Here is a 144,179-nt window from a genome sequence, read left to right as displayed (position 1 = left end):
AATTTTATGTTATAGTAGTGCTTCCAATCAGTTAGCGAAGGAAGCAAGCTAAGTGTATGGGGGGGGAGGGGGTGTGTCCCATGTTCTTCTAACAACACAAAAGCAAAAAACAGTGACTAAAATCAAGTGTCACAGGAAAGCCTAGAAGCAAACTGCTTTCAAATGAATTAATTTCTGAAAGTTCTAATTGATTTTATACTTTCTGAAGACTGTATTTGACCTTGCATCTTGCATCCCTTATTACTGGCAGCCTACTTCTTGGATGCTGTGTTCATAAAACATTACAAAAATGTGCATCACACTAAGAAACCCAGTGACATGCTTCAAAATCAGATACTGAACACACTTCTTCTACTTCCACTAACCTCAGAATCCATTCCTTGCATTTCATTCTTTTCCATTTGAAACTGCACAAAGTCATCAATAACATGAAACAGTTCAGGAGAGACAGCTTTGAAGTACTTGTGGTAGTCATACTTTACAGCTAATGATGCAAAAATGGTATTATTGACTAGAGCAGATCGTAGGTCAGTAAGAACTCCTGGAGAGTGTTGCCGTGGGTCTTCATAAAGGTGCTTGGTTATGAGGTAGTCCAAAATTGCATCTCCCAGGAATTCTAAGCGCTGGTAACAATCTTAAAGCATTGGAAATAAAAGAATGTACAACACCACAATTAAGTTTAACACACACATTCTTTCCAGGCCTTTCTGGGTAAGAGGTTTGGTACACTGCCATGTAAATTCCACAAACTAACCAATGCTCAGAGAAGACAATCTGTTTTTTTAAACAGGTACTTCTGCATTTAAAAAGATTGCTAATGAATTACTAAAAAAAAAGAAATCAGAAAGAAAGTAAGTATATCTAATAATAGAGCCAATTTTGAACAAAATGTTAATTGGCCAGGGTAGCAAAACTTGTGCTTATAATCAATAAATGCATTTATTCAAGATCATCACACTGCTGAGAAACCTCAAGAAGTAAAACTAAGAGATTCTACCAGAAGGGTGATCTGAAAATTACTAACAATTAAAACTAAAAAAAAAAAAAAAATTTAATACAAAAATTAATGTATTAAAAGCAGGGGGCACACAAATGCTGAGATTTTTCATCTGATTTGCCACAAACTAGAAACCTTCAACAAAGATTCCTGTTAAGAGTAGGTCTTTAAAACTGGAAATTAAAATTGCCAAGCCTGTGCTTTTTTGAAAATTGAGAAGGGCCATGGCAACAGAGAGCTATGAACACTTATCTTTAGAATATAAACAAAGGCAAACCCCCTCTTGAATGCAAATAGGGATAGGTAGGTGGAGAAGGAAGGAACACACAACTACTATAGAAGTTAACATAAGAGTGAAATGGCTCATACTAAGTTGCTTTTATAGCAGCTGAACCTAAGACACTGCCGCATCTCAACTAACTACTCCTTAAGAAAAAAAGTTACAGGTAACAGCAATTCACAGCTGTCTTACTTGGTAGATAAGAAATAAAATCAAAAGTTTCTGCTACCAGTGACATAATTTCAACTAGCCACTGTTCCTTGCCTCAAGTTTTCTGTTAGTCTATGTGTATATATGTATACATACATACATATATATATACATGAATCATCTACCTTCTATATGAAGGTTTTGTGAAATATTTGTAAAAAGTAAATATATATGTGGGTAATATTACCTACAATGAAAAACCAAAGGAAAATTTAAGCTTTTTGTCAGAACTGCTTATCAATATAGTAACATTTTGAAGTTACTTATTTCTCTGATTAAAGCAGAACTTTTTCACTCCTTGGAATAAGGGGCCCATTCACTATGGGGAAAAATTCAGACTGCTGACTGCAGAGGAATTTGCCAATCACTACAAATACAGTTGTAATTTTGCTATGGTTTGCTTTTGATTGAATTATTATTGTAAGAAAATACACAAAGTTTCAGAATGGACAAATATTACATTAATTAGTGTAAGCAAATACAATTAAAGATTATGGAAATACAAATTTTTACTAATGTAAGATCTTCTAAGAGACCATGTACAGAAAGATTATGTAGTTAATCTGAAATTAATATTCAGTCAGATTTAGTCAATTACTTCAAACTTTAAATATTTACTCAATAAAATGCCTAATTTAAATTAAGCCTCCAAATTCACAACTTCAAAGGGAAGTCTCCATATTCTGCAATTTTATAGATTATTCAGCTAATAAAAACTGTATAGTCTACAATTAATTTCAGAAGTATGGACAAAGTATAATATTATTGGAATGCAATTATGCAGATTTGCTAAATATGACTGCTGTTTCCTGGAGTACATGACAACTTTCCAGAGTTCTACAAGAACTCATTTCTGTTTAATGAGGATCCAATGTCAGGTATATACAGCTAGTGACACAGCACTAGTGATAAATGCTGCTCAGAACTGCAAGGCTTCAGTAAATACATTCTGTCTGAAATATGAATAATCACTGAGATACAGATTGAGCAAGTATTCCCCTCTAAATACTGGGCAAAATACTAAGATTTTGTATTCAGAGATTATAAACTTCTTAAAGTAACGTGTGATGTCTAAAAAAAGACTATATATGGGAGCACAACATATACTACTTCTCCAGCATTTACAAATGGCAAAAAGCTATAGAACTTCTTTAGGACAACTTACCAGTAATGGTATTATAATGGTATGAGGCATGAGTAAATGCCTGAAGAAGGTAAGCCTTGTTCTTAAAACTGTAATTTATTTTCTTCTCAAAGTTTTCAAAACCAGAAATAAGGTGATTTAGGGTTTTTTCAGCATCTGGGTGATCAAACATACACCTCGGTGGAATCTTCAAACAGCCATACTCCAGGTCTTTACACAGAGAAGGCTCTGAATTAGCTACAGAAGCAGAAACAGAGTTTGGTGAAAGATTTTTCTGCGCACTGTAACAGTTCTCTCTGGTAGCACATAAAGTGCCTTCCCAATCAGTCTTTTTAATTACAGGGAGCACCTTCAGCCCCAGTGAACACAGGAAAAGCTGAGCAGCTCTTTCACCACAGCTGGTCAGATAGCAGCCCAACAGGGCTTCCACACAGTCTGCAATGCTCTTGTCAGCAATACACTGCTCTGTATGCAAGTCATATGAGATGGACTGTTTTCCTGCATCAACACCACAGTTTTCTTCTGATGGATTCCAGAAGCCCACTACAAAATCATCCTCTTCAACAGCCTTGCTAGGATCCAGATAGCACATAGCATCCCAAGAGCTATAGTCAAAATCATCAAAATCTGATGAACACTGAACATTACCCAGGGATGACTTTTTGGGTGCTTTCCATTCATAGTTTGAATCAGTGGTTGAAAAGTGTGAGAGCGAAATTTTCTTCACAAAAGCCCCTGATCCCATTAACATATTATCAATGAATTTGATATGCTCCTGATCATACTCCAGAAAATCATCTTCAAAGTCTGTTTCTTCCTTAGGCAACCTCCACATTAGGTCTTCATTCTCCTCATCATCATTATAATCATCAAGTTTACCATTAGCCAACATGTTTTCCTTCATCTATGAAAAAACACAAAAAATATGGTGCTGAAAAGGGAAATGAAACACTTTTAATCCAGAGAGATCAGAAAGAACAGGATTTGAGAAGTGTCTGCTAATAATAAGGCTGATTATGTTCCTAATTACATTATCTGATCAGATGCATAATACCGCAATTAACACTAGTGTTATTTAACTAGTGTTAATTAATTAAGACTAGAACAATTGTCCTGGAATACAAATTATTTATTACTAACATACAATAGCATGTTCTACATAAAACACAGACTGCATTTCATATGAACCCGTGGTTATACCTGAATGTGACATACATACAATGTGCTTTATATCCACTACAAATTACACACTTGCATACCAAAGTGAACAAAAGAAAATTCTAAATTAACAAATTTTTAGAGAACTACAAGAAAGAGTTCTGGGTACATCCTTCACCCTAGCTGCCAAGTAAGGCTATGTAATTTTGAAGGTTCTTCCTGCATCCTTCTATGGCAAGTAATGGACTTGCAGGGTTTACTATATCCACAATCACCATAATCTCAGTTTTGGGACACACACATGGAAAACATATTCAATGGCAGTACTAATGATGTCTCATGTCTTTTTCCCTGCTCATATTGAGCAAATTGGTATGAACTGACACAAATTACAAACTGAGCACAAATATGCCTGAGCAATATAATGCTTCACAATTTGCCGTGGCCCCTATCCAGGAAAGCACTTAAATGTATTAGCTGAATTCACTAGTAGTCTTCCTAACATAAAAAGGACTATTCACAGGCTCAATGGAGCATCACTGATGCCTGGGGGAATTCTGCCACTGAAATCGATAGATCAGATTCAAAGCACTTCCCTGGATTGTGTCCTGAAAGCCAACACTTTTGAATCAAGTGAAACTGTCTGCATCTGCCCTCAGCCTACGTATGTCGTATTGTAGGACTCAGCCACTAAATCTTACAAATCTGTGAACCAGATGGTGATGTTCACTGGGAACATTTCCCTTTGGGCAAAATGCACACCCATCCAGAGGCGTGCATGGGTGGCAGCTGTAAGGTGCACTAGGCAGCACTTAAAACTATGTAAGGATCAAACAGACCAAAATGCTCCTCATCAGGATGGAGCAGGCTTAGTCGAGTTTAGTAACGAGAGGAAAAAAGAAATGGCTACAGAAGTTCTTAGTTTAGACATTCTTCTGAAAGAATTTCTGCTGCTGTAATTACTCATCTCACACACGGCAGGGACTTCTGTAACTTAAACTGATCAGAAAGAGAAACTGAAATTGCATTAAAGACAGTTATTTTGAATACTTGTAATAATATAATACTCAAAGTAAGATTAATTTAACCAGTCCAAACAAATGTTGTTGACTTTTTTTCTTTTTACACATCACCTGTCATATCTGTCATTGAAATAAAAATAATTTTCTGAATAAGACATGTCTATAGGGACACTCCAGAACATATTTCGTGTCTGGTTTTGCAGATATTTAACAAATTATAAATTTAAATTTTTACTATAGTTTCATTCACAAGTCTCTTAAAACAAATTTATAATTAGCATAGCTACATGAACTGTCTTATCATGGTCTGTATATTGCTTCTTGTACATAAAAACAAAATTCTAAGTTGAGAATGAACAGTGGGTAAAGAAGCCAGGAAGCAATTGTGATCGTTGAATTTTTATCATTAGTATTTTAAAAATAAATCAACACTGAACCTCAGAAAAAAACCCTTTTCTTAAATAATACATGCAAGTGCTTTTGTCATGCTTTTTTTGGAAATCAGCCATTTGATAAAATCCTTCCCCTTAATAAGGCTTGATAACACTATGATAAAATCCTTCCCCTTAATAAGGCTTGATAACACTAGAAATAGTAACATTTGATTAGGATGTTTTAGTTATAACTTGTCACAATTATATGAGGTCTCTAGTTTCAGTCATAGACCATCAGCCCATGGATGGAGAATGAAACTTGCATCCAACAAAGCAAAATATCTACTAAAAACTCCCCCACTACTGAGTTGCATCACTGCATTTTGGTCTGAAATTGTGTGTTTTATTTACAAATAAACAATGGCTATCAAGGAGGTAGAGGTCACTAAAAATTTGTGGAAAACTGAAACCTTTTAAAAATCAACTATTAGCTCCCGTCTCAAATGTCCTATCTCATTTGCCAGAAAGGTATATCAGGAATTCTCTTTGAAATGAAATCCTGGCACAATGCAGAACCACAATAATCAGGTTGTTTTATTCTGCAATAAACATTTATTGGCACAGTATATCCATCTAACAGTCCTCTCATGTGCCCTCTGGTGGTTCTACAATCTGAGTGTGGTCTTCAGAATGGAGAAAAAGAAGGTCCCTCTACCTCCTTCGCCTAAAATCCAAACCAGTCTCAGACACTTCAAGATCATGTTACTGACTGCTGTGATCACTGGTATTTCTTAACATCCACTTCTACCCTCAACATGCCGTGAGTTCAGTCAGAAGACAATGTGAACCTTTTTTCATTAAGATTTGTCATTCTGAAGCTTTTGGTGGTAAGATAGTGAGGGTGTTTCAGCCAGCACTGCATTTTATATGAGTAGCAGCTCTCAGTCATACCCCATGATGTAGCTATGAGCAATCAATATTTAACATTTCCTCAAGCCAGTTTTACCTTTCATTCTGTCTCAGCACTATCAAAAACAGCAAAAGTAGTGATGATAATACTGTGCAAAATTTCCAACAGAAATTTCATAAAAAACTCCTGGGAATGGGCTAACTATCAGCAGGAAAGCTTTTCAGCTTTTCTTCTCTGCTTCTCTGTTAATATCTATACTCATTATTGGAAGATGTGCAATAAATTTCCTTCCTTAAGGCTCTGTTCAGAATCAGTTTCCTCTCATTTTCTCTAATTTACAGAGTAGTTTTAGAAGGAAAGAAAAGAGATACAACTTTTTTTTTTCTGAAAATACAGCAAAATATTGGGGGAGGAGGAGAGAAAAGATAGGGGTCACTCCTCCGCACAGTTAAGTCTTACCATTTCATCTTTCTCCCACTTGTCCGTGTTGCTCTTGTCCTGGTTTACTATGTAACCAGGTGGAAGCCAATTGACTGGGGGATCAAAAATCGATACCACCATGCGACTGGGCAGTCCTTTCTTTTTTCCAAGGCGATACAGGTTACAGTTGCTGACCTTTAAAAACAACATTCTCATAAACCTCTGCATATACATTTACATAAAAAAGGTTAAAATGCAAAAGGAGCAAAACCATTTTATGTGTCAAGCCAGATCTTGTACCATTATCCATTTTCTCTAGTTCTCAAAAGGGAGTTCAGCTTTCCTACTATAGCAGAGCCAACTCAAAGCAAGATACACATCTTGCTTTTCATATCTTTTTGAGGTGGAGCATATTAGGTGTGACAATTTCAGTTAAAGAAATCCAATAGATTACATTCTTATTGCAAAACAAACTTATTGCTACTTTTGAAATAACAGTAAGTAGAACCTGTACAAGTGTCATTAATTACCAGTATAAATAATCAACATTTAGACTAAATTTGGAATGAAAAGTTTTTACTTATGGGTCGACTGACCTAAACCTTGGCAGTAGAAAGTGTTAAAACAATTCTGCACAACAAATCTTATTAAGTCATAATTCAGATGTTATTTTAATAGCTTCTGAAATGATTTTAAATATTTTAAAGTGAAGGGAAAAATGCATTTTCACAGACACAAACATAATTCCTTTTCCTTTTTAACTATCAACTTCTGATCTTTTTTCTCCTTTTAAACACACTTACATGTTTTAGAATCTTGAAATTTGAATATTCAATCACTTTTTTTTTATTTGAACAGTGTAACTTATTTATCCCTCCTTATTTTTCAAGATTATGTTCAATTATTTCATTTTCAGAGTGATGCATTTTATTAGAGGTAGACAATCAAAGCCTTAGCATTTAATTCAAGTCATCATACTATGTGGGAGAAAAACACAAAACTAGTAAGAACCTTCACAATTGTTCCAGCAGCAGATGAACCAAAAACTCTGGTTCCTACCATTTTCATTTACTCTAAAATACTGTCACAAGTTTTGATGCAACAGCTCTTTAAGATATTTTTTGTTGTTTCATTTTTAAGTGTGTCTGTAAAATCATGCTAAAAATTTTCAAGGGAAGCAACTTAGGAAACAAAGGAAAGGTGAAGTAAAGGTACAATCTAAGGGTTTGTGTTGCTAACTCAGTGCTTCATTCAAGCATTCCTGTTAGTTTCTACTTAATACAGATCCAGTGTTCAATGCACCAAATGTCCTCACCAACCGAGAATTTTTAGTTCCATTCAATCTTGTTCTTTCTTAAGCTGGTAATCAGCTGGTTTGGATTTCAAAATGAACTGCAGAACAGTTTCAATCACACACAGTTACGGCAATATTAACCCTGCCATCCTGTATTTTTACTTCTAATATGCATGCTGCTCAATGGATAATCAGCAAAGCTGTAGAATTCAGTCAATCTGTTCTCATTCAACCTCCTGGCAAAAAAAAAATCACATAATATTGCTAGTTACAATATGCTTTCTACATGGTATCATTGTTACTACTCACTTTTTTGCTTCTCATATATGACAGCCGTCCCTCGTGAGCATCAGGGTAAGTGCAAAACAAGTATGTAGTGATGGCATGCTTTAAAAATGAATCACCAAGCATTTCTAGCCGCTCCAGGTTAAATCCATCACTAGCATTTGAAAGAGTCAAAGCTTGAAGAATGAGACCAGGATTAGGACCTAGAGTTTTTGAGGAGTACCCACTGGAAGGGCTCTTTTCAGAATCTGCTCTGTCTTTTAAAAGATTAATAGCTTTTGAAGTACTGGTGGTCACTGCCATTTTAGGGCATCCATCTGAGGTAGATCTGTTAGCATTTCCATCAAAGTATTTATTACTCAGTAGAGTACATTCATTGCTGGGCTTGGGCTGGTTCTCACTGTTGTATAAATTCTGAATGGGATATGAGGTAGTTGGTTGTACAGGTATTTCCTGCCTGCAGTAATTCAGCTGATTTCCTTGGCAAAAGTCTCTGTTAACTAAATCGCAATTGCCATTGGCAAGATTTTTATTATAAGAAACACCATTAATTGCTGCAAGTTCTGCCGAGACATCAATTTGGAGTTTACTGGGTGACTCATTCAGCAATGTTCTGTAACTCACAGACATTTGGTCATGGTTTTCTGCAGAAGAGGTTCTATTAGCACCTTGATGTGCAGCATTTTCAGGGACTACAATTGTGCTGTGCTTACAGTAACTTTCATTCTCTACTACTGAGGAGTTAGACAGAGAGATGAAGGATTTGCTGTCAATAGACTTTTTCCATCCGAAGTCCAAGTTAGGATATCTGTAAAGACACACGCAGGCTTTGTTAACAACAACAATATTATCACAAGACAAGACTCTACATATACATGCATGTTTAAAAAGAGCCACAGCTTCTTGAAGAGATTAGTAACTACAGCATGCAACTTCACCACTGACAATCAGTATTTTTAAACTATGTTTCACTAAGAAATGACAAGTTAAACAAAGGCTATCAGTTTTATAATTTATGCAGTACTAGTTAAGTTTCCAGCTTGTTTTCCAATGAACTCAGGTACCATATTGAAAAAATACGTGCCTGAAATCTGCAGGAAGTGATTTAACCCCTACACCAGCATCAGTGGCTGTTTGAGCTCTTAGTTCCTCTGCTGTCAAAAGGCAGTGCAGACGGTAAAGTATGCTGGGGAGGCAAACTGCTTTTCTCCACAATGATGCTGGAATAGGATGTATAGCACACAGCTCAGGAACCAGTATCTGGGGAGAAGTGGGGAAGAAAAGAATATTCCTTGTAAAGGTAGTTGTCAGATCACTATTAAGAGTCCACTTGAATTAGATACTTCTATTTTACCTGCTTATTCTGCAAACTTTCCCACTTTGCCTTCCTCTTCTCAGCACTGCTTAGAGGAAGTGCTTTTCCCTTCTGATTCAAATGGCGAGGAGTCAAAAGATTAAGTCTAAAAATCATGTGAAAATACTGTGATGTAAGTACATAATTAATGAACAGAACTTACTAGCCTAAACTTTCTAAAGTGATGACTTTTCTTAGTATTCAACTTCAGTGCGCTGTGAAGAGACAGCACAATTATCTCTGGGAAGAGATGGACTGAAATTATAGCTGTTGTTACATAAGTTAAGTACTTCTCAAGAAAAAAAATCAGTAATTATTCTGGAAGACACAAGCCCTCAGCTTTATCCCATAATTTAAAGGGGGAAAAAAGGGCATTTTACTGTCAAACTACAAACATTAGACAAATATGACTCTTGTTACCTTGAAGATGTGTGGTCCACATCCAGCAGCGGCTGGTTGAGATTGGTAAGGTCAAGGTTATACTTTGTTTTATAATATTCAGCAAAAGTTTCATATTCAGGGGATGGGAATTTACTGAGTGGAGTAAGATCAGTGTATACATCAGCTACATAGAATCGATGAGGCTGATCAAAATTTCGATACCTTAAAAAAAAGGGAAAAAAAAAGTTGGCATTACAGTAAAGCTTTTGCTAAGCTCATCGTGTTCTAACATGGTCACAAGATATAGTTAAATAGTTCACTTGAGATTTTTGGTTGGTGGCTTTCTTTTCTGTTGTAGAAACCATTTGTTTAGCTAACTCAAATACTAAATGAGACAATGAGATGTGCTCTACAATAAGGATAAAGTCAATCTATAATCTGTGAAATTCTCTCTACAGATAAACATTTAAATTAAATGGAGGATCCATGTCTTCGATTAAAAAAAAATCCGGCTCTCAATAATAGTAATGTTACAAATTGTAATTTCATAATTCCAAACATCTAACAATTTAATAATTTGGGTTTTTTAGATCTAGTCTCCTATGTGGTATTCTACATCATTAGAAGCAGTGCTCCTCTGTATATAGAGATTGTACTACCTCACATCTAAACTGCCATTTTAACTAAGTCATCCTCTAAATAAAGTTAAAATACAAAACCTCAAATGCATAGCAAGGTAAGTTCAGAAGCCTTTCAAGGACAAAGCAAGTTCTTGTAATACGGAATACTGAAATTAAAGACAGAATGCTGCAACATCTTTATTGTGGGTACTGATGCTCACTGGAAACTATGGTGCTAAATGTGCACAGACATATAATAATGATGATGAAAACTCATGAAATCAGTACTTAATAATCAGATTTGCGTATCAGGTGATTCCATACTTTGACCTGCTGAATCTGTCATTTTAGGTTTGTATTCAAATATCCAAATAGATATCTCCAAATAAAATTTACACACTATTAAGGAGCCTTTTCAGCTTCTTTCCAAGGGGAAAAAAAAACAGGAGAGGGAAAAAAAAGGCCTGACACAGGTGAGGCCAAAACAAAGTACTTGCCATTTATCTTCTACCAATATTCAGCAAGTACCATTGTTTACAATACACAAGGTACAACACAAGCCAGCCAGTCCATAGGGAGTAATTAAGCCTCTGCAAAGCCTACCAGTTCTGGAGAACCTTTGCATATCCAGTACATAAAATGAATACCACTCAATAGAAAGACTCTATTAACTGGCCTTTATTCCTTGTAATTTTCCCATCTACCAACAGCATACCTTCCTTTAGCAGGCCTTTGGTGTGAATAAGCAGTAACCAGAGAACAGGACTCCACTCAATCTTCCAAACTAAAACTGGTTTCAGTAGGCCACCAGCTCTTGATAAAGTTGCAATATTTTATCAGAATACTGCCTAAGTTTTGTGGTGAGCTCTACTGTTCCTAATAAAAAGGTAATGAGTCTTTGGAGGCCTAAACACTTAAATTCTACTATGTAACTACTGAGTAAAACTTTGAATTATTTGAAATGCAACCAGATACCTTCAAATTAATAGCATACGGTTCATAAGAAGCAATTCTGTTGCAGATACTAACACTGCCTCACTACCAGTGTTTGTATAAATACAATAGTTACCTACCTAAACTATGTAGAGGGTACTTACCGTGGAATGATAACTGCATCCTGGTAATCTTCTAACTTGAAAATAAAAGGCATTTCCTTTGTATACTGTGTACTGGGAATTCCAGTACGTGCCTCAGATTTCTCAATGTCTTCCATAAACTTAAAGTCAATGTCCAAAGTGCTGGAGTCATCAACTTAAAAAAGAAAAGGCACAACTCAGTTTTCCAGGCTGAACTTTTCTGAGAAGTTGTAAATTACAAAATTTTTTTCTTACCAACATTAAGAGGTAGAACACAATAGGCTGAATCAGCTTCTGTGGGTCTGAACTCTAGTGCAGGTTTCTCAAGACGAAGAATATGTGAAAAAATATACTGGTGGAGTCGTGTTATCAGCTCAAGCATTTGCAGAGACAGCGTAAAACCAGATTTCTTAAGCTCAATAGATATTGTAACCTCTCCAGAGCGAGTATACACAGGAAAATGAGGAATCTAAATAAGAACAAAACCAAAAGAAATCACAAAAGAGAATCCAGAGTAGGATTCCTCTACACAGTACAGGCTGTTTAGTTCAGATGCTGAGGTAATGCTTGCCTGACTCCACAGCAAACTGGATCACATTGGATCAGAATTTTGAACTGTGATGACCTTCAGTTTTAAATAGTTCTCCTTGTGTTTTACAGCTCTTCTCTTTACAAAAGTTAAGTGGAAAAAGAAGTCTTTTCAGTTATGAAGAAGTATGAAAACCAGCACCATTCCTGAAATGTTTTCTTATGTGGACAACAGAAAATACAATTGGAAAGAAGTCTTCCTCAGCTGAGCCTCAACAACAGAAAATGCTTTTCTATTAAAAAATTTCCAAAGCAAGAGGTTCCAATTTCGACTAACATGGCCAACTTTTTCTTCTGCTCTGCAGACTAGGAATGCTGGGGAGTTGCTACCATAGCTTTTGTATAGATATGGTAGCAGGCTGCAGGCCATTTCTGTAGTTGATACGTCAACTCCTATCATACCTCACACCAAAAAGGAGGGACATTTTCAATTTGTCAGTGCAAAATTCTGAAAAATACATTTGTAGAACAAAAGTTTGGCAAAACCAGAACAGATAGTTCCACCCATAAAGAAAAAAAAATGAAGTGGTGACTCAACTGGATGAATACTGTTGCTTATTTTCTTGAGGTTGCTAGATACAAGCAGCACTCGAGTCATTTCCAACTCTTCAGTCTGAGGGTGAGGAGGAAGTGGAAAGTAACAGGTTGTAAGGCATGCAGAATAAGGAAAGGAGATAGATTCCTTACTTGAGGTATAGGTTTGGCTGTCAATATGCCAAAACATCTTGTTGTATCCTCAGGAGGATATAGCTTTCGTCTCCTGAAGTTGAGCTCATCAGGCAGAGGAGTTGTTAACACCATTCCTATTACATACAGGTAACAGGGCTGATCAGGCTTAGGGTAACTATTCCTCAAACACTCAGGAATCTAAAAATCAAAACAATTAAAAACATTAACACAATGAAAATCATTAAAGTTCACCTAAATACTATTATTTGAACGAGAGGGTCACATGTTTATTTGGAATGGCATTGCTAAAAATAAGGAATAAAAAAAAAAATTAATCTGGGCTTAAGCAGTGTTTTCTTTCTTAAGCAAAAGTGTTTGGTCAGCAGCCTGGTGTGGCAGCCATGACATTTGTCCAAACACTTGCATCAAGGGAGCACGATGCCCCCAGATCTCCCTATTAGCCAAGAGGCAGCTTCCATTATATCCCTAACCTTACTCTGGTATCCACCCTGTGTTAGAAATGCAAGTTTATCTGTAGAACATAGGCAGCACTTAAATACACAAATACAACTGAATCTTTGATGCCAATGTCTGTATTTAAGCAGTAATTCTGGAACACGCTATGTCCAAGCTCTTTGGACCTTAACAGTAGAAGGAAAAAAAAAAAGGAAAATGTACACACATAACAGGAAATAAAAAAAAATCTACATCCCAGTAATTCAATTTTCACATAAAGCTTGGCTGAACTTAACAACTTCATTAACACAGATTCTTTCTCCAGCAGAATGGAAAAGCACCAAAAATGTTTTTCATACACTTGTGACAAACACACAAACAAAATTCAATACACTGTCCCTTTGCCCAGACACTACACTAGACGAGTTCTCATAACAACTCTAGCTTGCAGAAGTGAACACACAACAGCCACAAGCACTTTTAACTCTGATGTTCATATATGTCATAGGCATTAAGAAACCATGCTTTATGTTTGGTAGGAGTTCATTACCTTGCAGGTCTCAAAACTGATCCTCCTGTTGATCTAAACTAAACTGCAATACATGCAGTCCTGGATTTTTAAGTTACACTGCAGTAAAACTATGGCCTTGGCTTAATGGAAAATTACTCATAAGTTTAATAACTACATTAAGCCCAAGAGGATCTTGCGGACCTTAAACATTTGCCAAAGCTTCTTTTCCAGATGTGAAAAGTTGGGACAAAAGTAAGGGAAAGTATTCTTAGATTCCCTATTAAAAAAAAATAACTGAGAAAGAATGATGCATCACTAGACAAATCAACTTCTCTGCATGAGATACCATAATCTCTCATTTTATGAGTTGCCCCTAATTCAACAATCACTATAGAGTTAAGAGGACAGAAAAAAGCACCCATAACAAGCCACAAAGAAACATTGTGCAAATATGCAAAGTGTTTGTAGAGTCTTGCAAGAAAAAGGTTTTCTCATCTGTCATTCCTCTGTGATGCCATGGTATCCTTCCCAAAACTTTCCTAGCAACTGGTTATTTGAACTACTAATAAAATTAGGGCACGTGGAGAACGGTAAAATGGAATTACTGAAGGGCTACCACCATAACTGAGGCTGCACAGGAATGTACAACCCAGCACTGCATGTAAGTGTCCATGCTGACATTCCCACATATGACCAAAGACTATCAGTTTCTCTGCAAAACGCAAAGTTTATCAGATTCCGAATGAGTCATCTGTCCTATTCAAAGGACCTTAGACAGAACCTGTCACAACAGCAGGGAAAGAAGGAAGATTCCAGAGGAACTGCAATATACTCTGACAAAGCTTCTTTTCTCCATTTTCCCTTAAAGTACTTGAAATTCTCCCACACATACCATTTAAGAAATCCAATTCTACAAGCTGATGTGGTGGAAAACTGTTGTAACAGAATTGCAGGTAAGTTACTTAAGGTAGAGCTGTAGTAAGTATCTCATGCGATCTTTTCAGTGTATAAAGTATAATATTTAGAACTACTTTAAAAATAAAAAAATATTACAAGTATACTTATTTGATATCTCAGATTTAATCAGAAGTTATGAAATTCTGTGTTCAACCAGCAAACTTCCTGAACTAAGCCAGGCATCCGTACAAATAAATCTATTTCTGCATTAGCCCCATGCATCTCCTTCAATGTTCAATTACTTGTCTAGAAAGCCAGTAATTCTTCCTTTGCTCTAGTGCATTTACCAGAGACTATTTTACTCACAGTTACTTTCATACCAGCCAAATACAGTAAACAAGCCCTACAGAAAGTGTATGTTCTTTGAACTTACAGGCATGCTTCCAAAGCATGTGGGACTATAAGCTCGGGCAACAGGGCAAGTTTCCACAGAATTAAAACTGCAAAATAATTTATAAATGCAAGATGTTGTAAAAAATGCTTATCAGATAAGATTAAGAGTTGGCAATTCTGTCTCCTCCGCACATATAAGGCATTTCATCAGAAATGTGGACAGCAGTGAGTGATACTAACAGCTTTAGGATAGCACTGTCTTCGTTTTGTAGAGCCCGGCCTTCCCGGAACACTGGTTTCTTCTTCATCATGTAAATCAAGTTCCTCCTCATATTTAACCGTTTCTTTACCAACTGGCATCAAATGATCATCCAGTTCACCTGAATATTGCAAAACAGGGCAAAGAAACAGAATTATGAACAATCAGTTATTGGTTCCTTCACATCCTATGCATTAGATGAGATTGCTCATGAAAACATGCCACATAAGTTTTTAAAATACACCAACTTCTGCAGGGCTCCAAAAGTGCAGCTTTGAGGAAAGCGTGATAAAGACTGAATTTTGGGCAAAAATATGTACTTATAGTAAAAACTTGAAATTTTAGTTATAAAATTGAATTCTATACTGAAAATATAAAAGACCAATGAATTCTTTTTGCCTACAAAAAGCAACCTTTGACAGAGATATTCATTTAAAAATCACTTACATGGAATTATGCCAAGAAAGAAGAAAGGGTTATATTTATCTATCATTCTAAAAAGTGAGTTACTACTGTTGAATGTCCACCCTCAACACTGGGTTGAACCATTAAGGTGTTATTCTTGGATACATTTATTGGTATGAATTCAGTGATCAGGTGGTTTAATTTACAGAAAAAACCCCAAGCTCCAGACCTACACATTTTTTTGGCTTAAAGGATGCATAAATACTTCTGTACTTCATCAAAAAACCTGTAATATGGAAATCTCCTTTAAATGTTACACAATGAAGAACACGCTCCATTACACTTAATAGAGACAGGAGAGTTGAAGTAGTCCTGCAATATACTAATTTTTGAACATGACTTATGATACAGTAATAAAAACAAACTTAGGATTATGTGCATCTTAATTTGTCACAACTCATTTCAAAAAACAAGTTATCTTTTGGCTGAAGGATGTAGTTCCTGACCTATAATCAATATAATCTAGTGAACAAGACTCTTTTCCCTCTCTATTAAGTATATCCAATGTCAAAATCTGTGTGTCTTGTATGTTATGTAACAAGATTTCTCTGGAAAATTTAACTTTAGCTGATAAGGTCTAAGCTAAATTGATAAGTACACCATCATACCACGAAACAAGGCAAGCAAATGAAAGCTACAAGAGAAGGCTACAGCAGAAATGTATGCCTAACATCCATATCACATGTAATTTCTCAACTATAGAATATACTTTACCACAGAGGTTTCTCACCAATTTTGTGCAGTTTTTCACAGCAAATAAGAGCCACAACTCTCTCGGCCAGTCTTGCACAACTCATTGGAGGACCCTATAAACATGTAAATACTTCATAAAAACTTTGGCTGATTAGCACATTACTTGCCATACTTGTTTAAGTATTAGGTACGCAAAGTTTTTTAGAAAACTACATTGTTGACAGCTTTGTGAAGACATTCAGGCTTATGTTGTTCTTCTACAGAAACCAAAATTACAAGAACTTGACATACTACTGAACGAAGGTGTGAAACAACATGGCCCTGGAAGAATATCTAAACATTTTTGCCTTTGGCATAAACAGTAACTGATGGAAAAAGAATTACAGCAGTAAAAAAGAGTGATCTAAATACAGTTACAGAGAACAATACAGAAAAAATACTTTCATTAATGATAATGAAACTAATTTTAGAAACAGCACAGAACAATTCTTAGACAAACATATTCACTTATTTCCATGGTTTTCCTTCCCCAAATACCTACAACAATTGAAGCTCGAAGAGGTGAGTTGATTGGCAGGTAGAGAGTAGAGTAAAATGTATGGTCAGGCAGTTCCCGAGTTTTACACTTGGGAGCTAGGTGTGTAAATGGATCACTTGGTAATCTAGCGCAGTACCTAAATTGAAAAAACATTTTACAAGTTATCGAATTTTACAAATCATGCAAACTGAAATTTAAACACATTTCAATGGAATCTTGCCTTACTTTTGTGAACACTACAGAAGATGATTTCAGGCCATACTGAGCACTGCAAAGGTACATTGCTGACAAATATTCAACCGACTTCTGAGCAGAAGACCTCAAAGTCTTTTACTATAATCCTGGTCTTCAGCAAGGTCACTCAAGGGTTGTAATGATACACAAGACTTATTTCATCTCAGGTCCCAGGGTCTGTATTATGTCTCTTGAGTTTACTGTTGTCTTATTCCTTCTGTCTGTCATAGTTCCCCCTCTGAATGGTATCCTTTCCTCCCTTGTGTATTCACTTCCCTCTTCTCCAACTTAGTATCAAATGCAAACATGCTGTTGTTAAATCGTGTTCAATTTCCTAATAGTCCAGGAGTAATGCCACATACAACCAGCTGCCTGATAGGCTTTGAACCCTCTACTGTCTACCATACCATTCACCCTTTATTTACCAGGCAGTCCATCAAAATGGTCTGCATCTCAAGAATTTAGCTACTAAGGTACTTTGTCAACTGCATCAGAAGCTTTACTTAAGTAAATGACGTTCACTGCTTTTCATAGAGTCAACCACTGCATCACAGTGGAGATAAGAAGTCTTGATCCAAAAATGCCCTTGGCAAAACTCAGTTGGTTTCTGCCAGCTCCCTTTTCTTTATGTGCCTAGAAACTGCTGCAAGGAGGACTTGGTCCATTATTCCATAAGTCTACAGGTTAAATTCACCAGTCCATAGCTTCCTGGGTCTTCTTGTCTTTTTTTAAGTATAACAACATCTACATCTTCCTTTCACTAAGAACCTTCTCTAATTGCCTTGGCATTACAAAACTGATACTTGACTAGCATCCTTGGAAGCTGTCCGTGAAGTTTTATTATGTCTAGCTTAATTACTGTGATTTTGTTTTTAAAGACAACAGATTGCTCTTAGAAATGTGAATATTAGAATTGGAAGATTTAACTCAGTTTTAACAGTTATTTTATTTATTTATTTTTAAAACTAGCTTGACGAGGGCAAGAAAACCTAATTTTACTATCCATATTGAAACTGTACATTTTCAGGGAAACTTTAAATTAAACAGGAATGAGTATCACTATATTTATTTTCAGAGCTAGAACCTCTAGTAGGATAAAGACAAGAAAAGTAAATAATGTCTTCAAACTGCTGTGACCAGTTTCATTAGGAGAACAGACCCCGTCAAGATGCCTAAGAGGAAATGCGTAAAATGTGCCAGCCTGTGCTTCTATGCTGCAAGACAGATTAAGGAACTTTTTATTCAAAGACATGAAGCAAAAAGTAAATAGGCCCCTTACCTATTTATGTGTCCAATAGCAGTGTTAATAGTAACTCTTGGACTGTTCTCATCTGGCCTCAATACATAGGGTGGAAATACATCGTCATCATCAACAATGGGTTCAGTTTCAGTTTCATTGGTATCAACAGATTTTGAGCATTTGTTTCTGAGGATCTTAACATTTTAAGAAGAGAACACGATGAGAGATTTTTTCCATTGAAAAATACTGTGCAACATTTAACAAAACCAGGCCCATCCATTTGCCCTCATACCTTCTCAATTGCTTTATATGTCTTAAGATCTTCTTCAAAACTTTTGATTTTGTCTGTATCTGCTAACATAATGTAATTGGAAATTGGTGCTCTAGCTCTTCCTTTTGACTGCACATAGGAACGGTACTCTGTGGGCAAATCAAAACGCACCACCAAGTTGCATTTTGGTATGTCAACACCCTCTTCTACAATACTAGTAGCAATAAGTAGGTTGGTCTCATGTGCTCGAAATTTTCTAAGAACCTGCAAAAGTAATGAAGACAAATTTGAGAAATTAGCCAAGATCTGTTTTCACCATGAGACAACAAAAGGCAAAAAGAACAATGTGAGATGGTCAGATACTCCAAAAATGTGTCTAAATATGCAAATATGAAACAATTACAAAAATATTTTCAGAAACATAGTAAGACTATTTATCAGAACCAGCAGATTTCTAGGAATCAAATATGGTATGTGGAATCCATATGAGTCTAAGAGGCTACTATATCCACCAGCAATGAAGAGAATCCCCACTATTCATTTACAGTCACCGTAAAAAAGTTCAAAAAAAAAAAAAGCTGTTTTCAGGACAGCACCTTTTCCTAAACTTTTCTGAGGTTGAATCCTCTTCAGGAGTAGAGCACATTCGAGAGCTGACACTTCTGTTTATATTATACATCAAGTATACTTAGGAAAAGTGTGGCGACAGGAGGACAACCCAACAAGGGTGAGCATTAACTGATGTACAATCATGGGGGTTGTTTTACACTTATAACATTTAATGATTTACCAAATTCATTTTTAGAAAAGATAAATATTTAAACCAGCTTAAATATTGAAAATGTCAACCTTGATTTTCTTTACAGTTTTACTATATTACCAGTAACATAAATGCAGAAAAATAAGATCTGAGTAGACATAAACATGATTTTATATGAAGCTTTAATTTCTGTTTGTGTAATGTGACATAGCAATGTCTCCTAACATGTTGTTACTTTTTTTATGAACATCTGTATCTCAAGTAAGTATGTACATTTGTTAAACCAAAGCTATTCCCTGAAATTCCAACGACTGCCCTAGATGCTCCCTGTGGGCTTGTGCTTTGTTTTTAAAGACACGCAGACACAAACCAAAAAGTACTGCTAATTTAAATTTTTTTCCTGAAGTTACCTCTTCCTGTTTCCTAAATTCTACTTCCATCTGCTTGTTACGAGGCTGGTTCTTGCCAATGCCATGTCCAGTTATAAAATTGCTACTGATGTAAGCCAGTTCTGGGTCTTGTTTGCCAGCTTCTTTTATCAACCTAAAAATATCACACGTTTTTAGAATTCACACAGCACAGAAAATGAAAGAAAATCTTTAGTTCTAAGACCTATATTAAAAGAGTAAGTGGACGCATGACAATTAAGCCATGCTAACACATACATTGACTGCAGTCTTCTCAAAATGAGGCTAACACAAGACATACTGCATACACATACAGCATCACTGTCCATGCATCGCACACATTTCACACTCTATCATGGTAAAACTAGGTATTTTTAAATCAATCTAAGGCTCCTTGTTGTTAAAGCACATTACTCACAATTGCACTTGTTTACCTCTTTTCTGTTAACTATGCTTGATTTTAGAAGACCTGTAACTGCTCCTTCAACAAAGTATATTTTCTCAATATATTAAATTCTATGTTAAAATATAAGATTGTAATTCTGCTTAATATTAGTATAGTCTGTTCAAGAACAACGCTGGCAAAATGCTGACCTGTTTTTCTAAAGAGCAATGCTCAGTCTACCCCGTAAGAAGTTCACTGCTTGTGAAATTAACCCAAATAGAGGACTTAATCCAGTTCTTTAAAAGGAATACTGAACAGGGATTTGAGAAGCATTCCTGCTCTTGGTTTACTCTTCCTGAGTTTATTCTTTAGTTTACAGAAGCAGGAAAGGCTGGCTTCTGCAGCAGTCTGATTTCACAGACAAAGTAGAAGATTTCTCATTAAATAATGCACTAAATCTAGAATGAGACATTTATGGATTTAAAACTACAGTTATGAAGTGCACTCAAAGTAAGTGTGCTGTGGCAGTTAGTTGATCAGTTTTCAGGATGGACAGAATCTGGGACTTCTCACTTGGAACAGGCTTTTGAGCAGCAGATCCAATTAAGTCAAGCAAAAAAAAAAAAAACAGATCCCTTGCACATCTCACTATAGCCATCCTAGTACTATTTTGCTCAATGGCACATCCATCATGTTCGTTACCAGGTGTTCCTCACAGTCGAAGAACAGCCTGCCACGGTACACCTCCAACAGTAATTCCAACCTTTCCCAAATAAATCTCTAGCAGTTCTGCCTCATATAAAGTAGATGGGTGCTGTGCCAGTTCCCTGCCTACCATCTGCCCAGAGAGCTGCTGCCAAACCAGATGGAAAATGGCAAAGTTTTCCCTGCTCTTTCTACCCTTGGAAAACTACTGAAATCTCGCTCTCTTTCCTGGTTGGTATTTTTAACAAAATTTGTGGGAACATAAAACCCTTTGAAGACTTCCTTCCTTTGCAATCTGTTAAAATTGGTATGGACAGGGAGTGCAGGCAAGAGGATGGAAAAGTGGCAAATAGCTTGCCATCCTTCTGGAAATAGACTAGAAGGATCCTCCTGTGCTAAAATGCAAATATGATTTGTTAGTTCAAGGCTAAATGGAGTTATATTTCCGTATGCAGTCTAGGCTCTTGAGACAGACATACTAAGAAAATATGGGATAAAAACTGGCCAGAAATACGATTTTTTAATATTTCTTTTTTTTCACATGGCATTTCTGGCAGGTTGTAGAAATTGAATACCTACTAAGCATCTCAAACATTCTTTATTTCACTTGTTATAGAAATGGACAATCAAAAACATCTGAATAAACATTCCACTGTTCAAATCTTTAGCAAGTTCCTGAGACACATTTGAAGACTTCAACTTTGTGATTAATTAAGTATTTGTGGTAGCTAACAGGTGTCGTTCTTCAAATAGATACAAGAATTTCTGTTTTCTAACCCCTCCCTGAGAGAGTTGAAAGGCACTGAAATGCAAACGGCAGGAAAATGAGCTGTATAAAATGTCTTCTCTTCTGAAAAGGAGCTTATAGGCACTAGAACTCAACTGTATACACCTAATTAAACAGTAAGTGAAGCAATCCATCAGTTGAGTGTAATAAGAATCAAAGACCCAGAAAGTACAACACATGCCATGACCCTTGCCCTTCCTCAGTGATCATGGATTTCATAAAATGGTATTCATGCCGCCCTGATGCCCAATCCTGTCAGATCTCGGAAGCTCAGCAGGGTCAGGCCCAGTCTGTACTTGGATGGGAGACCTCCTGGGAATACCGGGGGCTGTAGGTTCTAGTCCTGAGCACTTCACTGTCACTGTCCAAGCTCACTCGGCCGTGACAGATGAACCTGAGGACTTAAACGGTGGGGCCAGTTCTGCGCATGCTGTGCCTCACCTAAAAAAATCCCCTGTGCAGGCTCAAAGGGCACACCCATGTGGGCAGCGCCCTTCCCAAATCTTTGTCCACGAAGCCTTGCTATGATTCTAATCTCTAAATACTACCATGACAAATATATTTTAAGAAAAATTCTATTTCTGTTTTAAGTTAGTTCCACTAAACAATCCATATTGGAGTACTATAAGTTCAAATATTTGTGATATACTAATTTAAACACTCATGACTTTCTCCTCCAGGAGGCAATCTTTCCTGTATATATACAGCCTAAGTACAGCTATCATCAACAGAGGCCCTTGAGCTAAATCCACTCAAGTGAACCCACAGAGAGGTGCTCCACCTAAGCCTTCCATTCTTAATTCCAACAGCTCAGGTCTGAATGGCCAACCAGGTATTCTGAGATCATGTGTTACATGAGATAAAGGAGCATTTTGAAAGGCTGGTAGCTAGCTTTCAGAAGGGGGACAGAAAGTGACACATAGTTTTATATTTTGCAGCCCAGAGACTCCACACAAGGTGCCTAAGCTTACAGATGACAGAATTTGATTACCTATTTCATCTAGACACCATATTCTGTCAGGTTCAACAGCAGTTAGAATATTGTAGAGTGTATAAACCACAGTCTACAAGAATGTACAGTGGAAATCGAGTATGATTTAAATCACATTAGTAACAACAGAGAAAAAAGTTTTCACAATTTTGTTCATTCCCTCTAGGGCAATGAAATACTAATTTCAGCTCAGCAAAAATGTTGTCAGATTCTGTTAATGTTATTTCTTCTGAAGTTATAAACAAAATATGTTCATTTCATTGAACAGCTTACTTTGCCTGATATTGCAGATTTATGTGAATATATTTGAAAATGTAAAAAAGGTAAAAAAAGATGAAGTTGACAAAATGCACACAAGCAAGTCTTGAGAACAAAGAATATGTTATTCACTCAAACTATTGACTCAGACAAAGATGTATCAATAAAAGAGTCAGATTCAGAGATATCCAGAATGCAATGAACACCTTGCACAGGACATTTGTTATATCATCGGAGAAATCTACTGAAAAACTAGGTCAGGATATATGAATAAATCACATCATTCACAGTTTGTGACAAATTAACTAACATGGATCACATTCAGTAACACGAACTGATAAGGAACTAGAGTATCGCAAACTGGCAAATACTCCCAGGTTCATATTTTTCTTGGAGGAGACTAAGAAAGCACTTAAGAGTTTGACTGAATAGGCATTTTATAAACACCAACTGTGCAAGTAGTACTGGTAAATCTTAAGAGATATTTGTGCAGGGTAAATTTGATTCTCCATAGACTTGGATCATATAACAATTTGATTTAGTAGGGTAATGGTAAGCTTTCCAGAAGTATTGCACTCAGTAAGCTAGAGAAGTTTCCAACATCCATTGCAAATATAAATTTAAAGACTGATTAAGAGAAAACAGTATATGCCTATTTTACAAGTTAGTACAGTATTTCACATTTGGCCTTCTAAAGGAATCAAATTACAAACAGGTCTGAAACAAGGCCTTGAGTCAAACTTTCTAAGACATACTCTTCCCATCTACTCCATATGCTTTACATAGATCCAGTACAATCTCCTAAACCAACTTTATAAACAGAGTTCTGAAAATGCAAGAAAATCCTCTAAACATTCATGATATTACCCTGGCAGCTGAGTCTGCCCTTTTTCTTCAGAATAATTTTTTTAAAAATAAAAAGCTTTACCTATTTAGAACAACTGCTGTGTATCTTCTTTCCACAAAAATAATTCCACATAAAATATTAGTAAAGGGAGATGGAAAATTAGTCTCTGGCTTCTCTTTCTCCTCAATTTCTTCATCCTCATCATCATCTTCAGAATCACTCCAAGACACGTAATTATCCTGATTCCTATTGTTATACCATTCAACACTTTCAAACTGCTGCCGTTCATATGGTTTGTATTTGCGCAAGATTTCAAGCAGCTTTATTACTTTTGGGGTCACAAATTTCAGGTCAAGTGAGGCAGGCGAGAAGTGCTCTTCACAGAGTGCATGTATTTTCCTTAGGAAAGTGTCTGTAAACAATAAAAATTTCCTGTGCAGCTCCTCTTGTTCATGTTTGATATACTTCTGCAGCTCTCTCACCATCATCCCAGCTACCTTATCTGCACACCAGGGTCCCAGAACAACCAACACAGCTCGACAGTCTGACAATATCTACAACAAATGAATTCAAATATCAGTTCAAAGAGAACATTCATGAACTATTCATTTAAGACTAGGGGCTTTTTTGTCTTACAGCACTATCTTTGTAAGGATCATGACAATTATTCTATTATAAAAATATGCAGAGTCTGCTTTTGTTATTTAGATGACCTTGGGATCTTTGGTGTTTCCAAGGAAGCAAGTTCCCTCCTTCCTCCAAAATTACTGCCAGTCAGCTTCAAACTCTGAATCTCAAAAAAACCCCAAGCTTAGTCAACATCTTGCAATTTTGTGGAATTGTAAATTAATATTTACCTTAAGATAATTATACTAAAAAGGAGAATATTTCTTGAGGCACCTAGATAAACAAAGCAGAAATACTTATCCTTTATATGTAGTATGGAACTAACAAAAAAACCCACTTTACTGGGCATTTTTACTTTATTTATTATTGATAGCTAGCTGGGTTTCAAAAGTATATAACCAGAAAGTTGTGCAGTGGCCTTAGGATAGCCTTAGCAAGGCGAGCCTTTCAAAAGAAAAACAATACACAGCGGTTTGTGTGTGAGCGGAACAAGAAAAAGAGAGAACCATACCCTACTCAGAGAAAACAGCACAGACACTTGAATACCATCATCATCTTATCTGATGGCAAGTGGTTTCCTCCTGAAGAGTCAAGTCATCAAAGAATAAACTACAAATTCAGTAATGGGGTACACTGACAATGCTATTAGAAAGATTCATTTGGACGTCCTGTATTAGAACAGAACTACAACTGGACTATAACAGTCAGCATGAGAGATTTCAGTTGTTGCTTTAATTTCTCTTCCTTCTTCCCTTCTGTGAGGAAGCAAAGAACATGCGATCATCTTTACGCTACCCTCTGCGAAGAGTCTTAACTGTAGGACTTAAAGGTAGAATTATCTTAACTATAATTGTAACTGCATACAGAGGCTTGATTTGATACTCTTCAGTGCCAAGACAAAAAGCACCTCAGGCTGCAACTTAGTTCTTTTTTCTTCTTGCAGAGCTACTGGATCAGAAAACAAGCACAGAGGTTTACAAGCTTTAGAAATACAGCAGTTAATCCAGTCTCCTGGACTCTGCAAATCATGGAGATTGCCTCCAGCCAGCATTCCTAATATATTTTAGCCTAGTGCATTTTAAGTCTAGCACAAAAGTAATCAGGACTTCCACTTCCCATGCAGCTGTGATAGGCTGCCTTCCATACCATCTTTCCCTCTGGCCCAAACAGTATTTTAGGATCAGCATTAGAGTCCTTGGTTTCTAAGATTGTTAAAGGAAACTGTAGTACTTGGGCTGAAGAAAGAAATACATTCTCCAACTTTCTCCTGGACTATTATAGCAATGTGACTCACATGTGACTTCTTGCTCAAAGGTTTACATACCTACACAGTTGTAACTTGGGAGGCAATGCCAAACCACAAAGTCCGAGGCAGGGGAAAAAACATGCCTGGACCTTATGTGTGACAAGTACCTGCTCAATACACAACATCCTCTGTATTATACTCTGCTATGTGGCATGACAACACAGGGGCAAACATGTAGAAAGTTAGGGACAAGCTTGAGATTCAAATTCTGTTCCAGAGGTGTGGCACTAGTCCAGTGCCGTTCTAAGATACACTGCAGACACTGTACATCTACGGCTGGAACTTTTGCCTGAATTCTTCCTATCAACTTTTAATACAAGTGGGTACAGTCCAAATACTTCCTGAAGCGTTATTTCCTCTTCAATACTGAATTATTCAAAGGTTAAAGGAGATTGTGAAGATGTCAAATTCTTGGCTTCAGCAATAAGGACCCACAATATCAGGATGCAGAATCATTTTAGTGCTTTAAGCAAATCTGAATCTCAGTACAGATGAAGTTCTAATCAATGGCTGACATTCAAGTCACACTATGAAAAGACCTGCATTCTTAATTAATCCAAAAATCAGAAGTTTTTTTTCTCAGATAGTCTAGGATGACTGGCTTAGGAGGTTTCAGTAATGTAACAGACATGGCAAAGAAAAACAGCTGTAAGATGTTTCTGACATAGCTCGATATCCTTACCTGCTTAGAAATTAAGGTAGAATCTCTTTCTTTTGAATGTACAGATATGTTGCAGTCATTTAGAAAAGCAAGTGCTTCATCCAATTCCTTTAATAATCTTCCATACAACCCGCTTTTGTCAGTATATGGTCCACAGTCTACAACAATCTCACATGGCTGAGAAGTATATCTTAATGAGGGCAAAGAACCAGTTAAACACAGTTTCTGAAAGTCAGTTTTTTCAGCCTGTTCAGTTTCTACAGCAGATACAACAGCAACATGACAGGTATTCAAGAGCATTTCTTTCCCCACCATTAACTAATAATGATTAGTGGCTACTATACAGTATAGACAAACCTCCACCACCCCAAATATTGAACTACTTCATTCTAAGTTACTGTTCTTCCTAACACACTCCTACAAAGGAGGTTAATATTGCTTTACTCATTTCAAATATTGTAAAATTTAAAGCAAAGTAAAATGAATTTTCTTGACCACCACCTTCATTTGTTTTTCCAACATGTACTCTTCTGGTAGGCAAAACAAAACCAATCCACATAATGTAAATCTATGTCTATATATCTGTGTACACAAGTAAATTAATTAGTACGCAGAATGGCAGTGATAATCACCTTAAAAGCTTTGTCTGAAACTCAACAATACCACATAGCTGTTGCAAGAAAACATGATACATGGAAAGCCCTTCACTCTCATTTTCCCCGGCAATAAGTCATCACATTATCACCACCTTCAGTTTAAACAACATTCACAGGATTCCAGACTCTGTAACTCACTTGCTTTGCTGTTTAAATATTTACTACTTCCTCTCATCTCCATCTGTCTTTTATCAGCCTTTAAAAGCCAGGCTACTTATTTGGAGGGGGGGGAAATTAAGAAAAAAAATAGAAAAAAGGGGGGTAAAGGCAACTGTTCTGGCATTAAGAGAATGTTGTAACATTTTTCTAAATAGCAACATTATGGCATATACTGGACTTGAACCAGTTATACTCCAAACATAAGTGTGTAAATGTCTAATACAATGTGATTTTTTTAAGGCTGGTGATGTGTTGGTTTTTTGTTTGGTTGCTTTCGGTTGAATTTTTTTTGTTTGAAGTTCTTTTCAGTTGTTCTGTTGCCATTTTTATGTTGGTTTTTTTAACACCTGCAGAAAATCCCTGAATATCGAGGCCAATCAGACTTTGTACTCAAAAAGCCACTTAACATTCCATCTCCCCCCTAAAGAGAAGTAGCAGCATCACATACACCCAAAGTTTTCTAAAACTTAGAAGGGGAAATATTGATGCTGGTTTATTCCTCTATCCAAAATGAAAACAGTTTAACAGCTGTAATTATAAACCACACCTGTCTAAGACCACCAAATCAGTTGCAGTTTCAGCATTGCTCTTTAAAATTTTCTCCAGCTTCTGGATCTTCTCCTCTAACTCAGCAGGATCACACTTCCCATTTAAAATGGAAGCTGTTAATCCCAAAATTCGTGGACATGATGGATAATCTTCACAGATCTGTGAAGTAAAATCAAATTAAATTCCTTAGGACAGTTATCCTGCAAATCTACCCTAAGCTAGCAAACTGCAAACTTAAGATGTTTAGGCTGGAAAATTTTATTTCAACAGCAGGTGTTGCAAAAGGAATCAAACAGTGAATTAACATTTTGTTCTCTACTGACAGGAAGTTAAACTAAAAATTGAGTAACATTTAACAGCCATTATATTTAAAGGTAAATATTTACAACATAGAAAAATATAAACAGTTAGCATTACACAGAATATTCCTGTGACACTTACAATACATAACATAGTACTTCCACACCATATAAAAAGGCACATGCACTTGGAGAGATTTGGAAATACATTTATTATGCCTCGTACTTATAAGCCAAATACCCCACGGAGCCAAGAATATTCTGGAAAGAGTCCTAGAAACATCTTTAGAAATTAGTATTTTTAAAAATAATAAAAACTGATTAGTATATTCAAACTCAAATATTATGAATGAATTAAAAATTCCCCTCATTCCAGAAATTTAGTGTCGCTCTTAATGCCAAATTTTTCTTTAATGCCCACTATAAAATACAATAAATACATTATTTTTCTATCTTATATCACTGAAGTCTTAACTCACTGAAGTGATTTTGCAGTACCAAAACATGCTAACATATGGTTCCACTAATACTTCTGCCTTGGTAGCAAAAGTTGCATTAAATGGTTCCCAGTTCTCCAGTCCTCCCCCCGACTTGTCCTCTTCAACCAAGTATTAAAACAGTCAAGCAAGGAAGCTCACCTTCATAATTTCACGGTATGGATGATCCTGGATTGCAAGATGGCACTCATCAAACACCAGAAGATTAATATTTGACAGGGATAAATACTCATTTCTCAGAACAGTCAAAGCAACATGACATGTCATAACCAGAACCTAGATTGAAAGGAAAAAAAGCAAGTGTCAGTACAAGAAAAGTATAGGCTGTTTTAGGCCAAGGTGAAGGAGGAAAGCCTCCTGCAGTTTTTGTTAGACACCATTGGCAAGCATCAACCTCTAATCATCTACCTATACCAGGTAAGGACAAAAGAGAATAAAACATTCCCTACAGGAGAAAGTAATCTGTCTGAAGGGGGCTTATATATAAAAATATATATATTTAGTCACATACAACAAACAGTAACAACATCAGCCAGACTACATAGAACAAGTATCATTAAATCCATAATAAGTTAGCATCCCATCTCCATGCCTCTGGCAAGAAAGATAGTCTTCATAAGCCTCCAACAATTTGCAACTGTAACAAAAGTAGGATGTTATCACAATTCTTTTTAAAGAAAATCTTATTTCTTGTAAACTGACAAAAACTGAGTTTCTTCATAAAATCATCTACATTAACTCTCAACTCCCCTTAGTAACACCTTCTCCTGTCAGAGTTCCTGAGACACATTTCATACACCACTAACTACCAGAGAAAACCCCAGAAATCAGAAATATTTGCAATACTGCACAATACATAGGAAAGGGCCCAAGAACCACCAAGGAAATTGTTACATTAAAGACACTGATTTTCAATTAAAAAGAGGAATACAGAGAAAGAGTGTACTCAAAAAAGCAGTAATAAAATGCCAATGTTCTCCATCCCCAGAGAACATTCAATTTTATTGTATTTTTAACCTAATATTTAATAAGATTTTAATGTCATTTAAAGTATAGTATGTACACTCAAAATGCCCTCTGCAACCATCATCATTATCATGAACGACAAGTCAGGGAGACTGAAAACAAAGGACTAAAAGGACAATTTTCTACATGTGACCTCAGAATGCCTACAGGTGTTTTCCTCAGAATTAACACACAAATAATAGCAAAATGCTGCATTTCTTTTTAAAAAAGTGAATATATATAATTGGAAGAAATTACTCCTGATCCAGCCCAAACCACTTACATTTCGTTTAAAGTTTATACTTAATACATTACCTGATGCTTAGAGAATTCCTGACTCCACTTCTCTTTTGTCCATGATTCAGTTATGTCTAAACGTGAATACTCTCCCACTTTAAGGTCTGAATGTGTCCTGACAGCTGACACTTGTTGAGCAACTTGATTTGCTTAAGGAAAAAAAATAAATCTCATTCACATAAAGGTCTTTTCATCCATTAATTTTCAAGATGTGTGTCATATTATCCAGCACCATGTTTTATAGCAGGAACTTTAACTTAGACTGATGTTAAACCAGGCATACACTGCAACTGTCTCCAGGCAAAACTGCACCAAGGAAACAGACTGGTAACTAACCTGCACTTCAGATTCAATGTCTGAACTTTAAATTAGAAAACAGAACATGTGGTAAGTTTATATTAAAGAGATTATAAAAGATGAAAGGTATCACATCCTTGCTGTTGAAGACTTTATGCAAAAGTTTCTCCCAACTTCGCTATTACCCAACTTCTGTTCCAGAATATTCCATAGAAATAGCAGTGTGTTTAGGAACTTTTCCTCTTACCAGAGTTGACCAAGAACACAGTTCTCTTTCCATTTTTGTTGAAATCTCCCCTGATCTGATAGGACAGCTCTTTAGTGAGTAGTACTGCAATAAAAGTCTTCCCTGAGCCAGTGTTTAAGCAGACTATTGTATTATGATCCAAAGCTGCTTCAAGCAGTTCAACCTAGGTTTAAAAAACAGTAATATCCTTACTTGCAGCAATGCAGTGAAAAAGCTGACAGAAATAAAACAAGTGATAAATATATAAACAGGTCAGTATTATCTCTTAAGATCTTTGCAGTGCCGTACAATTAACATTGCTCTTTCATAAAAATATACTGTTACAATCTTTCAAAAATATTAACAGACCATAAATAGGCCAGCTTCTAAATCTAAAACCCTTCAGTACCACAATTTGCTCTGAAGGAGCTTACTAACTCTATCTTTTTAATAGATGATTCTGCTTCTAGATACATTGTGTGAAGAAGCTACAGCTTTTAAATCTAGTTGCATACAACAATACAGCCAAAGAAACAAGTACACCAGCTCAAGGTCATCCAAGCTCCCCACTAATACTAACAAAATTCTGGCTTTTGGGCACCACTGCAGTGAAATTCTAGAACTCAGTTTATCATAACAAAGCGAAAACCAGAGCACTTGGATGGGGTTTCTCACTTTACAGAGCTCCTTTGACCAGTCTGTGAACCAAAACTCAAAATTTACTATGTAGAAGACAGAAGGTGATGGGGGAAGGAGACGTGATGTATGAATACAATTGAGAGGCACTGTTTACTCTATCTGTCCCTAACAGCATTCTGCAGAGAGCAGCAGAATACTCAGCTTAAAAGCTGTTCTGCTCTTTAGAGCAAACTGAGGAGAATGGGAATGGGACACACAAGAAACATACAAAAACTCAAACTGAAGAATTAACTCCCTCTAGGTGGAGCTGAGACATGCTTAGACAGTGTGCAACACTGCACATTCTCCACCTGCTCTGGTTTGTCTTCCATTAAATTAATGGATTTAATTGTACATTTTTCTAACATTACTTTATTAATACTATCACTAGTACCTGATATTTTCTTGGCGTGTAAATGTTATCATGAATTGCTTCTTGTTGCCATGGTAGTCCAAAAAATGGACCCATTGGGGAGGAAGCAGGGGTCATGAGCTGTAGTCCCGCCATGCTGAGGGATTGCAAAGCAGGGCTTTTCATTCATTCATCCAGTGTTTCTTTCATTGCATTTTTATTCCAGCACAGCCTACTATGAGAAGAAAAAGAAACCATTTGATACAGTTGCACTCTCAAGAAAGAAGAGAAAATTTATTTTAAGAAAAGGATATTACTTGATTTTACTTACAGAAGTGCTTCTTCTCATATTCTCAAATTTTTATTTTCAGGAGAATACAAAATTCTCTATTACATACAATACAAAATTCTATTTTCAACATTAATTTTAAATTTACAGGTACTTTCCACTTGATGGTGTGTGCTTAACAAAGTACCATAGAAATTCAAAAGTTGCTGTACTTTACAGGGCAAAGCTCATTCTAAGCCTTTGGATTTACACACATGTATCTCAATATAAAGTTCCATTTATGTTCTGACAATCATTTAAAGTGTCTTTAAGAACAAATTTTAAAAAGTAAAGCTGTTTAAGCTTTACTTCAGGGAAGAAAAACTCTGGTTTTCTACAGCATAGACATAAATAAGTATCAGATTTTCCATTTTCTTTCCAACCAAAAAGTCCCTATGACCAGTTAAAGCTTTACATACATGCAAGTAAGAATTTTATTCTAATTGGCAGGAAAATAACTGAACTACACAGGAACTTCAGAATTTTCAAATCGACATATACTGATAAGGTTATATTTTTAAGGAACTGGTAGAAGCATTATAAATAATTGCTGATGACTCTGACAACGACTAATGAAGAACTGGATCCGTATCAGGTTAACCACTAATTTCCAGAAAAATACTCTAACTGATAAACAAACAAACCGTTCAGAACTTCACGGCAGTTACACACTGCAGAACACTTTTATACTAAAGTTATGAAGTCATCATCACCGGGGGAGGGGGGTTTAAAAACACTTGCTACTTGTCAGGAATTATAAGGGTAAAAAACAAACACACACACACAAAAAAGTCCTAAAGAAGTGCAAATGAAGAAGTATATCCACATTTGTAACTTGAGAAGCACACAAAACCAAAACAGTGTGCCACTGTAACCATTGCAGAGCTGAGCTAACCTGAGGCTGCACACCCTTGAAATATCATACAGTGGGAGGGAATTTAAGCAAACTCAGGTAAAGAGAAAAAGTTATCCTCCCTAAAGTATCAATGTTACTTTCTGCTGTAATAAAGTTTCCTAGTCCTGGCCTTCATTTTTATGATTTGTATTGGAAGTATATAAGATCTGACAAGATCAATGTCAACATTATTATTGGAGTAAGCCAGAATAATGCAATAATTGTATCATTCTAAGCTTCTACTTCAATAGCAAAGAAAAAATATCAAGTTCTTCAATAAAAGAAAAGCACTACAGGACCATCTAGAAATAAGAAGGGAAAAATCATCTACTTGAAGAACAGATTTTAAATTGAAAACATTTGAGATGTTAAGTACATGTGTTCAGAATCTGTGAACAGAAATCTGCTGAATGTGAGCTAAATGAAACTAGATAACAATAATAAACCCCCAAACTAGTCCTGCTCAGCTAGTACTGAGAAATAACCATACTTGCTAAGATGTTCCACCTTTGTCCACTACATTATTTTGAAAATTTAAGTAGCATAAGAAGCTGTAAGAACTTACTGAAGCTGAATTTGGAGGGAGAAACACCTGAAACAAACCCTGCTCCCTGTGGCTTGAGATACTTACAGAAGCTTTAGGCAGTTACAGAAGTTGAGAAAGTAAAACAGATAACCTTGGGCACTGGGTTGCCTAAAATAATAGTGAAAGGTGCAGTTTAATGGCCATCAATCTTGACAGTTTTAACTCACAACCTGATGTCCTCACTTCAATGCACACTTATGTGAACACAGTAATCTGAAGATCTAAAACTAACTCCTTTATTTCAGAGAGTATGTAAGGTTGTGCATGGAGAGTCAGCAACATGTAATAGCACTTTTCTTCCAGCGTTAAGTAATTCTGGAACTGAATGCTTAGGTTTTTCAGCCACATTACTATATCCAAGTTGAAGCCAACTCTTAGTGTACAAAAAAATTCAAGGTTTGCTGCACTAAGGAATACAAACCAAACCAGCCAGGGCACTCACCTGGAATAAGACATCCTGGATCTAGTCCTGCTCAGAAGACAGTTTAACACATTTATGGAATGACATTGAAGTAGACAGGGAAGAGACTAGAGTTGCAAAGATGCATCTTTCAAGTTTTTATCACCATTTGTGTGCACAGTTTGTGTTATATTCATACCAAGTTAACGCAAAACTATAATCATCTTACTGCTATATGCAATGTATTTAATTTGCTTTCTACACTGATTTGTAATTTTGTGCCCAATATAATCGTCATGTTATAAAAATTATTTCTAATGCTTTAAGGTTTTCATCTTTTCCAGGAACGTCTAATTTATTCTCTAAAAGCGCTCCCAGCATCAGCCAAAAAAGCCTCAAGAAGTAAAAATAATTCACTTATTCTAAAGGAAATAAACCACCATTCTAAAAAAATTGATAGAATCTTGCTGCTTGAATATTCTCTTACATGAACACCTAGAAAGTATGAAAGCAGTTTCTTTACAGTAATTTCTATGTTCAAGTGCTACAAGAAACATTAACTAGCTCAATTTTCTAACAGAAAAGTATTACTTGGGAAAGGGAGAACCAAATAGAAAGAAAAATACAAAATATTACAAATATATAATACAAAGTGGAAAATAAATTTAAAGGTAATTTACAATATATAAAATGCCACTAAGGATGTTCCACACCAATTTACACTTTAAGAATTCAGTGGCAAGAATTCTTTTTATCCAGGTCAAGGTGAACACACAAGATTTCTGTGTTGTCTGGTTTCTAAGCTTCCTTTTAAAAGTATACTCTTTAAAAGGATTTGACTTTTCCTGTGATAGTACAAAAACATTATAAAAGTGTATTTTTGAACATTACTCCTGTAACTTCCATTCTCTTATAAGAACTTAAAAATCCCAAACCAAACACCCCCTGGTTTTATTTGGGGAAAAAAAAGCCCAAAGCTCAAACAACTGTCAAACAGTATTATTCAATAAGATGAATCAGAAACCTGTTATACTATTCTGTCTTTAACACAGAAAAAAACTGTATGAGACACTCCTTATCTCATACCCTTCAAAGATCTTTATCACATGCATCATCTAATAGCAACTTTATATTTCATCTTAGAATATACTTGAATGAAAAAAATTTATTTCAGATGTGTTCTCTTTCAAGGACAAACAATACAGATGCTTACAAAGTTCAAAATAAGTGTTCCTATAAGGACCATCTTCCCTGGTTTCCCCAGCACAATCATCAATATTCATTGTGAATGTCCACTTTGAACTGAGAATTTTATTTGCTCTATTTGTGCTCCTAACAGCATAAGCAGAGCACTGCCCTCTAATATGTACACACCAGAAATGCCTGTTATGCAGACTCCTCTTAACACAGAGTACAAAAGATTAAACATGAAGCACATGGTACCTAAGATACAAAGCAAGGTGAGGAATAGCTAGAACAGGAACAGGAAACTAGTAACATTTCTGTCTATCCCTTGTAATCAAACCACACATCCATTTTTCTGCTGTGTAGCTTTCATCTGAAAGCCTCTTTTCCTACTGTTGCCAAATTCATAATTCTAACTAAGCATACTATTGAAACTAAGACAATAACAATTTGTCATTTCCTCTTCTCACCATCTACTTTGTATCTCCTGTCTGGAACAACATAAAAGTCCAGTTCTAATTCTAACTCTGTATCACTCCTCTTCCCACTTTTTTTAAAAAACTTATTTTATTTTATCAACACAACCATGTTTGAATATAAAATCCACAAGAAATATTTAAACATGCACACATCCTTTAAAAAAACTGAATAGATCTCTAATAATACTCAGCTTCATCAGAAGTATCACACCATGTGTTTCATGACAAACATCTTGATCTGAGCGACTGCTGTGTCTAAACTTCTATGGATAAAATGGAGTTGCTACTTTCATTATTCTTTCCAAGGAAATTCACAGCAAATTTCTATTACCTCTCATGGTTACTTTACTCTGTGGTTCTGAAATAGCTTTAAATGTAAGACAGAAGAACACAGTGCAGTGATACAGTGAAACCTGCTTGCCTCTCCACTACCAAGCAGAGTCTTACCGTTTTAATTTCTGCAGTCTCTGTGTTTACGCTTCCCGAAGTGCATTCTGACATCATGATATCAGCTTGTAGATTAATCACATCATTTGCAAGCTTTGGCTCTTAAAAATAAGAACAAAAATCTATGAACTAGAATAATTATTTGAAAAGGGAACTACAATACCAGGATTAATTGTAGCAATTCAGTTGCTTACAAACATTTAAATGTGCTGAATCTACACTACAACTTGCTGACAAGAAATGAACTATTTAAGTCCACTTTGAATATGAATTATTTTAGTGTACTATTAGAAACTAAAATTCATAATTATTTCAAAGACAGCTTTTGGTATTTAAATGTACACATACTTGCCCAACCCTATTTACAGGTTACTATTATTAATAACTGGTTCATGTGAAAATATGTGACTGTTCAATATAATTTTACTGTGGTATGTGTGACTGTACTGCTTTTTCCACACACATGTATTTTCATTTCACTTGAGTCAAACGTTAAAAAGAAAGATCAGAATTCACACCTCTTTAAACTATTTCAATTTGAAGCTGCAAGGAATACAGTCAACTCATGAAAAAGCGGCAACCATTTTTCCTACGTATATTAACATGTGTCTATTCAGTAAAAATATTGTGCACTTAAGATGGTGAAAATTCAGAAAGACAGTCATTCATGGCAATGAATTTCTAGATATAATAGCCAAATATATATTTATACATATTTTATATATTATGAAACTAAAACTTAAACCAAAAATACCATATTTAAGCAGATCCAAAGTGTTCTTAAAGTTCTAAAATAAAAAAATGACACAAGATATACACTTAAAAGTATGAGTTTTCCCAGATCCGAAAAGAGAAATTTTTTAAACCAATACTGAAAACTTAAATGCAAAATGGATCCTGATGAAAATCTCTCCTCCAACCAGTTCCACAATGTTAACAAGGAGGACGCTCCCAAGATTACTTCAGTATGTTCGTTTTTACCTCAAATGCTGATGCTGAGCTTTTCCAGAGTCTCCAAGCCTGTAATTTTGTTTCACCCTAGGTAACCTAAAAGGCAATATAAAGAAAGAGCATTTTAACATGAACTGCCATAAAAATCAATTGTGCCATGTGGTAGTCTGCTTTCTCGCATTTTAATATTTAGCTCTGTAGCAAGAGCACATGGTCCTTCAAAATCTAATTATCGTATGTCCTTTTTTGGCTACGGACACAGACAGTGTCTGAAAGATCAGCCTTAAGTGCTCAGGAGATATTTGCATGTTTTGTTTTATCTGCTAAAGTAATTGCTAGCTGAGGCCGACTAGATTTACAGCTTTCCTCCCCTGTGCGCTCCCTCTACTTCACCAACACATTGAAGAAATCTGCAAGAAAATTATCATGCAACACATTTGAAAGAAAAATCTGAAAGAATGTATGTTCTTCCAGAAAACAAACACTAATTGTTTTGTTTTACAACAACAATACAAAAGGAGTGCAGCACAGAAAATCTCATGAGTACTGCATTCATATAGCAAATATACCTACAAAAATTTTATTCCCCAAGCAACATTTTAAACTCTTATTTGCAGCATACATAAATATATCCCTTTTTTCAGTATGAAATACCGCAAATTGCTGCTAGGATGCAGCAAATAGAAGTTTGATTTATTATAACATGTTCCTGTTATGCCTAGGTTATTCATTTACTCACTGCCTCTAAACATGAACCAGAACACATATTCCATTGAACCAGAAAGTAACCTAACAACAGAAAACTGTCACATCCACGGTAGAAATGCAGAAATATACTCCACCCTATATACATTTGCAAGAAAAGCTGAAAGGAACAATATAGCATTTGGCTACCCCAGCATAAAGCAAACGAACAAAAAAAAGGTTCAATCCTTGCCAAGAAAGCTTATGCCATGTGTGGCTTCACAGAGCAAATTTACTTTACTGCCCAATCTCAGATGGCAAACACAAAGCACCCAGATCAGCAGGTAAGATCTGGAAAACCTAAACGTATGTAATTCTCCACCAACCCCAACCGATTCCTTTGGCACATCAAAGCCATGAGCCAGAAGACCAGAGCTTTAATCAATCGATCGGCAGGCAGGACTTACAGTAGGCCCTTTGAATGCCAACCTAAAACCAGACAGGCCGCATTCCTGAGATGCAGTCAAGGTCTAGTACAAAACACCGCGTGTGTATTGTATTAGCATCTAAATGGCCTTGGTGCACCCGCTCAGACAAAGCCTGGGGCGGTGCTGCCGCTCCGTTCCGCTGCGGCCCCGGCACCTGCCTGGGGGACAGCGGCCCGGCCCACGGAGGGGGGACAGCGGCCCGGCCCACGGAGGGGGGACAGCGGCCCGGCCCACGGAGGGGGGACAGCGGCCCGGCCCACGGAGGGGGGACAGCGGCCCGGCCCACGGAGGGGGGACAGCGGCCCGGCCCACGGAGGGGGGACAGCGGCCCGGCCCACGGAGGGGGGACAGCGGCCCGGCCCACGGAGGGGGGACAGCGGCCCGGCCCACGGAGGGGGGACAGCGGCCCGGCCCACGGAGGGGGGACAGCGGCCCGGCCCACGGAGGGGGGACAGCGGCCCGGCCCACGGAGGGGGGACAGCGGCCCGGCCCACGGAGGGGGGACAGCGGCCCGGCCCACGGAGGGGGGACAGCGGCCCGGCCCACGGAGGGGGGACAGCGGCCCGGCCCACGGAGGGGGGACAGCGGCCCGGCCCACGGAGGGGGGACAGCGGCCCGGCCCACGGAGGGGGGACAGCGGCCCGGCCCACGGAGGGGGGACAGCGGCCCGGCCCACGGAGGGGGGACAGCGGCCCGGCCCACGGAGGGGGGACAGCGGCCCGGCCCACGGAGGGGGGACAGCGGCCCGGCCCACGGAGGGGGGACAGCGGCCCGGCCCACGGAGGGGGGACAGCGGCCCGGCCCACGGAGGGGGGACAGCGGCCCATGAGCTGGAGTCCCAGCCGGCAAGGCTGTTTTTACCACATTCAAAAGAAAAAATTTACTTTGTAGTGTCTGGGCATCTTGATAAAAAGAAGCAAAAGGGACAAAAAGGAAAAACTAATGACATTCTAGAAACTTAATTTTTAGCAACGTCAGTGTGTTCTATCAAACAGCAATGCTTCCCCCCCTCGCCTTTTTTTAACGTTACGTTTTCTTTTAAAAGCTCATTCACATATTTTATCAAAAGAAAGATGATGTGAGAATCCAACAGTAAAATAGTACCATTTTATGCTATTAAACCAATGTCATGAAAAACCACAGCACAAGTGAGCTCCAGACACTTTATGCATCTTCAACACTCACACTGACATGCCTCTTCACTTTGTCATTAAATAGTTCACTTGGAATGTCTAACGCCAAGACACATCACAAACAACAAAACTCAAAGAGAAAGGCAGCAACACGAAATCAGGTTCCTATTAAGTCATCAAGAGAGGCATCCAAGAAGTGACATAGCAGGCACTTCTGCAAATTTCCAGCGCTCCAGAAACATGCAAGCAAACCACGAGTTACTTCTGCAAACCTCAGCCAAGATCTTCAAGCATCCAGGTTATTTGCTCCTGAAACACTTGCTAATATAAAAAACAAGTATCCGAATATATCAGAGGACAGAGACAAATGTATCAACATGTTTTATTTTTATTTCATGGGTTAGTAATTCCGGACTTGAATATAATCACATTCATATGATAGCAAACTGGCTATTAAAAAAGGATGACCAGAAAAAAGGATGACTGAAATTTATGGTTAAAGACCTGCTGTCACACTACAAGCAACCGGCTGAATCTGAAACACAGACTATCAACGTTCTTGCTCTGGAACATTCAAACTGTTAACAACTTGAAAATGAAGTTATCTTGCAATAAGTTCTATGCAATTGGGCTCTTAAGTTCACAATAGAGCTATGATGAAGTGAGTAATCTTCATGCAAATAAAAATGAATTCCAGCAGGAACCAAAGTTCTGCATTATCTAGAGGAGATAAGGTAAAAACTGCCGTTATGACTGGGAGGAAAAAGTCCTTCTGGGCTGGCATCCTGTCTCTGTAATTACAGCTGCTCGCAGATGCTGACAGCAAGGGTGACTATAAAACAGGACTTATCCTTCTGTTTCACATGTTATTCCAGCAACTTTATATTTCAACTATTTTTCTTTATCATGATCCAAACAACAAACTTAGTCAGAAACAACAGTACAAACTTCCTACTGCCTTAGATTAACTCCAAACCAAAACACTCTTAGCATCCAACAAACTAAGCCTTCTCCATGAAAGTCAGGAAAAAAATTGCACTCAGGACACACACTTCTCTAAATAAAAACAAATTTGAGCTATACAACCACTCTGGAACACATTTATTGGATTTAAGAACAATTAGAATTAAATTATGCCACATATTTGAGTCTTTTTAAGCTGCTGCATAGAAAAATCACATGTACATTTAGATTCTAATTTATAGGTAACTATACTATCAGTACCACAAGTAGGGATAACTGATCGTATTTGTGAATTTATTTATCTACCACAGATCCTTTACTTGGGTACCAAATTATTTACTTTTGACGATTCAAGGATTTTGGGCACCTCTGTCTTTCAACAGGAAAGCAATTAAGCAGATTTTAGGGCAGGGATTTCTCTCTTCCCCAATCTGGGGGCAAGCTGTGAGTCAAGTACAGTTCCAAAGTGTTAATTATTCCTGCTTAGGATAAGTAAAAGCAGCAGCTGGCCCTGAATATAACCCGGTGTGGAGACTTCAATGCCATTATCTGCATAAACATAAAGCTTTTCTCTCCATGTGGCTAAAAGTCAAGCTCCCCAAAACATGTGTATTTAACAGTTCTGTTATCTCTGTGCTACAACATCCAAAATTAGTGAGTGTCCTACATTACAAAACGCTTTCTCTGAAGTCAGTAACTGCATGATGCAAGACCAACAGACATCTGGATTTTAAATCAAGCTCTAAATTTCCCCACACACTAAAATGAGAGTTCAAATCTCCTGTAGTTGGTCATAGTATCAAGTTATGTATCACCCAAGAACCAGTGTACAAATTCCAGCTGAACTTCAAAAAAAAAAAAGAACAAAGTGTTTATTATTAACTGTGCATCAAACTAATTTCTCACAGTGCAAACTTTAAAATGTTTAAGTATTATATATTGGTTAGCACATTACTTACTCCACATTCTAGACTTGACAGTTTTTTATGCCCTCCTAAAAAAAGAAGACTTCTCAGCAGTTACACTGCTTGTCTTCTTTTCCTGCAAAGAACTTGTGGGCATGTTACTGGAGTTTTATGTGAAACTGGGATGACTTTCTTCTGGTGTCTTAAGCTTCCACTCTGGATACATTAAGACCTACCAAAAAAAACCAAAACCAAAAAAACCCACAACAAACAAAAAAACAACAATAACAAAAAAACACCACACCAGGGACAGCTTGGCAGGTAACATTCCTGGTAACTGACAAGACAAGACTTGGAGATGACAGGAGGGAGAATGAGACAAGCAGTAGAACACATCCCCACCATTCTGAATCCCCAAATTCAGATTCACACATGATCTTCTGCAGTTATCATCACATCATTCCTCCAGTCTAGGAAGCTCTGCAAACACTTCAGTTCTTTCCCTTAGCAATGAGTACTGGACTAGGAGTACTTTCTTGCCCTCATTTATTGTCACACTACCCTGCAGATGACCAATTCCAGCAGGTCAGACCGACTGTGCTTCTCCAGAGGTCAATCAAATCCAGACTCTCTGAAGACATCCACGACACAGCACAGAAGTGGACAGCAGGGCAGCTCTAACAAGTAAACAGTCAAATACACTGCACTGCCAGCATTTAGGTGACAAAGAACTCAATGTAGTTGTGAAGAAAAGGAGCAGGTTTCTAGAAGAAACCAGGAAATATATGAATGCAATCCAAGTCTTGGAAAAGCAGAGATACTATTTTCAAAAAAGCAAGCCATCTTACTAAAAATCTTTACATACCAAATAATTCTTTAACAACAGAGGCATAAACAAGCATTTTAAAGTAAATTACTCCACAATTAATGTTCCAAAGCGAGTCTGATTACATCAGAGGCACTAACATCCCTAATTTAATCTTGATTTCTATTGGGAAAGCTTTATATATAAAGTTCTTGCATAACCACCCTTTCTCTCAGTAAGGAACTTATCTTGCCTTTGTAGTTTTCTTCACAAACAAGTGTATCCATATTGATATCATTTAGGTGGATCCACAACAATCAAATACAGGCATCTGATTAATTAGGAGAACAGCATCACAGCCATTAACATTCAAGGAATCATAGCATTTAGCTCATTAATTGGTATATTCAATTATGTAGAACAATTTCCCCTCTGCATACTATGGTACATTTGGAAATAATTTACAACTCAATTAATGCAAATGTATCACTCATTTTTAATAATAATGAATAAAACTTCAAATTATGCAGAATATTTAAATATAACTAGCTCTCATTTTCATTGACTAATCATTTGCTTCTATCAACTAATGAGCTGCTTATTTGAGTGGGCATACACAGATGCACGAAGATGCCCGAAGAGGCAGATAATTGATAGGTATGACTTTCCCAATGGCCTAAGCAGATCACGTCCCTAACTTTCAATGGAGATTTCCCTCTTCTTCCTCAGCACTGCTTTCTCAACCCTGAACAACAGGAAATCTCTCACTTCTTTTCAAATAATTACTTAAAAAATGGTAATTTCCATAAGTTCATCTATTCAAGCTACTTCAGCATCTTTCAAATACACAGTAAAACTGGTGAGAAATTATACCAGGCTGTAAATCTAGACTTGCAATAGAAAAACAGTTTTGAAATTAAATTTTAAAGTTACATAATTATTACAAGTTTGACCTTGCTGCACAGACAAGAGGTTAGAGAAACTGAGACTAATCAATTAAAGTAGTGAAGCTAATTCCGAAAGTAGAAGTGCGTTAAACCCTTAGGAACAGGCTGTCACTGAGAGGGACCTGCTTAGTCCTCTTCTAGTAGGATTAAACACATGGCATATGCAGAGGTTTAACATACCATCATTTCACCTGATCAGTATTTCATTTCAGTTTTTTCAAACATGCTCATAAAAATCTGTAGCTGGTTGTACAGTCAAACTCTTCTAAAATAATCACAGAAGAACAACATCTCTGATGGAGACAAAACACAGGAAAGTCACTTCGCATTTTATCACTTTGCTTTCATTTTCACTCAGTAGCAAGACAAAATGCTGCATGACAAAGGCTCCCAGATCACAGCTTAACATGCATTCAGTATGGCATGGTTATATACCCAAGAGCATCACTCTTACTCCTCAATTTACACGCTGCCTCCACAACTGTTTCCAGGCAATCTGTGACCATAGATAGAGTCAGACCACAACAGAATGAAAGAAATCACAAGAAAGAAGAACTGATCTCATTAATGCATTCTATGATAAAACTTTAGGAATGCTTGCTCCAATGAAGCTTAACAACACATACCAACACATGTTTTGTTTTGGTTTTTTGTTTGTTTTTGGTTTTTTTCCAGGACAGAAATTACATCTAAAATGAACAAACTACAGCCCAAGATCCAGCCTATGCTTCTTGGATGCCTAACAGGGAAAAGAATTTACTGTTTCAAGTAACACTTCCACAATCATGTACCCCTAATTAGAATAAAAACTTTTCAAGAATCTATTTTATATTAAAGTTTTCTAGTTTTCTCTTTATAATTAACCCTCTAGACAGTACCATAGTATCAATTGAAAACACTCCTGCTTTAAGTATTGGCTACTACTGCATATGAAGATTACACATACAGTCAACCAGTATTAGCAATATGTTTGTAAACTTAAACTTGCAAATATCGTTTATTCTACAAATCCAACAGGATATAGGAGTTGAGTTTAGCTCCCACTTGAAGCACTCAGCTCGTAACACTGAAAAGCACACTGTTAACATTTTGGATAGTCTTGCTTAAAGATCTAATATGGCCAGTTAAGATCTATCTTAGCTATCATTATATTCGAATGGTGATATATCTAATATGTACCACCACTCAAAAATCATGCAATTACCACCATTCCATGTTTTAACCAAAACTGCATTTTTTACCATAAAATCAACTTTAGTCTATAGAAAAAAAAATAAATCCCAAACCATGGTCTGGAAAATTTGTATAGCCTAATCTTACCCCTAGTTCTACTCTAAAGGTAAATTTATGGGATGGGGAGAAACATCTCATTCAAGTTGGGGAAAAAAGAATCAGAAAGGTAACTTGCCTCTGTCAACCAGTCCAACTTGTTACTTTTATTTAACTTTCCACATAATTATAAAGCGCCTTCTGCCCTGGATAGTGCCGGGTCCTAAAGTTTTGATTTCAGATGAAGGATTACAAACCTCTACCAGGTTGACAGTAATCAAACTAGGGAGTTATTTGGTTTTGAGTTGGGTTTTGTTTCACAGCAATAGTGATTGGGTTTAGAGGTTTAGTTTGTTTGGGTTTTTTAAAATCAGAAGAATTATTCCCCCTTTCCTCACTGAAATACAAGCACTGAGCTCTCAAGAGCTTTTAAAGCTAATCAAATTATACCAGAGAACTTATACATATAATTACAAAAAACCTCATCCCACCACTTTCATAAGAATGGAAAATTGGACAGACATTCATTTTTTAAGTTATTAGGCATTGATTTGTATATGATTGTGTTACTGTCTTGGAACATATAATCAACTACATTTGAGGAAAAATGGAAAGTCAGTCCCAGAATTTTAAGCTGTTTCTTGTACAGATCCCTAATTACGGAGTCACAACTACAAATTACCACCAGCTAAAAAGAAGAGGTTTTAAACTAGGCGTAACTTCAGATCTGTGTGTCCCAAGCTAACAGGTGGAGTCTCAGTGTTCCATCTTGATGACTGAACTCTGATTTTTGTTACCTTTACTAAAAAGCTGTTCATACAACAAAATACTACTATTGAAAAAGTGTTAAATTCAATTGTATTTTTTATTCCACTTTAGTAACATAATGTTAGTTTTTTTCCTCTGCTTTGGTTCATGTCCTGGATTTTCCACAGCTGATTTTCATATATGAAACAAGATTACTGTAACAACACAACTGTTTATAATAGAAGCTATTAACAGAAAGTGAGAAATTAGACAGATGAGAAAAACATGAAACAATTATTCGCATTAAAAGGTGAGAAAAGTTAGCATTCATAAAGGAACAAAAGCAGAAAGTAGCATTTTGGAATTAGCTTTCATGAGACTGCAGATCCAATCTATTGGCAACCTAGTGCTGGATGAAGCAGCCTCACTGTCACTGCTCCTTCCCATCTCTAACAGCTTTGACATTTGTCTGACTCCTTGGCACAAAAGGAGTTCAGCACGTTATAGCCAAGTGATTATTTTTTTCCCTTGACCTAGGCAAGTTTTCTGCTAGTCCAGCAAGCTGAATTCAGTACTTGATGGGCATCAGAGGAGTATTAGAACTGGCATGAGGAGATGGTTGTCATCCATTTTAACAGCCACTTGACTGCCTACATTACAGAAAACAAGGAAATTGGACTGATTGTCATTTAAAATCACTCACCAGCTTCTCTACTCTACTGCCAACCGTTCCTGCTGAACAGTGATATACTAATGACAAGAAACCTAAAAATTCCAATCTAAGCTTCTTGATGTGTAGTCCACAACTATTTGAACCACGCAAAAAGAAACAGAAACAGCAGTAACAGGTTGAACCAATAAAAGGTTTTAACAACTGTTTATAGATGGCAGTCAATGTATTAGCAGCATTATTGGCATACTACTCAAAAAATCAGCACCTGCTCCAGCACCGTGCCAGTCACTCACTACATGCCCTAAAATCATCCAATACATCCTTGCAGACCCTCAACCACCAAGATGGTCAGGAGACAGTTCAATAAAGCATGAATTGTATTACTAATAACTTATCTTCTGATCAGTTTAGGCAATAAAATCTTGAGAAGACTATTTTCCAGATAATTTAGTATTAATCAAGGCAGGTTTAACGTCTCATCTCCACTTCGACATTGCGAAGTATTAAACGTGCAAGGATTACCACAGGGAAAACTGTTCATCTCCTGGAAGTTGATCATGTAACTTTCAAAGACCCAGGGAGTTCATAAATGGTTTTGGCATTCTTCCAGTCCTTTTTTCAATTAAATACTTGAAGTTAAAAATGCATTGCCTTCCTAAAACCTACACACTTTTTTCTGCAGAGTTTCATCATCCCTCATGGCTCAAACACGTTCCTCTCAAATCCCTGAGTAGATGGTACAGCCACAATTCTTCAGTGGAACATTTCACTAACTCGTGGTCTTTGTGATTGAACAGGAAACAATCTGATCTCTATTCAGCATATAAACCTATGGACTTGGATACCTGGGTATACATTTCTTTATTTTTTATTTATAATCTTTGCAAATACACAGACAGTTTCTCATTGCCCTATCACTTACAGCTTGCTGTCTTTCCTTAGTGTCAGTGAACTTACGAGGCTGATGCTGACAGAGTACAACATTCTTTAGAAACAATGAAGAAAGGAAAAACTTTACCCATACACTTTTAAAAGTAGTAGAAAATTTAAGACAGTCCATGAGACCTTGTTGACAGTAACTGCAGAAACCATGAAAAAGATAGAAGGATAATCCCATGGCTCTCAGTAACACATTTCTGTCACTTCCCTCTTACAGGCTCTGCCGTTCATGCTGACTCTGTTCATTACACTGGTAGAAAATATTCATATTCCAATTTTCCTCTATTTTGACTCACAGAAACAGGAAAGCCTAAGCATCAAGAATTAAATGAGAAATACACCAACTTCCTGGGGACTCAGAGAACAAGCAGCTGAAACAGATGTTCAAATGTGGGTTTGTTTGGGGGTATTTTTTGTTTTGCTTTGTTTCAAGTAGTACTTTCTCATGCCCATTATCCATCTCCCATTGCAATTTGGTTTCTACAGTCTTGGAGGTCACTTGTTAGACAAGAGCCATGAAAACTGATTTTCAGTAACTGGGTGAGGGGCCTGTGTTGTTTTTTTTCCCTCCAAAACCAAAACCTTTTCCACAGACCTCACATCAGTTCTCAGTAACTTCACACAGCAAGGTGACAATATAAGCATTTAATTTTAGTGAAAAGATGGCAAAAGGTTGTGAGTCACTGAAACAAAAAATTGACTGACCAGAACTTCTAGTTGTATTGTAAGCACTTTCTTTCATTGTCCTCTTCCAAACTCAAAAGCCTACTAACCACTGACCATGAAGGTATGTACAGCAAGGCAGACAGGTCTGCCTGCTCAGAAACACAAAGCTTAAGTGAGGAACTAGAAGTCTTACTTGAGATTGATACCAATATCCTGGTTAAAGAATATCAAATATAATCAATAACCATTATGAGTTCATGAAATCCCAATTCATTAGTCAGCATAACTATATTTAAAAGTTTTAACGTACAGAGACAGAATATAAACATCTACAAACTGTCTTTTATTTATGCATTTGAAAGTTAAACTCAAAGGAGGGGTGAAAACAAAGATACTTGAATTAACTTGCCAAAACTCAGTCAGTGAGAGAAGTTAGGTCTTCTGAATTCTAGGCAAAGTCCTAACCCTAGATCACCTCTGGAAGTTTTCACTTCCAACTACAAGACAACTTCACCTTTAGATGGGTAGGCCTTGCTCATTTCCTCTTGAACAAGAAAATACAGAGCAAAAAATCATAAAAGGCCAGTAACAGTTGAAAAAAATCTGTAAGAAACTTGATCTGCATCAGAAACAAAGCACACTTTGCAAACAAAGAGCAACATGAATTGCAAAGGTAGCCAGCCCAGACACGTTTGTGCAGCCTAATCATCTCAATGGAGTCAACCAAATTAACTTCAAAAAGCAAGATGTATTTGCCTCACTTCCTGAGAAAAGATTTATGCACTCAGTAAGTAGTCAGGACAAAAACTCCAGTTTTCAAAAATAAAATATTAAAAAAAGATCCTAAATTCTTATTTTCAAGGAAACCAATTTTTTTACCACTATCCAGATACTTATCAGCATCTCAGCTGCGGAAAAGGCAGCTACGTGTCTTAAAAATTTATCAAGAATCAGATTCCAAAGGGGAAGACAGGCACTGGAAATCGGTTTTTAATAATTCACAATATGTGGGGTTTGAGGTTGTTTTTTTATTGTGTGTGCATGTGTACAAATATAAAACAAGGATATTTATGAGCAATTTAAAACATACCAAAAAATACCAAAGCCATTTAAAACAGTCACAAACTGACCACCTTTGTTTCCAGCAACCAGTTCTTCAACTCATCATCAGTCCTCCTGCTGCATCTCAGGTCTCTCACACTTACTCAGTGAACCCAAATGAATTGATCCTTTATGAAGAGTAACAAAATGCTTAAAACATGGGCACAAACTGATCATGCCCTGCTCACATCACAGAATTAGAGTCACTGACAAAGACAGCGCAGCAAATCAAGCTCTTCTACTGTCATGTATTAGCAAAGACCAAGAGAGAACAATTTTGATTATTTTCTCTTGGTAAGAAAGGACTCAGAATTAATACCTACACCAACCAAAACAGAGGTCAGGTTCATGTGTGTGTTGCACTTCAAGAAAAGGCCACGACAAGCAGTGGTAAAGTCTCTTGGATCTAGGAGTATTAATGAAAGGAGAAGTTGGACAATGTTGCTCTTCCTTTTTTTTTCCCACCAGAGAAGAGCATTTCAACACCTGCAGCTGTGGAACAATGCAAGTAAATTCCTTGTTACCAGTTTCAGTTCTCTGCTTCATGAATGCATGAACTTGAAGGTTCCTAAATCCACCACATCCCTCAAATGATCAACACAATGTGAACACCAAACCTTTGAAATCCCAACAAAGACTGCAGTAACTTTGGCTAAAAAACTTAATTTTTAGTTTTTACTATATATCAGGTTTCTTCTCTTCTGGTTTATTGCAACATATATGGAAGTCACAAAAGGCTAAAGATGAAAAAAAAGACATCTGGAAGGCGTAAAGAAAAATCACGCTTTCTGATCTACACCAACTATTCTCAGCCTTCAGGATACAGCACTCCAAAAGCATATTGCACAATTATATAGAAACTCCTGTTCTACACAATACTACAATTATACTTTTAGTTTCTTCAAAGGCAGCCAATTCCTAAGTAAATCAAATCAAACTTCTGCTATCAGTCTGAAGAAATGACTGCTGAACACGTGAAGGGGAGGGGATACAGATGGTCAGTGGTTACACAGTTAGGCTTTAGGACACACAAGTCATCTTGCTGCTCTGCCAACAATCCAGCAGGCTTAGTGCACTCCTGAGTCTGCATTACCTACATGAGAGGAAAAAAAAGTCACTGAAAGTTACGGAATAACAAAACAACCCACCTCAGAATGTTTTGATATTTTACCTGCTGCCTGATAGACTAATCTATGCCCTGAAATAAAAATCCTCTCTGTAGACTTGGCAGTTACTGTAATGTTCATCACTGCTAAAGCCTAGAGAATCCTTTTCAAAATCTTCCTGAACTCTTGCTCTCACTTACATCCTGGTTTACTAAATGATTCCCTGCTCTTCTAAGAAGAATTCACGTGTTTGCATTTCGTTTTGTCAGTAACTTGCATTCAGAACAAATCAATGCACATTCAGTCAGTTCATACTGAAAGCCAACACGGGTCAAGTACCGATACTCGGATTCTGATCAGCTGTGCTAAAGCAAATCCACCCTTTTCTGAAACACTGGTAAAGTATGAATTTTTGAAGTAGGAAATGAGAAACATCTATGGACTACACAAAAAAACCCATGACAATGTACTGGCATTTTGAACTGCAGGTTTTGGGTTTTTTCTTTTCATAGACTACTGATATTTTTATTTTTAGAAAAACATTATATATATCAGACAAAATAGTTTTGTTGGCTTCCCTCTACCAGCAACTAGTGGAGGACATTTACGAAGCAGTATAATCACAGGGCAAGCAGGAGTACCTTCCATGGACCAGCTGAAAAGATAGCCCTATTTTTATAGTCTCTGATGATTTCAGTACAAATTAATTATTTCAACTTTCTTGTAAATTTTTGGCATTTTCAAGAGGCTGCTGCACCACATCTTTTAGTTACACATGGTATAAAGGTGCACTGTGTTTCCAATCTGCAGAATACAGTAATCTTTCAAAAACGGGAAAAAAACAAATGAACAACACTTCCCTATGCTACTTGCTTCATGACTCTCAGTTTCATGTCTCATCCCTTCATTGGGTATGTCCTTACCTGAGTCCATTTTCAATCTACTTTTCCCTCAGCCTAATACAATTCTCTAAGGTAGAGGAGAGATAAAGGGAAAATACCCAAGCTGCATTCAGCATTAAATAAATGGACCCAGAACAGATTTATACAATGGCATATTGCTGCCATTTTGTTCTCAATTAGTTGTTAATTCTAGTATTCATCACTTTGTGACTGCCAAGTACTGAGCTGCCACTTTCACAGAACTGTATCACCAACATGCTTTAAAGAACAGCAATACCTAATTCAGGGTCAACACTTCTGAATAAATATATATGTATTTTAATTCTACAGATCAATACAACACAACAATAATATCTAAATATTATACACGTAAATGCACCTTCCAGCTGAAAACTTCCAGCAGCATCTTCAAAGCTCGCAGACCACAACGGATTTTATACAGACTATTAGAAAGACTCCCTTCAGAGAAGGGTTTAGAAGAACACTTATGGCATAATAGAAATCAATTTCAGTTTGTCTGTATCAACTCACTAAAACAAGCACCACCCAGCCTACTGAGCCCACGCGTGCAGTCAGCATTTCAACAGAGCATCCAAAGGGTCTTATTTAAAGAAAATGCATAAACCACGGTACAACAGTGCAAAGTTAACTGTTTTCATTACCACGTTTAGGGAAACCAAACATAAAACTACCTCCCAACCTACACACTTTCACCATTCGAATCCACCACCTAACTAGAAGAACAAAATCTTAATATCAAAAATATTCATAACGAATCATCCTAAGTCCTAAACATCCTCCAGCCCATCAGCTGTTAACTGAGATTCACTTTTCTGAAACATTAATTTTACTTTAAACATAATACATAAAAATTCTTTTTTTCCCCCTAGGTATCAAAATCACAGCCCTTTTTCGACTCATTCGGGCTTTTTTTTACATTACCTAACACAGCAACAAACCCCTGTGCAATAACGTAAGTCTTTTTAACCTTTCCTTTTTCAACGCTCACGCAGCACAAGGTCTGCCTTAATCACACTGCCTTCATTTACAGTGGGAGAGAACGGAAAGGAAGCCAAGAGCGGGGCCAGCAGTTTCTCACATCGCCTTAAACATCAGCACGGCACCGTGGAAACTCCTCTAGGGCCCTCCCTGCGGACGCGGCGGGAGGGCCGCGGAGCCCCCGGGGGGCGCCGGGCACAGACAAAGCCGAGCGGGGCTGGAGCGCGGCCCAGCCGGGCAGGCCCCGCCGCCGCCGGGGGAGCTGCCCGGGCCGACCCCGGGCCCGGTGCTGGGGCCACCGAGGGGGAGGCGGGGCAGCGCTGCCAGGCCCCGGGAGGGAGAGAGGCAGCGCAGCCATCCCGGCCCGCCGGCGGGGGCGCCGGGGCCGCGGGGGCTGCGGGAGCGACACACCCGCGCTCGGCCGCCATGCAGCTCCCAGGCCGCCATCTCCTCCTACCTGCTCGGACGGGACCCAGCCCGGCGCTCTCCCCCACTACAGGCTGCGTCTCATTGTGCTCCTGCCGCCGCCGCTGCCGCCATTTCCCCGCCGCCACCGCCGCCGCCTCAGTCCCCGCAGCTGTCAGGTCCCTCCATTCACCTGGGCCCGGCACGGCCGCCCCCTCCCTCCCTTCCCCTGCGCTACGGCCGGCGCTACGCAAACGGAGCGCCGCCCCCGCCCCTCCCGCCCGTACCAACGGGGGCCGCCCAGCGCCCGCGGCGCAACCCCGCTCCGAGAATGCCGCCGTGCGCAGCTCGCACGCTCCGCATGCCGCACGCGATGAGAGAAGCCACGCGATTGGCTGTCGGCGCCGGGTAAAAGGTGAAAGGTTCGCGAGGCGGCCAATGGGAGGGCGGGACACAGCGGCCGCGCGGGCACTCACGTGCGCGCGCGCTCCCCTCCCCCTCACTGCGAGGCACTCGGCGCCGCCGCGCACGCGCGCGGGCGGGTCTCGCGCACAGGGGCGGGAAGTGGCGCCGCCATGTTGGGGGGGGCGAGGGGCGGGCACTGGGCGCTCGGAGGGGACGGGCGCGAAGGGTCCGGTCTAAGGGAATGGGAGGGTTCGGTCACATGTGAAGCCCTACTGGAGAAAGGTGATCCCCTTTTGGTAGTGTCTGGACAGAGCAGTGCTGAGCTCTCTCATGACTGTAACAAAATGCCTCTGTTCCATGCACGCGGGTGGTCGATTCCATCAGCGGTGACCTTCTTGCCAAAGTGCTGCTTTACCACCCAGGAGCCATGACCGCTGAGGCTGGAGGTGGCTGGGTTTGTGAGGGCTCCCAAAGCAGCCTCTTCTGTCAGTGATGAGGCAGATGTTGATGCTGCACTACTGGTCTCACTCCAGTTTCTTGGCAACCAATGCTCCCTTGCTTGAGTAGGTGTTACTAGCAAATTTTTAAAAGTACCCTGAAATGGATTAAACAGGTGATGTAGGGTGAGGCTTTTCCCCCAGCAAGACCCTTCACCCACAGGTGGAGAGCCATTTACACTCATCAGGTGGCCAAGTTAAGAGTCTCCCATGATCCCACATACTTGCACAAGGACTGGATGGAGATCATCCCTGTTGCCTATTAAAGAAGACAACGCAAAGCCACTTCTGGCCAGCCACTGCCCTTGTAAGTTGAGCTGAAGGCAAAGTATCCAATGGAAGATCTGTGGCCTCCTTCATTCCATCTGCTCTCTACTAGGAACTTGCCACCTTCCTTAGTATAACTGTGCCCACAAAATCAGTATGGGAAGATAAAGCTAACTGGAGCACTCTAAGGTTCATTTAAACCAGGCTTAGTACAATTATTTCAAACTCAAAGTGATACAGAGGCTGGGGGTATTATCAAATTAAGCATTTTCTTGGCTCAAACCGCTGTTGCTGTTTAGAGCTTATCTTCTGTAAGACTCATGTTGTTAAATGTTACAGTATTAGGTATTTTTATAGCATTGAATGGGCATCCTTCTGGTTTATTATGGATGGAAGAATAATTATATCCCGTGACAAAAGCTGAGGGAGAGGGGCAGCTGTTCAGTCTTATCCAGTGGGAATGTCAGAACATATGGGTCTATTTTTCCAATTTTAGCTGAAGTACTGAGGGAAATTGGCATCCTTTATTATTTCAACATAAAATAGAGCAGAAAGAAACCCTCCTTAATGCAGGCCATGGTTAAATAGTGAATTTTATCCAATTCAAGTAGGTTCAAAGAGAAAGCAAGCAGAATACTTAGAAAACAAAACAGACAAATGCCAGGAGAATTCTGGAAGTTATTTTCATATAAAAAAGGGTGTCTTTCTCCACAGCTACTTCCTCTTGAACTTGCCTGCTGACAGGAGTTTTTGATTTAAAAGCACAGTTAGGATAAAATTTGTGCTATTCCTTACAGTTGTATCCCCACTAGCCTCTCTCCATTCTAAGAAACAGATATTCTATTCATGTTTGTATAATGACATCTAACCCTCAAAGTTTAAGACTAAATTAAAAATTTACTTTTATATTAATTTCACAAATCCCTTACAAAAATTTTTAAAGTGAGATGAAGTCATCAATGTAATATGCAACTCCAGAAAATTTCCACATACTTCAAACTGGTTGGCATTCTAATCTTGGTAAAAAAACCACACAATCAACCATAAAAACAAAGGAAACAGGCTGTGGGATAAAAAGAATACAATAGCCCATTCATTAAAATCCAGAAAAGAATAAGTAACAATGTACCAAGTTACAGCCTTCCCCATATATTTAGTACTAGAAATACTGATGTTTACTCTATAGGGTAACTGTTATAAGACAATAAGAAAATAGAGACATCTCCCCCTTTTTAAAAAATTATCAGTAATGGATGGGAGGAGGTATTTCTGTTTTTTTCTGAGGAGTAAGAGTGAAAAAATTTCTGTTAGAAAAAATTGACAATGGAAAATACCAGTATGTCACAAGTAATTGTCCATGCTACAGAACTCTAATCACACCAGTGGAAACCAGGCTTTTTGGCTCCACTCTTCTCATCAGGTTCTAAAATGGACTCTGAAGAGATTCCCTCCTGCAAGACAATGGTGACCTCTGTTGTTCCCTCCTGTTGGTACCAGCCATGATGCTGGTTTGGCCTCACACACTATTTCAATAGTGCACTTTCAAACAAGCAGGCAGTTACCAAAAAAATACGGGCCCAAGTGTTGTATTCAAGTTTCTGTCCAGGAAAAGATGTGTCTATTCTGCACTCCACTTAAGAAAATTTTTCTTGAGGGTTTCTCTCAAGCAGGCTCTAGTCTGGCTACCAGGTTTTCCAGTTCCTAGCTGTGAATCACTGCAGGAAAGAGCAGTTGCAAACATTTTAAGCCACGGTGCTAATAATAACACCTGCAATGTATTATGAGAAAAAGCTGAAGGTATTATTATAGAGAAGGAAGTTGGAAGAAATAACCTATTTTGAACATATTCCATTTCTAAAACTGGAACTGAGACTTTAAAAAGGTGTTAGTTTGTACAAATCTTTGTCTTGCCCTAGGATGCTTTTAAATTTATTTTTTTCTTTTGTGCTTTCACAGTTCAGTGACCTAGACTTCATCACTCCAAGGACATTTTCCATAGTGCAGGAGAAACTTCAATAGTTTTAACTGCTTTATTTTTTTTAGCCTGTTTAAATTGTTGACACGAGGACAGGAGCTGCTGTAATTTGGAAACTGACCCATCCCTCTCCAGGCAACTGTTCCCAGGCAAAGTTCCCTTCTTTTTTCTTGTGTTTTTCCAGACTGACGATCTCCTCCATCATCTTCTACATGTGCTACAGTTTCTAGAGTGTCTCTCTCACAGTGACACATGACTAAAAAAATCACTTAAAGTCATATCACTGGTAAAGAAGAAGAAGAAGGATGGAGAAAAATAAATGTTCTGTTAGGAAACAAATCCATTTTTGACCTCCTATAGATACCAGTGTGTGAAAAGAAAGGGGGAACAAAATTCAGGTCAGCCACAAAACTTGGTTTCAACTCTAAGCTTATAATTGTGTTGGCTGTTCTAGAATGTCACACAGAAAAATAATATTTTAAAACCAAAACTGGCTTGCAACTTCTCTAGAAATAATTATTTGCTTATTTTGATGCCATCAAACCTATAATGGGTTTGGATGCATTAATTTTCCTATAAATTAAGAAACACATTAAAAGAAAAAAAAAGGAGAGAGTCACAAAAGCCTTTGATGTGACTAAAAAGTCTTCTGAACACAGGCAGCAAGAAAGAAAAGGTTTGCTCAGGTTTACTGCTGATGTCAGCCCGTGAAGAGCTGAGCACTGCACTGTTTCCTTTCAGGTTTGTACCAGCAGGGAACCAGAAGAGCAAGTGGGAAAGGCAAGGGACAACCAAGGTCAGTGACTGGGACAAGAGGAGGAACCTTCAGTCAGATTCCCAACTGAGCATGGGCTTCTTGATACAGAGGTGGGAAATCAACCAAGGCATCTTCTCCACTGCAGCTCACCTTCATGGGAATGGGAGGTGACAGACGGCAGCGCCTTCCATCTTTGCCTCTGCACCACCAAATTCGAGTGCAATTGCACAGCTGACAAGGAAACCGAGGAAGACTAATGTCTCCAGTTTCTTGAGACAGAGGTGTTTCCAAAAGAGGGCCAGTGGAAATTCTTCTTGTTGCCATGCAAGGACAGGCTGACAGAGCCAGCAGTCTTCAGCTGAGAGAAGATTGGGGAGAGGGTGGATGTCTTAGCATTGTGCATAAAACCCTGCAGGAGAGGATGAAGATGAAGGAGCCAGGCTCTTCTCAAGATTGCCCATGGAGAACACCAAGGGAAACAGGCACAAATGAAAGCGTGGTATTCCAGCTGTCCACAAGAAAGCAACTTTTCCTGTCAAGGTGGTCAAATGCTAGCACAAGTTGCCCAGGCAGTTTGTGGAGTCTCCATCCTTGCAAAATATTCACAAACCAAGGGCACATAACCCTGGGGAGTCTGCTTGAGCAGGGCAGTTGGACCAGGAGACCTTGGCTGATCCCTCACAACCTGTCATTCTGTGTGATTCTTTGCTTTGGTTTGACTCCTAAAGTCTCTAAGCTCAGCCCTGATGCCCACAGGAAGGATTTGGGGGCAAAGGATGATCCCAAACTGCTGCCCTAGAATCCATTATCAAACAGCATCTCCCCGGTCCAGAATATCATAATACAAACACAGTCAGAAGAGACAAAAGATTACTTTTTTCTAGACATCAACTGTGGGGTGTGAGGGGCAGTCCAGGAATCCCAGGGGCTCACGTGGCAACAGGAAATTGGCACCTGCACCTGCAACAACACAGCCAGAAAACACTTGATAAAAGCACCAAGACAGGAACAGGCATGACTTGCTTCCCCTTTCTTCAGAAACACAGTTGACAAGGAATCATTTATGGCCCAGAGGAGAGAGCTATTGCTTGTTGTCCACTACCCTTTAGGTGAAACCATGCAATTAGTCCGCCTATTGAATCCATTTCTCTTGAACTTCGAGAACTGTGTCAAAGGCTTTACAGAAGTCCAGACATCTATAAACCTTCTCTTGTCCCCTGATGCCGTCACTTCATTATAGAAGGCCACTAGGCTGGTCAGGCAGGAGTTGCCCTTGTTGAAGCTGTGCTGGCTGTCCCAAATCACCCCCCGTGTGCTGTAGCACAGCTTCTGGGAGGATTTGTTCCATGATCTTCCCAGGCACAGAGGTGAGGCTCACAGGTTGGTACTTCCAGGGTCATCCTTCCTACCCTTACTAAAGATGGGTACAACATTTCCCTTTTTTCCAGTCACTTGGGACTTCACCTGATGGGTTTTTTTTACTGAAAGAGGGGAGGAATATCACAAGTAGCTGGAATGACAAAATACAAAAGATCTGTCATATGACAGTTAACAAAAGTTCCTAATGTCCTTGAGATACACCCTTTTTAATGCTCCTTTTGCCTGGGAACTAAGAAATAGAACTTTGCAATGTATAAATCTGTATTTATGCTGATTCTTGCTAACATGCAGAAAATACATATCAGCAAAATGACAAATCAGTTCCCCAGGGTACAGATCAGCCATAAAAAAAGTAATGTAAAAATAATCAATTCAAAATATTTACAGCAGATGGAGCTATACATTCTGCTTTGATCAGGTGTTACATGATATTCAAAGATAAAGTGTAGTTTGACAAGGACTGTGGTAAGCCAGTGGTATTGTCTCACCAAGGAACAGAGTTAGCCACAGAAGGCATTTCATAAATTGCTGCAATTATCTCTCCTGGAAATAATCCTTGTCTCAGTAGCAACAGCAACTCAAGAACAGATTATTGCAGTATATTGATGTCTTAACAGAAATCATGGCTCAAGTCTAAGAATTTGCTATATCTGCTTGCCAATTTGAAGGTTCTCCTGCCCTTGCTAGCCTTTGTTTACCAACCAGGTAAAATCAACATTGAAAAGAGAATGAAGATTTCTGTATACACTACCAACCAGAATTCATGTGTGATGTCCACAGATTATCCTTCGGAGGTCTGGGCTCCTGCATAAACAAAGTGCCTACTCCCTACATGCATAAGGTTCCTTGGCTGAAATGAGCTCTGTTCTTGTCTTTATTGCTGCCAAGATCCAGTGAGTATGTTTCCCATGCTGCATTTGCATCATCTTTAAGCTACAAAAATTGTGTTTACAGACCAAGGATTAGGGAGATTTTTTTTGCAGTTTCTGTCAGAATTAGTTTTATCCCAGAGTAGTTAAAAGAAATCCAGTCCAACAATTCCTGTCTTACTATGTTTGAATTTGAACAACAGTTTGGATCTTGTACTCTTGTAAAAGTTTTTTCTACTTCTATATTCTGAGATGGCCCTTCTTGCCTATTTGAACTTCACACTCTCCACTCCCCAGTCCACTTGCAAATTCCTAACTATAGTGTCAGTTAAAAAAAAATCCAATTTAAAAAGAAAATCGCAACATTTTTATTCTCCACCTAATTATCATTCATGACACCAATAAAAGCGACTGGTTTTAAGTTGTAATTACAGATTTTAAAGTCATGGCAATGAAAAGCTGGTATATGCTCCACCCCTGGAAACATTCAAGTCAGACTGGAAAGCGCTTAGAGCAACCTGATCTCGTAGAAGGTGCCCATTGTAGAGGGGTTGGACTAAATGACATTTAAAGGTGCCTTCAAACCCAAGCCATTCTATGACTCTGGAAGTATACACTGCTAACAGGACAGGACCCAAATATTCCAAATTCTCAAGAGCATTATGATACTCTCTTACTGTCTGTGCTTAGGCGTGTGGGGGAATGATCCAATAGGCAGGTACTGACTACTCCAGGAGTGATTTATAAACACTTTGAAAGCATGTGGGATGATTTGTAGCACAATTAGAGTAATATTTATAATTCCTATTTTAGAGAAGAAGCATTCCTACTCCTTTCTCCACATACCATTTTCTTTCTGAGTTTATCCAATTTAGATATATTTTTCAGGAGAGACATCATGGGTCTGAATCTGAACTGTATTTCAATTCTGTTGTACTTGATTTTCCTTTTCTCCTATAAAGCAAGAGGAATTAAAGTGTAGGAGGAAGTACATAGTAAATATGAATGGGTGCTGCAACTAGTACTTTAGTAATCTGCAAGTCTAAACATGTGCATAGAAACAGCCCAAATAAACTGAATTGTAAGAACAGTTATTAATTAAGCACAAATGTTTTTTGTAAGCTTGCCTTTATGCTGCCAATTTCTATGCATTAATAAATTAATAATTCTTCACCTTTATAAAATTTTAAAATCCATCAGTTTGTTGACCGGAATAAAAATCTAGATTCTTCCTCCAAAATGAAGTCACTTTTTGGGTAGGTGGGAAACAATGCACTTTATGAATCTGCAGTGTTTACTCTCTGCTAAAAGTGAATATTATTTCTGGGCATTAAAATGCATAAATAAATAAAAATAATAATAACAATTAATAAAATAAACAATTAGAACAAAATGGTGCTCTCTTCTGAACTGAGATGTTTTAAGATATTTTCTTCTGAGGAAAAGGACAAACCCACAGATAACAGATTAGATAGAGGAAGCCTGTTCATTTATTTCAAAATTGGAGATTTTGTAAAATAAATTCAAACTGTTCACTAGTAAATACTATTCTTGTTACAGCATAACAGTTTGTAAAAACAATTGCTTTTCTAGTGTACCAGCCATACAGAAGAATATATAGTTCTTTCTCACAAAAATTAGCTTTGATCAACTAGTGCAACATCCAATACAAACCTGACTGAAAGTGTTAAGAAATGTATTTGAAAGTACATGAAAATGCATTTCCTTCAGTATATCTGGATACCACTCAAATCCTCCCAGCATTTGTTCTTATTTTAAAAAAAAATCATTCCTACCCCTTGCCAAAGAGGAACATGTATTTTAAATATTACATTCCTTACTTGCAAATTATTTATTTAGGATGAAGTTCCTCATTAACTTTTTAGCAAACTAGCACTTTATATTTTAAACTGAAGAACTTTAACAAGAAAAACAGTTTATTCAGCTTTTTACAAAGCAATATACAATAGCACAAAGTGGTAAGCCTACCAAAATGTTTTGGTAAGACAAAAGCAAAAATTGAATTTTTTATTACAATAAAAATACTTACTTGACTTGTATAACTTATTTGGCATTAAAACGTGACTGCATTGCTTAAGAACTCAGCAGCATGTACTTTGAAAGTCACTTGATATACATCAAACCAGTCATTTTGAAGTAAAAAATGGTGATTTTCTGTTACAGTCTTAATAATAGCTGTGGACCAGGACCTTCCTGTACAAATTGGTCCTTGGACACACAGCAAATCTATTCTGTGAATCAAAGAGACTCCAAGAAGGCCCAATGAAAAGTAATGAAACTCTCTGGGGAATAAAATACTACTTGGCCTGAACATAACAGTGAAGGCCAGGACATAGTCTTTCCTGGAATGGTAGGTTTTAGTATTTCTCATCAAGGTAAAATTAATTATTTTTATTGGTCTTTCCAACCTTTTCATGAAGAAAAAAAAAAGTATTAATCATTCAGGGGCCAATTTTATGTTCCAGAGACATAAATTTAGACATTCCCCCACTATGGGGAGCAAAATAACATGGGTCTTTTTTTCCAGTATCAGCAGTAGGAGCTGCCTGGAAAGGAGTCACTGGATATGCCAATGACCTGGAAGGAAGTTTTGCATGTCTTACTTTAGTGGAGCAAAGAAATACTTTGATGTTCCACAATTTCAGATAAGATAATCCTGAAATGATTATGGCATTTGAAAAAAATAAGGTTTAATTTTTCACCCTTTGTGGGCTCTGCAGTTGTGTAAAGCAATGGACAGCTTTGCTGCTCAGAACATGACTTTTCCTTATCTTTTAATGTGCATGTGCCTTCCATCCTCCTGCACGAACATGGTCTTGGGGTGGCGTGGGTGGGAACAAGCCATACTGTAAGTCTTGTTTATATACAAATCTGGAACATAAATGATCGTAAGTTGCACAGCTGTAAATTAGTGTTATCAGTTGTGTGCTGAGGGGAAGAATTGGAAATTATTTACCTGACAAAAAAACTGCACAATAAAGAAACACAAAGAACTTAGGGGGTTTTATCTCCATTTAGATCTGCTACCTATGAGCTCAATGGAAACATCAGGCAACCTGTTGTTAGAGTATGTGCTTTCAGCTGTAGCAGTTTGGGAACTTCCATAGCCATATCCCAGCCGGAAACCTCACCCTCATCTTCCAGTTACTTGTTCCCTGCTGCTGTTCAAAAATTCCTCACTTTAGAGGGTTATTCCTGCAGAATTTAGGCAAACAAATGTTCTGTGTACAAGGGGAGGTAACTACAGTGAGTGGTATGGTTGGTGTATCTTGGATTTGAGGGGATCCAGCGCTGAGGGCATTGCATAGGCTTCAGTGACTCCCTGGCCTATGTGGTTAATGTGGACTGAAGTGCCCTCAGGGCCAGGTCCTATAGTGTGTGCTTAGCACACAGATGTGTTGCACTGACTTCCGCAGAAGTAGAGGAACTGAACACATCACCAGATGCATTCACATTTGTGCTTGGCAAGAAGGGACTTCATGTTTTTAAAGCTAGCATAAGTGATAATGCACAGTTATTATGTTAGGTGGCTGAATATGAGACCACATACACTGGCCAGATTAATCTTCTAAAGCTCTGATTCTGTGAGGATTGGTGCAGAGGATCCTAAAAAAACCCACTGGGTATTGCATGGTACCCCCATAAACTCAATGGAGCATTACTTGAATAAAGAACTTACAGTCATACTGAGCTGGAGTAAACTGAGAGTGTCCAGAAGACATAGAGATTTAAGTGTGTTTAGATACCAAATATCAACATGTAGAAATTTCAGCTTCCAGAAGTTTTAATGGAAGAAAAGTAGCTGAATCACTCAGTATATTTTGTAATTGTAGCTGAAAGTTTAACATCACAAAATGATTGCTATGCAGCTTTAAGCATCACACAATTGTACTCAATCATTTCCCCTGCTTTTCAAGTCTTCTGTTCATTAAAACTCCTATTTCAGTTTCCAGGTTTCAAATGAATGACACAACCGATGCATAGCTTAATGTTCATTCTCATCAGTCATAATTAATAAATAATCGTATCACATACACAGAATTTTACAGGTACTCTTAAAATGGTTTTACAGTTCTATTAAATATATAGATAAAATAATCACTGCTATATAAAAAAAATCATTTTAAAACAGCTGAACTCTGAAGCTCTTCATAAAATTCTGTAGACACATTCATTACAATCTAGAAACTCAATAAAAATACATTTTAGAGCTCAAGCCCTCAAAAATATTCATGGCATTGAAAATTGATTGTCATTTTTTACTGTAATCTGTGCCTGCCTTACCTTTGCACTGACAACTTCCTACAATTTGGCAAAGGCTAAATCCAGGTCAGTTTGCAGATTATGTGACTGCTTAACTCATGTCTCAGCTCTAAGTCATCTGCCCCATAAATGTTTAGTGGGGTCCTGTCTTTAATAGTGTATCTTTCCTTGTACTTTCTATAAAATCACAATGAAACACTTTGCAGTTAAGTTTCATGACTACAGTGACATTGAACCATCCTTTTATAGTTGTCCCTTGGCCTTTAATGGTGCTTCTGTGAACACCAAACATCCTTTATCTGGTGATCCTCAAACACTTCCTGACACTTACACTTCACAACACTCTGCTACCCACATTTGCTCAAAACCAATGGGTTTTAGAAGCAGTTGTAATAGATGAGTACCCTTGAGTATCTGAATTCTACTGCTAAATCAAAATACCAAATGTGGTCAGGTCAAGCTTAGCATTTTTCAAAAACCCAGTCAAAAATTCAGGAAAACTCCCTTATTCAGGCAGTGCACATACCTGCTGGAAAATGGGTAGACAACAGACTGCCCACCAGCCTTTACACCCTCCACTACCTCAAGCCAGTCCTCTAGGCAGCAAGTTAAAATAGGCTTTACTATAGTGAATGTTTTACAGTCAGGCTTTTAGATGGTAGCTTGGAATAGGCCACAAAGCCCAACAACAAGCAATGTGTTCAGAACAGGACACTTGCATTGAGGGATTGGATCTTGCACTGTGGAAGAAGAGATGCAGGCTCACAAGTCAATTTAACTGAGGGAAGCTGCTGCTTATGCAGACTCTTTGCAGTTCCAGGTAAAGGCAAAACTGCTGAATAGTTCAGTTTCTTGGGGTTCTTTTTGTTTTGTTTTGTTTTTTAATGCACAGTTTACAATACCAGTATAATCATTCTTAAGTCTTCACCCTGGATCTTCTCACCCATGGAATGGCTGGGTAAGGTACACTGCCTCTGTTATAGCAAACCCACAACCAAACAAACCCCAAAATGGAAAGGAACATAACACCAAGTGTCATGGACTAATTTAGTACGTTTTCATCTATTTTGGATGGAAGAAGCTATCTGTGTCTCAATGGGATAGGATGGAAAGTATACACCAGCTGAAACACTGGATGAGATGACCAAGACAATTGCTGGATGCTGTTTGACATTTAAACTGCTCATTTCCGTGTTTCAGTCACTGTTCTTCAGTGGGAGGTATCAAAGAAAACCTTAGGCTTTCTCCCTCTTGGATGAAAATACTGGGTAATGAAGTTGCCAGTATCAGTGCATTCCCATTCACGTTTCCATTCTTCATGGGTGTAAGTTGTTTAGATAAAACATCCAAAGAGCTCCTCATCCTGATGAATTTTCTTAGAAGGAGAGAAGACAGAAGGGAGCATACTTTACTTGATTGAACTTTGACAGCTATAAGGTTCTGTGAAGAGACTGTAATCTGACTCCAGGTAATCTCTGCTGAAGATTAGTAAACATGGAAGGAGCGGAAAGTAAAGATACAGAGAATCAGAAAAGGTTGTCATAAACCAAAGGAGCCTGTGAAGAGTGGAACATAATGAAGAGCTGTCAACACTTCTGCTCCAAACTGGTGTACACTGCTACCTGCTGCAATTAAAGAGATGCTATACCCCAGCCTGGTATTCCCTGGTTTTAAGGATAAGGATATGATGCTTCTTGTATTAACTTTTATTCATTCAGAGGAAAAAGCACTAACCCTTCGATACTTACTTCAGCCTATTTCCAGAAAGCATCTTCAAAAATTCTAATGCATGTTTACTTTTGGAAGAAAGTATCACTTTCTCTAACAAGCACAAATGGATCACAAAATCAGATGACTGAAAATGTTGAACGTTTTCATCAGCAAGATGAAAGAATGTATTTTTTTACTTATGTTGATTTACACTGAATTAAGTTGGGGCATTTCCTCACCAAGCCCAATGGATCTTATTTCTATAAATTCACAGGGTGAATCCAGCTCTAGTCAACAGTGACAGCACAGAAGAGGAAAGATTTTAGCTTTCTGTAGAAAGGGATTTAGGATTTTATCTTCAATGTTTAAGATCTCCTCTCGAGCTCTATTGCTATAGAATCCTAACTGCAGCTCAAAAGAAAAATCCCAGGGGAACAAAAAGCTTATGAAGAAGAATTAAGTGTGTGATGGATGGTAGGATTACCTCAGGAGATAACATGCAAATGAATTGCAATATATTCTGATGTACTCGGATCCAAGGTACTATTAATTCATCTGAAAACTTAGCCAGGGTAAGGATACACCTTATGCTACAACAAAATATGTAAAACTTGTAGCCATGTGATTTAATTTTCACTAAGTCTAAAATTATGAAACACTTCATTTTATGAAGCACTTTAAAGTCAATCTTCTGAATTTTCAGGTGGAAGCAGCAACGTGATGTAGTCTCATAAAGCATACTATGAAATTAAAAATGCGCCAATGAAAAGTAGTGACTTCACTAAAAGTCACACAGAGAAAAGTTACAGCTGTTATATTGAATTTGAAGACTTCTCTTTTGTCCTCCGAAGCACAGGTTACACCTTCGCTGGTAGAATTCCTAAATCAAATATCCTAAACTAATCACTGATGTGGACAAAAATTGCAAGAAGCAGAAGTGGCTCAACTGTGTGTGCCTATGGACAAGGCACAGGAGTCTCTTCAGTTGCCCTAGAAAGTCAATACTGGCTGCCAACCTTTCTCTGTATTTAGTTTTTTTATCTGTCATTTCTTTCTCTATTGATTTGGGCACTTAAAAGCTATCTCTAATCTTTTGTACCATGCACTTGTGCCTTAACAGTCACCTCAACAAATTAGATGACCTATTATTTTTTGTATCTTTTTTGTATCTTCTTTCAAACAAGAGAAATCTCTATGTGATCTGGTAAGTAAAAGCAGCAGAGAAAATGAAGCAGCAGCAGACTCAGAAGCACTGAGGTACTTCTAAAAAACTTTAATTACTGGACTAAGATTTCCCCTACAATCGCTCCTGCAAAGCAGTGAGCTTGTATGTTCTTCACACTTCTCCACACCCAATTTATTCCTGCAAATCAAACATAACAAAAGGTGCAGGACAGAAATTAATTTAAATCCTAAAAAACCCAAACTCCTCTACTCCAATAAACCCTCAACCTGATTTTGTTGCTCCCCTGGATTTGCTATTGGAACTGTAATTCCTGGTGTGTAAACCACCACCATTAGCTCTGCTCTGCCTCCAACGCTTTCAAATAATTCCAGGAAAAGGTGAAGAAGCATTTCTAGCCTTGCAGAGGGCCAGATCCAGAGGCAAGTCACCACCAACACTCTTCCACAGCTTTCAGGCCCTACATAAGAAAATGAAGCCAGAAGAATAATTTTTGAAGACTAGAGCTCTGAATTGTTCATACTTCTACTTATAATTATCTGGTTTTATTTAGCATCTTATAAAGCAAGGCACAAATGTACAAAATTGCGTCTACTAAATCAGGTCATTTTTATATATATTTACACAATTATCATAATATAAAATGTGGTTTGACATTGTCATAACACAACAGTAGAGGAACTGAGGACAACAAATACCAGGTCCTGGATTTCTGCTTGTGCTTCACCTGAAGGAACCTATTCGTATGCAGATACACAAAGCAATCCAGCCACCATCCTTTATTTTCCCACACCTCACACAGATCAAACTTTGTTGCTAAGAAGCTGTGGAAGGAGTAAAAGGCAGTAGATCAGCACCCAGAAGAAAATGATGAAGTAGAATAGCTCTGGCTGCTCAAAAATTGTAATCTCATGAGTTGCTGCTGGAGTCTCACTTGCTTCCAAGTCCTTTTTCGTCCTGAAAACAGGAGAGAATTCAGTAAGAGGCAAGAAAAAGAAGAAAACCCCTTCAGTGTTAATAATTACTGTCAAGATCAGAGGGTGGACTAAGAGAAACCAGTTGAATTAACCATTTCAATCTAGTCAGTTGGAATCCAAACTAGACTGGAAGGGGCATGATGGGCTTTAGCAGTATGTTCCTTCCACAGCCAATATACGTATAAATTAATCCTCTGAAAACTCTGGACATATTCTCAGGAAGTTTAAGTATGTGCCATTCCAGCACAGCCCTTTGATATAAGGAGATTTGAACCAGTGAAAAAGATGCCCTTTTATTTTCAGAACAGTAAACAGAGCTCTGAGCAGTAAGAAACACACTTTCACAATTGTTTATACACTGTATCTGACTTGATATACTTGTGCCACATCATCTACTTTCACAGTTCCTCATGTCAGACACCAGAATATTAAACAGAAAAAGCTCAAAACTTCCAGAAGCCAACTAGCAGTTGGGGTTTTCCAGGAAAACTCCAAAATTCCAGCTTTTCTGTTTTCCAGCCGTGGTTCATAAGGGCAAAGCCCCATGGACTCTGCTGGCACCACTGAGCTCTCATAAAAACAAGGAAAGGTCTTATTTAAAAAGGCACAAGGTGGTACACTCAATTTTTAATTCTTCAAACAACCATCTGGTAGACTGGTTTTAATCTGCTTTCAGAGAAAAATATTTTTTGGCCTGTTTTAATGAGTCCTTTTTTCTGGCTTGGGGCATCCTACTTGCTCAGATATTACACTGGATATTTATTTACCTCAGTATTACACCAAATTTGCTCCGTATCAGCAGCCTGCAAACAGATAACTGTAACACCTATTTGTGTATTTTTTTAACAGAAGCATAAGTGAGACCAGGACAGTGGCTCCTGAGGATACTTTGTGTGTTTTCTGCATTTAGATCTATCATTTTAACTAGAAGTTCTGAGATGTACAACAGTGTCAGCTAAGAGGAAAAACCTAAAGTGATCCTTGTTTCTTACAGATATTTAGACCCTCATACCAAAGGGATACACACTCTGTGTTCAGGTTCCATCACATTAAGTCTAGACTAAACTCACATACAAATTATCAAAACTCATGGATGCTTAACAGAGAGGCCTGACCTCCACTGGAGTTACTGATTTTCACTAGCATTGACCACACTAAACATTGTCTTGACAGTCCTCCAAACCTGCCACAGGGCCTAACATTTGAAGTTCTCCCACTCTTTTCTTGGCCTGACATATCCACCATGTGGGGAAAGTGCTCAGAGTCTTGCTTAGACAGCTGAATCTTTCCTCTCAAGTCAAGGGAGAGATTGAGCAATAAGGAAGTTTTGTATCTTACACTTACGGGAAACATGGATTCCAAGCCATTATAGAAGACATCCAGTCAGCTGATACCATTATAATTAATTTCCAATTCCCTTTGTAGCACTGCTAGTAGTACCTAGGAGTTATGGATTACTTGCAAAAGTCTATGAATAAGAACCACTCACCTGATGATTAATGGATTTTCACCTATATCTGTCATCTTCTGCTCCTTTACTCCACAGGTTTCCTTAAACAAACCACGAATAAATTATATAACAAAAATAAAATTCAGTATCTCACAAAAGTGTAACTGTGTTTGTATTTTATGCAGAGTATAACTAATGTTTGCTCAAATAAAATGCTTAAAAATGTATTCCCTGTCAGCACATCCAGCACTGCAGTCTGGTACATGCACAGAAAAGGAAAAAAGTAATGAAATAAGATTTTTTTGCTTTCAACTGCTTTTATTCAGTTGAGTAAAGTTCCCCTCATTCATATGTATTTCTACTCATTTTGACAGCATTGCAAAACTAAAGCATCTGTGTGAAACTTCCCTTTCATTGAACACTGGTAGCAGCATTTCTTTGAAACTCTAAGATGGTCAGAATTTTATTTTTGTGCTGACAAAAGCCATATTCCTATCCTTGCTCAATGTGCCCAAATTGCTGGTGCTGTCCCTTCCTTTTGACTTGAAAAGCAAAACTCCAAAACTCAGTAGTATAGTGTGCTCTCAAGAAGCCAGTATGAATCACATCTGTCATTAGGGGCACAGCTTCACATTACAAGTAAAATTCTTTTAGGATTAGCTGCTGCTACTGAGAGAATGTAACACACTGTTACGGTGAAGGAGAGGGAGAGAGCCCAATTTTTCAGAAACAGTGCTCTTCAGGAGACACCCAGCATTTTTGCAGGGTTGAGACCAGGGCACCAACACACACATACAGAGAACGCAAAAACTACAAGAAACTGGGGCAGCAAATAAAGGCAGCTTCAAAAACAAGCAAAATGTTCCAGCTATACAGTTATGATGAAGTAAAACTCGAAGTTACAATAGATTTAATTGTAGTATTATGTACTCCTTTGTGGGTTTGTTCAAGCATCAGTGAGGTTCAGTTCCATGTATTTAGGAGATACAGGAGCTATGCCTGGTTTTGATACTAAAATTATTAAAGTCACAAGACTTTTCTACTGTCACAGAGCTTTATAGAGACAGGAGACCTTTTTATAGCATGCAAACTTTTGGAGCTTAAGAGAAACAAAGAAACAGCGATAAATAGATTTCCACACACCTGCTCAGAAGCATTAGGAGACCTTTTTCGGAGATAAATGTTGGCATCATTGTCACTGGTTCTGAAATGTGTGTAAAAACAAATTTTTTAAATTCATGAAACAAAGTTAAAGAGAGCCACTGCAATTGCACATGCCAGTTTTAAGCTATGCAAAACTACAAATATGCATTGTTGTATGTATTACAATATGGACTGGAATTTATCAGTAACATTATAAAAATAGTTTTGGGGAAATCTGACTCCCAATAAAAAATTCATATGCTCAAAAAGGAATCTTTTCTCAAAAATGGCATTTGGTAGCATTTTTGACATCTTGGTATTTCAGTGAGAGTATACTCAGGTTTTATGGCATCAACATAAATAAAAAATGGACAGACTTTGCAGGGAACAAAAATCTTGAAAGGGACAATCTGTTTTCCTAAGCAAATTTTCAAATTCATGACAGTGCTACAGTGATAAGCATCAACAAGTTACAGTTCATATCCCACTCAAATACATTACCTAAGGAGAAATTAGAATATAAAGGGACAGAATTCAATAGAGTAAAACTAGCTGAGTGTCTCCATACTGGCTTTGGCTGGGGTGCAGTTAATTTCCCCACCCTACAGTGCTGTGCTTTGTACTTGTAGCTAGAAGGGTGCTGGTAGCACACCAGTGTTTTTGGCTGTGGCTAAGCAGTGCTGGAACAGCATCAGGGCCATCTCTCCAACCCCCCACCATAAAAGGCCAGTGGCCTGGGGCTGGGCAAGAGGGTGGGAGGGGACACAGCCAGGAAAGCTGACCCAAACTGGCCAAAGGGCAGTGACACACACACACTTGTTATTATATCTGTCTTCTGAAGCAACCACTACACTCTGCTTCCCAGAAAGTGGCTGGACGTTGCATGCTGATGGGAAGTAGAGAAAAAAATAATTCTTATTTTTTTTGTGTCTCCCCTAATGTGCTTCCACACATGGCCTTTGCTTTTCTATCATTACAATGCCTTTACCATGACCAGTGAGTTCTTCATCTTATTTTCTCTCCACAACCTCATTTACTTGGTCATAATCAGAAAAAACATCCAAAAAGTATCTATTTGAAATAATCAGTGTCACCCTTCCACATAGTTTCACAATGCATATGGATTATTTCATCTACGTTACAAAATATTCTTTCTGTTGGAAAAACAGTTATAACACTGCCATGTTCAAATGCACTGGCCTTTGTGTAGCAAAGTCGGTATAGAACAGTCAAATCAAGTCCCATGGGCACTGAGTCACATGACATGTGTAAGAGAAACACAGGAAGAAGCCAATGAGTCCCAACATATTGTTCCTAAAAGAAGACTACAAGAAACATCCAATGGACAAGGCATATTTCAAAGGACCAGTCAGGTGTTTTTAAGAGAAAGTTAATGTGAAATACCCAGTAAATTCCTGGCATTCAGCAATTTCTTCAAAGTTATCTTGTGATAGAGTAGTAGTGGCAACTTCTGAGATCTGCACATCTTCTATCATATTTTCCCCTTCCTCCTCCCTATTACTACTTTCTTCTGGTGTCTTTATGGCTATTGATAAATCCTCTAGATGTTCTGCTATGGCCTGTTGAAATTAAAAAACACTGTGCATTAGACAACAGGACTGATTCACCTCCCTTCCAAATAGCTTAGTGGTGCAGCCTAGTATGAGGCTGAAAGTCTCACTGAAAAGAATTAAAAAAGAATTAATTTCTTGAAAATCTTTTTGAATACATTGAGTTATAAAGTATCATCAGTGCAACATGCAATCAGCATACTGACAATAGTCAGTTCTTTCTGCTAAGAAGTCATGACATGACATGGCTTTTTGAAAAAATCCACTGGACTTTTTTAAATCTGTCCCAAATTTGTCTGTCAAACTAACAGCAAACTGACTTCATTACTGCAGTGTCAGTACAAAAACATGTTTAAGCAACTTGTCTAAGCAAGATATAGAGCAGCACTAAATGGACACTCATTCCTGAAAAAAACAATGTCAAAAATTACTGCACTGCAAAATGTGCAAGGCATTTCAAAATTGGTGTCTGCAAGAGAAGATGCAGGAGCAAACTGCCTAAACCAAATACCCCAAAAATCCCCTCCTTCTTCTCCTGCTCCAGCATAGACAAGCCTTCCTTTTACTCACATAACATATCCTACTTAAATTGCTTTTATAAGCTTTTGTAGGCAAACCTATTTGAATTCAGACAAAAATTGTCATCACCTGTATTCTTTCTTTATAAGCAATGCTACTTTCTGTTCATCCCATTACAAATTCTTAAAAAAACCCTCTCTAGTAAACTTTTATGCCTAAGGATTACACAGAGGCCTCAAACTATTTTAAAACATAATAAAATTTCACATTTTTGCAGTACTGTAATATTAGGGCCAACTCTTTTAAAGTCAGGTCTTAGGAATCTGCAATTCCATTCATTCCAGTAGGGGGCTGTGGCAAACAGTGTTACGGGACAGGAAACCGAGTATATTTTAAATATTTCTCCCAAACACTGCAAAATGAAAGCAAATGAAAACCATTGAGGTCAGATGCTAATCCCCCACAAAGAAATGCTGGTAATAAAAAAAATAAAATACCTCATGATGTTGTGGAATAGTGGAATCTTGATGGTTGGGGGCCTTATTGCCATCTTCTTCAATTGCTAACTCTTCTACTAGTAATGGCACTTCTTTTTCATCAGAAGAATTCACGTGACTGTTAATATTTGTAGTTTCCTCCTCACTGTTCTCAGTATCTGTTTCTGAGGGAGGGGTACCTAGCTTATTCTCTAAGTCTGGCTTTGGAGCATCTTCCTCGTAGTTCTGTTCTGGTAAGCTCTGGTCATGTAAGACATCTGTTACTGTTTCAGAAGAGGCTGTGTCATTTCCAGTGTCATAACCTTCGATACGAGGCTCAAGGTAAGCGTTCAGAACTGCTGATATGGGGACATTATAATGTGGATAGTAAAACAGATCGTGGGGTATTACAGATACTTTGGAAGAAGTGGGTAACACTGCAGCTGCAGACTCAGCTTCATCAGAGCTGTCCAGGTCATCTGGAGTTTTAGGTACATCTGAGAGAGAGTCATCAGATATTTCATGCTGTGTAGACAGTTCTTGGCTTTCAAGATTAGAACCATTCAGTGAACAAGCGTTTGTTTCTATTGTCTCAAAGAGAGGTGATTCTTTTGTATGTTCATCTTGTGGATGTTTCTGTATTTCCTCATTTAGAAGATGAAGAACATACTTTTGTGTATCTTCTTGTTTTGAGGTATCTTCTGGTAAAAGAATTGAAGACTGGGGTTTGCTCTCTTCTACTTTATTAATAGAATCATCTGTAAGTATACCTGAAGTCCAGGATAATGGACTTAAAGAAGAAGTATTGGCTGAAAGACTCTTAGTTTCATTGTCATATTCAGTAGGAGTTTCTTTAGTTAATTCTTCAGAGTATTCTTCAAAAGAGTCGACAGAATTTTTCTGATCTGTCAGAACAGTTGGAGAAAGGTCATTGTTCTGTTTCACTTGATCATCAGAGATGCCCCCTTCACCTGACATGAATTTATCACTTAGAACCTCCCAAGAGGAATTGGATTCCAAACTGACAGATCCTGTGATTTTCAGTGAGGTAGGCCTCTGAGGCTCTTCTTCACACGTTTCCTGTGAATCACCTAACACTTGACTTAATTTTCCATTACAATTTTCAGGAGCTGTTTCTGAGGGGATTCTCTCTGGGATGTCATGAATATGGACCTTTGGAGGAGCAGGGTGACTCCTCTCATGATTAACAGTATAGAGGTTTTCTTCACTTTCACTTAAAATCAAGATTTTGCCTTCCTTTTCTGACGGTGTGTCTTTGATGTGAACATATGTGGACTCAATTGGAAGCTCCTTGTCAGGATCTGTAAAGTCTTCCTATAAGTGATGATACACCATTAAAAGACAAATCCTACATCACATACCATATTACATTTCCCAAACACTATGGACAGAATAACTACATAGCCCATCACCCCATTACCTTTTAAACAGCCAATTAATGACTCATTTATTTTGAAAGTAGGAAAACTAATTTGGCAAGTCAAGTGCCTGGAACAAAGCTCAACGTCAAGAAACCTCTTGTACAGGAAAATCAGAATGCAGACAAGCCTACACCTTGGTTGTTAATGTATTCATCTCTCCCTGCTGCACCTGTGGAGACAACTGATGGCTTTTTGACACGAACCCAAACCCTGGGAATAACACAAATCTAGCAACTCCAATAAATCCTCTGTGAAATGTATTGACATACTAGATTATTTCATTCCAACAGACTATTAAAAGAAAGGTCATCTTTTCTTTGTTCACTAAAATGCCAACAAATATTAATGTCAAGAGATCTTAATGCTCACCTCATCTAATAATAATAATAATTATACTATTATAATAATTTTAATTCCAATTATTTCAGTAATGCCTACCCGTTTTATCAGCTACAAAATATATCCCAACTGGAATGTTCAACCAATAAATGAGAGGAAATGCCTATTCCTCTAAAAGACCTTTGGCAATCCCTGACACTGTCAGTCCCCACTTAATTCTCAGTGCTGTATTTGCATTACAATCCTGTTTGTTTCAGCTGCAGTTTTTCATGCTTACAATGAGTGCTTTTAATTACTGTATTGACAAGATTCAGCCTCTGATATCTTGTGTCTCATACGTGCTAAATTCAGATTGATCATGGCCCTCAAATTTCAGAAGATAGAATTCAAAAGTAAATTGGAAGTCCAATGAATCATCACAGATGAAGGGGTAAATTTCAGCCTTATTTAAGACAAATATAGCAAAGTAGTAGAGTCCAATGAAACCAGTTCTAACCTCTGAAGTTACAATTGGATGTACATGTTTAAAAGCACAATTCTACTTAAAGCATTTTAGCAATCACCAAAAAAAGCCCATTTCACTGGATTTAAAGAAAATGTGAAAAATTAAATCCAAGTTTGTTTTTTATTTTAAATAGCTTAGAAAGAAACATAGAAAATAAATATCTGACTTCATTAAGCACACCAAAGCAAATTAAAGAAATGATGTGATATAAAAATAAACACACATACCCCTTCCAGCTCTGGGAAGTGTTCCAGAAATTGTGCCACATATGTGACAATTGACTGTTCATCCGGTGATTCCACCATGATATCTATGGAGACAAGACACAAGGGGCTTGAGCACACATGGCTTTAAAACACTCTTGCAGAGGAACATCATCAGACATTCATCCTGCCTTTATGGTGAAAGAATTACCAGCTACAAACACTTCTCTTTTTCTGACAGGTAAGATAAACGCTCTCCACTGTTGATGGCACTCGACAGAGCTCTCAAAATTTTATTCGCATTATTTTTTTTCAGTTTCCAAACGTATACTGAATCCTGACTGGGGTTCCTTTTCATCCTCCTTTATATTGTCATTTATGCTGTTGTCAATAGACAGTTGAGTGTTGCTGAGTGACAACACAGAGGTTTATTTTTGTCAGGATGATCCACTCTTCTAATAGGTGACCCATGAAAGTGCAATTGTGCTTTCAATCACAACATCAAGGCCTAACACCTGTCTAGTAGAGGTCAGTAAAAAGCACTACAAGAAGTCCCATTTATATACATATATTTATATACACACACACATACGCTTGCATTTACATATATAAATATGTGTGTGTATAATGCACTGTAAAGTGAAAACTGGGAGGTGCAAATGCATTTGAACAGGTATCTATCAATTTTCCTGGTATGGCAGCCTCACATACTTCATCCTGAAGGGACGTTTAGTCTCTGCAGACTGAGGTGTTACAGAACAGTGCTAATGCATGGAGACACCCTCAGAACAACAATTAACCCTCCCTAGTAATGCAGGTGTCACATAGCATCTAACATGAACCAGGATCAGTGTACATAGATAAAACCATCTCTGCCCCCAAGGAGCTTAAAAATATGACTGGCAGCATACAAGCCACAGGCCAATTCATTTTTATTTTCCTAATCAGTAAGCTCAACACACTGATCACATCAACAGCCTAATCACTGGGAGGCTTTTGGTAGGTATCAGAATGCAATATTCATGAATTTGTTAGAGTTTGAATGTTACCCAACAAAGCAAATGTAGTCATTTTACCTTCTGGTTCAAGGAGCCGAGGAACACCCAGCTTATTCTGTGCTATGCTGAAAGCATCCTCCAGGTTTTCTCGTGCTGATTTCTCCAGTGCTTGCTTCATGTCTACCAAAGTACAGTCTATGGCTTTTATGATGGCTAAGAAAGCAAGGCCACTCCTCCAACTGCTGGTAAAGTCCTGAACTGCAACACCATACCTGAACAGAATTACATATATACATGGGTGATTGTGTTGCAAAATCCAAAGTAAAGGGATCATCATTTTCAAAGACGCCTGAGAGTTAAGTGTAAGGTTGCTAAGTTGCACTTGTCACATTTTTGGATTTCAAAATGCACAAACACATCCAGAAAACACACAGATTCACAAACTGGATTGGTGTGGCTAACAGCTGACATCAACCTGCTTGTGGGAAGTAGTTAGTGAAAACAAAGCCCTCAAGAATTCATCAACCACATTTAAACATTCACAAAACCAAATGTCTCTGTGACTCCTGTTTCTGTTGCTCTCCAGCATTTTAATGCCATAGCTTGGGAAAACTGCCAAGATTTAAATATTTAAACACATAAGCATAAATGATTCACATTCCTGTGTACTTGGCCTTCTATAGCAGAAAATTTGCCAAATGCAAATGGTGTTAGCATAAGCAGAAACCACAAGTTTATGCCCAAAGTTTTGGAGGAAAAAAAACCCCAGCAATCAAACTTGCAATGAAATATAGCCCCGGAATAGAAAATTCTGCACAGATCATGGGATAACAGGATTATAATGACACTGTTATGTTTTTAATAGTGCAGTTGCAAGAACAACTTTCTCCTATTAGATGTTTTTGATTTGTACTCTTTGACTGGGCTGTAAAGTCTATGGCCTTTACTTCTCAGGTCATCACTTTCTTTGTACCATCTCCCTGTAAATGATGATATCAGCATTATTTTGGGACTAAAACTGTGCTTCCTCTATGGTCCACACTGGCAGCAGTGGATCTCAATGGGACAACTTTATCTGCTCAACAAGCACACTTAGCTTCACTGAAGACAACTAAGGGATGATGTGGCCCACAGGACCAAGTATTTAAGATGCAAATTTGTGTCTTTAACATTAGACACAGAAAATCTGTATTCGAAGGCAGATTTGGACATACAAATCAACAGACAAAAATGGCAAATATTCAGCTAACTAACCTGTATAAATAACTTCGACCCATGACCTCTTTAAAACCCTCTGCCACTCATCACTTCAGATAACAATGTATGTAAAATACAGTCCAAGCATTTGCGTGTGCACTAGACATCTTACACTACAGTTTTTTAACCTGACAGTAACTGTGCCAGGATAAAACATTACTAGACAAAATGCTTTGGCAAAAGAACCACTTTTTTTTTTTTTATGAAAGAGGAGAGAGATCTGTTGTGCAATGGAAATGGATTCAAATTTTACAAGTTTGAGAGAAGTGATTTAAGTTTCACTCCTGTCTCCTCTTGAATTCTGAGGAAGGAGGGACTCTAGTAGGGGCTCTGTCCTTCAAGGTACTCTGCAGCATACAGAAAAGCTTCCTCAGGGCTGTTGCTTAATTTAAAAGACTGTTGATAAAGTCTTTCAATACATTTATTTTTTCAGTTCAGCCCTTGGTTATACCTAGCCTTTAGTTAGCAAAAGATATCAAACAGACTGCACGGAAGCCAGGGAGATGAGGAGCAGGGAATGATCCTGTTATAAACAGCACCAGGCAGGTCAATGCAAGTTAACATTTAATAGTCCAGCCATGAAGCCAGCAGCGGGCTCCAAGGTCAGATGGCTGCCTTAGACACATGGCCATAGTGAAACACCCCCTGCACAGACGCTGTGCTCGCAAACTTCAGAAGCAGAAACGACAGCACCCGGTAACACACCCACAGAGCAGGACAGAGAAAAGAGATTCAGCTTCAAAAGGGCAGGTGGCAAGACACTGTTTATTACAAAGGTTACTTAGCTTACTTTCTGGTTTTCCTCTGAACCCAGACTAGAAGGGCCCTGATGGCTTTCCGCTGATCCTTCACTGTAATGGAGATGTTTCTCTCCACGCTGGGAGTGCTGGGGGATGTGTCTGACTCTGGACCACTTGGCCCAGAGGACAGGCTGGAGGAGGAGGAGTTCCTGTTGAGGTTGCCTGTCAGCTCCTTAATCTGTCATAAAAGGTGAAACACACAGTGCTGTGCTTTATCACTGGCTGCATGGTGTCCTTGTTTAAATGCAAACTTTAAAGAAATCAATGCCATAACTGAATTTTAAGAGGTAATTATAGTCCTGTTCATTTTAACTCTCAACTTGTATTGCACAGGCATGGCAACCAGCAGCAGCCCAGCCAGTAGCCCCAGGCAACAGAAAGGCCAGATACTATTCAGTCTGAACTACACAAATTCCTATTAGACAAAAAGCAGAGAAATATGTCCTTGAAAGCAAAGTTAGTTTAACTGAAATTGTTCTCTTCACAGGAGTTGTTTGAGTGAAATATTCTTAGCCAAGAAATGGTGACCTGCAGCAGCACTCCTGCCCTTGGTTAGCACTGACATTTGAGTCCAAAGTATCCACTCTGTTGGTTTTGGGTCCCTTGTGCCCTCTGCTGCCAGGGCAACAGATCCTAGTCACACCACCTCTGCCTCTGAATCTGCCTGGCCAAACTGGCTCTGTGCAGCACAAGGAGCTTGGCCAGGCGCAGATGCCCCAGTACAACTTCAAGATCATTTTATTAACCTTATAGCCATTTTTAAAATGAGACCAAGAGAATGAAAGGGCCTCACAGTCTTAGGAGAGTTTCAGAACCCTACCTCCATCTCTCACTGCCCATTAGTATTTGGTGTTGTCTAGAAGATAATTTCCAAAGTATGTGTAGATCAGGGCAGTTTTAATCTAAGCCTGGGGCTAAATCAATTTTCAAGCTCAAATAAGTTTTATCAGTTCCAGGCCCTTCGAGATCTTTCTATCTACATCAGTTGTGAATTTTTGCCATGTTGAGTAAGTCTCCAGAGATCAGTGATTCTAAATGGAATTTCCCACCACACTGGACCAAATTCAGAAAAGGTTATTGAAAATAAACTGTGACCTGGAAGCAAACCCAGGGTGTTGGTTCAGATCCAGGGAATCTGGAACAGAACTCTGAGAAGGCACAGGAGAGAAAGGAAAGTAGTAATCTGAAGCTCTAATTCAGGTCCAAGTCAAATGAGGGCTTAAATTATCTCCAATTGACACCAAAATAGGTCCAATGAAGTAAAATGAAAGCAGCTGCAAGTATAAAATTAGTGTATATTAGGAGGGCAAAGCTCAGGTTTGCTATGATTAATTATGTTCTTTAAGATTAAAAATCAATTTAAAAATCAGTATTCAGCTGCAATAGATTGATATCATGATGACTGTTCATTTGTGAGTAAAGTATTCAAATTTTATTACCTGAAAAAACAAGATTATATTCCATATTAGTCCAAGTACCAGAGAGGAATTTCCATCTGCTATTTCTGCTGCATCAATGCTAACAAGCTTTACCTGTAGAAAAGATAATAAATCCAGACACAAATTCAAAGCAGCAAAGTATATGCAAAAGATGCACTGAGACTATTGGATATGTTCACAGCACTTCTGCTGCTAACTGGCTAGCCAGAAAGCAATACTGAAATCCTATATTAAGGGTAATTTTCCCTGATCACAATCATCTTGCTCCTGGAACTCCTACCTGAAGCCCCCAGTATAGTCTGCAGAACAAAAGTGAACCCAGTTCTGCATTCCTGGGACCACAAATGCATTTCCTCCATATGAAAATGGAAGACAGTGCCCACTCCAGTGGTTCTCATTCATAAAAAGTAGAGTCAATTCTCATACAAAAATTGAAAATCCTAGTATGATCTGCTTACTTCTTTTTTTACTATGCATCTTCTTTCTCCTTGCTTATTCACCTTACACAGCCTGTCAAAGAGTTCTGATTAAATCAGTTAGCAAAGGATAGGGTTGCCTAATCCAAGCAAACCCCGGACTTTCCCACAGAGTTTTTTTCCAGCTGATAACACCAGGATGTTATTCTCTTAGACAACACAGACTTGGTTTTGGCAAAGGTCACGGAGGAGGGAGGAAACAAGGAAGCTGGAAGTACTGCACATGGCACCCAGACTGGGTTAAAGCCCATCATCCAGCCCATTTATCACTGAGAACTCCCGGACATGGTGAATCACTCAGCAGTGCTTTACTCTGCTGCCCAGCTCCACAGAAGCGTACACTGACAGGTTCCACCCACTGTGGTTTAATATCTAACCCTGAAACTCTTGGCAGCCAAGGCATTTTGCCAACACTTTCATCACCACTCTTCACTAACCGGTTTGGTTAACCTTAAAAAAGGAAAGCAAAATAACTTTTTATCTAGTGATTTGCACAATATTTTCAATCTTCGCAAGAAGACACTTCTAGCTGTCATATTTCAAGGCTCGGATTTCTTGGTAGCTCCGAAGTATTTGGCATGGAAAAACCTTTAAGACTTAGTGCATTTGAATGACACTTTTTTCAAAACAGGGAGGAAGAAGCATTTATCGTTAAGACTGCTCAGTGTGAGCTCTGTCCCCTTCCTGCTGCTGAAGTTTGTCACCCAGCACAGTTGAAACACCCATCTAGTAATCCCAGCTGCTGGTATTACACCACAGCAGTATTAAGGCACTGGCTGCTTACCCTTAAGGGAACAAGAAATCCATACAAAAAGGGTTTTAGCACTACTAATTAAAAGGCCACATGTATTCAAGGCTCCTCTTGCCTAGCCTAGCTCACTGAGATTCTAAGTTGTCCCTCAGGGAGGTCCTGGTAACCAGACATGCTTCAGCTGCAGCTCTGCAAGGTGCTGGTGCCAACAGAGAGGAGAAAAAAATCTCATCTGCCAGTGGGCCTTAGCTAGATTTGGATAGAAAGCATCATCTGGAAAACTTAAGAAATATGTGAATATGTAAAATATTTTTTCACAGTTCTACAGCAGGACATGTAGACGTACACATTTAGGGCCAGATCAGCCCCTACTGATGTATTTTCCACAGGGAGACTGGAACACCAGGAAGTTACTGGACAACTTGACCTTTCACATCCTCTCCTGGGGAAAAAGGCAAAGGATGTTAAACCTCCCACAGCTCTGAGGTGTTTGCAGCGACTCTCCTGCATGACTAGCACTGCTGCAGGATCTCCAGAGCAAGAGCTAAGCTCAGTGCAGGTAAGTGGCAAAGTGGAATCAGTTGCTGTTGGGGCATCCCATCCAAGGCAGGGTTTTGCCCCTGTGCATGCATTGCATCTCCCCTCATACATTAAGTTTAACCTTATTGCAGTTTGTTATAGGAAACAGCTCATTTTCTCTTTCTGGAAGATCTAGGTATACCATGTATATGAGTTGTTATATGGCTTGCACTTCTCATGGGCCCATTACTCCTCAACGTTTTTCAAGAGCAAAAAGTTTTCATACACAAGCCACTTCCAAAGGGCTTTGGAATAAACCCATAATGGGAGAAATAAAAAAAAGAGTGAATCACTTCAAGCTATGGGGTCTGATCACACTTGCTCACTTAGAACTTTAGGAAATGATGCTGCACTAGTGCCAACTATAGAGTGAAGTTAAATCCCTGTAAGCCTTTGATTCCTGGAATTATGCATTTATGCCATGTTCCAAGATCTCATTTTCTCTTGCCTTTGACTCATGATCAGCTGCTGCAGCACATAGTTTACCAGAAAAATACATGATTTGTAATACTCAAAGTATTTCTGAAAAAATAAAGTCACTTACCTTCAGCGTAACTGAAGTAATGCCACTAAAACCCAGCTCATAGAAATTAATAGCATTTCTTTTTATTTTCTTTTAATATTGGGTTCCTGATCCTTTAATCCTTTAATATGAACTTTTACATATAAAATGAACAAATAATCCTTGTTTTAGACTCCATAGGTGTTCTTGTTGTGCATTTTTATGTGACTTTCCAGCCTGGCTGCTAAGGTAAGCCACAGTCTCTTCAAGCAGCACATTCCTCTTACTTACACGCAGCACATCAGACTAACTAGAACTACAACAATGCAACTTGCAGTATATATCAAGGGAAAATATTGAGATCAGTCTTTGGAAATACTTACATTACTGTCCTCCAAGAACTTAAGTGCTTTGGCTATGTTGTTCAAACGAAAAATGCGATGGGTTGAAGATTTGTATTCGTGCATCTAGATAAAAGAAATGCCACACAGTTTTTTAAAATAGTGGAATTATTCACCAGGTCACACAAAGCCACCAGCCTTCCTGCTCTCCAGATGTTACCACTCTCTTGGACCTGCTACATTGATTATTTATGTAATCACTCCCCAACCATGTTCAGTCTCAGGATCAAATTTGCCTGAAAATCTGTAATAATAGATTTTTTTTTGTCTTGAAGTAATTATTCTAATTAGGAAGCATAAGCAATTTTCATAACAGGCACAGGGAGGCGGAAGGCAAAACCCTTCACTTTGGCAGAAATTAAACAGATTTTTTCATGCGTATCTCCCTGCAATTCCACTTTGGTACATTGTTTATATCACATGTGCGCAGAAACACCTAACAAGTTTGGCTAGCTGACCTCACCCCCTTCCCTAACCTTCTGGGGCATAGCCTAGGGTTTACAGTGATGTATCTCCCCCTTCAATTCCTTTCCAGCCTGGCTCTCAATGCAATCTGTGTGAATGCACATAGAAACACTGCTGGTTCTGCTGCAGCTCCCCAAAACTGCAAGAATATTAAAAAGTAGGTGGTTCTGAATGTGTGACCATTCATTCAGGGACCATTTCCATTGCAGAAAGCAGGTAGTCAGTCACTGCAGGTCATCACCAGGTGATCACAAGAGCACCTGCAGGGGTGAGACTGCCCCAGAACACGCTGCTCCTCTTGTCCAAGTGTGATACCCACACAGAGGAGAGTTCTTGCTGAGATTGATGGAGAAATAAAACGTTAAAGTCAACAGTAACTGGCATTTATATTTGCACTGGGTGTTCCATTTCTGGTATGTGGAACTTTAAAGAAAGGAGGAGAGATAAAGGTTCTGATTAGTGAAGCTTTGCCCGACTGATTTAGACCATATTAGAAAGACTCATGAAAACTGAGCTAAGATACCAGAACTAAACTCACATCTACAGCAAGCAGCAGTAGACCTAATGAGTGTCATAATCATCTCAGAAAAAATAGAAACAGAATTTATGGATAAAAAAGTAATATGGCAAATATGTGTTTTCTTGATAAAGTGACTTGGGTGGTCTCCAAATGGAATATGTGAGCATTAATGTATTAAAGCCCTAAAACCCCTGAGGGGTAGGAACATTAACACTGATCACACACCATTTACACCTCATTGTTATGCATTTCCTTGAAATCTGAGTTACAGCTCAGGACACCAGCCTGTAACTAAGGAAATTACAACAAAGCTGCTGAAATTCTTATTACTATACCCAAGACATGGGACCAAATTCACCCTTACTTCTCAGATACCCATACACTGTTGCTCATAACATACCAAGCTCCATCCCCATGGAGGTTTCTCCTTCTCTGTACATACCAGCTTTTGTCCTGACAGGACTTCCAGGAGCGCCATCAAGATTTTGCCATCTTGTATATCAATAAACAAGTCTTTCACTTTCAAAGGAGGCTTGCACTGTGAACAAAAGAAACCAGGTAGCTTTTAAAGCAGTACTGTTTGCTAAGTCACCACGATTTCAGAGTCAGAAGAACTTTACAAGACAGATACTAGAAGTAAATCATAACCTGCAGGAAGAAAGAGCAGACTATTCACATAAGTGTCAATTCTGTCGTAGCAATGTTGGAGCTAAAACTGAGATACAGTACTCATTGAGATCAGACAAGGACTAATTCCAGATTTTCCATTACAGAATCTAACCCTAAACACTCTGCCTAAGAAGTGACCAACCATGGGTTGGGTGCTGATCCCTCAGACTAAGACAAGTCCAGAAGAAGCAAATACCACTTTATACAGAAATAAGCCTGTGACCCAGCCAGCCACAATATGCTGCCTCCTCTGAAAGGTGTCTGGTGGTGCCATTCTGTTTCCCAGTATTTTCTAAGTACTTTAAATGGCAACTTCTCATATTGTGTCTCTCTCCTCTCAGCAAACTCCTCCAAAGGGAACCATTTCCTCACTTCACTGAGGTGTTGGATGGTTTGTGCACTGTGAGGCACACAGCCACATCAGCTCAATCCTAACGGGTAGTCCTAGCTGCAGTAATTACACTCACTTCAGGTGTCACTCCCTCATGTGTCCCTGAAGAGCCCAATCTTTTTATCTTTGTATGGGCAGCACACTACTGTTCTATTAAGCACTGCTCCTGGTGAACTGGGACCACACATTTTCATCACTGGTCTTTCATCTAGACAAAAGTACTAAACAATGCTCCATGAAAGAAAGCAAGGTATCATTCATTTCAAAATTAATTAACCTATCTGAAAGCCTCAAACCCAAACCTTTTCTATTCTTGCAGTACTTAAGGCAAGAACAAACAGAATCCAGAAATGCAGATTACTTCCAATTATCCCATGACCAGCAGATTCAGATCCTCTCAAAAGATGACTCATGTGGGATGGTCTGCTCCAAAAGGAGACAGACCACACTGTAAGTTTCCTGAAGAAATACAGGAAGACTTTCATTGCTGCCTCCGAAAGAAAGAATCGACTCTGCAAGAAGTGCTTCTTTGAGGATAAAGGCAGAAGCCACCTTTCTCAGTGAGTGCCCTCAGGAAATCCACCTATAATTTGAGACACTTTGATGAAGCTCTCCTTATTTACATGGGTATGTTTATTATGCCACTTCCAGGAAAAACATTAATATAGCAGAAGACTTTTGCCCTTTCTCCAGAAAAGCATTTGTCTTTGTTGACTCAGAAAGGAAAAAAATTTGTATGCACTCCAGAGAAAGCTGACCCGCCCACAAAGGTTCTAAGTCTTCATATGCTTGGCACAGCAGAATTAACAGCACCCTACGGCCTTTTTCATGATATATTTCCTTCTGTAAATCAAAGACCTTCTCTACAGTCACATATTTGGCAACCCTTTGTGACAACTTCCAAAACTACAGTTAGTTTAAAGCCCTAGAGCCTGACTCACAAAGGCATCACGTAACACTGTCTTCGTTCTGAGAGGTCTTTGGGAGCAATTGCTAGTCAAAACATTTCCAGTTAGCCTTATTCTGATTTTCCAGTGAGATTTAGGAGGATTCCTTTATGCCTTCAGCAACACTCACTGCAGAGTAGTGGACTTAAGCAACTATTCTTCTAAAACCCCTTTACTTTACTGCATCTGAACTTCTCAAGAATTAAAGGAGCTAAACTGATAGTCAGTTTGTGGCCCAAACTTAGGCCCAGTCTGTACTTTCCGAATTTTAGCCACAGATATACTAAAGCATTTTGAAGCTTAAACACCAGCCCAAGTTAGGACTTTGTCTAGACTAGGACGCTGGTCTCATTCCTTGATTCTGCACTAAGCATTGCAGCTGTTTTAGTAGTATTTTTTTTCTTTTTTCAACCTCAACAGCAAAGAAAATGTTCTCTGCATAACAGACTACTCAGGAGAGTTCACACTTATCTACTATCAATAAGAACAGTAAATTAGGTTTAAAAAAAACAACTACAACTTAAAGATAAGAAGCGATGTCCAAAAATTAGTTCTCTGATGAAAGTGGATATGTGAAGATCCCATCACACTGTCCCCCACAACATAACTGATGGAATTAATGTTTTCCATCTTCTGATATGGGATAAAGACAGGTTCTGAAGAACATCTGTCTTTGGCCATGATGCCTCAGATATTCCAACTTCCAGTCCAGGGAAGAACACAAACATCATCGCCAGAGAAGCCTCAACCACATTCGATTTTATGTGGGCACATTCTATGTGAAAATTCTACCCTCATGGTAACAGTCAGTAGCATTAAAGACTTAAATGCACCTAAGATGCAAGCATTGATTGTGGCTGAAAATAAATTTTAATTTAGCCAGAAATAGACTCCAAATGTTCCCACAAGTACAAAAGTCAACTTTGTGTCCAAATTTTAACTCCTTTAAAACGAGTTAATTTCAATGTCTCTGTGGCTGTGGCCTTGTATCTCAAGATCAAGACTTTGTCAGTCTTACCTTTCCCAAATGCAGGTTTATCCATCTGGTAAAGGTCCTCTTCTGTACGTTTTCCCGTTCAACTAGAAGTATTAGAAACAAAAAACAGCATTTAAGTTTCCAGAAAAGGGAAAGCTGGTAGGAAATTTCAGAAACTGATGCACAAAACAGTATTCCTGAGAGCCCTGCGAATAAAACAAATGTATTCTAAATTAGGAGAAACAAGTTTGAGCTACAGTGTTTCATTCAATTTCATTGCCCGGACATGAGCTGTACACTTATGGATGTATTTTTAAAGGCAGGAGGAAAGAGTCTCTCTTAGTTTTGCAATCTTCAAAGGTCAGCTTCTGAGAGGTGAACATTTATTTATGTGGTGTGCACAGCTCTCCAGTGATGTCACCCTCTGAGTAGGCAGCTTGACTCTTCTATGTCAATTTATAGGCTTATTACTCTGACACCCTCATGCAAATTGGGCTGGTGTGGGTTCCAATACACTTACTTGCATGCTCAAGGAAGTAGAATCAACACAACAATTTTATCTTCATTCTTACGAATAGAAAAGCCTCATCAAATCTCATCTTCCCAGTCTTCTAGCCACTGCATTTAAAATCAAAATTCCAAGTCCCTAGATTGAAGAATCATTTTATTTATATTGCAATAAGACAAGGAGTGCTTGTTCCTTGCCAGAAGTGCAGTATGCTGGGTGCTGCACAAACAGCTCTTGGGCCAGCTGAAGAGTTTTTAATCACATCTGCCATTTCCTGAATCCATTTCCACGGTGAACTACAGCAAAAGTGTAAGGGGAATCATATTACTGACCAGCTTTCATTTACCTACTAATATAAAAATGTAAACCATATATTTAATATAAATGAAGTAGACTGCCAAAGTAATATTTCATTTTAAAGACAATTATTCTCAAGTGGTTCTCCAGTTTCACTTAAATTAAGGAAATCTGGCAATTTATGAACAAAAAACAGTAAAACTAGTTATATGCCGTATTTCAATTTACTCACAAGGCATATCAAATATATTTTAAAACCATTTTTTGTTTCTTCAGCCCTACAAAAATAGCTAACCTATCTACTGGGAAGTCACATGCTGTAAAAGTCTGGTTTGTTTTTATTGGTTAGACTGATTAAAGACTAAGCAGTAGCTTCCGTAAATCAAATTTTAATATTGTTCTTTTTGATCATGTTAACTGAAGGGTCAGTAGCCTCTAATCATATGTACAATTGTTTTCCTTATTTTGATGCATTGGAATAGAGCTTTCAGCATGAAGCACATTTATCACTGATGTTCAGGCCTTTCAAGTCCTCTTATTCCATAAAACCTGATTTTATGTAAGATTGGTTAAAAAAGTCATTACTCCTTAAGTGCTTTAGAAAACATGGAAAATGCCAAACTAATTATTGCTGTTGGCTTTTCTTCTAAAATGTCTTAGAAGAATGTGCACAGATTTGAAACAGCTCTCGACAAATGAAACTGTAAATTACATTAGGATTCCAGAGTATCTGTAAAACACCCACAGCATTTACCACCTACAAATCCCAAAGTACAATAAACTGAGAGATGTGTCACATACTTCTTGGGCTTCTCTTTCTTCAGCACTTTCAGCCCAGAGCTGGATTTCCATGCACTCTCACAGCCACAGCTGAACAGAACTGCTACGTGTCACCCAGGGTGTAACTTCTACAATCGATCTGCTAAAATTAACCTTTCAGGGTGGGCACAGGTTAATGTTAAGCCAGAACTGCTCCCAGACATACTTCTTTCTGTTTAAATACAGGTGTTGGTGCAAAGGGCAAGGCAGAACAGGCACAGGAGGTAGCAGCAGCCAACAGGGTCACCCCTTAAATGTGTCGGAAATGCTCAGGAATACTTGGATGGGCATCAGTGCCAGGCTTCGGGAGGAAAGGAGACCTTATCAAATGGCTGGATATATAGACTTCAACCAAAATCAACGAGGAAACACAGAAGGGTACAGAGAAGCAAATATAATATTTTTTGGTATCGTCAGAGGCTTCGTTTCTTGTCCTATTTTTCACCAGTCACTTTGACAACCTTAATTTTCAGGATAAATAAGGATGCAAAAGAGAGCCGTGTTTATTTACAGATCATCCATAAAATCAAGGTTCCTAAGTTTGCTGCAAAAATTCTGCCATGATGCAAATTAGGAGTTGCACATATGCCTTAAAGCATGGGCAACCCAAGCTGGTATTACTGCTTCAAGAATCTCACACACCAGAAAAAAAAAAGGAAGAAAGGAAGAAAGAAAGAGAGAAAGAAAAGGGAGGGAGGGAGGGAGGGAAGGAAGGAGGGAGGGAGGGAAGGAAGGAAGGAGGGAAGGAGGGAAGGAAGGAGGGAAGGAGGGAAGGAAGGAGGGAAGGAGGGAGGGAAGGAAGGAAGGAAGGAAGGAAGGAAGGAAGGAAGGAAGGAAGGAAGGAAGGAAGGAAGGAAGGAAGGAAGGAAGGAAGGAAGGAAGGAAGGAAGGAGGAGGAAGGGAGGGAGGGAGGGAGGGAGGGAGGGAGGGAGGGAGGGAGGGAGGGAGGGAGGGAGGGAGGGAGGGAGGGAGGGAGGGAGGGAGGGAGGGAGGGAGGAAGGAAGGAAGGAAGGAAGGAAGGAAGGAAGGAAGGAAGGAAGGAAGGAAGGAAGGAAGGAAGGAAGGAAGGAAGGAAGGAAGGAAGGAAGGAAGGAAGGAAGGAAGGAAGGAAGGAAGGAAGGAAGGAAGGAAGGAAGGAAGGAAGGAAGGAAGGAAGGAAGGAAGGAAGGAAGGAAGGAAGGAAGGAAGGAAGGAAGGAAGGAAGGAAGGAAGGAAGGAAGGAAGGAAGGAAGGAAGGAAGGAAGGAAGGAAGGAAGGAAGGAAGGAAGGAAGGAAGGAAGGAAGGAAGGAAGGAAGGAAGGAAGGAAGGAAGGAAGGAAGGAAGGAAGGAAGGAAGGAAGGAAGGAAGGAAGGAAGGAAGGAAGGAAGGAAGGAAGGAAGGAAGGAAGGAAGGAAGGAAGGAAGGAAGGAAGGAAGGAAGGAAGGAAGGAAGGAAGGAAGGAAGGAAGGAAGGAAGGAAGGAAGGAAGGAAGGAAGGAAGGAAGGAAGGAAGGAAGGAAGGAAGGAAGGAAGGAAGGAAGGAAGGAAGGAAGGAAGGAAGGAAACGTTTCTATACACTTTCCAGGAAGAGCAATGTCCAGAATGGATACTATTTGATTCTGTATTAGTCTAAAGCAACAGTAACTGGATGGGGAAGAGGAAAAGGGAGGAAATGTGTTTATAAAATCCTTAAGGCAGACAAATCTCTAATGCAGTCCATATGCTCAGTGGCAGAGTTAATGGGAAAAGTTCAGCACAGGTATTTACTGATGTGTGCCTACAAATACTATTCTCCTCCAGCTTTGTGGACCTCCCAGTTTCAGTACAACCCCTATTCTCAACAATCTTTTTATTTAAGATGATTGGAGAGACTCTATAAACTTTATGCAGTTTCTATAAATTAAATAGAATTTTTTTTTGTCCTTCACACCTACTATTATATAAAAGTGAAGAAAATCATTCAAGTCTAAAGTTCCTATGCTTATGTATATGATTTACTGAAACTGCACTGCGTTTACTGGGCAGCTAGAGAGCTATAACACCATTATAAAATAATAATTGCACCCACCATATGGCTGGCCTGCACACAAATTCTATGCTGGAAAAAAAGGATGCCTGCTGTGAGGGTTGGATTGAAGGATGTAATGCTGGAAGGTAATAACAAGTTAGGAAATGCCATTTTGATTCAGCTCATACCTTGATAAGAGAAAAATTACACTGAAAAATTTTGACCACCACACAGAAGCTGGGTCTTCCACACTCTTCCAATAAGCTCAACTGGAACATGCTTTCATGGGAGGGTCTAAGAAGTTGCAGAGGCACAGTATTTATATCAAAGTCCATGGGTAAGCACTGGCAGGCATTGGTTGAAAAAACTTAGAGGGGAAGAAACCCCTAGAGAAGGAAAAGGTGTGCTGTTAGGATGATGAACCTGTTGTATAATCCACATAGTTCTTTGCCTTACACTGTGCCCTAGAACACAGCAGAATTTGGCTCAGTCCCAGTATCTGCACCTTAGTAAGTCTGCAAATAAATATTCACAAAGATATACCACTTCGTCAAATCTTACAGCAAAGGCAACTAATTTGTCAAAGAGTAAAGTAAGCCAGTTCAAAAACCACTTGGGCAGAATTCAAGGTTAAGCTGCTAAAGCACAAGGGAGTTCAGCTGCTTTCCTGTGTGGCACTATTTCCTTCCCCATTAGTCTAGAAATTCCTCAGGCATTTACTAATGCCATTTCTTCCTCTCTCAAATCTCCCCAAAGGTCACTACTGTTGTGTCACCTACAGGAAGCCAATCCCAAAGAGCCTACATTCAGCAGCAAGTTTGAGATAGCAAATAATGATTTGCTTTTAAATACTATTTATTCTATTGTTGTAGAACCAGTTATGACTAATCCTCTCCACACCACAATGGGGCTGGGCACATCAAGGAACTATGGAACATGGAAGCTGATTTGAGTGGGACACTTCTCAGTGTGTAATTACATAGCTTCAGAAAACTGCTGGATTTGCATGTATAGATATTACTCCCAAAGCAAAGCAGAAGGTCACTTAAATTTGCTTTCAAACCTATTAGCATTTCATCTGGGATATCATCACCAGATGATGTTAAAACCTTCCCAACAGGCCAAGCCAGCTTTTAGATCCACCTGCAACTTACCTTCTGGACATCTTGCTAAGTACCAGTTTTATAATACGCACAAAAGGCAGCTTCCTTGTTTCTACCACAAGTTACAACCCCTATAGGTACAAGATGAACCTGTTATTAACAAGAAGCAAGTTTTCAAGATGGAAAGGATGGTGTTGGCCACCTAACTGTGACAGAGGATGCTTTACATGCCCTTGGCTTCAGACGCAATAACCTGCCAGGAGAATCACTCCATAATCACTTCTTAAGTAACCAGTGGCCACCACAGAACCAGCTCATCACATGCATGGCTCTGGAGGCATCCCAGCATTTGCCAAAGTCTTTGATCTAGAGAAAATGGCACTTCTTATTGCACAACAAAAATTTATGGGAGAATGTATGATCATTAAATACTACAACCTAACTACAACCTAACTCCAAAGTGGAACGTGGTTCAGACACCCAAAGTCTTGGGAAATGCAAATTCCTCTCCTTCTGCCTTCCTCACCCCCAAACCCCCATTCATACAATTAAGCAATCAGTCTCTAGTGAACAGACACACTGAACAATCTACTTCTGAACTCCAGGCCAATAAAAAAACAAGAACTGAATTTTAAACTTGGCTTCATAGTGTTCCTGCACTGTGAGTCAGCCTAGGTATTTCTGATTACCAGGCATCATACTATCAAATCTGAATACTCTTTTCTCTGCTAACAATGCTCATGAAGGAAGCCAGACTGACATCTTAGAAAATGGATTATAGCTAAAATTGCTCATTTGCAATGATGATAGACGCAAGTAATTGCATGTGGGCAAATAAAGGCCATGCCATTAGTTACAGTAAATGGTCAGGCATTAGATACAGGATATTGATGCCAGATACCGGATACTGATAACTGTAAGGAAGCAAAGATCCTTGTCCGGGACACCTACTGTTCAAACATGACACGTGGGACAAAGTTCAGACGCAAACATCAAAGACACAGCACCTGCAAGCAACACATCTGACATGGGAAGGCGGATTAAAGGTGTGCTGTAACAAAAATAAAAGGATGGTGAGCAAAGGTGGCTGGATTGGGGGTAGCAACTGACAGCAAAATAAGTGGAGAATAGAAGAGAAAATATATAAATTAGGGCAGGCCGCCATGCAGTTAAATTTTCCACTTTTGTTTCATCTCAACACAGTGTTACATTAAACATACTGAACGATGAATGCTCAGAGACTTGGTCTCTATTATATGTTTTCACAAGAAGATGAAAAAATAGCTCACAACATAAGACAACACACAGGAAAACACATTCCTCTCGTGTATATGATGCAGTTCAGCTACACTGCTCTGTGAGTACTCAGTACTTGCACGTAAAACTCTCCATATTTGTAGAAGTGTGAATTTTAAAGGCATAATCAAAGAATAAGAAACAATTTTATCCAAATTGCCCACAAAATTCATTTTACAAGCTTCTGAATTCCTGTGAATTCTATATTTTTCTTGTGCTTAAGAAACCCCCAAACAGCTTAGAAGATTAATACAAATTTTCTGTTTGATCTATACAGGGGTTGAAGGCTTTGCTGTGTACCATATGCCAATTTGATGTAATTTGGAGCACATGAAATATTAAATCTTAAAAACTATGGTTTTCTAAAGGAAACATTAACTACACTATATAACATGAGTCTGCTCTCAAGTTACCTCCTATGAAACAGGGCCTCTAAGCCTTCCAGATGAAGTTGTTAACTTAATTGTTTGTTGAAACTGACCCATTTATTAGGGTCCTTATTAAATTTCTATGGCAGGTGTTGAAAGCTTGAGGCTTTTTCATTCCATCGAAGTTGCAGAGCCTTAGTCTTACTGGTTCAAAATTCTTTAAAACTCAGGTTGGTCCTGCAGAGCACAAACAGCAAGATCCCAGGCATTACATTTTCATTAGCTGCAGCTAAACAGGTTTCTCTTGAAGTTCAATGTCTGGCTATAGCAAAATATTTACTGCTGCAATTGGTATATTAGGATTACAAGGACCAGACAAATATTACAGGATGAATATGAGAATTCTAAAAAACTCTTAGTGCTTCAATCCTCACAATGTCTGAGACAGATGTTCCTCTTACCAGAGCATTAGAAAGATGAATTTACTTGTTAAATTCTACTGGACTCTGGAAGAAAATCCTACATAAAATATTACTATTAGAGCTGATCAAAATAGCTTCCAATGAGAGGGATTTACATTTCCCCCTTAAAAACTAATTTTATAGTGGCAGATGGCAAAGATTCCCCTCCATGTACCCTTCAATCACAAAGCAAATATCTTTGTTCTCATGACTCTTTATACACATGGAAAACATTTTCGAACAGATTAACAAAATTTCCCACTTACATACCAGGAATGTTATGAAACAAAATCTGACTAGGTTAAAAAACAAAAAATACAATTCTGTTCTGAACACTGAATGAAACAAACATCAATGTTTACTGGGAAGATTGCTGGATCCAAATAAAGCATTAATTAGGTTAAATTCAATGGGTTTGGATTTGATCTAACAAGTGACTTAAGTGTTGACCTAGCAATCGGTTTTCAGTTTGTGCAGAGCACCTCTTGAGGTTTATTACACGCTGTTCAAGCATCACAAAATCTCCTTCTGCACAAGAAAAGAAACAGGATTTGCTGTTACCAGCAATGGCCATTAGGAGAAATGCAACAATAACAAACAACATCTCGATGCAATAGTTGCTTCTTGCGCAGAGTTCTTTGTGTTCAGTGCTGTTTGCTACACTAGTCTGGTTTCTCCAAATGGTTTACCTCCTGAGACTGCTGATGTTTCCTGGAGGTATTGAGGTCCCCAGTAAAAAGTCCAACCCTTGTCCAAACTCTTGCACCTTTCCTACCCACTTGAGTACAGCAGGTCTGATTCTCTTTACTTGTTCAAAAATAAAATCAGAAGTGTCCTTCTGAATCTAACAAAATTATAGTAGCTGCACTCAGCAAGGTACCAGTTAGCCCAGTCTCATATCAGTTAGGGAAATGGCTCTTGGTTCATGTTCACATCAACACAGTTTTATTAGCACTAGCACAGCCTTTTCCCTCCCACACGGAAAAGGATACCCCATACTCATACCAATATCTGTACCAGTACCTATATATAATCACATTAACACAAGATCTCCATCCTCATCCTGTGGTATTTCATCTCCATTGCTCTGCATTTACCCTTAGGTGTTGTGGCTAACCTAGAAAGCCTAAACAGTGAAACATTCCTGATGTCTCAAGTTTTTCAACTTCCAGCGAGGGGGAAAAAATTCTTTTGGCTGGTTAACTTTGTTGAGACATGAAATGCAGTAAGATCTTCTGCTATACATCAGCTCTGACAACAGTACTAAAGCCTGAATAATTTGAGATGAGCAAAGAAGCCAAACAAAACCTACACTATTGTTAGGGTTATTTGGTTATTTCTTGACATTCAGAGTCAGATGAGAATTACCATCTGCCCAGTCCCATTGTTTCCTATATTTGCCAGATCATGTTAATATGCTGGTGCATTTGAAACCATTGTAACTGAACTTGTGAGTAGAAAGAAAAAAATGCAGGTGCAGGGGACTGGCAATACATCTACTTCCCAGAGAAGTTCCTGGCAGTTTCCTAAGCTCCTTTACAGAAGTCAGACTTGAAGACAAAATGTGAACTCTCACTATTAGTAATTAGGACCTTAAAAGCACCACAGGACGGTACAAAAGGGCTGCCAGAGGTGTATAATCTTCTTTGGAATTTGCCTTTACCTTTGGCAAACAGAAGACAGTAGTTTCATTTTCTAAAATCAGGTAACGAAAGTCACCCACAAATGTGTCAGAGAACTATCTTGCAGAAGCCCTGAAATGAAAAAGAATTGCTTGTTGGGGTATTTGTAGCTTCTGGATTTCTCTTTTTTGCTTCTCCCACTGTTCCCAAACAACTCGAGATTACCCAGCCAGTACATAATCCAAACACAAAATGCCTACAAAGCCTTCTGAACCGGACACCACAGCACTGGCAGAAGTTCAGAAGTAAAACTTAATTATACATGTGGTGTACAGAAAAAACAGTAGTAAAAGCCAGAAAGAGTAACCCATTGCAGGGACCACCAAAACCTACTGGTGTGCTCAAGAAAGGGAGTGTCCCTGGATGGGTCTCCCTAACGAGAAATACGAAGAATCCAGAATCACACTGTCTTCTGCCTCTCTCTCCCACTTATCCATCTGTTTAATTACCCCTATCAAAGCAAATAAGCAGCACAGAAGAAAAAGAGTGAGGAGCATGGAAATCTGGTGAATATTAGAAACATGCAGAAATACATGCAACTCTCTAAGAGCAAAAGATTGAAGAGATTTACAGGGATTAATATTAACTAGAGAAAAATCCGGTGGCTTTGGAGAAATAAGCAGATGCTTTGTTCATTGTGGGCCAGACATGTGATCTGAAGTAGAGGGTATGAGACTGTTCTTGGAGGAGGGATGGAGAGGAAAACAAAACAAAAAACACAACATAAGAGATGGGAGCTACACTGTGTAAGGTGCTGTATTGCAGGGCAAGGCAACCACCATTTAAAAATGGATGAAGGCAGAGTGTAAACTGCCGCAGTTAGATTAACATGGATAAAAAGCTGAACTACAGTAGACATATTTTTAAGATGCCATTTTATAAAATGCAAGAGGCCAGCAGTGACCATTATATACCTCTGAGGAGCTGCCATTTGTCTTAAATGACCTGTTGGGAGGCATTCCAGAAGGCTTCAAGGGAGTTACTGCTCTTTTGTAAGAAAAGGTACCTGTCACAGAAGAAGTTATGGGCAGACCAAGGATGGCAAACTTCTGAGTGTCCAACAAAGTCAATCATGTAGCCTCCACCACAAGACCCTAACTTACCCTAACTCTGTATCTCTCTAGCCCTAACATGGGCTTTGTGGGCAGCTCAGCAGAAAGCCTGGTCCCCTCTGCACACTGGTGAGCACTGCTTTAGGTAGCACAGGGAACCGTGAGCTGGAAGTACTGGGCATTACTCTGGGTGATTCTATCCAGCTGCCAGAAGTTAGCAGATGAAATATTTTTCTGGAGTCAGTAGTAGTCTTTCTTTTGCTCCAGAAGGCTTTAAAACCAGGTTATAATATGAGAAGATCATTTGGAAACAATACTGGCTCATCTTTGTGAATTCATCAGAAGTAGAAGGTGTCAGACAAAATCTTGGACTGGGCTTTGATTAAGGCCTGCAGTAACACTCATGATCCCAGCTCTTCCTGACTCTCCCAGAATGTGGCAATACAGCTCTTGAGAGACTGATGCTCTTGATGGAGCTCCACATTTTAAGTTGTATGCCTGACGGCAGGTTTCAACAAATGTGTCAGGATGAAAACTCAAGGAAAAGAAATGTGTATGTGGGCTCTCTTGTTCTGAGGATCCAACAGTAAAATAGTACCATTTTATGCTATTAAACCAATGTCATGAAAAACCACAGCAGAGTGAGTTCTAGACACTTTATACATCTTCAACACTCAACTGACACGCCTCTTCACTTTGTCATTAAACAGTTCATTTGTAGCCTCCAAGACAACAACCAGCTCTTTACTTCTCTATTTTTTGCAACTCTTTCCAAATTTCAAATGAGAACATGGAAGGAACTATGTAAATTCACTCTTTGTCCTTCGTGACCAACATGGAACATCCACTCAGAAGGAAAGGCAAACATAAAAGAATTTAGGTTTAAGTGCCAAGCAAATATTTGTGTTATTTGCGGACATTTCCAGAAACAAAATGACTCATAGCAAGAAAATCTTCTTTCAAGCAAAAGGCCTGTTATTATATTACTATACTCTGTGTTTGCACTGCATGTTCAACCCAATTAGCTCTGTGATCCTCCTTATCAGACTTTCCTGTCCTTGGGGACAAGACATGGCACTGTCTTCTCTTGCAAAGGAGAAAATGGGAACACCAAGAACTTCACGGGCCAATTATTATGCAAGCAACAAGCCCATCCCTTAATACACTCCATGGTGCTCATGTGGCATCACATCTTTCCAAAAGACAAGTTTAAAATTAAAAAACCCCAAACACTTCTGGAAAGAACATATATTTTGTTGCTTTGAACTGTGCTCAACATGCATAGCAATCCCTCCTGAGATGAATTTAAGAGATACACTTCAAAATGGGATGTAAGGCATTTATTTGTTATATCAGCTTGTACTCAGAAGAAGTTCATCTGACATTCCAGAGAAAGGTGGACTTTCCAGTATGTCATAGTCCCTAGCACAAGAGGAATAAAGTTGCTTGGGCAAGAGAGGGAGGCCCAGCACAAGGAAGGGTGTCAAACAGCATTTTGGCAGCAGAGCTGCCTACTGTGTACAGCAGCCCTTGACCCAAGAGCACTTACATATCTAAACATTATCACATTAGCTCACTAATGCTCCCCACATTGCTCTTGCACTGCCTGGCATCTCTCACCCCAAGGCCTAACAACAGGATTCTGGTTAATGCATGTTCCTCGCATTTTTTTACCCATGTGCCACATCAAATCATAAACGTTATGCAATGGGAATAATGCAGAGCATGAGGGCTGACAGCATTCCTACTACTGTAGGAGTCAGAAGAGCTCTAATCAGTCAGCTCCTGTTCTGCCTCTTTTTCCTCTCTCTGACAAACATACGTACCAATTTCAGCCCAGGGGATTGCTGGTATGTGCAGGGGATGGTTAACAGGTGATACATCCACCTTCTTTAGGCTTCCACTACCTTCAGAGCTGGAACGTTCATGCTCTCCAACAGAAAAAATCACTACTCAGCCTCCATTTTAATTAAGCCGTAGGATGTTAGATGGATGGATGAGCAATAGAAAAGGACAGTGAGGACACTGCTGCTGTCGGGACTACACACTCCACTTCCTTATGTCAACTGAGTTGGACAATCCAGTAAAATAGGAAAAGACACCAAAAGCCCCAGGAAGGCTGTGCTGTAACACACTCGGATGTCTCCAACACCTTGTCAACACTACTGAGATCAGGTGAGCTAGTACAAACACGAACATTACACTCAGGGTGACGGGATGACAAGATGTTCTCCTTGCTCAGGCCATGTTTATGCTCAGACCTAGAGACTTCAAAGCTGTTTAGCACTGTTTGTATATGACTTGTATAAGATTCTTTTATAAAAAGCCCAGGTTACCTCACAGAGCTGTGTTGGAGCCAGGTCAGAGCCATTCTGCCTTCATGTGGCATTTTCAGCTGAGAAGCTTTCACTGATGTTCAAGGCCCTGTGCAGCAATCACTGCCTTGCCTGGCTCATGCCATCCAGCAACTGCTTAGTTTTGAGAGCCTGGTTTTAAGTTGATAAGCTTAACCCTTGTGAGGAGTTTCTACTCTTTACAGTTGTATGAAATGACCCAAGGCAAACAAAACATTTTAGAAATATGAGACATGACTCATGGATTTTGAGAGCTGGAGTCCACATATCCCCAATGTGTGTCATTATGAGATCATGGAAAGACATTATTAAATATTCCAAGGACTCTGGCAGGTTTGAAGTGTGCATGGCAATGAGCTTCATCAAAGCACTTGCAGCAAACTCAGACCAGAGAATTGAGTAATCATGACTAAAACATGATCATACAGTCAGTTTCCCTCTGGATTAGAAACACAATGAAACCTTCATAGAGAAAAAATCAAGAATGCAACTACCTGATTGCAGCCTCTTGCATAGCAACAGGGAAACAGCAAATCTTTAAGCAAAAGATGCTACTTTGAAACTGAGGTATCATTAGAAAAAATAAAAGGACTCTCAATGCCAAACAGCATTTAGAAACTCTGCTACAACATATTTCTAGGAAGGTCATGGATACCAGAGTATGACCTCTATTAAAAAAATCCTATGTAAAGTATGGCAAGTAGAAAGTTCAAAGTCTTAAACGTCTGCAGGAATTCCTTTCAGACGTTTGGCAAAGTTCCATGATCTCTGTGCTTCTCATCTGTAACAGTGGCATCATTCACACTTTGAAGGCATCTTGAAATTGAACCCACAACCCCTGACTGTTTAGAAAACAAGGAATTCATAAGATGACTTTTGTGATGCATCTATCCCACCATACCACACTGGCTGATCAATAACATCACTTACACAGCCAAGAAAGAAATGCCAACAGGACTTGATACAACAGCGTGCCTCTCTTGTGCTAATATTGTTTCCACCTGTACAAAGCTTGATAACAGTGCAGTAAAGTTATAAAGACAGCAACACCTTTTACCTACTAACCCTGTGATACTGCAAATAACTGAGGAGAAAAAGTTACAACTGAACTTCATCAGCAGACCATTCTTCCCTTGCTCACCAACACCACATTCATAAGCAGGTCACTTGAAAAGTCAGGATGGAATTTCATTTTAGTGTAATTTCATTTAAAAGAAAAGAGTGAAACTTTTCAGTATTATCTTTTAGTTTATTTTTCCATTAATGCAATGACTGCAATTTAGCTGTAAGAATGGCTTTGAAAATATACCTTCTCTATCTCAATTTATTTCTACAGCTGCAGAATTACATTGTTTAACTTTTCTTTCTTAAGTGGGTTTCCTTTGGCTTTCACTCTCATTTAATAAAGTGACGAGTTTAATGAAAACAGCCTTTGCAGATTCAGTGGATTAATGTGCTAAAGCCTAAATTGATTGAAAAATAACTTTGCTCCATGCTGTTTTACTGCCAGTCAACTCACACTCTTGACTACAGATGCATCTGGTCGAGAGACCAGTTATTTCACTTTTTTTTTGTTTGTTTTCAAAAACTCAGCAACAGGAAAAACATGCACACTCTTCATTTTTACATTCTGTTGTGTGTGCAGAGTTGGTGGGAATCATCTAAGTATACACACATCCTCAGGAGAGGGCTTTGCTGCTCTGCTGAAGATCAGCAGTTGATAAAAGCAAAGAAAGCAAGTATGGACCAAAGACAGCAATATAATTACTTACAGTTCTATGCCAAATAAAACACGTGGGTGGCAATTAAGTACAAAAAGCTTGTCAGAAATCCCTAAGCACATAATTTAATCAGGATTGAATGCTATGACACCACAACATGCTGCACACCTCTTTAAGGTCTGCAATGCCTTCATCCCTCACTCATCTCCCAATCTGCATCTGTGTCCCACAGAGACAGTACCTACAGCTCAAGATAGCCAATAGGATGTAGCTTTTATTTGTCCACTAAAACAAGCAGATTTAATCCATAGGTCATTTTATTAGGGGATAAATAATAGTTGCTCTGTTCCTTCAACACTGAAAAGGGTTAATTTTATAGTTTTTTTTTTGTAGTATGATCATATTAAACCCCACATATGTAAGCAAACAAAGATTCTTTGACATTAACAGATGAGAAGCAAGGACCACGGGCCTTTCAAACTCCCAAAACAAACCTTATCTGCCCTCTCCTACCGTGGCCAGAAAATTAAGAATTAAGATAGCTGTTGACTCTTACAAATGCTAGTATTGGCTCATATGTCTCTGCTTGAAAAATAATAACCAATTGATTTACTTCCATATCCACTGAACATAGCATTTTAAACCTTAATTATATAAATTCTTCCACTTGCATCCTTTCAGACCACTCTCTCCGTTAAAAAAAATAAAAAGGCGCAATCAGGTATAGAAGTACAATTATATAGCAAAGGACATATTTTTGTCATAAACAACATGCAGGCAAGTAAAGACTCTGAGCTTCTGAAAAAGTAAATTAAAACTTGAAATAATGACAAAAAGTACTTAGAAAAGTTCATAGTATTTTCAATTTCAACAGAAATCTCCTTGGTATAAAGAACATAAATTCTGCTCACTAAGTGAGAGACAACAGTCTCCTACAGAACTTGACTGGTAAAGAAGAGTGAAGGGGTTAAGAGATGAAACCATTCGGTTTCAGGAGGAATTGCTGGTGAAAAGAAAAACTTTCTGCTGCTATAAACTGACCCTTTTCCTCTGGATTTCTAGAAGCTTAATAAATTGATCCATGGAACTTTAGGGGCAAACATAAGAAATTATCACCATACTGATTTTACAAACAAGTTAAAGTTGATTGATCTGTCTTAACACCACACAAGAAGCTAAGTGACATCTTGAGCCTTGTTCTTTAAGGCAAACTTTGCACAGTATGCAAAGGTATGCTTAGAAAGCACTGATTTGATTTGAGTTGCTAAGCAAGTGATGGATCTTTAAGCTGCAGCTTGTGTGGGCCCTTTTCTTAATGAAATCCACTGAGATACTGGACTCCACAGCTAAAATAGGTTTTACCATACAGGTTTGAAGCGAATGAATCTGGAGCAGAATGTACTTGCTATAAAAAGTAAGGGGAAAAAAGTCTTGAAACTTACATTTGTCCCAAGAGTCACATAAAATTTCATGTCTCAGAGTTGTCTTCCAGAGAAAAGAATGTTTCCTTGGAAACATGTTTCTAAATATGGTTGCTCCACTCATATCTTGTACTAACTGTTCTTCAAGTACAGAGAAGGGCTAATCAATGCTGAGTTTGTATCCCTGAAACTTGCCCACTTCTAGTCAAATCCCACAATTTCTCAAGATTCCCCCCTATTTTTAAAAACTGAGAGTGTAACAAATGTAACTTGTGATCCAAGTTACTTCCAAAATGAATAAAAGTCTTCATCTCATACTTTAGTAGTAGCCCTAATGCATTTTTAACCTCTGGCATGAAAACAGAGATTCGAGGAAAGGGACTGTATCCAGACTTCATACCATGCCTGACACATGTGAACACCAATCACTTACAAAACAAGGATCCAGAGCTGTCCCAGTTGATGTATGACAAAATACACATTTCTGATATGCTCCTGACAACCAGTGGAGGAAAACTGTGAAGTCACCATAGCGTGGGATTTCAGGAGATGGGGTGCTACCTCTTTAACCAGGCACTAAGGCAGTTAAATGCCACCCTGATGCCCGATCCCGTCAGACCTCGGAAACTCAGCAGGGTTGGGCTGGTCAGTTACTTGGATGGGAGACCTCCTGGGAATACTGGGGGCTGTAGATTCTAGTCCTGAGGACTTCACTGTCACTGTCCAGGCTCGCTTGGCTGTGGCAGATGAACCTGAGGAGTTAAAGGGTGGGGCCAGTTTTGCGCACGCCGTGCCTCACCTAAAAAATCCACTGTGCAGGCTCGAAGGACACACCCAACATGGGTAGAGCCCTTCCAGAATCTTCGTTCTCAAAGTCTAGCCATGATGATGATGAAAGTAAGCATTAGTCTGTCTCCTCATGGACAAAACATAAATGCTGGAGAGTATTTCACCTTTAGAGTGCAAGAAGAAGCTGAGTATTTCCAGCATCCCTTCTGGTTACCCTGTACTGAACTTCATGCCAATATCCACCTACAACTAGCGCTTGTCCTGGTGTGTTTCCTATCAAGATCTCCAAGTTGCAGTGGGTTTGGCAGCCTGTAATTGCTGTCTCGTGTCTCTGCCTAGGAAGAGCCAGCTCTGAAAAAAAAGTGGATGGGTGATACCAGACTTTGCCCTATCATCTATATGCTTTACCAGAACAGAGGTGCTGAAAGAGACATCACACTTCTCTCTTGTGACTACATATCTGGTCGATGGATTTTTTGGTGAGAAACAATTCTTTTATCACACTGGTGGCAAAAGATTACTTGATCTGAAGAAAGTAAGACTTAACAGAATTTTTTCTCCTTGTGTGAGGTCTCTCATGAGTGGCACTGAGAGACTCATTCGCTGTCTCTCCCAGGAAAAGAACTAACGAGCATCAAATGAAAACACCACGGCACAAATTTAAAAACAAACTGAAGGGAATTGCCTCTTCACACACAACATAGTTGCAGTGTGGAACTATGTCATGGCCAGATGGTGAGGATTCAACACATTTAGTGAGAGCTTAAGGGCAGGCACAGTCACAGAAGGTAAATTCACCAACAAACTCCCTTCTGGCTCTGGAACTCCCTGGTTTACAAATGGTTGCAGATTAGACAAGGAAACTGAAAACTTCTTGCCCTGTTCTTATACTAACTAGGTACTCCCCCTTTGGCCAATGTCAGACAGAGACACTTGGTTGGGCAGACCTTTGGTGTGACTACATGGCCCCCAGTGGACAAGTCTCAGCTGTGGAACAAGTCAGAGAGAACCTGGGCTGAAGGCACTTTGACATATTCCTAGGCTGAAGCGAAAGACTACTTTGGATAAAAGGCCCTGGGAGATAGAGATGAATTCAGAAACCTTTGTAGTTTCATGCTCATACAGCAGTGGGAGGGCAAGAGGTTGAATTTGGTTTTCTTTTTCATTATTGTCTGCTCTGTCTGAACTACAGTAGGACTTCCACTATTGCAGGTAAGTAGATGATTGTCAACATACTTGACATCAACTTACAGTCTTCTTTAAGTGATCTTGGATGGTCTCACCCTTAGATGGACTGAAACATTTAAGAAAAAAGCACAAAGAGGGAAGCATCTGGATAAGACAACCCTTTTGACTACCTGCTCCAAGAGCCTTTCATTCACTTTTACTGGTAAAAAGTTACACACACGTTAAAGTCTGCTTTCCAAATTACTGTATTAATTTAAAATGTACCACCCTATTATAAAAACGTTGGCCTTGTTAAACCAGCTGTCTTTTAATAAAACAGCCCTGAAAACTTTGCACAGTGTATGTCTTACAGGGTGTAGCTATCACAGAGCCCATGGGTGGGAGTGAAGTATTGGCATCCAAAGTTGGACACACACAGAAAAAAACCCTACAGTAAGCATAAGAACCAAAGTAAATAAATAGGTCTCCTGTCACACCCTGAAGGTTGCCACCACCCAGCACTTGCCAAGGAAAGCGCATTCCAGATATGGGGCCCTTCCTGACTGCCACAATTACTCCCAGAAACAGGTCTAATCCATCAGACTCCAGATCTCTATGGGAAATCAAAAGCCAGAAATAAAGTCAGGAGAGTGATACAAACTTATTCTCAGACAGGTCACCACAGAGAATATTTTTAGACTAGAAACAGTCTGCTCTCTGTGGATTAGAAGGAAAGAGCAGTTACTTTCTGTTACCCTCACAGCGAGCACTATTTCACTGATGCCAGCATCCTCTAGAGATTTATTTCCCCTTCCCCTTGCATATCTGTTTAGCTTAGCCTGACCCCTAATTGCATCTCAGAGATCAGAAAATGCCACTTCTGCCTCCTTTGCCTGGGGCTGTCCCTGCTTTCCCTTGGGCTGACAAGGCTATATGAACAACTCTCTTCTTTCCCTCCCTTCATCAGGAGAGCTTCTTGTAGTGAAGTGCAGGTTTGCTGAACAGCTAAGGATATGGAAAATGCTGCTACTGAAGATTTTCCTAACAATGTAATTGCTTGACAGACAAGGTCACCATTGTATTTACTTGCTTTAAAGAGCAAACATTACAGTATCAACTGTGTTTTTAAAGAAACCTGCAGCTTCCAGGAGTGCCAGCACCTACTGGCCCAAGTACTTGCCTTTGGCCTGTAAGAGCATCCTGGGACTTCTGGAATAAGCTTCAGGCAGAGAAGTTATCAGTCAAAGATAAGAAAAAAGAATTTCAAGCAAGGAATTTGATAAATTCTGCACCTGTGGTGCTGTATGAGAATGCTCTTTCAATTCAAAGTATCTCACTACTGCCTCTGTTCTTTTCTAGGGGGAAAAAAAAGAGTACTTCTTAACTAATATTTTCTGAGGAATTGCACCTGGAGCAAAAGAGAATGCCACAGTTAAAGTTATCAAAAAGGACTCCCTGTTCTTACTGAGGAAGCAGTTCAGTCCCCAAGCGCTGCAACTACCCATCTCATGACCTACACATAAGGTGCATATCCAAGCACTTTTCCCACAAAGCCACCTGTGCTGCACTTCCAAGGACACATCCCCTTCAGTCTGTGTGCCACCACTTGCAGTTTCTGGGCACGAACTTCTCACACTGGAGTCCTTAAACCTCAGATGATCTGCATTAGTCTCAACACACATATCAGTAGTTTCTCGAAGCTTAGAGACTTTGTATTCACTTCAGACAGAGGTGAGAAGGTAGAACTGTTTTGCACTGAGGAATGCTGTCAGCAGTCCATGTATTTTGGAGAACATATTTCTTTAACAAGTTAATAGCTTCTCAAGTAGTAACATGGATCAATGTGAGGCTGATGGCCAGCATGGCACACCTGAATTTTGGCCTTCAGTTAGGAAGCACCAACTGATGCTTTTCCTTTAAATGTCCTTACAGTTCTTGTGTCAAATTGTATGAAAATATCCCTGAAACTGAATTATACAATCTGCTGTTGCCTGTATTGAAGAGGTTAATGAGCATTACCAGGTGTTCCAGCAAGCTCTGCAAACCAGTGTGTCAGTCCTGGTGAATGCCCATTCCAGTGAAACCTTCTGCCCTATGTGGAGTTGGTGGAATGAATAGTATTTGCAGTCATTGGAAATGGGTAACTTTTGTCCTCTACTTTGTTCCTTTTAGACAGAAAAAGAAGCTTCTTCCTCATTATGAAGTTACAGACCAAGTGAGGCCTAATTCAAACCCACACATCCTCTGGGTGCCCATTTGCAGACGCCCTTGTTCTCCACATCGCTCCTGCCAGCGTCAGAAATCACCGTCCCAGATTTGTACCCTCCTGCCAATTCTTCTCAAAACTGCAGAGATGCTCACTGCTAACCCAGTTCTATTGAAATGGTTCCAATTTGTTAAATCACCTGTGCAGACACAGCAGCTATGCCATGGCAGGAGGTCCGAGGGACCAGCAGCAACACTGTGGCCAGAGCACCATCCTGTCCAAAGCTGGGGACCCCGGATCCTGCAGGCAACCAGGGCTGCTCTGTGGGACTTCTGCCAGCCTGGGACACAAGGGGAACTGCCCTCCCTCCGTCCCTCGCCCCAACCTGTAATGAGGAGTTTTACTTGATACTTTGCATGCTGCTAACATGCACACTGCACAAGATGTTACTTTTTCTTTGTTAATCTCTTCGAGCTCCTTTAATTGCAGTCTGGAAGCTTTTTCCAGACTAGTGGCTGGCATTATTTTATCCTTTCCCTAAAGAGTTCAGCTGCCTTTGCTATTTACAGGCATTTCTCTAGGGTTGAATCTCAATTTTTCTTGGGATATGGAGTCACATGTTCCACAAATTATCACACCATCCATCCCCCTTCTGTTTCTTGAGTCAAGTCAGAAAAGAAAAAGCAGTGTGCATACTTCTCTCACCCCAAAACGCATATTCTGTCCCATTAAAACCTGATGCAGCAGGAATAAATACTGAAGACTCACCATCATGTTACCTGCTCCACCATTCTAACACTGGACAGTACTATTAAATATGGCGGTTTAGTTATTTTTTTTCCTATTGTCCTCTCTGCACTCAGGCTCTGTTCTTTTTTCCACATGCAAGCAAGCATTTTTTGCCAAGAAGCCCCTTTTTCCAGGTAGTTTCTCCTGGATACACAGTTCTTCTAGTCATGCTTATTTTAATTTCTTTTACTATTCTTTATTTGCTAAATTGATGATTTGATTCTATTATACATATATATCAAGTACCAGATAATATAATGTTTCAGAAAAGATGAGAAAAGGCTGGTTTCAGAAAGATCTGTTCTAATTCCAAGACCAGCTTGTGGAAGCACTGCAAGGAGAGTTTGTGTCTCACTAAGTGCACACAGACTCTTGTTGGGGGTCTTCAAATTCCTTCTCTCTGTTATCCGAGTTTCTTTCTCAAAGTTGAATGCAAATTGCACCATCATCTTGCTTTTGAGAAGTTCTTGTAGTTTCTCACAGACACACTACTTCTCTGGCTCTTTCTCCAGGTTTGATAATTTGACCTTCAGCAGAAATGTACCTTTACCTTGTTGTCTCCAAAATTCATCTCCTTTTATTAAAGGGCAAGGAAAAAACATGGATGGAAATGATATGCACTTTCATTTTTTTCTGCATGCGTATGAAAAACAGATAGAAAAGCAAGCACAGCAGACCAGTATCGTAAATAATTCAGGAACATGAAAAGTTCTTCTACAGAAGCATCATTATGTTTTAAACTGATTTCAGTTTAAATGTTTTCAACAATTAGGAAACAGCTATGCAAGCCACTCCTTTAAAAAAGCATGACTTGCATCAGTAAGTACAGTATTCCTCAGCTCAATAAATGCTGTCTTTTGCAAATGTTGAGATTTGCAAAAGGACCACTGACTCCTATTGTATAATTGGGTAGGAATCCTTAGTAAGATTCAGCAGCAGCTCAGAGCTTGTGGGAAGTGGGAAGCGTGATGCATCAAAAAGAACTATGCAACTGCAGTGTGACAGAAAATAACACTTTCCTTGCCAAAATTATTCTAGATGAAAGGAAGGAAGAGAAAAAAAAAGGATGGATTTGTGCACATTATTTGTGCACGTTATTAAGTATGTTTCAATCTCTAGATTTGGTCTTTGCACTGGTGTCAGCATCTCAGATATTTTTGTAGCTCCAGAGATGACTAGCCAATTCAATTCACTAAAGCATTAAGTTTCAGTAAGTTTTGGTTAAAGCCACACTGTGACGTCAATTGGTTTTTTTTTCAAATGCAGAGTGTACGGAGTTTTACTGAATCATAAACCATTAAAAGATCTGTTGTCTTTTTAACTAGTTTATTCTTTCTACCTATCAGAAGAACTTTATTACAAAATCTAATCCTGTTAATTGCAAAGTATCCTTAAACTGTGATTAGGTTAGAAGCCCTGCAGCCACATTTAGAGAGATACTTTCAACTCTTCTTCTGGTACAGAAGTAGGAAAAGAATGAAGTAAAGAGGTGCCACAGGAAGACTGGGGGTGTTCATGGGAAAGAACAGATATTCTGGTGCTCCTCTAGAGCCCAAAGCATTATTTGAATATTTCAGGTCATCTGCATGTTAGGAGCCCAAGCAACATACCTGCTATCTAACAAACTATTGAAATTAAGCACTAGATATTTCTTTAGTAAGCTGCTAATGTTTTCTGGACATGGCTTGTTTTGGTTTGTTTTGTTTTTTAATAGGATAAATTCCATCATCTTTTATTCCTTTGCCAGTTTAGTTTTTATGCTGCACTCTGAAAGAACTAAAATATTTCCTTAATGCTTTCAGAAAAATGTACTCCTACCCTTAGAAAAATATGTTTTTTTAAACATTTATTGATGTTTCAAGACACATGACAAGAAACGCAATTAGAGAGAGTGTGATTTTCTCCACATGCATTCAATTTCTCTATTCCCCACAGTAATTTGGGTCCCAAATGTAGGTTATATAATTTTTCCAGAAAATCATTTAAAAGATACTCCTAGCGCTGGGTTGAAGCTGTTTTCCCTGGCCAAGAGTTTGCCTCCTAAAACCTTTGCAAAGCAAAGTCAATTTCTAGTTCATTTTCATTATCTTCAGAGATAAACATAGTAACTTAATAGCACAGCAGCAAAGAACAACACCATAGTTCAACAGTACAGTAAATCCATCCTAAAGCTTCTGGAACCAATTTTTTTTTTAAACCTTCATCATACAAAATGAGGAACTAATATAAACTTAACCAAGCAGATTTATTATGTAAAAAATGTTGAAAGTTAACTTTCTATCACCAAGTTTTAGACCAAATTCGTTATCATCCAGTCTCCTGAAGTGAGAAGGTAAGTGTAGAGCCGTCAAAGTCTTCATTTCAGGTTCTGGTGACTGCAGCAGAGAAATACATGTGAACCTATGTGTGATCTCGATTACCACTGCATTGCTTTGTCACACAGTAATAACATATGGGCTAGATAATGTTAAAATAACTTCTGGTTTTAATGAGTTGGAGCATTAGGAAACACTTCCCTCATGAGTTAGGTTGTCACCCATTAGCCTGTGCATCACATACTGGCATCCATCAAAAGGAGGGAAAGATTTAATGACAAGTATTTCAGCACAGCCAGTTGCAATCTAACCCAGGAAAGCCTCAGACTTCCTTTTATACCCACTGAGGGCACCTGAATGCACAGCAAGAAGAGCAGATTCTGCCTATCCCACTGTGCCTCCAATTACTTGCCCATGAGGGCCTGGAAGCAAACTGAAGCCCTTATACCTGTAAATACGGTGGCTGTGGAGTACCTGGGTCAGAGCTTATTTGCAAGGGAAGGAATACTCTTAACAGGAGGTATTGAGGAACAGTCCTTAAAAGCAAAGAAGTTTTACTTACTACTTTTAGTGTGAATAATGTATCTGAATAGCTGACTAAATGCTGTAACTCAATCATAGCATCTGTTGTAACCTAGTCTTGGAAACATAGGTTGCAACTACAACAGCAAACTACCTCTTTAACTCAGCAATGTTCATGCAGATGGATTCAAATCTTCATCCTGGGAAGCAAACAAAAGCAGAAACGCAGAAACAGAGAAGTAACTGCCTACAGCAGGCTTCATCAGCCACATCACATGTATCTCATGGCACAGCTGCAAGTCTGCAACACCCCCCAGGTAGAAGAAACCCAACAGAATGACAGCTTGCTTTCTTTCTTGTCCTTCAGTGCTACAGGACTAAACACCACATGTACTACCACAGCCGTTTTTCCTAACTTTATCACAGATTCACAGTTTACATACCCGATGAGGGCACACAGACAGCTCTTGCACAAAGATTTGCCCATTGATCTCCATCAAGTTCACAGACTAAAATGGCCTGTGCAAAGTGGGAGATAGGAAAGAGCTGTCTAAATCCTTTCTGCAATTCTATGGGAAACCAGATGCAGGATTCGATGCCAGCTAAAGTTAACCTGGTGGACAAAAGGGTTTATTTTAAATTGGTCACTCGATGCAATTCACTGCACAGTCACACAAACACTTGTGCCTGCATGAGCCAAGGGGGAAAAGGGTGTGTTATAGCTCTGCCTGTCTTGGCAGCAGCACTGGCTTATTTCTATTTAAACTGTATGTTAAATTATGTCTTAATAGCCCTTGAGCCATTTTATTTAGTCTCTTGAGTCACACATACATCACACAGATTTTTGCTGCTGTCCAGACTGGAGACACTTCATAAACAAAGCATGAGTTCTCACACAGGATGGGAAATTATGGTATGTCTAACCAAATACTCAGTGATCCAATGGCTGCATAAAATGGGTGTATTTCAGAAATAGCTGTAGTTCAGTAGTTAAAGGCAGAGGATTCCTGAGATATGCCACCAGCATGCGAGAAGCAAATTAATTCATCCCCATGACCCAGTCTCTCCACCTTCGCAAGTACTTTGTAAGGTCTCAGGAGGAGCGCTAACATTTTGTTTGCATGTTTATGAAAAAATAACTGACAACAACTTAAGATTCTTGAGATTCTTAAAAGCATTAAAAAATATAACACAGAGCTGTGATAAAGAACAGATACCTGTAACGTTAACAGGGTGGCTGTCCATTCTCCCCTGTGTATTTGCAGGGCCTGCACTACAAGAGAAGTCCTTATCTTAAGACTTCATTCATTTTTTCTCCACTTAACCCTTACCTTTACCTATCCAGTGATAAACCACACAAAATAAAGGACATATAGTGTTGATTTAGAACATTTAAATTACACATTTAGGTAGCTGCTTATCCCAATCCTACTCCCAATGATGTAAATGGAGGAACTTGTTTTGCATAAGTGGCTGAAGACATAAGGATCAAGAACTAACTTCCTCCTTCCTTGCTTTGCATTTATCATTGCTACCTCTCTGTTTTGCTGGCGCTGATTTCCCCATTCAGACTTTGATCTTGGCTGTAATCCTGGCATACAGTTATCTCTTCCTCTTCCCTTCTCTATACATTCTTTCTGTCTCACAGTAGATAAAGTAGCATAGCTCTACAGAGGTAGTTCCCTTACTTATCAGACAAGTTGGAAAACCAGAGCAATCAGAATGCATTTTTGATGCTGCTCTGCGATAGCTGTGGTTAGAGAAGCATTACACATACCTAGTCACTCCAGCTATAACATTTCAGGCCAGCACAAAATGAACACAGCGCCCCTCAGGCATCTCTGAGTTATGCTGCCCAAAGGCAGCAGCTGATGCACCATCTCAGGAGGCCTGATAGCAGCATTCAGTCCCCACTCATGCATTAAATATGAGAATCACAAGGGGCTGCTACCTTTTAAATCCAGCTCACCATAAAAGGATCCTCTCTGTTGGTTATTTCATAGCTGAAGGACTGAATAATTTAAAGGCAGTAGGTTTTCTTCACAAGAACTACATCTTTAGTTAGGAGCAGAAAAACATTTAATAGATCCAGATTTTCATATATAAGAAATAGCTTAGACAAGTCAAAGCTCCCTTGGACATATGCAGAGCAGGGTGGCAGTAGAGGCCTGACGTGCAGAGCACACACCGATCCAGAGATACGCTGGGTCTCAGCTGGGGAACATGTTCATTGCACAGGCACATCCCTGCCTTCCACAGGACTAGCACAAATGTCCTGTTTTCCCCTTGCTCATTACAGTCAAATGAAGATTCTCTCTTTTTCAGTTTAACTTTACAAGCTGCTTCAGGATGAAATGTGCCACACAGTTAAACAAGAGCTGGGCTCGGGGTGTGGGATTTGACTGGCATTAGCTGCAAGATGCCATATCAGTGGAATGAAACAATAAATGCATCTTGTTCCTGTGACTTAACACTACACAAACAGAAGCTGGTTAAATATAGACCATGCCTGAAAAAATAATTTTCCATAGGTGAATCCCTGCTTTCAGTGAAGCTGCAAAGCTTGCTGCTACCCATCATCCCTGGCAGCCTCTCCAAGGTCACTGGGTGCTGCCAGCTCTGCTGGAGTACACTGGGATGGACTGGGCGCATAATGCATGATCCACCCTACCCAAGCAGGACAAGAGGTGCAACAAATGCTTCTCAGAAAGTTTAGCAATGGAGGCTGGCTCTATTGCCCACAGACATGTGCAAGGTCTCTAGTAGAACCAGCAGCTGCACTTTCCTCCATAAACCCCGACAGCTTTCAAGTGCCAGTAGCACAATCAGAAGTCCTCTCATCCTTATTAATGGAGGAAAAGTACTATGGATATACCTCAAGCTAAGAGGTGGATCTGTCATTCAAGCTAAGGATGTAAAACCAAGAAAAATAAGAGAATAGCTTTTGAAGACAAAGTTCCTTTGAATGAATACTCAGCTTACTAAACTACAATACCTGCAGGCTGCTCATGGGAGAGTCCTCTGTTTGCCTCCACTTGGAAGTTAGCCCTCACTACTACAGGATGAAGTGTTTCAGCATCAGTCACAACCAACATTCTCCAAGGAGTGACCACACTGCAGTTGGCATTTGCTGGCTGTGGACAGGCAGCCCCAAGGGCAGTGGGCACAGGGCTCAGCTGCAGGTCTTGGCCTCAGGAAAAAATTCCCGAGCACTTGCAACACTGCATGTCTTATGAACAGGGCAGGCACGTCTGTAACACTAAGAATAGGTGGCATAAAAATCTCTTGTATTTACTCCTTCAGTTCTTTTTCAAAGCTGGTCTATTTTAGACAAAGAAAAGCCATTGTTTTAACAATTTGTGAATACCCAATAACGTTTTTCCTGCCTTAGCATATTAATATCTTTTTAGGTCTTCTATGGAAGTACAAACAGGCAGACTTCAAGAAATGTTGGGTGAAGCACCAACAAATGCAAGTGCTCAGACAAATGCAAGTGCTCAAGAATTACTTGCCCTTCCACAGCTAGCAAATGTCAACTGCAATGTGGTCGCTCCTTGGAGAATATTGGCTGTGACTAACACTGAAACACAGAAGGCAGTGAACTTCTCGATGCAGCCTGGAAGAGGGCTTCACTTACTCCAGCCAGGATCCACTGTTGGGTTGTTTTCAGCTTTCATATCTACTGGCATCTTTTGGCATCCATATACTCACGTCAGTATCAGCTGGACTACAAGTCACACAGTCCCTTCCCATCCTCAGCCCATGCCAGGGGTTGGTCTGGCCAAGGTGCAGACCATTCTGCTTTGTGAAGTTCTTTCTGAACTCCTTCCTTTCTCAATCTTTCTCCTTTTCTTTCTGAACTCCATGAGCTACATGTTGACCTAGTCACCAGGTTTATCCCTGTGGATTTATGTTCTCTCATTTGCCATGACAGTTGCTACCCCTAACTTAGGGCCATTCATACATCTGGAGTAGGCACACTCTACGTCTTCACCAGCCTGCTGACCAAAATATCAAGCAATTTGGACTCCAGCACCAAGCCTCAAGTACTCTGCTCACTACTTGGTGCTAACTGGATATCAGCCCTTTGATCTCCTAGAGTCCAGCCAAAGGTGGTACCATCAGTTTTAAATCCACCTAACAATCTGTTCCACCAGACTGTGACTGTAGTATCAGAAAGGGCATTTCCCACTGGCAGAAACTGGCAGCTTTGAATCTTTCCTACACTGTCAAGGGTGAAAATATGCAAACAGAAAGAGAAGTCATATCTCTGAATTAAATCTTTTAAGTCCAGAACCATCTGAGAGCCGGGATTGCAAGGGTCAGTGTTGAACGGTACCAGGAATTTATCAGCACAAGAACAGTCATCCGTGTGCCCTTTAGCATACTGAAAAAGGATGATGATGTTCACAGACGAAATCGAGACCCAACACAAATGCAAGTGCATTTTAGGCACAATTTGCAAGAATTCGTGAATTTTCCATGTCAGTGACTGTGATTTAAGCATTCTTCCAAAACCAAAGAACATTTCTTTAGTGAGGTCTCTTTAGCAGTTAACAAGATCATGCTCTCAAGATCACAGAACTTGTGGGACGAGATTTGATAGCTTTTAGAAAAGCCATTAAAAAGAAGGACTATCATGAGATCCAAAACTGAAATAAAAAATGGTAGCAAACACATTGACTGACTCTAGTGAGAACTGGGTGTTCAGATGAAGAGATTACCATTTCGGGTATATGTACACAAATTAGCAATTAGGGGTAATTGCTTTCAGCTGCCTTTTGCTGTTAAAAAAATAATAATAACTTGTAATTAACACTAATTTAAGGACAGATGAAAGCCCATGTTGGTGCTGAGAGTAGACATGCCTGACAGAAAACAGCTACCCCATATGCAGTGCTGGTGGTTGTCAGCTAGAACATTTCAATGTGTTCCCAAACCAAAATTACAACAGCTTTAATCTGTCTTCTCAGGCACTTCCTGCCCACTAATCTCCCTCTTTAACCATGGTCAGATCTTCAACAAATGTATCATAGAGGAAGAAAACCATTGTGCTTCCTACTCCTCTGCACACACTGCAGGTATCAGCCCAACGCTGCTCCTTGGTACCCACCCAGCGCCTGACATCATGCCACAGGACCTGCCATGCCCATGTGAGCCGCTCAGCTGAACTCTGAGCAGAAGCCTGTGAACCACACTGCCCTGCCATGCATGCTCTTCTACTGCTACACAAAAAGAGATAAACATAGCCAAGATCTAAGACTAAAATGAGTTTGCTGGAAGAGTTCCTTGCCATTTCATGTAATCTGCACTGACAGCACTTCCTGCCTGGAAATAAAATCCACCCAGTCTCAGGCAGTCTGGGTTGGGTTGTGTTCCTCTGCACATCACCATGTGAGGCAAGCTCATGAACATGCACCACAAGGGGCAGGACAGCTGCCCACCTGGCCATGCCAGGTGAACCTCCAGTTGTGCTACAAGGGCAAACCAGTGAAGCACCAGGATGAGACTGGGGAAGAAGCTACTTGGCCATTACAGAGGTGTGGCTCTGTGGCCCTCCTGCAGTCAGTGAGGAGGTGCATGGTACAAGGCACTGTGTCTGGTCAAAACTTCAGCCAAAGGTAAGTCGATCTCATGTGTGCCCTTTCCACAAGTTACAACTCAGGAATATCACTTTGAAGTGATATTTTTAAAAGTTTACCTCCTCCAGTACTTCACTCTGTAAAAGCACGTTTGTTTTACAGGCTTAAATGCATCAGGTTTGTAGACTTGATCTAAAGAATTATGCTGTCTGCACCTAGTTACCCAAGCTGTAAAGCTCTTGTGCAGAGTGGTTTAGTATGCCCTTTTCTGGACAGAATGCTGGATCAGAGCTAAATGTCTGTTTGACTCAGAATCTCACCTGAGTTAAATGGAAATGGACTTGGTCTCATCAACAGTAACCAATAGTAATATTTGTCAATACACAGGACAAAAGCCATCAGGGATAGATTTTCAGCTGAACTCCAGATTATAAAACACCAGGCAAGTAAAAAAAGCCCAAACCCCAAGACAGTGATGCATCTGCCCTACATGGCCAAAGCATGCCCATTTCTATTAACTGTATTCCCTCCCAGTGACTACTGTTGAATTTCTTGATTTTTTCCCCCACTCTAACTAGCATTTATATTTGGTCAAATGGGCAGCCTTCAGCAAGAGAGAAACATATCCATGGACCCACGGGAGCATTGCTCAAGTTATCCAGCCCAGCTTCCCTAAGCAAGCGCTGAAGTTCCTCGCTGGAACTGTGACAGGATTGGCAATACATCATTCAGATATTTTGATGCTTTTTAGAGCAGAGGAACGCCTGAATTCTGACTGTGATTTTCAGTTTAGCCATAAGTAAAGCATTTACTTTCCACGCTCCCTCTATTCTACTGGTTTTGCAGTCAATGCCCCCTTACCTGTTACAGACCATTAACAAAGCACCCTTTTTGTGCTCCCATGACATTTGGAGAAATGGTGCAAAACTGTGGCCCTCCTCAGACTCTATTGCCTGTTGTCCAGGAGCTGAAGAAGGCAGAGAGGAAGATGTCCTCTGCCGCAGCTGAGCAGGGGTGCAGGAAAAGAGGAATTTCCTTTTAGAGATTGGCTACAGGGAATTACCTGGTTGCTTAGAAACATGAGATTAACTACAGCTCAGTTTTCCCCTTTCTTCACACATGCACAAGGCCATAAATCGGCTTGGTGGGAGACTCAGGATGGCTGGTCAGTGGGTGGGGTGAGACGCAGGGTCACCACGCAGGGTTACTGTGCAGCACATGTAGCAGTCAGGGGGAAGGCACGTTTTCTGCTCCCCTTCCTGGGCTGTGTGAAGAAGGAGAGTTTCTCCTTGCTGAATTTCAGCTGCCAGGATGACAGTCAGTCATGGAGCTCCACAGCCAAATTGCCTGTGCCAGGATTTTGGCTTTGATGACAAACAATTGAGGCAATGCAGCTAGGGCACAGGAAATAAGCATCCGACAAGAAGGAGCAGATGATACTTAAAGCATATGATATTTTAAGCATAAACAAAAGTTATATTAATTCCTGTGCCTCTTAGTAATGTTTTCTGTGTGAGCTGCCAAAGCATCAGTGATTGGCAGCAATAAACAGCCTGTTTGCATCTTTCGTACCTCAAGGAATTGGACAGAAAGAGTCATGAGAAACACAGAGACGCAACTACTGCTTTGCTTACCCACCATCACGTAATACAGAAGGAAAAAACAATCTAGATAAAGCAGATGTGGACGTAAACCGGTACAGTTTACAGTCAAACCAGTTTAACATGAAAAAGCACCATTGCTAACGCAAGCAGAGCAGAGCAACATGTGCTCAAGAGCTTTAATGAAGTCTCTGCAAGAAGAGTGCCCTCCAAACCTAACAGGCCAAAGGACAGATGAACTGGTATCTGACTATAAAGTATTAGAATTTGGAAAAAGATACTGTGCCTAATTTAGACTCTTTCACATTCATTCAAATTCACAGACATCACCTCTCAGACATGGAGTGGAAGGGATATGCTGTGCACTATGTACCTAATAACCCTGTGGACAGGAGCCAGTAGTGTGGTTATCATTATGCTGGATAGTTACTACGAGCTGAGGGTTAATTATTAGCAGAGCTTAAAATCAAAGAGAGTTTGATCCAGACTGCATAGCTTTATACACACACAAAGCAACTCCCCTGAAGCACTTCCAAGGTCTTTACAGACAAGCTCGACGTAGTTTAGACACGTCCAAGGTGGCACACCATTGCCAAGGTAGCAGCGACAGGGAGACTGTAGCAGGCAGCTCTTGGACGAGTCAGTGCATAGATAAATGGGTGTTGTGGGGGCTTTCCACTGTTTGGGGTTTTTTGCAATACCACTTCAATGGTTGCTTATAAACAGTTAACATGACTAGAACAAAGTTGTGTTTTGAGTATGATTTAAGTTCTGCACACAGAACTTCTCTCTCTGACCTTGGAACTACTTTTTTGGGGGAGGAAAGACTAGAGTTGCCTTCTGCTCCACACTTGGACCTTTTGCAATGAAAAACCATAAGGTTCACAACAACAGGTTTGCAAATATCAGAGCTTCAATTTTGTCAGAGGTCATTTAATGATGTTTTTTAAATTCAGGCTGGTGGGATGGGGAAGAAGAGGCCAAAGGAATAAAGCAATAACCAAAACCTGAAATAATCTGATAAGCTTTTGGTTTTCTAGACTAGCAGAAACTCAGATTTGGCAGAGTTATAAAATGCTGTTTGGGCCTTACATGATGGATCTCTGGCGGGTAAGTCAAAGCACTCTGCCTTGATCCAGAGATGAACATCTCCAGCATACCTGGGGTTTTTTCACTTAAGTTTTCCCAATAATTCAGCATTAGCCCGACCTACTCAACTACAACAAACACAGTTTTACCTGCACATAAGCACTTGACATTCAATCTGCATTCAGAAAACAAGGAATGTGGGTAAGCAGATCAGGCCAAGTTCAGAATACGCATTGGCAGGTGTGAATTGCCTCTCACCGGTAACATTACAGTCTTCACCTGGCATAGAGCAGATGTTCCAACCTGAGTTGTCTAAGGCAGACACAATGAGCAAGCACCATGTGTAATTAACAGATAAGATCACACTTTTCTATAAACAACACAAGAGAAAAAGAAATGGACTTTACCCAACCAAAATGAAACAAAAATGATGAGCCAAGCTGCCTGAAGAAGGCTGCATTTGTGTAGGACCGGGGTGCTCAGCTGACAACACTGCTCTTTTATGTGCCTGCATACCGTGTTCAGTGCACAAAGATGGGCTGACGTGACCAAGGGCTCCCCGCGAGCGAGTGGGGCAACTTTCCTCTCCAGAGAAGGATTAGTGTTTGCTGACTGTCAAAAGGAAATCAGGGCAACCTCTGCCTCCCCCCTGCTGGTCCTGCCACCCCAGTAGCTGTAGGGCTTACACTGTCGTCTGAGGTGTTTACATTGCTGGCCCCAAATCTTTTTCTGCGGCTGCAGAGTTAGAGCAGAGGCTGAAATGGAGCCTAATACTTCAACAGCAAATGACAGTCCCTTTTCAGCCTGACATTTGCATTTCATATTCACACGTACTGCAAACAACCATCAAAACCAGGGAAAAATCACGGTGGCAGAGGAAGCCTACATGACCAGCTGAGAAGGTTCAACTTCCAGACAGCCAGGGCTTAAGAGAAAGGCCACCCATTAAGCCAAAATTGTAAAGAAAATCCCAAGAGTGCTATGAGACAGGGCAGCTACATTCAGGGATCGCATACAGCCCCTGCAAAGTGCCACGGCTCACTGTTTGTCACAAGGAGTCACAGCTGTGAGAAACACACAGTTTTAATGAGGGCTAAGTCAACAGGAGGGACCTTTCAGGCGTGTAATACCAACAGCTACGGTGACTGCAGATAGGAGGAGACTTCATCAAGGAAACATTTGCTAAAATGGTTTTGAAATGAGCAGTCCAAACAACCCCCCTACTGTTTACACCAAAGGTCTCCCAAACATGGTGCTTTCATGAGTAAAACAAATATTGCTTTGGTAAATTAAAGTACATTTCTACTTTGCTCTACTCTAGCCATCATGAGAATAGAAAAGGTGAATTAAATCCTAACGCTGTTCTCGGCAACATCTGCTCCTGAAAAAACATCGACAGTCTGGCAAGGGCTTGGGAAACACTCGGGGAACTTCCAGCCTTTGCTCGTGCTCCCTCCCTGAAATACTCTTCAAGGACTTTCCATGCATAAATAAAGTAAGGTAGGATGAACTTCAAATAGGCCTCACCCTACACAGTCAAATAAATTAGGGAAAATGTATATATGATTTGTAATATTTGCATTTCAAGCAGTGAAACTTCTTGTTTTGATACATTACACATGCAGGGATTACTACCAACCTGCAAACTGGATAGGTGCATTTTATGCATTACTTTTTATGGTGAAGCACAGATGGGCGACTTTGTTGAGCGATGGGGTAGAACTCTGAAAACTAAGGTGACAGCACTAAAGCTAAACAATGTTCTGCTTACAGCTGTAGTTTGATCCATCCATTCACTGCTTCTCAAGGCCAAATTTCACATTTTGGAACTGCAGTCAGGCTGAGCCTTGGCCATACTGTTTGGTTACTTCTCATTCTCAGTCACTGCTGTAATCTTACTTATTTGTAGTCATGCTATTGAAAAAATGACGTACTTTCAAGAGATTACTCTGTATAAATAAAAGAACATCATTTTTTCTCAATGCTCACAAATTAGATAACAGAAGTAACATAACAATAAATAAAACTGAGTTTACACAAATTAATGTTGAATTTGTTTCCTAGTTTGCAGTCTGAAAACAACCACTTGCAATAGGCTAATGTCATGGATTTCTCTTACTCAGATAGCCATGCCACCAAAAAAAGTCTGAGGTGAGGCAGGAGCTTTTATTAGGCCAACAAAGAGGAGCTGAAAAAACAACGAAGCAACTTATGAACCAGCCTAATAAAAGACATTACCTCTCCCTACAAACCCTGCCTTGCTTATATTGTGGCAGCAAATTCACTACCCAAATATTTCTCACTCTAACAATTAAATTTTACATTTACTAGAAGTCCAAGAGCAGCCTCAGTTTCTAACAAAAGTCCAAGAGCAGCCTCAGTTTCTAACACACTTTCTTTACCGAACAAGTTTTCAGTGCAGAAGAGCAAAGAAAACACAGGAACACTGGTACTGGAAACACAGATTGTATCATTTGGCCAGCACAGGATTTGGATCAGTGAGTTCCTCCACCCCCACATGCTGCAATCCCAGCATCCATGGAGAATCCCTAGCAGCAAAACGATGGGCTTTGGGACCAAATTACCTCCCAGCTGACACAGCCCAGAATTACCATTACTAGTGTGGGTGGGTCTGTATTCCAAATAACTGATCTGAGAGACGTGTTGGCTCCCTTGCAAGCATGCAGCTTTCCTTGGGGACTCCTGAGAGGAGGCAGCAGAGAGCTCCTGAAGTGGCTGAAAGCCATTTCTCATTCCACATTCACTGCCACGGCACTGAATTAGGAGAGAGCATTTTCTATGAGGCTGGAGAAATAATTGCATCCCATGGATCAGCAGATGAACCGGTAATGTACAGCCATGGGGCAGTGTAGGGGTTTTCCCCAGAGCACCCTCGATGTCTGGAGAGGCCTAATGAACTGCTTACAGGAACCATTATAGGTATATAACCATTAAGGTATATAACCCTGCTTTGTCAGCTGCAGAGTAAACACACCCACACACATGCGGTCCCTTTCAGCATCCTTGTTATTGAGAGCAGCTCAGGCATTCCAAGTGAGCTTCTTGTTGAGACAGAAAACCAGGGAAATACTCTTAAAATTCATTCCTAGCCCATTTTTGTTTAGAGTAGCCACACAACTCCTCCTCTCTGCCTCAAGGCGATATTAAAAGCCAAAGCCAGAATTACAGACAAATGAGCTTCAGCCCCACTGCTCAGGCAGGACCGGGCTCTGTGCTCAGCCTTTCCAGCTAAACTGCTCCCCTGCCCGCCTCTCCCAGGACAGCCTCCAACACCAACGGCTGCGAACGAGCCCAGCCCCGCAGGTATCGATCCTGCTAAAAAGCACACGGTTGGCCTGACTGCCTGAACTCCGGGTCCCGTCCTCTGCCACCCTCACCGCTTCTTCTGCATCCACCTCCGCTGCCACGACTTGGACTTGGGTCGGCTTCAAGCATGCAATGACAGACGCACATCGCTAACACCTTGTATCGAGCAAAACAGTAGCAGAAAAGTATCCTTACTTCAGTTTACATTCAACTGAACAGCTGAGGTGGAGCCCCCTTCGTTCTGCGGAGGAACCATTACGCCAGCATCCACAGTGGTTTAGTTAATCGACCTTCGGGAAGTTGATTGCCATTAACTTTTGAGGCTACTCATGGTGACGCACTCTAGTTATTCCTTATCTGCACCATTCCTGAGTGGCAGTGGCCACGTTCAGGGCTCCGTGGTACTGTAAATAAACGCTAAATCTGGTTTTTCATGGTGTCAGGCAGGCAGCAGCTGTTGCTGCTGAATGCCCAGCAGATTGGTATTGCTCTCAGGGCTCTCAGAACTCTCAGAAGGCAAGGCACTGAACAGCCTAAAGATATTATTGTCTGCAACAAGCGTTTTCTTTCCTAAACACCATCTGAAAAAAACCCAAACAAACATACAAAGAAGTTGTATATTGGGAATAGATGACTAAAAGGCTTTCCTGTGCCCCTCCTCTGGGCACCAGGCTGTCAGATTTTATGTGTGGGGGAAAATAAGACATTACATGATCTGAAGGAGCATGTTAGAGAAAGGAAAGGCAGGATACAGAATTAAATGCATAATTCATGGCCTGTGAAAGCCTTGAGGCAAGACCTTTCGGACTTGCTAATTGCTTTGCTGAGAAGTAGGCCAGAAGCCATAACAAAGACTCCTATACCTAGGCAAATGCACCCAGAGAGCTGTCACACCATCCACCCAGGGGCTTCCACATCACCCCTCTTGCATAGATGAGCTGCTGGCTCACCTGACAGCATGCCAACCAAGGACAAGAGCATGGGTGATCCGAGGATTTAGACCTAATTCTGGTATGTAGTTCTGTATATTCAGGTTTTTAGACTGCAGGCAGATACATTTCTATAAACTGGGTGCAACCACACTGGAGCCCTTGAAGAATTCTCACTGTGTGCTCAGAGCCTTAGCATGCAACTCTATGCATGTGAGACAGGCAGAGGTGAGCAGCTCCTCCACTGCAGTAACCAGATTTAGCCCCACTGAGCTCAGTGACAAAAAATTCAGTGGGTGCAAGATCAGATCCCAGCTGCAGGCAACGAATTTCATATGACAAGCAGGGAGGATGAAGGCAAGCACAACAGCTTATAGTTACTGAGGGTTGCGCATGTGCGTGGTTTGTGGATCTAAGTCATGAAGAAAGCATTAAAATCTCTTAGCTTCCTATGCTATAACTACCTCCTCCTCCATGTCCCCAGTGAACAGCTTTAGATTTTCTCATATCAGCAGGCAAAATTGTAGGATTTTATCTTCCTACATGTTCACGTCTCTCCTATTCACATTCTCTTGTTTCAGAAAATGGGCTATTCCAGCCCATGCTCTGATAATATACTGCAGACCACCACCAGCCCCTGCACTTCTAACTTGGTAAAACCTCACCAGAATTTAGCCTCAAGGACCTAAGAAAGGCTTCATTATTGCTGTTTCCAATTTGTTAGTGAAACCAGTTAAGAGTCATTCACTGTGTTTGAAGACAGATGGACTTGCCTTCAAAGCACGGGGATCAGGCACTTTCCTTCTCCACCAGCTTGTCCAGCTCCAGTCCCTTCAAAGCAGTCGTCTTCTTGCTCTCCTGTCTTCCCCCAACTAAGAGAAGTCTAACCTCTCAACTGATACTCTGAATCCCATTCACAACACATCAGACAAAAATTTCTTTTAAAGCTTTTTCCTTCCCCTTTGGTATTATTTACTGATGTATCAAAATTACCAAAAAAACTCTTTAATAAAATGCAGATCAGTATCAGCTCATCCCCATGAGGTTTCAGAAGTAAAGCTACTGAAACTGCAAGAACAGATTCTGTCCCTTAATTGTATTGTGCTCAGTCATACTACATCAAGAAATTTACTAAAGCAAATTAAATTTTTACTGCTAATTTACTGATTTATTTACTTAAAGATGTTTCATCTATTTCTCAGGGTCAAGGATCTGAGAAAGGAGAAAGACTTGAAAGAGATGAAAAAACAAGATGGTTAAAGATCCCTAGGTTTGATGGGTTTCATCTGGAAGCCATTAGTACCAGCTTATATGAATGAAGCTACCAATTACAGGATAGTGGAATAAAATTTCAGAGCATGTAAAACATCTTTTTTGTGATACTTCAAATTATGTGATGTTAAAAAGACAGGCTGCTTTGTAACACCTTGTATATAAGAATCTTTGTTATTGTGTAAATATAAAAGGCATCACAATTAAGGCAGGAGAATTTAAAGAGCAGTTCAAATGTCACTGAAGAAGTACAGTGAAGCTGGGGATCCCTAGATTTATATCAGACTCAAAATGCCAATGCCTAGCTCTGAGGTAAATAACTTCCTAAGTTACTTTGAAATTGATGACAAATCAAGCTGCAACACATTCAATGGGCAACTCTCACCTACATAAAATGTTATAGGCAGGTTTAAAATTAACTCTTAATGTTACTGTCCTTCACACTTCTTCGATTTAGGATTGGACATCTACAAGGAGCATACAAGGAATTCACAGTTTCCCCAAGATCAGTGATTCACAGCCCAAATAAGCAAATGAATGTCAAAGCATGGAGAAGTGAAAGTGGGAACATCAGAAAAATGTCATTTAATCTCATGAGTTCCATCTTTAATAAATTTGTACAGCTCCCACATTAAACGTAAGGTAAATAAGCATTAGCAGAAAGTACAGTTTGGTGTAGATTTATTTTATTCTGTCACCTACCCATTTGGTCCAAGAGAGAAGGCAGTAAAAGCCCATTGCAATTGCAACACAAAGGGCAGTCTTTCACTTCATACAAAGAATACTAGCACAGATGGTGAATCCACATTTTGCAGGAAAATCCATGTGCTTCCACATTAATGAGACATGGGTTAGAAGAACACAGAATTATACACTTTCGTCATTATGTCAGAAGTGATTTGTTGTCCAAGCTTAGGTATCCAGATGGTACCAAAAATACTCCAAAATTTCTATAAGCACAAAGCTTTCACTATAATTAAAAAATGGTTTCAGAAAATATCCTGGTTTCTCTGAGTATTGCTAGTTCACTTTTAACTGCTGAACATCCCCCATTTCACTTGCAGTACTATAACAAGGACGATGCATAGGCACTAGAAAACCTTAAAAGGCACAGCTGGGGAGCAATAGCACAGGAGAGGGGAGTTGGGCAGAGTCACCACATTCTGAAAGCACGGAGAAGAAGGAACCAGGAAGCCAAGAGCTATATGGTGCTTCCCTGGTGGATACCCTAGAAAGGTCTTCAGAAAAGAAGCAGTCTCTGGACACACACAGTAGCACCAAAGCAAAATGAAGGAACTTCATGATCCACATTCACAGAGCTAAAACTGGCACCAATTAGGAGCAAAGGCTTCTTCAGATTCAGACCAGGTTTAACACACTTCCTCTATGATGGGTTTATCCATATTGGAGCCGAAGCAATTGGACTTTATAACTGTCCCATTATTAAGACACTTTATTTTCTAACAGGAGCCTCAAAAATCTTCATAAAAGCTTGCAGTGAAATAATTGCTTTCTTTTCACTTCATTCTAGAAGACTCCCACAGGTATGACTGTATTTTTTCTCTATGAAGTAAATTATACAGCCTCTCTTAAAAGGCTCACCTTTAAGAAAACAGCCTAGAAAGTACTAGGCTAAATTTGACATGTTCTTCCTTATGTTTTAAAGCCATAGAAGGGTTTTTCAGGAAGAAAATGACATCTTTTCTACTCAAGAAGACTGAAAATCTGCTGCATAAATAAATTGGTTGGAAAAATAAGAAAGGAATAAACTGCTGGGAGAGTATGTGGGTGGCAGGATTCAGCCTTTAATCTGACAGGTGTATGTCAGCACTTCTCCACAAACATATCTATAATGGATCTAATTGTTTTCCCCTTTGTACTGTACTGCTTTTCTAACAATATCCATTGTTTTTAGGTTAGTTTCCTGCCAGTCTCTTTGTTTGATGTCCAAAAATCTAATAGGTTAACAAAACAAGAAAAGCTGATGCCTTTCTTCATCCATGCATTTGCTTTTCTAAATGTCTCAAGCAAATTCTTCTTGAAATTAAAAATGGTGATGTCAACCACGCAGTAGGCAATATGGTCCAAAGAATGATTTACAAACTGGTAACTAGGGAGCAGGCAGAGGAGGTGGCTGCTCAGCTGATGGATATAAATAGTAAAATCCTAGTCAACAGGATATTATTGTTCTTTGGGGTTCCCAAAGAAGACTTAAGCGATGGATCAGCTCCTACGCACATGCTGATCACCAGCCAGTGCTCGTGTGCAGTAGGGAGGACCTGCCCGGGGAACACTCAAGGCTATTTCAGGCCTCAGCACTTCCCATGCTCTGGTAGGAAGAAAGGTGGGAGAAAGCAGTGGGAAACTGCTCAGCAAAGCACCTGTCATTTATTCACTCCTTTTAGTATTAATAACTCATCTCTAAGAATCATGGGACTAAATAGCAATGCTTTTCCTTCGCTCATGCAATGAAGCCAAGTGTAGATGGAGATCACCAGACAAATACCAAAGAGCTTGAGAAACTGGGAATAGAGAACTAAGAAGGAAAGGAATCTTCCAGGAGCAGGTCAGAATGGCTTATTTATCAAACTGTAACTCCACAAGACATCAGCTTCAACTGGCTTCAAGTCAAGGCTGCTTACACTCTCAGATATTGCAGAACTTCCATTATAAAGCACATTTCAAGGTTAGGCAATTAATTGCCTCATTCCTCTATGACCTTTGCACTAAGAAAAGACAATCTGATTGCTCTTCTATTTCTAATTTTGTTTCTTTTAACTCTCTGACTTCCTCTCTTGCAGAACACATTCCTATATATCCAGGGCAGGCAGACAGCTTTAGGTAGATACTTCTCTACAGTCACACAAGAGAAAAATGTCTCATCCATGCCCTAAGCAAGCTCTCCCTCAGTCTTGCTCTCTATCCCACCAAGCCCTTTCAGATCCATGCAGAAGGCAGACGGGGTTTCAGGACAGTGGATATAGCACTGCTCTCTGTCAAAATAACATTTGGATGATTCTGAGAACTGAAGAGCATGAATTGACAGCAAGTTCATGCTGGGATAAAATTTAAGCTGATTCATTTATGCATGCAAGCGGAAAGCTTTTATTAGCATACATTCCTCAAAGAAAACAAATTATAGTTCCTGATGTTCCCCATTAATTACCCTCTTTCAGCATCTAGTAGCAAGTTTTCCTCCTTCCCCAGCTTCACTTTATCTTCTTTCCAGCAACACATACTCAAACCAAAGCAAACAAAACTCCTGAAACAAACTCAGTGAACTGAAAGCATAGTAAGAAGAGGCAAAGGGAGCCCAGCTAATTTGGATCTTGACTGAGGTAATTCCAAAACACTTGAAGGAAGAAAAAGGTTCTACCTGAAGATTATGCTAATTAGCAATTCATAAAGATGATCAACACAAGACATCAAAAAATACCTCTTCACAAATAAGGAGAAGCAGAAGAAAGGTTTATTTCATTCTACAAACATTTTGTTCTTCTTGCATTTAAAAAACCCTAAGTCAAGCCTACATTAAATCTGATTACAGTTTCACACCGACTGGTGTGCACTGGAGAGAACCCCAACAAGCACATGCAAATCCAGAAGGAAACCACCTGCCACCAAACACAGGAACAACACATGCTGGGATGAAAAATGGGTCTGTAGCTTCATGGTAATTATAAAGTTGTAAAGGTTTACTACAGAGAAGGCAGTATGTATGTATATTACAGTTCACATGAATTGTTAGAGGACATTGTTAGCTTCCCATTGTTGTCACATAGGGAAGGAGAGAAGAAGAAGGCATGAAGAGAGCAATTTGGTCAGGTAGTTACAATGGTCACCCTGAAAAGAGAATACCAAGTTTCAAGGTAGGCTTCACCAAAACTTTCCATGTTCATACACAGAAAACCATGCCATTAGGTTGTCTGGATAACTTTTGAAATAAATCCTCTGGCTTTCATGTCTCTTTGATCCTGAGGCCTAACATAAGGGTGTCATCTAGAGAAATACATCAAAACCATGAGACACTCGAACACTAAAACATTAGAAATAAATCCCTGCTTGAATGCATTAAGAACACATTTCAATTTTAGTGAAAACAAAACAAAGCAGTGAGAAAGAAAATCTATGGGCATTAGGATTATCTGAATCCCAGAACTCAACTATGACCCGCTCTATAAAACCACAGTTATTAAATGCTACTTCCACATCCGTAACAGCCCCTTCATTCTTCTGTAGGCATGCTGCGTGCAAGAACACACATGTGTAGCAGGACTAGAAAGCCAAGACAAAGTTGGCAGCCCACACCAATCTCTCTGTCACGTGGACATCACATCGGCACATTACGTTGTATTTTCCATGCAGCTCCCGTGTTTAGGCTCCAAAAGTGATCATTAGTATGATAAATTAAATGAGTGGAAACGTTGGCTCAAAGAGCCCAAACTGCTGCAGCTCTGAAGTCAGTCACTCTTCCTAAGCTTTGGTTCATTAGTGAAATGTGAATATAAAAGGTTAAGTGAACACTGAGTTCATAATTAAGTGCCTAAATGACAAAGCTGTTTACTGGCTTGAGTGACGCAACACGGGGGTCTCATTCAGAGCTTTCTGTGGGCACCCAGAACACTTCTGCAACTGGCTTTCATAATCAGTCTCAACATAAAAGCAAAGGACTCAATATGCATGAAAAAAACTGAGATCCTGCAAGGAAAAAAAAATGTTCTAGAGCCATCTGTGAGATAGGCAATGAAATAATGCTTAGACTTGCCCCAAAATTAAAACGTCTCAAGGACTTCGAAGATACTAAGATCTCACTAGTTGAAACAAAATCTGAATGTAACTTGCTGCGTTTAATTAGTTTTCAAACAATTTTGTGAGAGATGGGTATCAGCTTTATCACCTATGCAGGCCTGCCCAGCTATATCAGGATCTCTCAGCACCTGAGGATGGTCCCTCTTGGTTATGCCTGGGTCTAGACAGGAAGCATGCACCATCCTTCTGCAAAAAAGGGCTACCAGCACCAGGGTCACAACTGCTTCCTCACTTCAGAGGAGTCACACTGCTGCGACCTCCAAATTCTAAAATTAAAATAAGCTTATGACGAGTGATACTGTCAGCTGCAGCCTAGATGAAGGATTTTATTGTGTCCTGAACTGTACTAGCAACCAAAACACGGTGCTTCCTCTCCATACACACAGTTGTTAAAGACAATTAAAACTCTAATCTCCTTTGATCCTTCTGATAAACACATAATGTTTTAAAGTTTTGAAAGGCCAACACTGAATACATTAAAAAGACTGTCTACCTTTACAAGAAGAAACACAGCTTAACAATGTTTTTCTTCATAATGGGCAGAAATAGAAAACATCTTGCAAGAGTTTCTAAAACTTAAAATCACTCCTTGTCCTGATTGTCCTGTATCCAGGGAGATCTTAAAAAAAAAAAAAAAGAAAAAGAAAAAGAGAGAGCAACAGGAACTAAAATGTTGTTCAGAGGCATTAATCATCAGGCCCAGGAAGTCCCCTATCTGTCCTAGAACTTGAAAACAAGGAGAGGAACCAAATGCTTCCCAGCTACTCTGAACAGCTACTCTTGGAATCACTCTGGTTTTGTACCACTAATAGGTCTATGGAGTACCTTGTTGAAAAGGGGGAGTCACAGGAATTTTGTCTCTGAAAGATCGTCTTGTCATTTGGGCAGGATTTTTCTGACTTACCAAGTTTACATATGATGTGAAGGTGCTGGCCACAGCCCCTCCTGCACTATCTAGGCTTCTGAGGACCACACTCTTCCCATGTGCCTGCTTCTCTTTGCCTTGTTACTCTCCCAGGGCAAACAGCCCAGACAGTTATGTTTCTTTCCTTTTATCCAAGACAGTAAGTCTGAAGTGGACATTTCATACTATGTTATTTATAAATTCTGTATCTTTATTAAGTTACAACTGCAGTTCATGTTTATTGTGAACATCAGTAACAGCCAGAAAACTTTAGTCACGTGTCCAGAGGCAGTCATATGAGGGACCAGTTTTTAACAGTTATCTTTGTTGGCATTGCTTTCATTTGTAATAGAGCTAGGTCTCTCTTGCCCTTCCCATTTTTCACTGAGGCAAGAAAAGCATAATCACCCTTTAGTTATGAACTACAATGACTGCATACACCAAACACCTATTGACATACATTAGGGGGTTCTTTGCAAAGAGTGAAACAAAATAGCAAAGTACTTCTATCTGACCATTAGTGCACAAGAGAAAGACAGCTTGTGCATGTAAATCCTCCCTCTGCTTTGGCTGCAATTCAGAGCTTCAGCTGGAGTCCTGTGAAACGGACAGTTCAGGCTGTGATACGGCTCTCACAATATATGAACAACACAGGGCAAACTGATCACTGGAGGGTTTGGTGCACTGTTATGTGGGTTTCTTGAAGAAAACACAAGAAAAAAAAGGCTGCAAGAATACAAATGTAGCTGGTGACACGACCTGATCTAGCTGGACTATTCCATGGGTATGGGTAGAGCATCTCTGACCTTAGCAGGACTCTGGATTAACTCTGACATACGCAGCATCTAAACAGATGTGTTTCCTGGTAATGGACAAGAGCAGGGACTTCTTTGCACAGCTTGGGACATTACAAAATGCACTCATCTCCAGTCTTAATTACGTTAGGATGAAGATCCAAGGGAATACATGCACTAAATACAACAAGGACTAGAATATAAATGTTTGGATTTAAAATGAACCCTGTGACATATTTAATGAGCATTTATTTTTTAAACAACTTGAATTATACTACCAAATCAACACAAGCCTAGAAAGGTAAAAGATGCCAACATTAAACTCATAAAAAAAAAGGTAACTCATTTTTCAGATACAGTAGGTCTGAATTATGTTGACCTGTATCAGAGGTAACTTTCAAAACACTACAACATAAATATGTTTTAATTTATGTTTGAAATTAATTTGTAGAAAGTAATTAACAGAATCCCTCAAAGTAGTACACTTTTTCAACAAATATGTTTTGAATCATGCCATCAAATTAAATAATAGGCACCAAGATTAGAGTTATCTTTTAAGTGTTTTTGATAACATCTATTCAGATTCAGTGGGATTTCTGGTTTTATAAAGAAATTCTCTGCCTGAATCTTACAGGTCCACAGGCATTCACTCTGGAGACATCCAGGCTGTTGCTATTACGAGCATCCTTAGAAGATGCTGATTTAAACTTGTGTTCATGGCTATGAAGCCTCAAACTACAGCTAAAATACAGCTCAGCTGTTTGCACAGAAATATGCAGCAAATATAACAAAGTAAAATTCATCCTGCAATCCTCCACCTACAGTCCCTGTATTTAACTGGTTGGGGGAGAAATAAAAATAGAATAGTAGGTACAGAGACATGTAGAAAAAGACACTCATTTCTTAAAAGATGCTGTGATGCCCTTCACCACCCCAGCACTGACACAAATCGCACTGCTTATCTGAAAATTTCTATTCCTGAACACATTTTTGAGATCTTTTTGACTTCTACATGACAAGACAGACATTTGGCTCTTCCTCTTTAGACATTTGCCCTTAAGAATCATTCTGAACCAACAGAAAGTTTAAGCAGCTTAGGACATAAACAAATAATGTTTAAATGGACACTGACAAGCCAAAATGTCCAAGGTTGCTTCTTCTGGTCCAACAGAAGTCTGTCTTTAAAACTCAAAAAGGAAGTCAAGTCATCCCTTTGTAATATTTTCAAAATAAATGCTACATATACTTCAGAAGGCCAGTGACATAACCTTGAGATTGTCTTTGGGAGAAAGAAAATTGCTTATATTTCTGTCGAAGTGGACAAAATAAAAAAGAAGCAGGAGGACTATGAAAATTATATTGTATTTTTAAATTATCACTGGTTTTAACACAGTGTTTTGAAGACTGTAATTTTAAACCATGACATCAGGCAAGTGATAATGGTCTGAGGTGTCACCAGCTCTCCTTATGCTGAGGCTGGTCAGGGCTTGAACAACAGCTCACCCAGGAAAGACAGAGAAGGTGATGTTGGCAAGTGACAGCACATCAACCCCATGCCTTGAGTCAGGTCCATGCAGTTGCCATACACAGTCTCTCTCTTAAGACAAAGTGTTAATATATGAGTGTATGAGTTCATTTGACTGTGGAGCTACAGGGCATGATTTGAATTTGGTGTCATTTCATCCATTCAGTGGGACAGAGAGCCCAGACTTCTAATTTGTTAGAGAAATTAGGGATTGACCTTGTTAAAACTGCATGCTGAAACATGCAATCTGCACTCTGCCTTACCTCACACTGCTTCTTTATTTCACTGCCAGGGTTTCCTACATCTGGAGCAGGTAAAGTCTTCCCTCCATTGCTGACAAATACCATCAAGTATGAGACTGCCCTTACAAAGACCATGCCCACCAGAAGACTTACATTTCCAACATTAACTTTGGTTACTCATACCTAGATCTGAATCTTTATTTTGTGGGTTCACATTTATGGTTCTCAAGCCTATTAAACTTCACTTTTATCCAGAACAGGATCACTTTGTGGTTGTACAGGGCTTTGCCTAAGGTTCTCCGGGCAATTTCATCTTTTCAAATGTCACCTAAGTCTACAAAGAACTCTACTAAATGAACGTGCCTACAGGCAGAATGAAATCCTACTGAGTATGGTGACAAGTTGTAGAAGAGTTAAAGTAATGAACAGCTACAGCACCTTACTTCTGTCAGAATGTATGGACACATTAAAAAATGTTACCTTCTATTTGTAAAATTTCCATGTATTTTAAAAGCATGTCAGACTATAGCAATCAAGTTGAATGCTGCTGTATCTTGTAATTAAAAGAAAATTATTAGTCTCTGTAATTAAGTGCAAAAGTTGTAAGAATTCTGCTTCATAAATGAAAAATACAATGAGAAACATTTTCAAGACTGACTATAGCAACCTGCCTTTGGTAGTCCATCAGAGATGCCAAAGCCTCTCAGTATAAATGTGTGTAGATACTGTCACTGCCAGAGTTAACCTTAGGAGTTAAGCATTTGTATTACCTCTTAAGACACAGGCTTCAGAATGTGCTACCTCAAATGAAGCTGAGATTCAGGTTAATGACAGCTACAGCTACTGCTGTCCAAACCTTATAAAGTCTAGATCTTAAGGAAGTCAAACAAAATCAGAGTGCTGGTAGTTCATGAGTAAGTGATCCACCCAAACGTATAAACTATGGCAAGGATGGAGAACCAATGGGGCTGGTATTGTTCAGGTTATTTCTTCCAGTCCATCACCATTTTCCCCCATTATTTCTAGCAGTACAATACACGCCTATGTAGCCCTCCAAATACATTTGAAGGCAATGCACCACTCAGCAGAGCAAGGCTGACTCAGAAAAGTATTTAAATCTACAGAAAGCAAGGAATAAACATCTAGGGTTTCCTGTGGTTTCTGGATCAAACCCTGAGTGAGCAGTGAAATGACAAGTAGCAGGACCTTGTCTAGTCCTCTGATAGCAGAATGGTGTTATATCCATCTTAGCCTACCTACTCCATTATACATATACAGAAATGAACATTCAAATCATAATTATTTTTAAATGGTGGTAACAACCCTTTTTTGCAGAGATGAGCAAAACATCTCACTGCACAGTTATTCATCTTCACATATTTCATTCCAAGGAATGTAAGGAAAGATATGTACTGTTCAAGATACATTCAGACTATTGCAAAGCACAAGACCAAAATATCATCTAAAAGAGACTAATTTTCCTGTTGAGGATGTTGCCTCTTTCTAGCAAGTGCAATTCACCACATACAGAAGTATATTTCTGATGATCCTAAATCAAGCTTCCAATAGGGAAGATTTTAAAATATTCTTGTGTTGTAACAAAATGTTCCCACTGGTGTTGTAATGAAAGAATGAAAGCAATGAAAAAACCCATCTCCTGGCAGGAAATTAATTATTGAGCATTCCATTACTTGATGATGTGCTCCTACATTCTGCACAGGCTTTCCATTTTTCTCTCTCAGTATGTGGGGAAATTCACTATGGAGCATGTACAAACAGAACAAAGAGCACAAAAGGATCAGTTTATTAAATGCATTTAGAAACCAAACAGACCTGGAGAGAGGAACTTGGTTGTGCATCACCACACCTGGCATTTGTTCCATTTTTACGTTCCTCTCTCCTCTTCTCCATTAGATTGTCCCTTCTGCTTCTGTTCTCTGAAATCACCTCTGTCGAGAACAGATGTGCCTGGCTTTTAGCATCACTTAGCTGCGACAGTTTTGAACTGTCACTTCCTTTATTTAAAAAATAAAATGGAAAATCTCAGGTCTTGATGGAAAGGGAAAATAGAAGCCCATCATTATACACCTATGTCTAAATAGCCAGATGTAATTCCATTTTTAAAATCATCCTTCCCCCTCGCCCCCCGCCTCCATGTCCAGTCCATTTAGTAAATTTCACCCCTTGCTGCCAATTTTAATCCCTCTGTGAAAAAACTGAAAAACCCACACAGGCCATAATTTCACCCAGTAGATACATGACAGACCATACAGTCCTTGAGGCTACATAGGTCTGCTCCCAGCACATGCACCTAGAACAACTTCTCTATTTGGTGGCATCATACAACAGGAAAAACCATCTCCAGAAAAGCAGACACTTCCCAGTAACCAGCATCTTGGATTCTTTCTGGATGTGGAACTACCAAACTAGAGAGAAAAGATGCAACAGACTGAAACAGCATATGCCACCCTCAAATAATATTCTACGTCAGCAGTGCTCTATAGCTTAGCTAAGGCATAATGAAGAACTGTTCAAGAGAAATGAACAATTTTTGTTTTTAAAAAAGGAGGCAGAAAGGATATGGAAAACTACTACAGCAGATGGCTGTATGACTGCTGTAGAAACTTTAATACCAGCTAGGCTGCTCAGGATTCTCTCGCATGGTCATCACAACTTGGACTCTTCCATCAGCTGCTGCACAGGATAGCTCAGACACAGCATGACTGCACTGCCTCTACCTGCCTTGCCTTGCAGACCTCTCAGTTGTCTGGCTCTGTGCAGAAGTCTCCATCGCTGCACACAGACATGCCAGTGTTTTCATGCGTTGTTCATATCTGCAAATATTTGGCTGCTGCCTCCCATTCTCTCCTTACTCCTCTTGGGTCTATATTAATGGAATAGGTTCCCCAGAGACCAGGAAGCCCCTTCACATTTGCAGAATGTCCCCCTGAATGAATGGGAGCATTCTGGAGTAAGACAAAGAATTCACTTCATAGCACCATCTCTAAACATAGCTGGTCTTGCAAGAGAGCACTGCAGGAGTTGGAGATGCAGCAGAAGACAAGAACCCTCACTGCATTAGGTCCTTTGTGTGACCCTGGGCAGCAGGGCCCTGCAGCAGCTCTGGTAGTGCTGATGGAACTGCATCATCCTCACCTTCTTTTTCATCCTAGAATCTTTACTTTTTAGCACATCAAAGCTATTATTGATTCTGTAACTGATAGAGAATTATACTAGAAGTGATTTGGATCTCTTTTTTTTGAGAGAGGAAAGAATGAATTTTGAATTATAAAAGAGGAGCAAGTTTAATTACTACATATGAACATAGAGCATATGCTGCCATTTTACAAGAAACTGTTCTGAAGAGAAGCATCATGCTCTGCTACCAAGCTCCCGAGCAACAAAAATCACACTCTCATGAGTATCAGACTCACCATCTGTAAAATGTTTTTCATCTCTAAAAGATAATGTGAGAACTATGTGTTACAAATCAAATATTTTGTGACAGATATTACCACTTGCTTTAGAGCAGCACCTTAGAACAAATGCTTTTTCTCTCCTATAAGAGCTCACATGAGGCATAAAACTTCTTAAAACCCTATTTAGCAGTACAAGTGAGGTGACAATTAATATATGAGAATTTGTCTTGTTTGGTAAGAAGGGAATAGGAGGTTTTTTCATGAATATAATGTCATTCGAAGGAATTTGATCTGTAGGATGACATCCTCCTATAGAACTACAGGAATTTTTTATATGGCTGTGTACATCTGTATAAATGCATTTTAAGCTCCAGAAAGGGAAATTACTTTTAACTGCTTCTTCTACAAATAACTGAGAGGCAAAGCCAAAAACATATTACTCTTTTTAAGAACAGATCACTTTTTCTATTCCTTCCCAAAAAATGCCCACGCATTAAAATTAAATCTGCTACACTTAGGAGCAACAAGAGATCAGAGGCAGGCCAGCCATGCTAACACAGAATCAAAAGAGACTGAGCCAGGAGTCAGAAATGCAGAATTACACTGTAATGAGAGACTGTCAAAACCCAAGGGGAGATCAACCTGGAATGAACAGCCCTGCTGTACTCAAAATCTGAAATTCAGAGGTTAGGATGAATCAGGTCAAAATGCTGTGGAGTGACCCCATCAGCAGCTGACTGCATTAATCCAACATCTGAGTTTAAAGAATGGCTAATTTGACTTTCTTTTCTGATAAATTATACATCTGCTATAATCAATCTAAACCAAAACTGATTTCCAGCGACTGCACTGTTCTGCCAGTAGACAGTGCCTTAATATAATTATGCATAGACAGGAAGAGATAATGACCTCTGATTCAAGTCTATTATTTTCATGGAACATAAAGATACATCGCAGTATTATGTGAGCTGTTGATTAAGATCGGTATGTTACATTAAACAAATTGTTCTCCCATAAACCACTGCTGCTTTTCCCTCTTCCATCGATTCTTGAGGTCGTTGCCAATCACCAGGAATTACTTTGTGAGGGGCAAACATAAGTTTGGAGGAACTATTACTACACTGATACGGATCTATATTCAGACCCAGGTATTTGCATCCCTTCCGCCCGCACAGCCTGTGGCAAAGTAGGAGAACATCTCGTAGATGATTTATCCAAAAGCTCTGCTCATGTTTATTCAACAGTAGCTTATTAGAAGATACATTAAATCGAGTCCTCTGATAGCCATCTGCTTCCCTTCAAATCGCGCCGGTCCAGAGCCGGGGCCGTGCCCTGACCGCGGCCGAGTGACCCCGGATCTCCAGGTCGGGGCGGCGGGACGGCGGCTCTGCCGGGCCCCGCGGGGACCCCGCGCCGAGGCTCCCGTTACCGACAGCGGCGGCGTGAGCCCGGCAGCGCCCGGCCGGACAGGTCTCCCCGGCCGGGAGCGACCCGAGCCGAGCCGGAGCCCGCCACCCCCTCCCCGACGGCGCTCGGAGGAGGCTGTGGGTGGCAGCGCCGCCCTGGGGGCACACGGACTGTGCCGCCCCCGCCGCCGCAGCATCTCCAGAGCCCGCGGAGCTCCCGTACCCCGTCCGAGCGCCGGGTTTCCCCAGGGCTGGACGGTCCGGCCCCGCGCTCCGGAGAAACTTTGGCCCCGCCGACCTCCTCCCCCAGCCCCGCACCCGCGCCGCCCCCGCTCCGCGGAGTCGGGGGAGTCCGCGCAGGGCGGCCCGGGGGCTGGCGGGGGAGGAAGGAGCGGCGCGGGGAGCAGCAGGGGCAGGGGAGCGGGGCGGCGCGGGAGCGGAGGGAGGGGTTTCTGCGGGGGTGTTGGTTTACCTTGGAGGTTCTGCACTCGGATGTCGCTGATGTGCCCGATGAGCTCCTCGCGCTGGAACCAGTCCCACTCCTGCCCGGCCATGGGGACGCGGGGCCGGGGTGAAGGTGGCGGCGGGAGCCGGCGAAGCCGACACCGCAACCGCCGCCTCCACCGGCACCGACGGCGGGCGCGGAGCGGAGCGGGCGGGGGGGGCGGCCCCTCTCCGCGCCGGCTGCGCCCCGCCCCGCGTCCCTCCCTCCGCTCCCGCTCGTGCCTCCCTCCCTCCGCCCGGCCGGTCGTGAGCGCCGGATTGCTGACGGGGGCGCAGCAGGGTGGAGGTGCGACCGTGCCCTCCGCAGGCAGTGCCCCGCCCGCCGCCCCTTCCTCTCCGCAGAAGCGGCCGCGGCCGAGCCCCCGCATCGCCCCCGCTCCGGCCGCCCCCTCGGGCGCGGGCGGGTCCGGTCGCGGTGCTGCGGGGACCCCACGCCCATCCCGCCCGGAGCGGCCTGTGCGCGTTCCCGGTGAAGATGCGTTTCTTGCTGAGGCAGCGAGGGGCTGCGAACAACGCCGAGCGTGTGTCCTGTCGTTCCTGGGGACTGGGGAAGAGTCGTCCCTAGAATAATTGTCATGCAGCCATGGCAGCGATGGAAGAACGAAAGTATGAGCAGCAGAGAGGTTTTCCTGGTGGGGGTGAAATCAGTGCCATTACACATTAAAACCACTAATATTTGCATGCTGATATAGCATGCTCTTGGTAGTTGGTTCGAGCTGTCAAATTTCCTTTGAGGTGAATTTTCATATTGGATGTCTTCATTTACACTGTTTTTCATCAAACTTGGAAAGCAATGGTTACCAAGGCTCTTCAGTGTCACTAAGATCTGTTCTCTACAAAACTGGTGAACAACATGAGTATTTCCTTTGCATAAGAGGCGTTTCATTACAATATACCACTATTTGCACTTTCGTGCCTGTTTTCAAACCATGACGACTGTATAATGTAAACAGCAAACTGACACGATCCAGTCAGACCAGTATAGCATCAAGAGTTAGACTAGCAAAACACACCAGCTGAGATCTACAAAGTTAAATATAAACAAACTGGAATCTAGGAATTGTGGCTCTTTCAAGCTGGAAGTGTTTATGTGATCCCAAGCAAACACTCCACACAACCAGTTGTTTCACCCAGCTCAGGAATGCAGTGCTCTTCCCACAGCCTGCGATGGTGATTTCTCTAATTATTACAACTCAAAATCAGATGGAGATGGTAAGAAAGCAAAGTCATCCCTTAAGCATTTAATAGAGATTTGTCACCGCTATAACATGCAGCAATCAGCTATCCTAAAATGCGGTCTCCAAGAGTCTGCAGCAGTCTTCAGCTGCTTACATATTTGGACTGGAAAGTTTTGCACAGGTGTAAGGACAGATGAATGCCATGACAGAGTTTATAAACCTGAATGCAAGGAACAGAAGAAACAGCTTGTGAAAAAGTAAAAGCATCTGAACTCGGGCAGATTTGCACAAATCACATTGCTGGGCTTTGACTTCATTTTGCACTGGGAGTACCTGTTTTTTTTCCAGTAGTTATCCAAGTGGGCTGAATGCATCAGTACAACATTTAGAGGTGGAACTGGAAACTGTGCCAGTGTGGCTGTGGGAAAAGCGGGTGAATGACTTCACAGCATCAGCAAGAGGTGGCTGAAAGTCCCTAATCCACACTGGGTTTCGAAGCAGGGCTACTGCCAGTGCTGCATGGGGACAGCCATATCGTACTGTGTGGGCACCCTCCAGGAGCTGGGGTGTCATGAGCTCTCTAGGTAGCCTGTCCCAGTCTGCATTGGCCTGCTCGTGAGACCTCCCAGTGGCTGTTTGCTCTGGTCAGCATACCAGCTGGAGAGAGGTGGATGATATGAGACAAAGGTAAATGAATGAGGAGAAGCGAAACCGTATGCAACTTTCAGCAGCAAAATCATGGAATCATAGAATCAGAATTGTTTAGGATGGAAAAGACCTGTAACATCATCAATCCCAACCATCAACTTAACCCTGCCAAGGCACTAAGACACTTCCCTAAGTGCCTCATCTACAAGTCTATTAAATGCCTCCAGGGATCATGACTCCACCTCTTCACTGGGTGGCCTGTTCCAATACTTGACAACCCTTTCATTGAAGACATTTTCAATCTAAACCTCTTTTGGAACAACTTGGGAATGTTTTCTCATGTCATATCACTTGTTACTTGTGAGATGAGAAGGCCACCCACCTGGCTACAGCCTCCTTTCAGGTAGTTGTAGAGAGCTCTAAGGTTTTCCTTGAGCCTCCTTTTCTCCAGGCTAAACATTCCCAAGTCCCTCAGCTGCTTAAGACTTGTGCTCCAGATCCTTCAGCAGGTCCGTTGCCCTTCTCTGGACATGGTTTAGCATCTCATGTCTTTCTTGCAGTGAAGGCCCCAAAACTGAACAGGATTTGAGGTGCAGCCACACCACTGCCAAGCACAGGATGAGAGTCACTGCCCTTGGTCCTGCTGGCCACTGTTTCTTCTGTAACTCCTTGCTGTCAGCCCCGCTTGAGGTGTGATGTTACAGCTGTGATTCATTGCACTTGCATATTTCTCTGTAACTAATTACTGCCTTCATTCCTCCCTATCCTCATGTGAGAGCTGCCCAGCTCCCCTGCCATGGTGACTGAGGGTGCAGCCTGTGCCACTGACATCTCCAGGCCTGCCAGGTAGCTGAATTTGACCTGCATAGTCTGGGTCTCAGAGTCAGGCTGGGTTTGGATGTAAATGGTTAACAAGTTGGTACTGGGAAGTTAAAATTTTCCCTTAGAGAGAGGAGAAGAGCATTAAATGTTTCTTATCTGGGAAAGCACCTGCTCTGTGCCACCCTGTTCTCTGAAGGCAAGATGGTAGAGGCTGGTGTGGTCCAGCAGCAGCACAGGCTGGGGCTGTCTGCTTCTGTGCCAGTGGAGGTGAGACCATCAGCACAGCAGCCTGCCCTTCCCTGCCAGAGTGTCAGGCAGGACCTCAGCAGGTGGTTCAGGCCCATCTGCCAGGTCTGACCACTCCAGTTTCTAGCCCAGCACATCAATATAAGCTGCATTGACCTTTGGGCTATGGGCTGCTGCGACTGAAAGCCCTGGTCCAGTCTCACTTAGCAGGTGTGCAGATCTGTCCAGAGAGGCAGCAGCCATGTCACCTGCATTTGTCCATCTGCGACTTTCAGGTGACTCTTCAGCACCTCCCCCAAAACAACTTTATGCTTAGCAGAAGCCCTCATAGGTAGACTCTACCTCATGGGTAGAATCTCCTCCCAGATAATTATACAAATTTTGCAATATATGCAGAACCAAGTGCTCCAAAATAGAAAGCTAAGCCTATAAAATTGTAAGGACATTAAAAAATTGTGAGAACCAAAAGGGCATCTCTTACAAACATTTTTCTTTAATTTTTTACATTCTTCCCTGTTACCTGGTGTCTATGAATATGCTCAGGAAGAAAGTATGAAATCTGAAATTCGCACAATGTTACTTGTTTAAAATCTGTAAATGCTTGTGGGAAATTATCTGTGAAAATACTATATGCCTTCTAGGAGGTAACTGATTGTATACAATGAGGAGTAAAGACTCTTAAAGTGTGATTTCAGATTTTATTTAAAGAGCCCACTTGCTGTTTGATGTTTAGGACTATCCTACAACTGAAAAAGCAGGTTACATTTAATTAAGTCCCTTGACTCAGACTTGTTACTTAGGGCAACGTTGTAAACACTTGGCAGACTCTGAGCTATAATAACATGTTTATTAAAAATAGAGTTTGGTCACATATGAGAAGGCAGGGAGTCTGATAGGAACTTCATGGGGAACATACCACTGTTCTGCATAATCTTAATCTTTTTTTTTTTTTACTGTATGCAGAATAAAGATGTTAAAATCTTTTCATTTCCCATCCTTTGCATATCTTATCTGTGAGTGACTTAATGAGTTGAATTCTCAGTTTGAGAAGAAAATCTGTACTTGTCTTGGGAAAGGTTGTGGGTATTTGGGTCCTGCCCCAGCACAGTCCTCAAGTCTTTGCATGATTTTCTGGCTTGTTAAAGAGGCTATAGAGAAAGAGAGAATCTCACTCAATTTTTAATCCTTTTAGTCTTTTTGAAGTCCTCCAGAAAGGGGATGGAAAATCTTACCCTATAACTGAATGAGAAAAAGGAAGGAAAGTTCAAGTCTGTAACACAGGAAAATAATACACATTCTTATTTAACTCTCATATTTTACAGATAGTTTACGACCTGACCTGAGTGGTGACTGACTTTCAAGGCAATAATCATGCCACTGTAGGTCTCATCAACACTTTATTTTCCTGGCTTAGTCCATATCTGAAGAACCAAAGAGTACCAGTCATAAGAAAAAACTGATTAGGTCTCCCAAATGAATAGGTAAGTGAAGATTTAATTTCTATTACCCTGTCTGACAGCAGCCACCCCTTAGTCTGGCTCCTCTGCCCACACACATGTAAAAATGGGAGGAGTACTATTTAAAACAGACTTTCAAAGCAAAACACCAGAAAAGTCAGGAGAAAAAAAGACAGTCTAATTCAACAAGTAAACAGGAGACACTCAGAAAAAGGTGCAAAAGGAATGAGATATATTGTAATAAGAGGATTGAGCAAGTGAAGGAAGTAAGGTCATGTGAGAAAAAAACCAAAATAAGCTATGAAATATAAGTGCTTTATGACTTCTTTAAATGCAAGGATGTTCTACTTCTCCAGCCAAAGTTCGATAACAAGCAATAAAATTTATATCATCAATAAAGTTAATAGAAATAGGAGTGCTGTGCCCCACTAGATCCATCCTCCTCTTGGTCCCTTTCAGATGCTAAGAGAGGAAGAGGGGTGGTGACTCCTGACCCTGTGTCAGTGTACCACTGAGCATATGCACAAAGTCTGGGTGTTGAACAGCCTCCCTTCCATTACTCTGCTGTGTCTCCTCCTTCCAGAAGTCCACCACATAGGCCACACTGATGAGCCACACTCATTCACAACAAATGTTGCCACGTAATGGCAATAAATACACTATGGAACTTGCTGGAAGGTCTCTATGTGCTGTGTATAAGTTTCATCACACAGTCCATCAATAATGCCAGGAGTTGCAGTGGCTTCTAACTTAGAAGCTGACTTTTTTTAATTTGCTTGCTACCAAGGTAAAGTTTGTTTGGACCAACTTAATAGCAAAATGCATTTGGCATTTTCAAGACTTGGTCTTTTGGTGTGATGGTGTGACATCACAGGGACAGCTTCCATGTGCAAAAGCTGTGGAGGTGAGGTCCTTCTGATCCTTCACCTGGGCAACTGGTATGGTGGGAGCAGGGTTGTATGCGTCACTGCCAGTCCTTCCTCTGTTGTTTTTTTCATTTTCTTTGATAAGTGTGGTATATCTTAGGGTGTGATTTATTGAGAACATGCATGCTTTATTTGACAGAGGCAAGGGAAGGGCCCTTCACTGGCGTTCAGGCTGGTTATCTTACATTCGGTTTGGTTTTCTGCCATTCTTTCATGCAGATGGAAGTTGGAAGGAGAGTAGTTATGTAAAACTCATTTGAATATCATGTACTTGTGGAGCTGATTTGTTTCTGTTGCCATGAGCACTTCACTGAAAATCTCCCCCCTTACTAGGACAAAACATTTCCTTGATTCAGAGAGGACTTGACGCAAGAAAAGCTCCATCTACTTTTGGGAAACTTGTTTGTTATTTTTTCCCTTGTTCTCCTTCTATTTTCCCTCTGTTTCTGATGGATGCAGGTGTCTCATCCATGTGACAGGATTGTGTAATTCTGCCCCTTTGAGCCTGACTTGCTCTCAATCGTCTGTGACCAACTGAATTCAGGACCTTCAGATTCCCTTCTGTGTGCTCCAGCACACAATGATTTGTTGCCCCAGTAGATACTGAACAAAAGTTACAATGTTTACCAGCAAAGAGATAATTTTTCCAGTGCAAGATGTTGTAAAGCACCCTAAAGGCCAGGAAAGAGACCCAAGAAGTAAGGCTTTCACCTTGAGAGCATCTGAGTGGCTTCTAGGAGTTTCCATCTCTTCACAACCCACTCCCATAAAATGAATTTCATGGTTTCACCCTATGTGATCTCCATGGAAAGGTAGAGGTGCCAACCTGATGCAGGCAATGCCTTAAACAATAGCCCAAGGAACAGAGGGAGCCTGTGCTGTGTCAGGGCTTACTGCATGGAAGGAGAGAGGGACAGCAGAGCAGTGACTTGCTGTGGTGGATATCTCTGCAGGTGGTGGGGCCTGACAGGAGGGTCCCACAGGACTATGTAAGCTGGTGAGGTTGTGCAGGAAGAAGCAATGCAGCTGAACATTGCTCAGAGGTGGCCATCTCTGCTGCACCATGTTCAGCTTCAATTGACCTTGGCTAGACAGGCTGCCTTCTTTTGCCTTGGTTATCTTGATTAAGGAAACTTGTGGTACTTTCGTTGTATACCCTGGACATACAAGTCAAGGCTTCCACAACAATATTCACTGGAAAAGACTATTTCTGGACATAACTACAAATATTTAATATGGGGTAAATTATAAATCACCCTGCTCCAATACCAACCAGAAGTGAATCCTTCAAGTAGAAAATGGAGATTGCCTGATCTGTTTTTTACCCCATGAGTATTAGGACATGAAGCAGGGCAGCAGGTAATTATTAGTGTTCAAGCACTGCAATTGCAGATGCTATAAAAATAATGCTAACATTGCTGACTTTTATGCACAGACTTCAAATCTCTTGTATATTGCAATTTGCTGTAATTTCCTGGCATAACCTACCTGAAACAAAAAATACAAGCCCTGAAATATTATTTGATATTATAGAAAACAACCAGTATATCTTTGCAATAAAATGTTTGTGGAAGAGGGAATTATGTGCAATCTATTCTGTGTACTTCATCATAGTAACAAAATAAATTAGTTTGTCAGAAGTCAGCAAGCAAGAAGGCTGCTTTTGAACAGCTTCACCTCTTTCACAGCACTGAAGATGTCAAATATTTTTCAAATGCAACAGTCAGCTAAACTGCCTGTTGATGCAGGAGTAATTTTAACTTTCTCCTATTAATTTCTGTTTGAAGAAGGGGTTTCAATTTTACATCCAATGTCAAATCAGCTTGACTCTGAAAGAGATGTGAGAAGAGATTCCTTCCCTGGCCTTCCCAAACATTATTAGCTTTGGAAGTAACAGAAATATATAAATGCTTCAAATGGAGGAGCTGTTCCCTGTAGCTGATAAATAAACTGAATAATTTTTTGAGGTAAGAAGTGGATGACTCTGATGCATAACCTGCCAGGCTGAGGCTTTTGCAATATGAGAGGCACTAATGGTTCCAAGCTCTTTCAGAGCAGCGATTTTCAAACCTTACTTGTATTTCCCTGAATATTTAATGTCACAGTTCTGCCAGAAGCCTCTGAAAATAGGGAGAATTAAAACCTGATGGTTATTCCTTAGCAGAAGGAAGTTGATGATTTAGAAAGTTTCTCTGTACTATATTTCAAAGCATGACCTTGAGGAGCACTAAGAATGTCATTAGAGGTTGTTTAGAAGTCATAGTTGGTGGTACTTCACCTGAGCACAGTTAAATGCAAGCATCTATCAGGGTTTATCAATCTCTAACCGTTAAAGACTATTCACTTTAAAAGTTATGTTAAAGAACATACAGTGATGCCTTTGCCTAACCAAGTTTTGATGTCCCTGCTTTACTGGGGTCAGCAGGACCCTAAGGGTTGGTTTGGAGACCAACATCCCAGTGAGGACATGTTTCTAGTGAGAGGTGGCTGCCTACTTCCTTTTCATCTCTTCTTGTCCCCTTTTCCAAATGCATTTTCCAAATCAAGGCCTGGCTTTCAAACACATCCTTTAAAAAGAAACATCTGGAGATAAAAAGTCATATATGGCAGGTGTGGGGCAACAAAAAGAACTTTCTGTGCTCTGTTTCTAAGTATTTATGTGTGCCATGAGCATAGAAATGCAGGCTAAAGTGATCACTTGCTAGTGGTTCAGCATGGGGATTTCATTAAAGTTGCATCTCCCCATGTCCAACCTCCCCCTGCATCACCCAGTTACATTTCTGTCACAGAGATGAGTTGAGGGGCTAAAAAATGGGATGGATTTGTATGTATTTATGCATTGTTTTCCCATGTCTAATAACTTCTTTGCAAAAAATAAACAGTGAAAGAGGAAGGCAAGAGTATGAGCAATCATTATTTGGCAAATATTAAGTCAGCTTTGATGGAAATGTCTATACTTTGCTTCTGAGAGAGGTTCAGGAATACATCCATTTATGTTGTAACTGCCTTGAACTGGCAAATGATCACAGATATCATAGTACAAAATTCAAGGTGTAATTTGAAAAGAAACCTTGGAGGAGGAAAACACTCTAATTCTCATCTCAAAAGAACTGGTAATAAACCAATTTGGTGCATTTGATGCAATCTGCTCCTCTCAAAACCAAACCAGTAGTGATAGGTTTGATTGGAAGTCCTAACAGCAGCAATTGTTTCCAATACTGCAGAACTGTTGAGGTAAAAATCTGGCAAAAGTCCTAGCTTTGTTAGGACCCGGTAAGACTGCCAAATTGCCCAAATCTTGATCAATCAAGGATTTTCTTCGGTATGGCTCATGTGTTATAATAAAAGCCAATTCCGTTTGATGTGAACAAACTATTATGGGAACATTTTGAGATTCCAGAATGGGATGAATGTGTGACCACGTGTCATCGTGCTGCAGAGTCCTGCCTCTTGTATTCGGTGATTTTTACCAACATTTAAAAATCTTGTGTTTTATTGCACAACTGATTTAAAAATATGTATATATCCAGGACATCTTTCTTATGATCACTGGGGAGAAACACCACTGAAGTGTTTCATGAAGAGGCAAAACATTCAAGGCTCTTCACACATACAGTTAATTTTCCTCTTAAGAAGAAAACACCAGGCCCCAAGGGATTTTTAAATGCACTGGGGACAAAAAAGACAAAAACCAATGGCCAGAAGCTGAAGCCAAGTTGAATCCAAATGAGGAGATTTTAATAGTGAGTCAGTCATCCAGAGAAATGACAATTTGCCAACTCTTAATGTCTTCAGAGCGAGAGCGTGCCTTTCTAGAAGATGTACCATAGTCACAGTAGTTTATTCAAAAGTGGGTTAATTGAGTGAAGTATAATGACTTGTAAAATAAAAGCCATATCAGAAGATCTGTCTAATGGTCCTTTCCCTTTAGTTTTGTGAGGTTTATCTTAAAAGGGTATTGCTTTTCTTTTCATTTTTCCAGGTCTTACACAGACTAGCTCAAAGAGTTTTAATTCCATTCCTTACAG

General features: G+C 39.7%; 2 protein-coding genes across 8 annotated transcripts in view; both read right to left on the bottom strand.

The window, feature by feature from the left end:
- Positions 1-51,851, bottom strand: part of DICER1 (dicer 1, ribonuclease III) — a 59,446-nt gene extending 7,595 nt beyond the window's left edge. The window contains exons 1-26 of one of the 5 annotated variants that reach the window (XM_071557595.1): positions 51,779-51,851; positions 36,790-36,855; positions 35,809-35,909; positions 31,531-31,723; positions 30,480-30,642; positions 29,954-30,084; positions 28,775-28,909; positions 27,836-27,996; positions 26,495-26,663; positions 23,961-24,433; positions 19,910-20,042; positions 18,761-19,003; positions 18,508-18,662; positions 16,998-17,130; positions 16,494-16,569; positions 15,280-15,419; positions 12,801-12,980; positions 11,781-11,994; positions 11,547-11,700; positions 9,869-10,051; positions 9,449-9,554; positions 9,179-9,354; positions 8,119-8,902; positions 6,555-6,710; positions 2,653-3,535; positions 366-634 (exon numbers count right to left, since the gene is read on the bottom strand). In XM_071557595.1, the coding sequence (XP_071413696.1) occupies positions 366-634; positions 2,653-3,535; positions 6,555-6,710; positions 8,119-8,902; positions 9,179-9,354; positions 9,449-9,554; positions 9,869-10,051; positions 11,547-11,700; positions 11,781-11,994; positions 12,801-12,980; positions 15,280-15,419; positions 16,494-16,569; positions 16,998-17,130; positions 18,508-18,662; positions 18,761-19,003; positions 19,910-20,042; positions 23,961-24,433; positions 26,495-26,663; positions 27,836-27,996; positions 28,775-28,909; positions 29,954-30,084; positions 30,480-30,642; positions 31,531-31,674 (5,361 nt within the window). In that variant the 5' untranslated portion in view covers positions 31,675-31,723; positions 35,809-35,909; positions 36,790-36,855; positions 51,779-51,851. Of the gene's footprint in view, positions 1-365; positions 635-2,652; positions 3,536-6,554; positions 6,711-8,118; positions 8,903-9,178; positions 9,355-9,448; positions 9,555-9,868; positions 10,052-11,546; positions 11,701-11,780; positions 11,995-12,800; positions 12,981-15,279; positions 15,420-16,493; positions 16,570-16,997; positions 17,131-18,507; positions 18,663-18,760; positions 19,004-19,909; positions 20,043-23,960; positions 24,434-26,494; positions 26,664-27,835; positions 27,997-28,774; positions 28,910-29,953; positions 30,085-30,479; positions 30,643-31,530; positions 31,724-35,808; positions 35,910-36,789; positions 36,856-51,543; positions 51,702-51,778 lie in introns of those variants that run through there. The other 4 variants (XM_071557594.1, XM_071557596.1, XM_071557597.1 and 1 more) reach the window with 4 other exon arrangements.
- A 9,790-nt stretch (positions 51,852-61,641) lies between these two features.
- On the bottom strand, positions 61,642-135,055 carry CLMN (calmin). Of its 3 annotated transcripts, none has more exons than XM_071557591.1 (13): positions 134,843-135,055; positions 84,657-84,718; positions 82,074-82,169; positions 80,629-80,712; positions 77,938-78,030; positions 76,489-76,676; positions 74,520-74,713; positions 73,468-73,550; positions 70,976-72,289; positions 69,793-69,968; positions 68,389-68,449; positions 67,285-67,346; positions 61,642-65,775 (listed from the first exon to the last, which is right to left on the bottom strand). In XM_071557591.1, the coding sequence occupies exons 1-13, from the start codon at positions 134,922-134,924 to the stop codon at positions 65,622-65,624; spliced, it is 2,649 nt and encodes an 882-aa protein (XP_071413692.1). In that variant the 5' UTR covers positions 134,925-135,055; the 3' UTR covers positions 61,642-65,621. The 3 variants fall into 3 exon arrangements, with proteins under 3 accessions (XP_071413692.1, XP_071413694.1, XP_071413693.1); XM_071557593.1 differs by lacking the exon at positions 134,843-135,055 and adding an exon at positions 113,915-113,932; XM_071557592.1 differs by lacking the exon at positions 134,843-135,055 and adding an exon at positions 88,414-88,533.
- Between the last annotated feature and the right edge of the window lie 9,124 nt (positions 135,056-144,179).

The sequence above is a fragment of the Pithys albifrons genome, chromosome 6 (assembly GCF_047495875.1).
Source record: "Pithys albifrons albifrons isolate INPA30051 chromosome 6, PitAlb_v1, whole genome shotgun sequence".
Lineage (NCBI taxonomy): Eukaryota > Metazoa > Chordata > Aves > Passeriformes > Thamnophilidae > Pithys > Pithys albifrons.
Note: the sequence above shows the minus strand (reverse complement) of the source record. Positions and strands in the feature narration are given on the sequence as shown.

What these genes read in the sequence shown, in the direction of transcription:
- CLMN (XM_071557591.1), bottom strand. Translation starts at nt 134,924, where the DNA reads ATGGCCGGGCAGGAGTGGGACTGGTTCCAGCGCGAGGAGCTCATCGGG. An exon ending in TCGGCTCCTTGAACCAGAAG is followed by an intron (nt 73,551 to 74,519) that starts GTAAAATGACTA and finishes TTGTCTCCATAG; the next exon opens with ATATCATGGTGGAATCACCG. An exon ending in CTATTCCACAACATCATGAG is followed by an intron (nt 69,969 to 70,975) that starts GTATTTTATTTT and finishes TAATTTCAACAG; the next exon opens with GCCATAGCAGAACATCTAGA.